This window comes from Ostrinia nubilalis, chromosome 2 (assembly GCF_963855985.1).
Source record: "Ostrinia nubilalis chromosome 2, ilOstNubi1.1, whole genome shotgun sequence".
Classification (NCBI taxonomy): Eukaryota; Metazoa; Arthropoda; class Insecta; order Lepidoptera; family Crambidae; genus Ostrinia; species Ostrinia nubilalis.
Genome location: NC_087089.1, coordinates 6,983,104 through 7,127,282, shown reverse-complemented (window position 1 = coordinate 7,127,282; position 144,179 = coordinate 6,983,104). Strand labels below are relative to the sequence as shown.

The 144,179-nt window shown below is 37.1% G+C and overlaps 2 protein-coding genes and 2 long non-coding RNA genes across 4 annotated transcripts; 2 read left to right on the top strand and 2 right to left on the bottom strand.

The window, feature by feature from the left end:
• The first annotated feature begins 10,548 nt into the window (after positions 1-10,548).
• On the top strand, positions 10,549-11,382 carry LOC135078421 (uncharacterized). The gene has a single exon (XM_063972988.1). It carries the CDS (start codon positions 10,549-10,551, stop codon positions 11,380-11,382), a length of 834 nt encoding a protein of 277 aa, XP_063829058.1.
• Positions 11,383-44,223: 32,841 nt separating this feature from the next.
• Positions 44,224-45,300, bottom strand: LOC135086396 (uncharacterized). Its single transcript, XR_010260468.1, has 2 exons — positions 45,125-45,300; positions 44,224-44,821 (listed from the first exon to the last, which is right to left on the bottom strand). It is a non-coding gene; the product is annotated as an uncharacterized LOC135086396 (long non-coding RNA).
• Positions 45,301-45,455: 155 nt separating this feature from the next.
• On the bottom strand, positions 45,456-46,627 carry LOC135086392 (uncharacterized). Its single transcript, XR_010260466.1, has 2 exons — positions 46,206-46,627; positions 45,456-45,833 (listed from the first exon to the last, which is right to left on the bottom strand). It is a non-coding gene; the product is annotated as an uncharacterized LOC135086392 (long non-coding RNA).
• Positions 46,628-77,763: 31,136 nt separating this feature from the next.
• LOC135078386 (gamma-aminobutyric acid type B receptor subunit 1) lies at positions 77,764-138,611 on the top strand. Its single transcript, XM_063972967.1, has 17 exons — positions 77,764-77,811; positions 79,432-80,052; positions 86,275-86,409; positions 89,826-89,996; positions 94,761-94,977; positions 110,871-111,039; positions 113,387-113,502; positions 115,279-115,406; positions 118,147-118,288; positions 120,779-120,929; positions 125,218-125,458; positions 125,835-125,837; positions 126,177-126,384; positions 126,892-127,148; positions 129,976-130,113; positions 134,074-134,149; positions 138,137-138,611. The coding sequence occupies exons 1-17, from the start codon at positions 77,764-77,766 to the stop codon at positions 138,157-138,159; spliced, it is 2,844 nt and encodes a 947-aa protein (XP_063829037.1). The 3' UTR covers positions 138,160-138,611.
• Positions 138,612-144,179: the final 5,568 nt, after the last annotated feature.

The window sequence follows — 144,179 nt, the reverse complement described above, 5'->3', positions numbered from 1 at the left end:
GCACGAGTGGTGTGTGGAGCGAAATTTCAAAAAAAAAAACAAATCACCACTCAAACTTCAATCAACTGAGCAGCTTAGGTAGGAACACAATATTAATTATCGGCATATTTTTTTGCCAATATACCTCCTCGTAACTTATCTACCTATTAGCAATCCTACCATTCTAACACACATTTGTACTTTTCAATTTTATTAAGGTCTAATTATTATCTAGAAATAATTTCCCAAAGTTGTCTAGACCATCAAGACTCCAAGTCTTCAGCGTAATATTACTTGATGCAAATTTAATAACCCGCCTGGTCTACTCACAGTAGGTGCCTAATATTAAAAAGTCATTATGGCCCGGGCAAAAATACGCTATCAGCTAAAACAGTTTACGACCCCAGCGAGGGTCAACCCTTAATGCAGACAGGAATAATCTGGTCCCAAGAAATTATTTCTTGCTAAGCATCGGAGATGAAAAGAAACGAAAGGATTCAACGAAACGAAAACAAAAACGGCTTAGCATTTCCACTTAGACTTAATGCCCTGACGAAGGCCTCGCTGTAATAGTTAATCCTTTACACCCGGTTAAGGCGAGCAAGGATTTAGATTTAATTAAAGTAATTCTTGAGAAACTTGAGTTGAATAATTTTCAGAGAAAAACGCGGTATGCCACTGCATACATTCAATTAAAACTTGCGACTAATACCCAGGTTACAAATAGACAACTTGCAGGGCACTCCAATCCAAAAGGAATCTAATCCAAAGGAATTCGATAAAACTGGAAATTGGAAATAATGCGACAAAGGTTTTAAGATACGTATCATGCGAGGACGAGCGTCTAGAGGTGAAATTGTATGTTCCATATTAACACGAAATTGGATAGACCCCCGTCATAATGACATACATTGGTTTGGTAAAAAGTATCAATTAACTATTATAGTATACTTCTCATCTTATTCCATCCGCTTGAAATAATTCAGTACCGTAGTTTAAAGTTATTGCAATATTATCGTAATTTAGTCTATCTTGCTTCGAAAGTTTGAAGCCCAAAAGCGTTAATCTCTTGCAGTCTGTTGGCTAATAATGTTCAACTTTGCTTGCTGCGATTCAAAAATCTTCTCAGAACGCTTCTCTCTACAAAGTTTTCGAGGAAAGCTGAATTTAAACATAGTTTTTGGCAAATTATTATCATAATGCAACAATATTTCCTTTGTACTGAGTTTTTAATTATCAGTAATCTGACAGTGAGGTTCTAGGAATGATGTGATCCAAATTAATTGTATGTGAAGAAATTTAGAATGGAATGACAGTAATATCTATGTCATTATACCTACCTACCTACCTATAACTGACAGTGTTTTGTCAGCTTTTATCATTACGGGTGATGTGATTGGGTAATTAGCTAATGTATTGAGTTTTGAATCATATTGTTTTTACCTTCATTTTCTATAAGTTGATTGAAAGTGGTGCATTCATATTCATTTTCGGAGTAGATAACTCGTAGATCACATTTTATAGATAACTAAGGCTGAGTTGCACCACCTAAATTTAACGGTAACTATGACGATAACCGGTGCTTTTTGTATGGAGTTTGACAGATTTTTGACGTTTGTCAAAGTTAAAGTAAGATGGTGCAACCCAGCCTAAAAGATAACGGCATCAAGTAATGTGACTCATAATTTTGAAAGTAGAATGATCATTTGCTTGAACTTTATGGGTACTACGAAAGTGCAATTTTCATTTTAACGACGGTTTTACTCGTGCATCGTGTGGTTGGTACCGAATCATACTGAAATGGATTTTTAATCAAGTACTTACCATACTCAACACTAATTGAATAAGCCTTACTACGCCGTAAAGGCTATTTCGTATTTACAGTATTTGTTCAACTTACAATTTAATCCTCTCTAAATATCGTTTAAGACCACTTTCATATTTTCGGGCTATTTTAATAAATGGATCAAAATTAATATGGTTAGGAAACTCAACAACAAACTATTTATAAAATTAAATAGCAAAGGATACTTAATTCACAAAAAATGATTTAAATTCTTGAAGCTTCATAATGAGTAAGCACTAAGCATGTCACTGATAGAATAAGTACTTAGTCTTGACACTCGACATGCAATTCTTGCAGCGATAGAACACCAATAGGCAACAAAAATTGTTCAAAAAAAGTGTCACTGTTCCCAAATGATCCAATAAGTGAGTCATCAAAACCAATAGCTTTCTCTAGTCGTCGCAGGAGGTGGTATATGGTCATGGCCTGTGGTGATGGCGTACTATTAGTGTGGTAGCAAACTGGTAAATCGGCGGCAACGAGCTATCAATCAACGCGCGATTAATGGCTCCGAACAAACGCTTTACATCAGTGGTTCCCAACCTTTTCTGAACCAGGGACACAGGGACCATGTCAAAGAAAAAAATACATTTTTTTTCTAAATAAGCTTCAATCAAAAACTCTGATTTGATATATTATTTTAAGGAGCGCCTGAGCATGCGAATATCAGGCGTCTCAGTCTCTATTTGAGCGGCTCGGCCAAATGAGCCGTTCATTCACCTGGGCATGCTAAGTGGTAACAAGGCTAAAGGCACCTTTACTTAGAAAGTCAATCCTTGTCCCAACGTGAGTTTTGAGCTGACATCCTCCCGATAATGTATCGCTCGCGAAATTTAAAATCGTTCGCGGACCATTGTATTTCTTCAACTCCTGCGGGCCACCGTATTCCGAAGATCACTAGTTGGGAACCTCTGCTTTACACGATGCGCCCTAATGGCCTACAGGATTTTCGACAATCATACCAATTGTGTTTTGGAGGGCGGTTGAATCTGTCTTTGTTCATTTGAATCGGTTTCAATCGTCAATAAAATGATAACATATCTCTTTTGATCTGAGATTGGAAGTTCAGTGGTAATGTGTTATTGGTTTCCGTGACTATAACTTATAAAAACTTATAAAAGTACTCGTATCGTCTAACTCTATCTACATAAACGAAAATTAACTTGATTCGAGAAACTCTATTCTTAAAATACTCGCAGGTAAGTTTCCATCACAATTAAAACTAGTGACGCGAATATAAGACAATCTACACGATTTATTTTGAAAGTGAAGTACCTACTTCTCTTTTTCCATTAACTGAAGAGAGAAAAAACTCTTCTATTCTACTGAATGATCCTACAGAATCGGTACCATTACCAGCTCACACATACTTAATGACTCGTTAGTATGTAGCCCATACGATCCGGGCGAAGTGGCGTGCTGTGCGCTCTTAAGATCGTGGTGAAAAGTTACTTCACAAGGCTGCCTTCACGGTTAATAAAAAGTGCAGTGCTTAGGAGCATGCTGGCTGCCAGTACTTGTATATGTAGAAGATTGTCGAGGAACTAGCGTACACGGAATGCTATTTAAAAAAGTATGCTACGTACTTTTCAAATTACCTAGTTACTATACAAAATTATTAGATGCAATGGTCTGAAAGCCCGTTAATAGTAATTCCTGTATGTACTGTCATGCTTTCTGACACCTAACTTAGATACCCTTGCTTAAATACCAAATACGTTACTTGATACATTACTTACATTAGAGGCGTAGGTGGACAAATACGTAGGTTTGTCTCTAACAGATGGAATGAAATAAACTTCCAGACATAAGATACACATACGATAATGGAACGCACGTCTTAATAAATGCAGTGTCATTTTCTTACTACGAGGACCCTGACTTCTTAATAGTATGAGTAGCTTAATGTTACTTTAGCTTAGTTAACTAATGACATACTCTGGATTGAGATGTGCAGCATAACATAATATATTGGTACAGTGTGTAAGGCTAACTACGTCCTATGTCTAATAAGACATAGGATATACGAGTATATGATTCTTACAGGAATTAATAAGCCCTAACTTCACCATATTAAGGCTGAGTTGCACCAACTTACTTTGACCGTAACTATAATGATAACCGGTACTTTTTGTATGTAGTTTGACAGATTTTGGACGTTTGTCAAAGTTAAAGTAAGATGGTGCAATCCAGCCTAAGTGTTGTTGAAAAACGCTTATCCGCAACGAGCTAAGTGCCAAAGTCAAGTAACCTTTGCGTATTTTTAGGAATTTTCATAACAAAACCGAAAGATGAACCATAAAAGGAATCTCCGTAGGTACCAACAATGACAGCCCTATTGTAACATGCTGTGAACCCTCGCGCCTCGAAGTAAACCTCAGATGACGTCACGCGCGGGTAACGCTCGATTCTATTATTACCGGGACCCTGACATAATACGGATTTTTACTTTGCTGCTTGAAACTGACACGTTTATTTTCTGTTAGAGATATTTTCTTTTGAAAGAATGGAACAAATACATAAATTTTGCTGATCTTCTTTCTCTGATTAGGTACAAAATATTCTAAATGCGAAAGTATGTAGGCTTGTTATTCCTTCACGAAAAAATTACTGGACAGATTCTGAAAAAACTTTAACGTCACAACATAAACGTATAGAACAGTATAAATTCTGATTGATTTTGCTAATGTTAATGAAAATCTACAAGTTGCGTTTATTTGTCAAGAAAATAAACAAACTTGCGAACTTAATGTTGACACTACAGCAAAAGTTATGGACCTTCGTGTCTGTAGGGAAATATTTAGTTAATGTTTTACAAGTTTAGTTTCAGTCATAAAAACTCGAAGACCATTGTTTATGTGATCATAATAATATAGTCGCTTACATCAAAAGCTTGAGATTTTTTTAAAAATTAAAGTAACAAAAAAAAACTCATAAGGGCTCTTTGGGAGCCTACTCACATAAATAAACGATTGAATTTGATTTGATTTTGATAAAAATATCGTCCGCCATTGTATCGAATCAATTTAATTATCTGTTTGATGGAGTCTGTTGAAATGAATAGTTAATTTTGATTTACATTCGTAACGAAGCTGATCAAAGGAAGCCAATTAATGAGCCAACGAGCCTGATATTAGCGGTGACTTTAATAAGCTGTAGACGTGGAGCTGATCACAGAACAGAAAAAACAGCCTGAAATAATTAATAAGCCATTAATTTTAATAATAGATACAATTCAAAGATGTGCTAAGTACAACAGAATATAGTGAAACAAATTAATAGTTTCTAGTTTCATATTTTTTAAACAACATCCATTTTCCGCTACCAACCGTGCGATGTGGAAGTCATTGGGCTTATGTTCAGCAGTGGACGTCCTGTGGCTGAAATGATGATGATGATGATGATATACATTTTCACTCAAGCATATTGGCATTCTCACAGTAAAGGCATAGCCCTCCATTGCGTGATTCGGAATCCATCTGACCATGCAAGAATCTGTGGAATTTTTGTAAGTTACACAAATAGTGGCAATTTCAAAACACTTTTAAGCTTGCTGAAGTATACTGTAATCAACATTTGTGAATGTGTTACATTTGGCCCAATTATCAATGGCTAGCTGAAACTGATTTCGTAGCAGTATCTACCTACCTACTAAAGAAATTTTGAAAAACCCAATTACAAAGAAGTCTTTTGTTTAAAACGTAATTAATTTTACATTCTCTTCCATTCCATTTAAATTCAAATGGTACCCACTTAAATGTCATCTACATCAGTACATACATACCGAGTGTTCTAATATCAAAACTTAATTTCTGCGCTAGTAAACTGGCTCTTATCTTTGCGTTGGGGTCTACATTTCCAACAATAAAGAGACTGCAGGTTTCCGCCATAGATACTGTTCGCGAGACAGGTGCTCGCCCGACGCGGATTATCTCTAATTACTCCTTTGTCATAATTCAAATGAGGATACCTTATGATAACTTTTCGTTTGAATATTTTGGTACAGACATTATGGATACAATTAAGTTAAATTAATTCTGTGACAATCTACTGATTAGGAGAGTGGTTGGTACGAGTAGAATGCGATTTAGGTAAATTTTGGTAATGAAGAAAATCAAAACAATTTTTAACGAGTAGGTAACCTAACCTACCTAGAAATTATAAATTCCTAAAAAAAGAAAAAACACACGAGGCAGTTGGTTTCGAGTAAATAGCTAGTAGAAGTTACCACATCATAGCTTTTTTGTCATAAATATGATAGTTAAGCCACCATGTTCCGGAACAGTAGTCGCAAATTTTGTAGGCGCGTCCAATCCCTAGACTCCAAATGGACGTAAATGACAAATATTTTTATAAATACTGGTCTCGAACCCCGGCCAATTGTGTTCCGAGGGTTCGCTTATAATAACGGGGCTAAGCTCTCGAAAGTTAAAGAAACGCAGAAGCCCCTGAATAAATAATGGAGGCCGAGCCAAAGTTTTGCGGATATTGGGATTGTTTCGGCCGATATTAGCTAGCAGCTGCGCCGTGACACGCTGCACTGAGAAAAATTGTTATAGCCAAAGTATATTCAGGTGGATGACAGAATAATTACCTTCAGTATGGGGTAGCTGCCTAGTGAGCCAGTTCCAATTGATATTTATTATTAGCTTACTAATGCGATTTATCCAGTAGATTGGTACCGTAATAAAATTATGAAGTCGCTCGGCCAACTTGATGATATTATAGTACTCGTAATTTGGAAACTAATTGGATTTTCAGGGCTAATTTCAATGTTTTATTAAAGTCTTGGAATCATTGGTTACTTAATGGAACCATTCCATTTAGATCCAGAGGATGTCGGTTCTTTAGTTTGTATAGCACCAAATTGACGAATTATGGCACATTTCTTTGACAAAAAGATCGGTTCTTAACTCTAGAATATCTCTATATTACTATGCTGTAAGTACCTACTTGCCTCTCGATCTCAGAAAAAAGAGCTTGATTTTCTTCACGGGATTATATTTCTTAATAAATACATACAACGGGGTCAACGCATGCCTGCAAAGTCCTTCGGAGCCGGGACCACAAAGTGAATTCCCAACCTGGGAATCGAACTCCGGGTCGGAATCCTAACTACGAAACCACTAGAAGTAAATAAGGAATGTGCAGTGCACATCTTCGTCTCAATACAGAATTTTATACAAACTTTTGATAAAGTAAATTCAGACATATCTACAGAAAGAAGTCATCAATAATTTGTTTCGTACTTAACGTCTATAGAACACTTTCCTATTATTTATAGTGTTAAAAATGTAAGCCTACTTTAGTATAGACTATAGCTAAGTATTGCGCTATTTTTTTCTGCCATAGATATCTGCTGAGATCATGGTTTATAAGCATCATGTTTAATGAAAAATCGTTAATTCCCGAGGCACTTGAATGCATAATGAGGCCCATCAAAAGCTGAGTTGATTAATTAAAAGTAATGGCCAAAAAGCGGATTGATCGCCACCAACACCTGCGCTCAGACATACTGATGTTGTTGTTATGAAAATCATTAATCTCTGAGTGGCACTCAGACGTTGAGGGTTAATCGAGTTATAAAAAATATTACTTTAACCTTTAATCCACACCAATAGCCTGCAGACACAGACAATGTCTACAACCTAACTAGGTACATACTGTATTAGTAATTCTGTTATTTATATGTCCAACCTGAAAATTACTCCCAGGACTTTTTGGGTGAAAGATTCCAAGTAAATTTAGTAAGATACCTACCCTAATGGATACTATGTAGTTGCTAATTTGTAACAAGTTAAGTAGTACTTAGTTTCTTTGTGGCTATAAAAGCCTTCGTTCACTCGTGTAAATGATCCTAGAAAATGTACAAACTTCTGAAAGAACAAGTTTTTATAAGAAACTTCTAAGGAGTTTATGCATTCTCTGTCTAGAGTGGTTGAATGAAATTAGGGATTGCAATCCAGCGGCGTTTTCAATCCAGCTGGATTCTTGCTGGATTGACCTGAATCCAGCTGGATCCAGCGCGAATCCAGCAAAATGTGGAACGCAAATAAAAAGACGACATTTTTAAGACTTTTTTTTATTATGTAACTAGTTTTCCGCCCACGGCTTCGCCCGCGTGAAAAAAGGGCTGTTTTTAGGGTTTTCCCGGAAATCATTCGAATTTTTCTCGCCGTAAAAACCATCCCTGGACTTCAACGAACATTGGTCCAGGCGTTGTTGACTTGTGCGCTTACCAACACATTTTGCTTGCACATTTTACTTCTTACGATAATCTATGAAATACGGCTAATCAGTAGGAAACAGTCTTACAAATTCTTTTAAAATTAACTACGAAAAGGACCGTAATTTAATCTGCAATCTATCTTTTGTATCAATAGAAGTTACGAATCCGAAATAATCTTCTGCGATAATTAGGCAGTTTAAAATCTGACGACATGAGACTGACTATTTCTTTTTTTTAATCCTCTGGAAGTAAATGTAGCCGGCTGCTGAGAATGCCCTTTCGGCCTGTACACTGGTCGGTTTTAGGGCCATTAAATAGTCATACACCGTAGATAAACGTTCACCACGCACTCCTTCGGTCTCATAAACGCTCATTTCTTTTTTCAAGAGCTTTTCGTAATTTTGCTTTGGTTTTTCTCTTTTAAGTTGCATCTCAAGCTCTTGCTCTAAAGTCATTTTCACGAGTTCTGCGTTATCATATAGACCATTCTCTTCTAACTCCATGATGTCTTCATCTTCTTGCACCGGCTCTACAATATTTTGTTTATTTACTCATTTTAACAAAGTTTTCATCTCCTGCCGCGATGCCGCATCACATTCTTTTTTGGCAAAGGAAAATAGACTGATTTTTTTACTGCTTCTTCATACTTTTTTGGATTTTTCAAGCACACAAACGTACCAGTAACTTCGGAGAGGCGCCGTTCAACGCACACTACAACAGAACGGCAACGTCACCGCGCAGTTTTGAAAATGGCGGCAATTCGAAACTAAGCAATATAAATTTATATGTTTGCGGATCCGCATCGCTGGATCCAGCACTGTATGCTGGATCCAGCATGCTTAAAAAGGCGCTGGATCCAGCTGGATTGCTGTACGCTGGATCCAGCAATTGCAATCCCTAAATGAAATCTCGTTAAAAAAGTTAATTAATTGTTGCAAAATAAGTAATATTATCCCAAATGTGTAATAAGTAAGTTATACTTTACAATATTCATCATATAAGTTACATATGAATATTGTAAAGCATATGAGTAAGAGCAAATGTGACATTTCCAAGGGAGGTGGTCAAGCTCTACATTTATTATGAATGTCGCAATGTTTTGTGAATGTATGTTGAATTGGTAAACGCGAGCTCTCAGACAATTGACTTGCTGGAACGACCCTTGCATAGCTGGTCCCGCGTGCAAAACTAACAGGATTGCAGGGGAAAGAGGGACTACGAAATAGTAGGGAAAAGGGGGCACGGAATAGCAGGGAAGATGGGAGAACATGCATTTATAAACGGGGATATATTGACAAGAAAACCTTTTTTTCTTGTGCTGAAAAAACGTGTCTCCTGTCAAACTGAAAGGTCAGAGGTGAAGAAAGAGGTCTGATTTGCTTAGCACTTAGCAAAATAAGAAAAAATATCTAAGCTACCTCATGAGAAGGACTAAGGATTATTTATGCTAAAATGTTACGCGATACTTTTCTTGATAACCTATACTTGGTGTCTGACGTGATGATAAGGAGTTCCTGCATGTAATGGCCTGTTTTGAATATCACCACAACACGACAAGCTTTTTTTTGCAATTCGATGTAACTTTTGGTATTGTGGATTTTTTTTTATAATCTAAAACTAAATTTTTGTAGGTACTGTTAAGGCTGATTTGCACTACCAAACTTTGACCGTAACTTTAACGATAACCGGTGATTTTTGTATGGAGTTTGACATTGACGTTCGTTACAGTTAAAGTAAGATGGTGCAACCCAGCCTATTGTAACATTACTATTTCTATGCTGTTAATACGAGTATGTTCATTCCCTAGCCAGGAACGCAAAGAGGCAATTCTACAGACTATGATAGCATGCTTTGTATTTTTAATCTAGACTCGCTAATTTTTTCTCGTTTAAATGTTGTTTTCATTAAAAACGTTCTCGTTGAAAAAACTACACAATATTATGTGCTAGGGGTTTATTTTTTAATTATCTCAGTGTATAAAGTACGTAAGTTTTGAATGTAATGGGATTAATCTTTGAATTACTTAATTATTATCTAAGTAGACGTAAAAATGAGATAAATGGTTATTGTTTGTAATGTGAAAGTTTAGAACTCGCTGGTGAGAAATAAGTTATTACATAAGTATGGACTTATGTCCAGTCTACGAGCAATACCTTTTACGCCAATGATGGATGGATTCTTGGAAGTTTTTTCAAGATGTAACTAAAATATTAAATATCCAGACGATTGCACAAACATCAGCGTTTCTTAACAACCAGATTAAGGTGTAAAGTTATGTATTTAAAACTCACCAGCAAGATTTAAAGTAGGTTGTGCCGTATACACACATAAGTTTTCTATGTATTAACTTCTATTTAAATAAGTTGTCATGTAAAATGAGTCAGTGTAATACAATTGATCGGAGCAATAAACATCGTTCAAACCACAAGTATTGTGTCGTCTCTCATTAATTACACTCACCCCGTGCAATGCGCGCACATTGGTGACCCGCGACATGCAGTCCACGCAAGCAACACCAGAAGACAAAATGGAGCTATCAGCAGTGACAGTGTCTTCAAGGATCCCTGATTTTTGGCGTGACCAACCCCGACTTTGGTTCGTGCAATGCGAGGCGATACTGGGACCGCAAAAATTAAGCGACGAAGCGAGATACAACTTGGTGGTCACAAAATTGGGAAAGGAGGTCGTCGAACAAGTTAGCGACATACTACTGAAACCTCCCGAGTCTGGAAAATTCGAAGCCTTGAAAACTCGCCTAATGACTGTCTACGAGGAATCGGAGATGCGACAGTTCCAAAAACTCTTAAGTGAGATGGAACTTGGCGACCAGAAGCCCTCCCAGCTCCTGCGTCGCATGAGAGACCTAGCTCGCGACAAAATACCCGACGAGACTCTAAAAATCATGTGGCAGAGCCACCTTCCGTCGTCCGTTCGAGCCGTGCTTGCCGTCAGCGATGTCCAGGTTTTGGATAAATTAGCCGCCATCGCTGATAAGGTCATGGAGACCTCCAGACCCATACAAATATCCGAAGTTCAGGCGTCACCTTCAACCAGTTCAAACGGTGACCATGCTTTTATTTTAGCTGAAATAGCTAAACTAACCATGAAAATTAACGACATGGAGAGAAACAGAAACCAATCAAGGAATTTCAACAATAATAGAAATCGTTGGCGATCGCGATCCACGTCACGAGGTCGTAACCAGAGCCGACGCACACCCGACAGTCCTAATTGGCTTTGCTTCTATCATCATAAATTCCGTGGTAGAGCTAAAAAATGCGTAGACCCGTGCTCCTGGAAAAAGGATGATCATCGTCAGGAAAACTAGATCAGGTGCAATCGCAGGCGGAGATATGCACCATATCACCTGTGAACCGCCTTAGTGTGACCGACAGCCGTAGTGGTTTGAATTTTTTGGTGGATACAGGTGCGAACATTTCTGTATTACCAGTGTCTAGAAAACCATTTTATCAAAATCAGTGCAGTGACTATAAACTTTATGCTGCAAATGGCAGTGAAATAAAGACTTACGGTGTCAAAACATTAGAATTAGACTTTAAATTGCGTCGATCGTTTCGGTGGACTTTCGTGATTGCAGACGTGAAACGCCCTATTTTAGGTGCCGATTTTTTAAAACATTATAAACTATTGGTGGACGTGTATAAACGAAAACTTATAGACTCAGTGACTAATTTACGCTCAGAGGGAACAGTGACGTCATCGCAACAAACCTCTATTTTCACCATAGACTTACGTAGCGAATACAGTGATCTTTTGTGTGAATATCCGGACATAACTAAACCGATGTGTTTTAAAGACACTCCTCGCCATTCCGTAGTGCACCACATCGAGACCACAGGCGCACCCATTTTTGCGAAACCGAGGCCATTGCCTCCCGATAAATGGGTCCGTGGCCGAGTCCCCCAGTATTCGACGCACCCGTGGTTGAAGCCCCCGATTTAAATAAATTTAATATCATATTTTTTTCGGCTTTTGCACTAAGTACAGTCAACGAAAACCATGCATGTTTGACGCTATTTAAAATGATTTATTTATTTTTTTGTTAAAAATACTTAAAACTTGTATAATTAAAACTTTTATTTGTAGTTAGTTAAATGTAGAGAGAGTAGAGTTATTTTAAAGACTGATTGTTACAATTATTTTGATTAGGTAAAACGATTTACATGTTATTATAGGTAAATAAAACCTATGATAAAATATGATAGGTTAAAATAAAACCTATTATATTTTTAGGTATCACTATGGTAAAATAATATTAAACATTTATTTGTACGATCAGTATAAATATTTATTCGTTTATAAATATTTTTGTGACTGACTGTACATTTGATTAAAAATTGCTTCTATCTGACCGGGGGCGTCGACCACGGGTGCGTCGAACACAGGGGGACTCGGCCACGGACCCCGATAAATACCAACGTGTTAAAGCCGAATTTCAAAAAATGCAGGCAATGGGCATTTGTCGACCATCTAACAGCTGCTGGGCAAGTCCCTTGCACGTTGTTAGCAAGAAAAACGGAGACATAAGACCATGTGGCGACTACAGGAAACTTAATGCCATAACTGTACCCGATAGGTATCCAATACCTCGCGTACAAGACTGTACGTACTTACTAGCCGGAAAAACTATATTTTCACGCATAGACATACAGCGAGCATATCATAACGTGAATATTGCTGACGAAGACATAAAGAAGACCGCCATAACAACCCCATTCGGTCTTTACGAATTTCCCAAAATGATGTTCGGATTAAAGAATGCTGGACAAACATTTCAGAGATTTATGCATGACGTCGTACTACGCGATATAGACAATATATTTATATATATTGATGACGTCATCGTAGCTACAAACTCGGAAGAAACCCACAAACAGCAGTTAAAAAAAGTATTTGAACGTCTAAATAACTTCGGAATGTCTATTAATTTGGCAAAATGCGAATTCGGAAAACCAGAATTAAACTTTCTCGGATTTCATATATCAAAACAAGGATTGCGACCATTAGAAGAGCAAGTAAAAGTTATCACAGAATTCCCAAGACCACAGACTGTTCAAGAACTTAGGCGATACTTGGGAATGCTAAATTTCTATCGAAAACACCTTCCACGAGCAGCAGATCTTCACGCAACTTTGAACTCATTTTTGGTCAATTCTAAAAAGAATGATAAGCGACAGATCCCTTGGAGCGATAACAGTATCCAAGCGTTCGAACAAAGTAAACTCAGCTTGAAAAAAGCGGTAACTTTGTCCTTTCCATCAGCTGACGCACCGATTGCCTTAATGACCGACTGTTCTAATACGTGCGCTGGAGCAGTTTTACAGCAGAAAGAAGGAAACAAATGGAAACCATTAGGATTTTTCTCCAAAAAACTCAGTGACGCACAACAAAAATACAGTACATTTGACCGTGAGTTGTTAGCAATATATATGGCTATCAAACATTTTAGATATCTCATCGAAGGCAGAAACTTAATCGTGTACACCGACCATAAACCGTTGGTTTACGCGTTAATGAACAATTCAGTTGGCAAAAATGACACACCTCGCCGTATAAGGCATCTAGATTTCATCATGCAATTTTGCTCATCGATTCATCATATAACTGGAACAGATAACGTTGTCGCAGATACTTTGTCACGAATTTCATCTATAGAAACATTAGAAACGCCATCTCCAATAGATTACAAGGAAATTGCCAAAGCTCAAGTAAATGATGAACAACTGAAAGAAATGATGCAATCGAACACAATTAAATTGAAACAATTATTTCTACCTAATTGTGACATACCCATATATTGCGAAGTATCGAAAGACACAGCGCGACCATATTTGCCACCACAGTTTCGGATATCTGCTTACAAAGCGATTCACGAAATCAGTCATCCAAGTATTCGCGCCACTAGAAACATGATTCGCGATCGATTCTTTTGGAAGTCGATGAATAAGGACGTTACCAAGTGGACAAGATCTTGCCTAAACTGTCAAAAGTCCAAAGTCCAACGTCATACAACATCACCGTTTGGCAACTTCGTGCATAGCAACAGATTCGAACATCTTCATATGGATATAGTGGGACCCTTAAGTTACTGTGATGGCTATCGCTATATAGTAACCATGGTGGATCGAGGTACAGGCTGGCCAGAGGCCTATCCAGTAAAAGATATCACAGCCGAGACTGTAGCCAACATCATATTCTCAGGCTGGATTTCGAGATTTGGATGTCCATTACGTCTAACCACAGATCAAGGTAGACAATTCGAGTCGTGTTTATTTAGCCACCTTGCGAAGAAAATGGGCATTTCAAAAATTAGGACCACTGCTTACCACCCTCAGTCGAATGGACTCGTAGAAAGATGGCATCGTATGCTCAAAACAGCTTTAATTTGCCGAGGAAACACAGATAATTGGGTTACAGAATTACCTGCCGTACTTTTGGGCTTAAGAGCAAGTTTACGCGACGATACGCAAATAAGCGCCGCCGAATTAGTTTATGGCGAAATACTGAGGTTACCTGGAGATTTCTTTCAGCCGTCAACGCAAGATATCTCTGAAAACGAAACTTTCTTACAAAACCTTCGACAGAAAATTTCACACTTATGCGCTGTCCCTAGAAGAGAAATCAGACAAGGCAAAATATTCGTACATTCTGGTTTAAAAGACTGCACACACGTATTTGTACGTGACGACAAAGTAAGAAAACCATTAACGCCACCTTATCTTGGCCCATTCAAAGTCATAGAGAGATCGGACAAATATTATAAAGTATTGCAAGCAGATACAGAAAAAGTTGTTAGTATAGATCGCTTGAAGCCAGCATTTACAATTGAGTCTGAAGAGCTCTCACCTAATAAGGAAAGGCATTCTGTAAACAATCCGATAGTTACAAGATTTGGACGCATCAGCAAACCTGTCGTACGCTTTGCGTTATAATTATTCGTTCCCGAGCATTACGTACATCACGTCACGTTCTACTCATCAATATTCAGTCAACTTTATTTCATATAAACATGGGAAAAGGGTCAAGCAAAATCGAAAAAGAAGAAATAATCATCGCACAAAATGGTGCTGGAAATTCTGCATCTGCTGCTGAAGCCAATCACCATCGCCAGATGCTCCAAAGCATGGAAATGTATTCGACAATAACTGTCGTCATACTATTCGTCATCGTTGGATATTTCTTATGGAGACGCTGCAAAAACAATTATGGTAGATACATGCGGCGGGAGCTCCAAGAGCTTCCTACCTGCATCGTCGAGCCCACGACCAGAGCTGAAGGCAGGCGCAGCCGCCAAGGCTACGCACCTTCGCAAGTCATCGGATAAAAGTGAAATTGTGCCGTGCAGTGAAAAAGTCAATTTATCAGTGAATCTAAGTGTAATAATTCAGTGTATAACAAGTGTAATCGCGTATCTCTATTAGATAATATTTTTGAAATAGCAAATTATCCTATTTTAGTTTAACAAAATGTGTATTAAAATTTACTGTGTACTAATGTATTTTAAATGGTATGTATACGCATAATATTTTATTATCTACACTAACGTCATTGGTTAAAACTCTCGAAAATAATTGTAATATTTATTACGTTCTTTACATAATGTGACTTATATTTTTTTTTCACATACTTTCTTTCAAATTAATGTGTCATTACTTAGTTTCTTATTTTTAAATTATATTCACGGAAATTGTATCAATATTATAAAACATTACAAATCTTGTAATTTATGACATAAAAATTAATAAACCTGTTTGCATAATATATTTTTTGAAACATTAATTGTATAACATTTGAAATTTTAATAAATGTGTAATACGTCACTTATTAATTAATAAAATTATGTCAATGTATACGAAATAAAATCAATATCAAATGTATAAACATAATAAATAAAAATGTGGATAGAACGTTACTAATTTTTAGCAAATTTTTTACCATAGTTTTTTAACTTACTTTATACTTATTAATTTTATTTCCTTTTCAAAGGGGGAAGTAATGTGCCGTATACACACATAAGTTTTCTATGTATTAACTTCTATTTAAATAAGTTGTCATGTAAAATGAGTCAGTGTAATACAATTGATCGGAGCAATAAACATCGTTCAAACCACAAGTATTGTGTCGTCTCTCATTAATTACACTCACCCCGCGCATACGCGCGCACAAGGTAAATACAACGAAAAGAGCGAGTGACGTGTTGCCGTGGGACACAATTTGTTCAAATGGCCCATTTATTATTATGAATGAGTAGTTAAGCCGTGAACAATTCGAGGCATCTAAGCGACCGCCGCTCTACCACTTACCAGCACATGTGGTGTATGTTAAATATTCCACCATAACTTCTTGTTAAACTTACTACTAAATAAGAAAGTTTGTGTTGATGGATGAATATAAATGTAGTATAGTCGCACCATCTTACTTTAACTTTGACAAGTAACACCAAAAATCTGTCAAAGATCATACTATTTGTGGTTAATGTTATTGTTACGGTCAAAATAAGGTGGTGCAACTCAGCCTTAGAGTCGAGGAGGACAAACACTGAATACTATCCTGGATTATGAAAGGAGAGACACGTGGTCTAGAATTTCCGTGACAGGCTGAAAACCACGCGTGCGCTGCCGTCGGCAAAAGCTAGTATAGAATAAGATAAAGTAAAAATAGGCTTAAGATTGGAAATAAATAAATAAATATTATCGTTATGCTCTTTACTCTCTGGGTAAGTGAGTACAGGGTGTCGAACTTGCACACTGAGAACAAAGAGTCTTGACTGAGATGGACAACGAACTAATAGATGTAATGGAGAGATACGGGACACCGAATTCTAGGAGAGAATGCTATACAGAATTCAGATAATACCTTAATCAGACATTGATTTGTTTTAAGGAATTACATACCGAAATATTCATTCATAAAAAGAACTCTACATTAATAATTTATTTGAAAAATCTTTTTGAAACTATTTACCTAACTTAGGCTGGGTTGCACCATCTTACTTGAACCGTTACTATAACAATACCCGGTGCTTTTTGTATGGATTTTGATATCTATCAACACAATTGTTTGTTAAAGTTAAACTAAAATGGAGCAAGCCTTATGCCTGTTTTCACCATCAATCCCTAATTTTTAAGTGATAGGAGTCACTTAAAAATTAGGGATTGATGGTGAAAACGTGCATCAGTGTCCCAAATCATTATCCCAAAAACGCGACTAGTGCCCAGGATTCTGGCTGCATTTCCACGCTGAAAAAATATCTTCATGTAGATTTATTAAGCCAAATTCTCTACATTATTAATCTTAAGAAATCGAGTTAAATCCTGGCATAGCTTAAGCGCCTACTTCAAAGACGCAAGAGGGATTAAGTACCTCCATATAAAGCGTAGAGAACGTATTCATAATTATATTAGACTTCCTCCGACCTCCGTTTGACTCGCTTTGACTTTGAACCTTCTGCGTGAGTACCCAATCTAAAAGTAAGCTCAAGATTTGTACATTTCAATTGGTTCTGAAATGAGGAAGATAATTTAAAATGAAGTGGGCAAATAAAGGCGCTGCGCTTTATTTGACTTCCCTCTTCCAATAAACGAAATGTTCAGTCCCAAGTTCATATTTTCCAGCGAAACCCTACACTAGATACACAGTCGACAGTAGAAAAGCTTTTTATGATTATTGGCTTAATGCTTTCGCCAACTCGTTTATTTTTTGCAGCAAGCCTTTTTAGTTGGGATGTTATTTACCTAGCTCCTAACTGGAAGCGCTTTATGCTTTCGAGTGTAATTTATTAGAATTTTTAAAGGGCTTTCATTCTGAGTTTAAAATGTCGTTCAGATTTGCTGCGCGCGTATGTTTCTGACTCGCTTGCACGTGCGGCCGTTATCAAGTGACCCATCCACTCACAAATTTATGTTATACCTTATCGAGGCATGAATATGATTAAGGTGACCACAGATTAACTCATTTTGTTAATTAATTTGGGATTATGATTTAGCGCTCATAAATGACTGAGGTGACTTACCTACATATTGTGTGCACACATGCAGATTCTCATAATTTTTATCAATTTAAAAGCTGTGTATGATTGAAATTGAAGACTGCTGTACCTCTCTACAGTCTCTGTCTACATTCTAGAGATGAGACGTATTTACTAGAACAGATCCACACACTAGGTATTTTACAGTACTAGGCGGCACCTATTCCAATTTTTAAAATACTTGATCCACCTAGTATTTTATAAATTACACGATTTCCGACCCTATCATCAAAGTAATAGAGGTTATTATTGCGTAATCCGTAGTCGTGTATTACGCGCACCTAGTATTTCTCGCTTAAGGTCTAAGCTTATGTGCGAACGTAGAGATTCACTCCGTCTCTGTCTGACCAAACAAATTTGAGCGCGACGAAGCAAACGCACACAAACGTAGTCAAACCATAAATGTAAATATTTTTATGAAATTGATATCTTTTAAATACGCCAACTTTTAAGTTGACAGTCCTAAGCCTGTTGAAGTATGAAGGGAGGAATTATTATTCAATTTCAAATTGCATTATTCATACTACGGTTGTATATTTAAAAATAAAATGTATTTTAAAGTCATATTACGTGGATTAGTCCGCACTAGTCGCGTCAAGTATGCTAAATTATCACGTACTAGGTGGAATAGGTATTTGGATCGAGTATTAATAAATACTAGGAATAGGTGCACCTAGTATCAAATTTACCTAGTATAACCCATCTCTACTACATTCCACTCTTGCATTGAATGAATCTAATATTTATAAGTACTTCTTTTGTATTGATTAGGTATCTATATTCAGTTATATCATATGATAATCCGTTGATAAATACAAACTCTATAACAATAAAGGTACAAAACAACTCCTTGACTTCACCGGGCGAATCGAGGACCCCGCTCGACCACAATTCAGAGCCATCAAACCGCAGTTTGTAAGCACCTTACGGAAGCGACGTCCAGCCAGGTACCTACTAATTGGCTGGCTCGTCGTTATATCCTAATGACTTCGTATATCACCACCGTATCCAGACAAATTGCAGACCTACGTAACATATTGGCGCAATAAATAACGGGAACATTCAAATTTTATTGGACAAAGGTCAGAAGTCAAATCAGTTTTAAACGAAATAACAGATGTTGGTTAGGGTTTATTCGAATATTTTGAATTACTTTCGTGCCATTAACAAACTACAGTATAATGAATATTTACGACAGTCATTTGTTCAATATTTTTTGGCAAAAACTTACCCGAATAATGTTTATGTGGATCGACTTCATATTGCTGTGGTAAACTGTGGTACTGTGGTGTGGTGTCTGAGAAGTCTAAAACTTGAGTAGTTAACTTAGTTATTCTATCAGAATACCCTCCCACTCGCAAAGCTAGTTAAATACTTAGGCCATTACTCTGGGTCGTAGAAACTCCAATGCCACAATCAATACTGAAAAGCTTAAGTACACACGAGTTGCAGAAAACCAATAATTGGCATTACCCGGGACGCGAGCTGAGTGTTTTAAAATTCAACTTTGATATTCAATCCGCGCAAACGAAATATTGCCAATATTCGAACAATCTTGGCTAAAAATTACCACTTTTTCAGGGGAGAGTTTACAATGGCTCCGAGAGACTTACGGTTAAGTCTCAGAGTGGCGTTTACGAACTTTTGCTATTTTACACAAAGGGATTAATACAATTTCCGTCGAAACCTAGAAGCAACTTTCGAAGTTGGAGTTCACCGAGCAATTGTAAGTGCACCTCAGTATAACGTTCCCACTTAATGGGCTTTGCTGACTTTTTCTCCTACCTACTTACAGAGAAGATGTTCATTTAAGTCTATTTAAAGTTTAGCCTATCTAATCTGCTTTTATTTTTGGAATAAATTAAATATTTCTAGCTAAAGGAATCGACCTAATTGTAGCAAGATCCATTTTTCACATCTAAAGGGTAGAGTAGAGACATCCCATGAGGGCACATGTTTCCGAAGCCTTCTTCAATGAGGTCCAGCGGCTGACCTTGTTTAGGGTTTTCTTTTTATTTAACCGTATAAAGATAGTTCTTTATTTACTCAGAATATTAGGGGAGTTTTGTAGCATTTTTGGAAACCCTTGATAAAAATTATGCTTTTAAAGAATAATGTATGAAAATTTCCAAAAATGGTATTCCACCAAGATTGCAAACGTGCGACGACATTGGAACTCATAACTGGAACTAGACCAACAAATCAAGGGTGCGGATTTATCTCCTGATGTCAGTGTTCCCTAATTCTTACAACTCTTTGAGTACGCGCTGAAATGAATACACCTTCGGGAAACCTCGGTTTATCGTGCATCACCGACAGGTGAGATGTCAACGTAAACTAACCCATTCTATATAAAAAAAATCAATACCACCAGATTATTTTTAGTTAAAAAAAGGCTAACTTAACCTGCGGAACCCTGCAACCCCCGACTGCCACACTCCCGGCAATTCTATAAACAACCTGGATGCGGAGACCCTTAATCCGGGCGGGAACAAAGCACCAAATGGATAATCGATACAGTCTCGCACGTATATCTTCTTTTAAATAATGAGAGGTGAGCCCGTACCGCGCCCGGCAGTGCCGGTAAAGAGATTTTATTTTCAGTTACAATGTAATGATCGGGGCAATAAAGTACCTAGAGTGAGTTTTACTTTTACATTCAGTGTTGTATGTGGCCGGGTTAACAGTTTGAGACTTTTAGGCTGAGTTGCACCACTTAACTTTGACCGTAACTATGACGATAACCGGTGTTATTTGTATGAAGATTGACAGATTTTTGACGTTTGTCAAAGTTAAAGTAAGATGGTGCAACCCAGCCTTAGTGGAATACCTATAATATGGATGATGTTGCAGTAGAACTGTTACGTTTGGTGGGTTTAAAAGAGTAGGCTGATAGAAAACCTTACTGTAGATAGAGGAAAATCACGTGGGAATATTTTTGTTTCTATTGAAGTTTATAAAAAAAAAAGTAAATCTTCAATCTATCAAATGCGCAGGAGCAAAAAAAAGATTAATCTATCTCAAAATGTCAATCTCTTTTGCACTTGAATTTTGTCATTAGCATAGCAAATATTATGTCCACTAAATTGCTATCAACGCCATATTCAATATTCATAAACGCTGCTTCCACGTTGTACTTATTGATTGATTTATGAAATTTCACACGATAGTAATGTTTATTTGTTTTATTTGCAATATGTACATACGATTAACAGTATTGATTAATTTGCGTTATAACCGACATGACAAAGTCCATGACATATAATCAGATTACGGTGCAAGTTTTGTATAAACCTAACTTACCATTAAACTCCGATATTAATCTCTACATTTCAGATCAGACGATAGCCTTAAGACAAAATCTAGTCGTAAAACACGACCCTGAATGCGTGAATTTCCTTGTTAATGGACAAGCTCATTGAATTAAAATAGAATTAATTTTTATTCGTTTCTGAAGGGAAGAAACAAGGCAGCAAACGAGTTACTGTTGAGTAATTTTTACAATTTGTTAAATTGCTACATAGGTACTTGTTTATTAATCCAAAATATGTTATTGTTTATATTCTACCACTATAACCAGCCATGTAACATCGAATATAACTTGCTTTATAACCTGCTAAGGTAGTATAGGTAACTAAACCAAGTGTGTGAAGAGTAACTCCGAGCTTACAAGCAAGTTGGTGTTATAAAGGCTTCACTTCACAGTTCTTGACCCATATGCTCATTCTTTACTGGCACAAATGTCATTACGTGTGGAAGATACAATTTCCTTAGATCGTAAAAAGGTGAAAATGTAAACGTTTTTAGAACTTTTAAATCTCTTTAGTATGTAAAGATTATAAAATTTAATGACGTATGATGTCTATATGCGAACTAGGAAGGGGATATGAGCCTTTTTTGGCTAAAAAGGTACTTTAAGACGATTTTATCATAATCACTAATACATTTGATCTAAACTAGATTCTAACCCAGTTATGCTCGAGATCCATTAGGTTGCTAAATCAAGCTTGAATCTGATATAAGTAGAGCATGAGTTCAACTTTTAGAACGCCTTCTGAGTATAAATCTTGTTTTACTTTCCATAATATTTTGAATAACCTGCAACTTTGTTCATAGTTTCCTGCTCTTCAGGCACCTTAGTTCCAACGTCCCTATTATTACTTTGAAGAACTCCTCATCTTTCCCGACCTATTTTCTAGTTTTTGCTATGATATTGAATCTTAAACAAAATAGACTAAACAATTTGATGCTGCATAGTGCAAACGAGACTGCTTATTATACAGATAAGAGCACATCAAGCTTTGTGTTTTTTGTGGCAAAATATCACGTATTACGACTACATGAGATGCACAGATGTTTAATTTAATATGCTGCCATGCGAACGATTTATTTCCTGACTCGACCACGATATACGGTATCATTATGTCCGAATCCGAACTATTGTTTACCGAGTTCGTTCCACGGTTGCCTTGCCACATAATCCCTTACATTTGTAATAGGTGTTCTCAGAATATCTGTCATGTTACTCCGAAGTAACAAGGGCCATGATAAATCATGCGTCAGGGCCAACACACATCCTCGCATCAGTATCCTTGTAACTTGTATAAATGGATACAGGGTGGAAATGATAAAACGGGACTATTTCTACCTCTCGTTCTCACCACTGCAACTCCTGTCTGTGTAGCTGGGGACTACAGCTTGACCGCCATTTAAAACCCAACCATTGGAAACAATACTTGATCACACTTGATTATATCTAAACTAAGATATCGAAAAACTGTTTTTTCCTGAAAGATCTTTCCTGTTTGATTCTGAAAATGCTACATGAGCTCTATCAAACGATATCAATAATGCTTACCGAATCAACTATTCGATAATTCAATGTTTCCAGTTCACTTATCGTTTTCACCCTGTATGCAATACAAGATGTTGCGCGATTGTGACAACCCTGAAATTATGTTACATATTTATTGTGCCCATATTCCTGCCTAATAGGGCTTAAGATATTTGCATCAGTGAATCTGATATATGTTATTTGCTGCCTTCCTTATGCCGTTTTACTTTGTAACCTATTTTTGCCAACTGATTTATACAGAAGTAAAGGGATAGGTTGGCGAATATGTACTCACAGACCATACATCACTGAAAAAATACTATGACAAAACCAGTTTTTACAGTTGGACATATATTTTTACAATGATTCTGGGGCAGTTAACTAAATTTATGTTTCTCCAACCCCTGACGCCTTGTTTATCCACCTTATCGCAATTAACTCGATTAAAAAGATAAGCCAAAAAGCTAAATCGTTATTAGTCGTTTGTAACTTAGTTGTTAAGTTATGCAAAATAGTTTGTATATTGGTTTATTATAGACTCTATTTCTGTGCGAATTATAGATTTCAATCAGCATAAGTTCTATTCAATAACCCATTGCATGATACAATTAGGATTAATTTACTGTCAAAGCCGAGGTAAAATTAAACTCAACATAAACACTAGTACGTTAGTTTGCTGTTACTGTATGTTTTGCGATAACAGGTAGTCCATATTCCAGGAACAATTTATCTCTGTTAAAAATAAAACGAAATCACTTCGGTGGTTTAGGCGTAAAACTAATAAACTGTCAAACGACGTATTCCACTTTGAGCACCCGTTCAAATAGCACCAGCGCTAGGCTTAGAGCACATGCCCAAAATATGGATAGGTGCTTTAAGTGGAATGTGCAAGGTGCTATTCGTGCAGGTGCTATTTGAACGGGTGCTAAAAGTGGAATACGTCTGTCAGACAATGCTCACTTTTTGTATACGACTCGTTGTGTAGATTAATGTCAAACTCGATGTATAAAGTTTTTTCATTACCATAGCTACTTAGGTTGAGTTTCACCACCTAACTTTGACCGTAACTATAACGATAACCGGTGTTTTTTATGGAGTTTGACAGATGTTTGACGTTTGTCAAAGTTAAAGTAAGATGGTGCAACCCAGCCTTAATGTATTCTACCGACTTGTGAGGGCTGCTCAGCTGATATATTTTTTACTGACACAACGCCAAATTGCGAAATAAGTAATGTAAGACGGTGAAGCCGAAATTATCTTCAAACGCTGAAAGAGAGCCGCTGAATAAAACAATCATCCGAATACCAATTCCCCTTCTGCTTTCTGAAAGACGTATTATCGCGAAAGTACTTCGTTATACAAATAAATGACGGATAAGTACGCTGACTGGAACTCATTTTAAAAGAACGTGTTTCGGAGTTCTCAACCGCCTCAATGTTTTGTGTTTCGTTCAGCACTAAATTTACATAATTGTTTTCGTACGTTTTCTATTGTTTTTCTGCTTATATAGCTTTTGTGAGCTATCTTTTTCCTTTGAGGAAAATCCGAATTCCAATGAATAAAAGAAATGGACATGTATTTGTTGAAGACGAAATTTTGCTGAATACCTACTTTGATGCTATTACACTGACATATCAGTTATTTAGTCTAGATTTTTTTTCGGCAAGTAGGTCCATTACCAATATTACAAAGTAAAAGTGGATCTGACTGTTATGTATCCCTAAAGCATTGAACCAATTTTGCTGAAATTTTGTATATTACAGAGTAAAGGAGGAGGAGAACATAGGATATGACCTACCTTTTGTCATAGAAATAAATCAAAGAAGGGGTGAAAGGGACGCAAGTTTATATGGGAACCCATCATTTCTCATGTTAGCGATATGAAAAATCATTTTTATGATTTTCGTAATAAAATGTAATGATAAAGTGCTTTACATCGTGGGGATACGCGCGTGATAAAGTATTTTTGTGACAGACCGAAATGCGAGCGAGCAAAGCCGCGGGACGTAATAAAGTACTTTATTTTGATGATATTCTCATAACAAGAGGGAAAACGTTTATTTATTTTAAGCTTTAATGCTATGTAATTGGTACATACCTACATTAACATAAGGCGAAAGATACCATGTCAATTATGTTTGATATTTTCATTTCAATCTAATTCAATTCCATCAAATTTCCGGCCAAGGACAAGAAAACCTTTCCCAAATATAAAGGCTGTACGTGTTCCCCCGATCAGGCCATAGCTATTTTCAAATTCATGCACGCGTATGAATCGAGAGAAATAGATTCCACCTATCCTATTCCATAAAACATGATCGTTATAGAAATGGCCACAAAGGGGCATCGTTGTCATCGGCAGAGATATAAAAACAATAATAGAACAATACCACTAACTATGATAATAAAGCTAACCGAGTATAACGTGGAAGGTGTTCTTTTGCTTTTGGTGGCTAAGTGGCACCTACTAAAAATGTTGAATAATAAATATTTGATTCTTTAATATGTATTGTACTAACAGAAGAAGACAGTGAAATAACAAATGCAAAACAAAGTGCAGACAACGAACATCAGCTTACTTTGCACTAATAAGTGCGATTTTCAAGCTACTGTCCTAGAAACTGTTCTGAAGCTAAAATGTTTGAATCTCCATTATTTAAAAATATGGACTGGAATCCAGAGAAAATGTTTGAATCCCCATTATTTTAAAATATGGACTGGAAGTCGAAGTTTAATTAGTCGTTCAGAAAATCGCTTAGTGCCCAAACGTTCGAATATGAAAAACCTTTTATGTAAATTCGTATTTACGTCCATTGCGTCGTGTCACTATCTATCGGCGCCGGCTCCGATCCCCTTTGTCAATCTTTGTTCCCTAAAAGGCTTCAGCGACAAAGGTCAAGAAAAATCACACTAAGGCCCACATAAATAAAATATGATGACTGACCCTCAAAATCTTAAGCGGATTATGAATAAGTGGCCGCCGTTCTCCCGGCTTGGGTACAATAATCAAATCGGGTCAATATCTAGGGACAAAGGAAACAAGACGCCAGATTACGGAAGTATTTGGAACAGTTAATCTTATCTGGGGCTGATAGTAGGCCTAAACATGCGACTCTGGCCCTTCTAATGTGGCCCCGAAATAATCGTAAGCCCCTAAATACAACCGCTTAGCTAAGTCCGGCTTCCGGACCATTTCTTACACTTTGACCATTTCATTTGTCACTCGGATGCTTTTATGGCTCCATTTGAAGTGACCGCTCAACTGGATTCGACAATTGTGTGAGAGATCCCAAAGATGCCTCTTAGTCTTAGTTAATATGATTAATATTGTTGTTATACAAATTCAAAGTATCTACATTAGGTACCTTATTTGTAATAGTCGACAATATTGTCTTCAACAAAATGCATCAAAATGCGAGATCGTGATCGCTCCCCAAAAGTTACACTTTAAGTTACCTTTTTATGCGATTAACAATAGACGCAAATCGAATCGAATTCTGCAGTTAAATTTTGTCTATGAGCCAAGTAAGATACCTAACTAAATTGCTGTTAGCTATGGTTAATTAACAAAATGAAAAATGTTAACTTACATAAACACCCACTGTCGCTTCTAGAATTATATTGTAATTTAGTCTGTTGTTAGGCATTACGTTTTTCATTACCTAAATTACTAAAAATCTTTCAAGAAACGTAAATAGCCAATGTTAATTTTATGGCCATTATTTTTTGCCTGACGGTTGTAAATATGTATAAAGAGGAGGTACAGATGGCACATCACTGGTGGCATCTACTGTAGTTGTAATAGGTATCATTTTCCAATAAATCTTTAAAGTTTTTGTTGTTTTACACCCGATTCAGAAACGATGCGTTGAATAGAGCTCTGTGATTGGTTCTTGTGTGACCCTGTGCGTCCACGCGCACTGTACGACCTCATAGTAATGTTTGTGAATACGTGCGTTAGTGTCTATCTATCAACATAGTTGTGGTTTCCATATTGCCCGGTTGGTAGCGGCCTGCGTCCAGCGCCTACCTTGTGGGTAGACGACTCACGCTGGGTTAGAACTTTACTGCCCCATCGGCCGTCAGTTCTGCGTACTAAATTATGATTTTCCTGAAGCTTTGTTCAAAACTCAAATACAATTTCCTTAATTAGACGAAGTATCTGCAAGAATAACGTGAGCCCCCCGGCACAGCGAAACATGAGGCCCGGGCAAACGAGCACATCTACTGAAACGCTGTATAATAATTTGCTTTTAATTGAGGGCTTATTATGTTTGAATTACCAGGAAATGTGAGACTAAAAATCTTTTTTCAAATTGGGTTTTGACAAAGAGAAAATTATGTACTAATGTGCTACATACTTATTTTATGTAAAATCTTAGAGTTATGTCTAAACGCTCTATAAATTCTTTTGTTCCTTCGTTAGAGGCATAATTTTTTTTTAAATTATTGATTATTTGAACGTTCCGTGCCAAATCTTGGTCCAAACTGAATAAAGAGAAGTATTTTACTTATTCTACTAGGTTCTTATATTCAAATTCTATCATCATCATCATCATCATCATCATCATCAAATTCAAATTCTATAATGAAGAACAACTAATAATATTACTCGTGTCCACCCTTAGTAGTCGTGTCTATCCACTTGATTATGTCATGCACTCAAGGCAATTGTAAAGACATTCAGGCACCGAATACGCATTATGCATCAGTCTGGAACTCAAGTTATTGTCGCCTCTCAGGCCACAATAGGCGGCTTGATCGATGCCTAATGAATAGGCCCTGACTGACTGCTGTCATAGGTACAGTGTTTGTGCAGTGGACTGACACTTGTACAGTCAACAGCACATCAGACTGTACATATTTGTAGCAAAATCAATTTTGTTACAATTACCTACTTAAGATCTCATCGTTCAACTTGAAGACGACGCCTGTACAAGGAATCAATATGTATAAAATATTCACGCATAAATGATATCGTATTTATATTGAAAGTTATGTCCGTTTGTAGCCTCATTACGTTAGCGTAGCGCATCCTTTTTAGTTACAAAAAAAAAGTATTTCTGAAATAACATGTATCTTGAAAGTCAGCATACGAGTACATATTTTATTTGCTGGCAACTGTACAAAATGTTAATTAAAAACTTCCTAAACTTAAATTACAAAGAGCCCCAGTTGCAGTTCAACTGTTCAAAATCAACCGTGAAGCACTATTGGCGCTCTGTCAACACTAAACAGCTTGCAAAAAGTGAAAAAAATACCAAAATGCTGTTTGTCATCGAGTAGGTACTTATTTGAAATACGAAATACCTTTATGTTGTTTAATGAAGGTCTTTACAAACTTTAAGTACCCATGCCTGAAGCTACATTATTAATGACTTTCATTTAATGTCTGAAATACATGAACAGGTTGTACAAGAATTTAGTGTTGAATTATTTGCTTAAAATGTGGTTTACATAGGTGTTACAATTTGACATAAAAGCTTAAGATGTGGCGGCTGGATCGAATATAATCCGCTAAAATATGTGTTGGTCCAATTAACTAATTTTCCGTCCAATATATTTGGAGTTTTGGACCAATAAACAAGGGCCGCTTCCGCGAACTTTTAGATCTAATTTAATTGGCGGTGATTAAGGCGTGGGTACGTGCCTATATTGCCCTTAACGGTCTTATTGAATTTTGCATGCCCACTACACGAGCCGGGCAGATATAGCCTCATTAAGAGATTCCGAAGTTTAATTAGTTGCTCACTATTCGCTAACAAGAACCAAATCAGTATGCGAGCCGGTTGCCGCTCTAACAGGGTGTCAGGCCAAACTGATTGTGTTACCTGCATTAGTTAATGTGTAATGAGAAACCTGACAGTACGTGATTTCCAAACTATACGTACCCAACTTCGGAATTGAATCTGCCGAGTTAAAACAGCCAACTTCCAGAGTTCGCGTAACTTCGTAAAGAAGTCGTTTATCATTTTCCCAGATTTGAAAGTTGTAAATTATGTTAGTACTTACTTACCTGTCGATAAAATATTTCAAGTTACCAGTCTATGTGTTAAAAGAACTATACCTACTAAAACTTAGCGAGAATAATTATAATGAACAGTCAGTTGTCTGAATTTTTAGAACGAACGGAAAATAAGTTTCCAACTCGTTAACTTATTTAATACTTAAATAACTAAGTTTAGGGTCGTTGAGTTCAATTTCCACCTAATTACTACATTGTAAAGTACCTAAATACATTTTCGAAGTTTTTATTTGGAATTATTAATACAGAACATAAAATATAATGTTTAGAAATTATAAAGACTTTCTGTGAAGACTAAAATTCACGCTGGCGCAGCAGATTGGCATAAACCTACGGGCGAAATTCTACTGATACTACTAAATATTAATAATTTAGCTTTCAATTTAAATATAAAACTTTGTCATTAAACATGATGGTCACAACCAAAATTTGCGGTCAAGTCCTCATTCCCGGCTAAACAAAAGTTGCGGGGAACCGAGGGTTTGACATGAATAAACAAACACCAGTGCGAATATATTTAAATGTCCGCGGATTATGGACGCACCCTAATTTATAGGGTAAATTTACCTGAATATTGTCGTGTAAGCATGTCCAGGGACTGGTGTTAACGGGCTCCACGAAGTTTGCCGAGGCCAAGTCCTTAATAAGCAGGATCGATTGACCCTCCTTTCGTAGCGCTGATCTCAGCAACATAAAAATCTTTGACAACATCATGTACAGTAGTATTCTCACATTTTAGTTGCAAAATCGGTTTTATTATAACCACATAAGATTCCACACTATTAAGATTGATGCTGACGATTGTACAGTCGTTGGCATATAGCGGGACAGTTGCACGAGAAAAATTGGTCTAATATCAAACTTTCAGTAATAACGACGATCTTACAGTACCTAAACATTTTATTTGATTTTCCACAGAATACCAAATAAAAGATACCAAATAAATCTGCTGTTTCAGCGAAAATCAAGAAGATCTCAATCATAAGAATTGTTTCATAGAAACCACAAAAAATGAAAGATATTGTATTATGGTCAAGTTTAGTTGGAAATGGTGGCCATAACGATAAAATATACGACTTGGCACATCACCAACGTGAGGTTTTGGAGATATTGTGACAATACGTAAAAAGGACGGCACATCAAGTTTTACACTGTGGCCTCTTATGTCTTTGTATTAGATGCTACTTTGCAATAACATCTGATCTGATGTTATGATCATGTACTTAATTAGTTCATCTAACATTCATACATAAATGTAGCCAAATTGATCATTGCCCCATGAGTCAAGTATAACACTGGGTAATTCTGGATCAAATTACTTTTCGAACGATACAATGAACATAATTCAATGAGTATTCCCAACGCTTAATAACTCCCGTTACTTTGACTGGCTTTTCATCACATTTTATTATCTTTTTTAACATACCGAAACATGTAATTGTGCGTTGGTTAAATCCCTCGAGATCGAGGGGATTTCGAAATTGTTGCGAGTATTTCGACGTTGCAAATCCTAGATTAAACACAAACGACCGAGTTACTCTTGATTTGAAATTGAATTGTGACTTCACTCTCGATTGATTTGCAACTCGGAATAGAATTCCCCGATATTTTTTGCGAGGAAAATTTACAACTTTGCCGTAGGTACGAGCTCAGCAGATGTCTGTAAATTGTGATTATGGCAGATAAATCATAAAATTTGGAGTGTTCTGGGAACCACTTTTCTTTTAAGGTTTGTGTACAGACCAATCTTCTTATTTACGTATCAAAATAACATTAGTTAAAACAAAAACCGGCCAAGTGCGTGTCGGACTCACGCACAAAGGGTTCATTGATTTATGAAATTATTATTTTTTTAATTGAAGTTATTTGTATGAAAGATTACGCAATAATAGGCGGTTTAGGATTTACGAGGTATTAAAAAAAACTACTTACTAGATATCGTTCAAAACAATTTTCGTTGGTATTTTTTATAGTAATGTACATCATATTATTATGTTTTTTTTAGATTTTTCATTTTCTTATTTTAGAAGTTAGAGGAGAAAAAATTGAAAATTATAAATACTTAACTTGAAAAAATCAAACTGACTTAGGCGGGAAATTTATGATTTCAAATTTAATGAAATTTTGGAGAGTTTAAACAGGCGTATGAACATAGTAATAGTATCGATATAAAATAAAACTATTACAACAGGAACTTCGAAGCTGAAACAGAAATAAAACGTTACGTAATTGGGTTGCTTCAAACAGGCATTAAACGTAATTATGTTGTCCTTTGTTCCGTTTGTTTGCTACACCAAGTCGTCATTACTTCATTTATAATTATTTTGAAATATTAAACCTTTAAGGCATAGCCTGTAGAAATATTTCCATAACAAAAAGAGTGATGAAACCAAGGGGTTAATATTGCGAAGGTAAATCAACCGCGAAATTGTTCTCCGTGAAATGTTGGAGCAAGGTGCAAAATATATCTTTGGTAATCTTGGCAGACGATGACACAGATTAATGTTATCGATTGCTAGGTGTAACCTGTCACATTTATGGATGAATTGTCATAGGCGTCTAACATAATTCAATTGGAATGGCATGGCTTAACAAGCTTTCCGAATAACATGGCAGTTAAATTAATTGGCTTCAATGATTATCATGGTTTTAAGCTTGAAATGTTAGGACATTAATTATTTAACTAAACTTGAAACGACATTTATACCTGCAGCAGATTTAATAGTGGACAGAAGGTACCTAATAGATGGGTAGTTCTACTCACGGTGGAATTATTTAGGACCATAAAATGAATCTCCAGTTTTTGTTAGTAATCAGTATAAACAGTGACTAAAGACCGAGAATATACTACAACATATCCAATTTTTAACGGGCCAGACAAAATTATGATAAATATTGATTTTATAGCGGTTTTTCTATTTTCGATGGACAGGGAAGTGAGAACATATACAGGATAGTGAAAATTTAACTGAAAGATGCATTTGAGTTTATAGTCTTTATTCTAAAAATAATAAAAAATACTTTTATGTGCATCATAAAGGTCCACTATCAATTGAACATGGAACTCATTTAGGTTGCTTCTTTTTCCGTCACCTGATCTCTTTGACTTTTCCCTACTATTCGTATCTCCTTCTATTATCTTCCTCTTCTTTCCTCGACGCTTTTCTTCGACTGGAAACAATTCGTTAGTATCTATTTTCGGCATCTCCAGCAATCCATCAGGATCATCAATGTTCATTCAGTCCCAGTACACTCGTAAGGTCAACCAAGTCTGATGAATCAAAATACTGGTTTTGCAGGCATTACTGGTCTCAGTTTCAGATTCAGTCTAAGCGTCATCAACATTTGCTTTCATGGAAGAATATTTTAGGATGCCTATTTGGAAGTGTTCGCACACGTTACTGCAAAAACAGCTAAAAGTTTGTATAGAGTCAAGCAAGTCAAAATGGAGTATCCACTTTCAATGGAGTGTATGCATTTGCCTGCACTTAGTGTATTTGTAAAATGCCTTTATATAGCAGTAAGTTTTGCTGGTTAGTCGATATTAACTTTTCCATTTTCTTCGTAAACCCAGGGAAATGATACACAGGGAAGTGAGATTTTTGATGTATTTTGCCAAAATCATGAATTATATAAACTTCATGTCAAATTTAATATTATCAGTCAATGGACGCAAGCGAGTTTGACAATTATTGTTTCATAATTGCCCTAAAATAATATAAAATACTGTTATAAATACGTAACAGATGAGTGAGAAGTTGTCTGGCCCAGACACGACAGACGATGATAACAGCGTAGCTGCGTCTAACTGACTGACGATTTGGGCGAAATAAACGTTTCACTAGGCGAACTTAACTGCATACTTAAATACATAAGAACGACAACGTGGCTTACCCTTTGTTTTGTTACAGATTTTAACGTGTTTATAGGTGGCAGGGAAGTGATACTTAATTCGTGTCGCCTTTGTTCAGCAATAAAAAAAATATGTAAATAGGGAATTCTAACATAATCCATATAGGTTAAATGAAAGATACACTAATGGTTACTTTCAATACAATATTATTTTTCACTAATTATATTTTTATATTTTTTATTGTGATTTACATCATGAATTCTGGAATGTCACCCCACAGGGAAATGAGAATTTTTCCCATTTGAAGCCATTTTTGTCTGGGATGTTTTTATTAAAACGTGTTGAAATTCAGTGACCAAGTACTATGTGAGTTAAACTTTATTAATACCCTAAAACGAAAACTATTAATTGGTAATTTAAGGAGCTGCAAGTTGAGCCCCGTAAAATTCCCTGATTTGTAGAACTACCCAGATATTTTAAGCCACTGATTATAATCAACGAAGCACCATTTGCGTGGTGAAAACAATGCACAAAAGTTTGAACTAAATGCGGTGCCTCAGGTGTTCTGGTGTTAGTTGAACCCTTTCTTCTAAGCTACTGATAAAAGAGCTTCTGTGATAAGAAGCACAGAAGAATCCGCCCAAAACGCAAAAGCGAATGCCCTAGCAGCACAATATAAAGCCCGTTAATGAATTAATGTTTAACCTGCCCCACTTTGCACAAGGTCATGCAAATTAACGAAAGTTGTTTTCCTTTTCAGGTACATTCACTTCTTTCGCCGAAAAGTAAAAGTAAGTTGTAAAAGCCGTCATTCCGCCAACAGTCGAGGGCAATTTAGCGTAGGTACTATAAACAACCCGCCCAGAAGGTAAAAATACTTTAGAGTTTTAAGTGTTTTATAGCATGCATGTTGTTGATATGGTATGGAACTTGCCCAGAATTATTTTTTCTAGTTGCCGATATTTTTTCATGACATGTGGTTGTTAGAATAAAGGGTTCAAAGGCAGAACGATATCTTAATGACAAACCATAATTTTCCATTTATTGATTGAGGTTTCGTGTCTGACTGTAAAACAACACATGCAAGTTGCACGAGGCCACTTTAACGATCGTCATCAATAAATATGGTACATTAATTCGTGAGTCTACAGTTTGACTCGACTGTTTTTATGGAATATTTTATGTAGAGCAAATGGCTCCCGGAAAAGTCTTTCAATATTAAATGTTGTCGAAATACGGAGCTCGCCCTTCACTCAACTGTCATAGCAAAATTTAATTCACAGTTTGCTGGGGCCAATACCATTAAAATAATGAACTCTTCCACACATACAGGCCATAAGAAGCAAGCACTCGGTTCGCTGCAAAACAAAGGCTTCAGTCTTTTGTAAAATAATTAATAAGACCTTAAGATTTCAGCGCAATACTGTACTGGAACTACGTTTGTTGTGTTATGTTGTTAGTTTGAAATTTAAATGACGATACAGTGGCTTCTAGTTCCAAGTTTGTGAACGGAACGTTGTTTGAACTAAGACACGTTCCTAGTCAGCGGTGCCCGCACTGTAATTGTAAAGCTTAGTTGCTTTATTAACAACGGAACATCAAATTTGACAGTTGAATGTTGAGTGTTGCTCCAAAGACAAATGGAGTGAGGGAGGGAAAACTGCGAGGCTGGCGGGCCCCAGAGGTCGAGCTTCTTTAATAACGGTGACGGGAGATGCCACAGCGCGCAATGGCACATTGCTTCAGTAATTTTATAGCCAAATTTGGCTGTACTTTGGCATTTCAAGAATTATTTCCAGACATTTTATTCCTTCCCATTAAAATATTGATAGTACAATTTTTAAAAGCGACCGTAAAACATGCTCAAAGGCTTTATTGATCCAATGTTCAAACAAGGCTTCATAATAAGCACACATTTACTTATTCCAACGTCATATCGCCCTCAAAGAACAATTGATCAATAGAACAGCCGCAAGAAATGAATCATCGAGAATAGCCTACTGATATCGTTTAATATCGATTGTGAAGTAATAAAGAAAGTAACTACCCTATTCTTTATGCGAAATGAGGTCGACTAATCTGTTCGCCTTTCAGAAGCGGAGTGTCTTGTCGTATTCATGAGACCCGATAGAAACAAGAGTCCGTTTTGAAGTGCAAATTTAAGTGCCTCAGACATTTTCCCCGGCAATTTATCCGGGCAATTTTCTCACCTCTTTTGAGCCACTTAAGCACGGATATCACGTACATTAAGAGCTAGGCACAACTTCAAGAGCCGTGACCGTCACGGTTTGCTGCCCTATCCCGGCTTGAGGTTGGGCTTATTTGGAGAGGTGTAGTCGCAATTAGTAGCCAACATAAGCAAACAGACAGACGGAGTTTGAAGTTTCAACGCAACTTGCACAGAGGGATAGTAGCATATAGCTACGGAGAGTCTGAAACTATGGAATATGCTTACCAACTGAGAGTGTAGGATTCCGCGGTGGAGCTTCTTAACTATGTAGGCTTCAAGTTACCCTAGCAAGTTGCAAATACGCATTTATTTTTACGATACCTACTTTGTATTTTAATTTAGTGCTTTAGTTAACATTGAAATACTTTTTAGTAATTAATTAAGCCAGTATTCGGGAGGAACAACCATCTTACTTACTTTATTTAAATTGCTTTTATTCGACCTTCTTCACTGCTCGCTAAGGAATCTTTAAATAAAGAAAAACGAACCGCTAAATGTGTTTCTAAACTAAAAACTCGAATGGCAAAGAACTCGAGAATAGCTAATTTAATTTTTCTGTAAAAGTCCAAGGAGTGGTGATTCCTAAGAAAAGAAAAATGTATTTCAGGAACTTTTCGAATTCGGGACAAACAACGCGCTTTTCTCTTCAAGATATGAATTTCCATGAAAATATTATTACACGTCATCTACATTAAAGTACATTTTACATAAATAAGGACTTCAAACAAATAATACAAACAGATAAAAATTTACTTAGCAACACAGGCGGGGGTAAAATCTCCTCTCGGGTGACGTCAAGGGTCACGACCCCAGCAGTCCCCGTCTCCGTATGATTATCAGTAATCGTTAAATAACGATAATCGCTAAAGGAAAGCTTTTTTAGATCATGCAAGATGTCGAAGAAAGATAGACAGATATTTTACCATGCTACCGTACAGAAATATAAATATGTCTCAATCGATTTCAGACAAACTGAACAATGATAGTTTTAATAATAAGGATCTCATTCGGTGTAAGGCTAATCCAAAATTAAGGGAGGGTGGATACATAACAGTTAACTGTTAGATAATGTTTTTTCTGAAACAATTAGTAGACTAGACTGCATCTGACTTAACACCAGGTGCGATGCGGTCAAATACTTGCCTTGTCTTGCATAAAAAAAGTATTTGAGGTTAAACATGAGTTGTAGACTCATCATTTCCTAGATCTACAGTTCAAATAATAGCAAGAAAGCAACATTTTAAGCTAAGACACACGCAGACAAGGATAATACCTTTTGTGTACTCGAGGCTCTTAAACATACAGTGTAACTATAGCCACGACACCTAGAGACTTTCAAGAATGTAGGTACAGTTACGTGAATACATGTCGATTCGTTTTTTTCTTATCTCTCCGAGTTTTTTAAGCGCACGAACGCCCTCGGGAGTGAGAGATAAAGAAGTTTGTGTATTCAACACTTTTTTTTACACATTTTTGCACCTGACTGTCCTGCGGACTAACCCTTCGCTAATGCAGAGTACACACTGAGGAGCAAAGAAGCAAACAACTGGCGAGGACACGCGTGAAATAGGGTCGGAATTATCTTTGAACAATGCCCGAATAAAGGCTGATCTGTCGGGCTAAATTTAAACGTGGAATAAACAGTATAGAGTCGAAATGAACTGCGATTAAACGATGTTAATCGTTTTGGCTGTCTGTTAATTTGCTTTATTATTCTCAATTGCACACTTACAACTTAAACGTGATTTATATTGGACGAATGATACTTAATTAAGAATTCATTAATTCTCGACTTAATTAAAGAGATTCCAAAATTTTTTACAGCTGTCGCATAGCAGCATGTCTGTTTTACATAGGTATAACTCTTGTCTAGGTTACTGAACTTAAAACGTCCTCAAATTTCATGAATGTACCTACTAATATCGATGAAGTACTTTATACATATCGAGGAAGTACAACATACTATAACAATTTAGATGACCTTTTGATGTATTTCATCTGGTTCATCTATCTTTATTAAAAGCGAAAGGTCACTGACTGACTCACTCATCACGAAATCTCAGAGACTACAAGTGCTAGGAGTCTCAAATTTTGCATGGGGGTTTTCTCCAACTCCACCCCTAAGGGGGTAAAATCATAACCCTCCTTTTGCTTTGCCGTAGTCGGCTAAAAACGGGTTCCACGCGTACGAAGTCGCGAGCGGCCGCTAGTAATATTATAATGTCGCCATGTTAGACCCACTGTTCTTTATTTTTCCTTCTGTAACTGCGTATACTATGAGTGCGGTGCGGTGCGGCCCGGAATGCGTCGAGTTCACGGTTCAACTCGGGCGCGCGACCATTGTCTGGGATACACCCAACTTCCTATGTCGTTTGACGTTATGGCCAATATAAAATTCTTAACGTTTCCGAAGAGGAATGTTTTCCATATTCTTTCGAGCGAGAAGGAATTACGCTTATGTACCTCAATAGAGTGACAATTTGGTTTATAAAGATATGATACTACTACAGTATTTCACTTTGCAATCAAAGGTAGGCTAATTACTAACTAGAGAAACTTCAATGTTGCTATTAGTACCTAGTAGAAAGCAAATATGCAATTTTGTTCTCGTAACAGCTAAAGTCGAAACAGTATTGTTGTAGTGATTATTTACATAAACAATAAGGGTTACCAACTAGACATTAATAAAAGTTATGTAACAACAATTAAAAAACTGTTCAGTGTTCGCGTAAGGAAAGTTCCAAAGTTAAATCAAGTTACTTACAAGTTTTGCAACTATAAAACGTAACATCAAAACAAAAAAACTGGTGATATAAGAAAAACAAAAAAATTATGCAAATCACACCATCGATCTTGATTAAGATCTACAAAATGCCGAAGTTTTATACTTTGACCAAAACAATGTCGTTTGCAAAAGGAAAAAATTAAGCTTAATTGCGAAAGAAACGAGGATAGAATTAGATGAGGGGGCCGAAATGACGGGAAATTAGCGTTGATCTGAATCGAAATCTCTGCTCCTTTGCTGTTTTTGTGGGCGCTCTACCATCATAGAGCAAGAGCTAGTGAACACCAGCCAGATTTTCATTATTTTATAAATCAACGGATTAACTCGTGCGGTCGCTTGATTAAGCTTTGATGGCTCAGATTCGTGGAAACTCAGCCGTGATGGGCTAAGAGCCAGTGAACGCCAGACCTTCGTTATTTTATAAAAGCTTAAAGTTTGTCAGCGCATGCCCAACATAGTTAAGAACGGTGGACCATTATGAAGATTGGGTCATCGTGGCTTTGGAAGCTACCCTATTCTCCGAGGATTCCTCAGATCATATTTCCTCAACAGCCAGATAGTTTTGACCGTTTCAAACCCTTGCCAGACAAGCATTTTAGCAAACTTCATGATAGTCCAATGTTCTTACCATGTTGGGAGCACGCGCTGACAAACTTTTAGCTTTTATAAAATAACGAAGGTCTGGCGTTCAGGCTCTTAGTCCATCACGGCTGAGCTTAGTGAGCTTTCACAAATCTGAGCCATCAAAGATTAATCAGGCGACCGCAGGAGTTAATCCGTTGATTTACCTTTCCACTAACTCGGTTTAATTGAATCTGCTACGTGACGTCACTTATCTAAATTAATAAGTAGCGAGCTAACTCGTTATCGTAACTCGCGGCAAGTCATAACCGTTTGTTAGTTACGGAAAGCGCCTGTAATCCAGTGCTGAAAGTGAACACAATAAAGAACTTTTACTTTCTTTCTCACTCCGTGTAATAAGTTTGGCTAGATTGCGAATTTGGTAAAGGAGTACTTAATCCTTCGTAGGTATTTGTGATAGAAAGACTTATATTAATTAATTATTACCCTGTAATTATAGTGGACAGTATTAATATTATTCTGGTTGTAAATACTATCATGTTTTTGGAAGTTGTCACTAATTTAAATCTGAAACCTTCCAATCTATTAAGATATATCCGTTAGAATTATCTGAGCTCAATTCCTCAATTGAAACTTCCACATTATCACAAGACGTAAAAACAATCCGTTATCCAATATCCCTTCCCTTTAACTTGTGCCCTAATTCGCTTCATAAACACTATATCGATCCTTAAGAACCCGATTGTAAACCCAATTATGATCCAGAATGTGCTTGTATCGTAAATCCCCCAGCTGTGCTACCCATAATAATATTAAACAAGCACTCCCACTTGCCACCCTCGTCTGTCAACAAAACACAAGGCTTCACTGTTCAAAGGCGCAATTATACGCAGACTCAGCCGTCAGAAGTGACAGTTGGCGCTAACACAATGGAAATACACCTGAGGTTAAGAATACCAACAATTACTGTTTGTAGCATCAAACGGGTGGTTCTGAGAACTATTAATTAGCTATCAAACCGTTACTCGTGTAAGGACTAGGGAGGTTGTTAGACGGAATTAATTTTATGAGAAGGAACGAGGAAATTATAAACCATTTGAAATATTTTGGTATAAGCCAATATACCTATAATTATTGTTACTTTCTAATCGTAAATGTTGGTATAAAAAGAGGGTCTTTTGGGTGTTTTTATCCAATATTTATGATATATATCCGATATATATATCCGATATATATCGGATATATATCGGATATATAACATAAGGATATTTTCAAACCCTGGTTTTTAGTGAAGGCGTTAACAAGATGTGTTACATTAGCCTAAAGAAGAGAAGACTGACACCATTGTACCTACGTAAATTCCCACAAAAATCAATGGAATTAAAAGACAAATACAGGAAAAGAAAACCATAGATAAAAATTTCTCTAGAGACGTAGCGAAATTCACGCTAGCGAAGCTATGGCCAAAAGCTAGTAGAGTTAGGTAGGTAAGTAGGTACCTATTTTTGAAAAGTTAATTTTCGCACTAGTCTGGTTACACGGCCTCGCACTCAGTGAGGCCAGACCTCACTAATTGCGTTCCGTTTCAACTTGCATAACCGTAATGCCCAGTGTGGACTGACATCTCGTTTAATTTCAAATTCGACAGGACCGGAATTGCTATTTCTCGATCAAAACCGAGCCCACCAACGGTAATCGGTTTCCGAAGACGCGTAACCGATTACATAAAAGTAGAGTGAGTTTTGGTATCGTTTTGCTATTATTTAGGTATCTACCTACTAAGGCCGAATTGCACCATCTTAGTTAAGTTTAAGAAACGTCAAAAATCTGTCAATCTCCATACAAAAAACAAGCCTAAGCAACTCAGACTAGTGATTCCTTCAACCAACAGTATTTTTTCCGAAATTGGACCCCATTATTGAGGTCAATAATTCACCTTAATTTATTCTGGCATTGTCTTGACCAATCTCTTTGCATGTAATTGTGACCATTTTCTTTTTATTTTTACCTTTATGACTTACAAAGATCTGTCTACTGAGGCAGAACAGTCTATTAGATGACCTAGTCGTATTTCCCGATATCTTTTGCCTTTTGAACAACCGATACCTTTGAGCGACGTCATTTATGCAATTGTAAAAGAGCTTTCAAAGTTATTGCTTAGTTTTATTTAGTAGTAAAGTATCCAGTTCAGATAGACGATGCAAACGTCCTCTTTCTATTTCATCAGATAATGTGATATTTTTCTTATATTTTAAGGCATTTTGATTCGTGTCCAAAGACTGTTCTAATAATTTGAAACCACATGATTAGACTATTAAGAAATATGGTACAACAGCTATACATACATAATGTATAAATATAAAGACAAAAAAACTGCTATAAAATACCACCTTTAACAGAAAAGGAAAAAGTGGCCAACAACAAGTTTTCACAAAAACTCTACCAGTTTTAAAAATTGCTCTTTATTTTACGAATTTTGAAACGAACGTTGACAGGCGTGAAAGCAATTTTAACGCTATGAAATGGATTTGAAGAATTGCTACAGCCACGCCAATCTTTGCTACTTCTTTGCAGTTGTAATTTTTGTATTACATTTTATGCACGAACGTTTTTATGCATTTGAAAAGAAGATAAAACGTTGTATTCATAAACACGTCGTTTTATTGTACAAATAAATGACATACCCAGTAAGATAGAGACGTTATGTGAATACCTACAATCTACATAGAGAACGAAGTAATGCATAGAAAATAGTTTGCCCAATTGTATGTTTGCAGTGAGTTATTATATTGTACCTTTAATTAAACGTATAAATTACGTTGACGACTGTCCTGTGCTAGTGCCAAACCGCAGGAGTGAATACGAAGCCGAAAATGGCTGTATATTAGGGTAGCTCTACATCCTTCAACAGCTTGTCCCCAAGGTTGCGCACTATTTGTAGCTTGTAGCATAAATCCGTTAGACTTAGGTATTAAATCTTGTAATGTATTTTTTTCATTTCCGAGTTTACCTACCTTCTTTATGAAACTGTTATGAATCATGCATGAACATTTTTTATTTAATTTACTTGCATCTTAATTTGCGGCTAAAAATGATCTGCCTCCACAGGATATGAGTACAGTCCCATATTCGTAAGATATCTTGGTTGATTGGACGTCTTAAAGTATGTTACGTAGATTTTCACATGTACCACATACACTTTATTATTTAAAAATAATCAATACTTCAAACAACTAGAGAAGTTGGATTGATCCACGACGTGTTTAGCGCTGTACAAAACGAAGTTGACTACTTTATAACCCATGATATAAAACTTTATCGTTCTAGAACAATAAAAACACATCTTACTGTCTAGAAAGTGCTTCATATTTTCGTTTCGACCCTCATAAAACGAAACAGGTGCGCGAATCTGTAAGCCGGACAGCCGAATATGATATTTGCTTACCTGCGCCCGCAAACATGGCATTTAATAAATTTTGATGACTGTGTACGATTTTTAATCCCACAGATATTCGAACGCTGAGACAGCTCATGTAAAATGTATGGGGACCATTTACCTTGTTTTGGAGCGCACACAGCGAAACCGGCGAAACGCAACGCGGAAGGCGGGCCCATAGTGTGCGGGTATCACAGAAATGCGTGGTTTAAGTCTCTGGAATTTTAATGAAAGGAGATACTGTTTGTTTTGTGGGGCCTGTTTTGGTCTGATACGGACAGCTATTTAGCTATAAGTATTATAATAGCTTCGTGTGTCTTTATCGGATGGTGTTAATGTTATCATTATAGGTTTTTTTTTTAAGTAGGTAGATGTCTAAGGGAAAAATGCGAACATCAAGCCTCTTCAAACCGCCTGGCCAGAGCGTGGAAATTGTAGGTCAAATTCCATTTGCCTCGTGCTCCTGCAGAGACGAAATGACCTTATAATGAGGACCTTTATTAGTTTTGAAAACTTTATGGAAATACTAACGTTCGAATACTAATGTGTTTATGCGTCCTTCTACTACCCTCTGGGTATCGGAATGGTATAGATTTATTTTCTATCTGGTATAGTTAGTACAACATAAACGAAAGAGTAAAGTATTAAATACTTCTATGAAACAACATATTTTCATCTAGAAAGTAGATACCTAGGTACCTTCTAGGTACTAAAATAATCACTGTGTCACATAACTGTGCGCATCGTGGAAAATCCATCACTCAGTGTCACACGGGGTAAGTAAAGCAAAGAATACTCGTACTCGCTGTGAAAATCGATTACCTTCCAATGTGTACACGTATATAAGAAAAAAAATTTCAAGCAACTTTTTTAAGAAAAGTATTAAAACAACAATAAAAAAAATAAGACTAAGTATGCGAGAGGTATAGGTAAACGTAACGTAACATTTGATGAAACATTTTTAGCACTCACGTAAGTAGGTAACAAAGAATTTAAAAGCAAACAAAAATAACAACACTTAAACAAATTAAATGATCAGAGCTTATCTGTACCGGCCTTACTTTGTTACCTGATTTAATGAACGCGTGTAATGAAGCGAGAATTTATTTATCGAGGCCATAAATAAAGTGTAGCTCAATCTGGCAGAGCCACAGCCCGGAGGAACCAGAAAGTAGATTCAGGATGAAGGCTTTATAAAAATACTAGCTTTCCGCCCGCGGCTCCGCCCGCGTGGAATTTTGTCTGTCACAGAAAAACTTTCTCGCGCACGTCCCTGTTTCAAAAACCGGGATAAAAACTATCCTATGTCCTTTCCCGGGACTCAAACTATCTCTATGCCAAATTTCATAAAAATCGGTTCGGTAGTTTAGGCGTGAAAGCAACACAGACAGACAGACAGACTTACTTTCGCATTTATAATATTAAGTATAGATAGATGAACATAAAAGTAATATTATAACTGTAATCATGTGTTTTTGTTGATAGAAGATGATAGGCTTACTAATCTAGAACTCATGATCCTTGAGACATAAAAGTTCTGAAATGACAACCACGAACTGGAAAACGTAGAATAAGTAGGCAGGCCTTCCACTCGGTGGACACACACAAAACCGGTCGTTGTGGAATTTAGATTTGAAAAAACGCGCAATCGGTATACCAATTTGAACCGTGATAAATCAAGGATAATTTATTTAGAAATAACTGTTTAAACTGTTTTCTTTGAGCTGTATCACTACTATAATATCCAACAAACACATTTACGTATGCTTGACGTCAAACTTCCTATTTTAAGAACGACGAAAGTAACTTATTGATTTGTGGCGACAATTTTGCATTGGACTATGTTTTTCTACGAAAATCTACTGTCGATTATTTCTTTTAGGAGATTTCAATTCCCGAATTTCATTTATTCTTAAGTTTTTATGGTACCTATATAAGTTAGTTTTTGTAGTATCACTTACAAAGTTTAGTTATTTTGTAAGTAAGAAATGATGAAAATGGACTAAAACAAAGATTTGATTGTTTTGAGGATCTCAACTTTATTTCATTTTACGTTTGTTTTAATCAATGGGCAAATACAGCTCGATGTCAATCTTTGGTCTAAAGTATGAGAGATTCTCCAAGTCTATTGGAGCACTCTACACCCAACTATGGGTTACTAAACCATCGTAAGTCCATACTTTAGGGCCCCAGTGCGGGTTGGATAATGTTATCAAACCGCTTTCAAGCTTCTGACAAGGCTTAACGAGTTATGTTTGTGTATTATGTATGCTCATTTTGTGGGTATATCATGTTAGTAATAATGCCTCTCTGTGGCATAGATATGCTTGTGATAACTGCCACGCAAGATGGTTGGGATGGTCATAAAAAAACACAAAAGTCTTGGGATTTTATTCAGGTTAATTTGTAAGTTCAATCTCATGGTACACACTAATCTGCATCATCATCATCATCATCATTATCATCTCAGCCATAGGACGTCCACTGCTGAACATAGGCCTCCCCCAATGCTTTCCATGTTGCCCGGTTGATAGCGGCTTGCGTCCAGTTCCACAAGGTGGACCGACGACATCATAAAGGTAGCAGGAAGGCGCTGGACGCAGACCGCTACCAACCGGGCATACTAAACGGTTCTAAAACTTACAATATGAAGAATTATTTGAGTAAAAAATATACAAGTAATAACAAATAACACAAAGAAGACACTATAGATTTTCTAATATATTGGTATTCATCAACGCAAGCAGACGAATCGAGTCCTGGTCAAGTTCTTGGAGGCTCGACGAGAAAATGAGTAACTCAGTACTTTTCCTTTTGATGCCCACGGTGGGGGAACCAAACTTATACATATGCTTGCAGCAAACCTTGAAGCCTCTGGTACAACCAGGGACGGAGGGGTCGAAGCTCATGGTGGTGCAGTGGCGAATGTCGATGCAGATTCCACCACGCGCCCAGCAGGTGGCAGTGGTCGACCCTGTAGTATGTGTAAATGAGTTTATTTGTCCTAAATAACTAGTTAAGTGGTTTATTTGTCCTAAATAATTAGTTAACTGACACATCAATAAAAATTAAATAAATATTCGTTGACATTTTGCACTGCATAAATTTGTCATTGTCACCCAAAGCAAGCAGAAATGTTCTTCTAAATTAGACAACTTTCAACTTTTTAATTTCTAGATTAGCAATAGTAGGATATGCTAAATCTTCTTAACTTATGAATTGGCTCGAGAAACCGCCTATTTTAGCAAATCTATGGTAGTATAAAGATTTAACAAACCAAGAGTAGGTTTTCCACCAGGAAGCCCGGGCAAAAACACATCCTTATAATTTTTTAATTCCGAAGACCCGGTTATGTCAAGAGACGTAAGTCCACATGCCTGTAAACTTACTATAATAACAAGATACGCCTTCCAAAGCCACATTATCTAAAAAAATAAACCGCGAAAAATAATTTCTTTTATAATTGATGCACTATTAAAACTGTTGAGCATTACATTTCAATCATGCTTGAGTAGTTTATTGCTTTCGTTCATTGGCTGCATAGAATTAACTTGGTAACTACAAGCAGGGAGTTAGCAGAAGGTACGAGTAGGTAATCAAAATTCTCCTCAGTCTTAACATTTTATTTATTTGTCCTTATACCGTTATTATAAAAGCGATTCTCTTGAAGTCATTGTCATTACGATTACGAGTGGATCTCAAAGCTGATCGCAGAGTTTTCTTTTTATTTTTTTTCGATTTAGCTTTTTTGTCAACCACAACGACGCCTTCTCCACCAAACTCCTTCTGCAACGTCCAAGGCATAGCCAGCGAGCCGATCCCCTCGTCTCTATGATCCCTTACATTGAATTTATTCCACACGAAGCAGCAAACCTTTAACTTATCCTTGCATCCGGGGACCTCTGTGAGAAACCTGAATCCAGTGCAAAGGTTGTGGTTGATACAAATCCCACCAAGTTTCCAGCAAGGTGTAGTTAGCATCGACCCTATGGACATAACATGCATTTGTAATATAATGAGGAATGTGTAAGGGATCTCCCATGGGGACTTCGCTAAACGTGTAAGCGTGGCGTGGATACGAGTCTTGCCGAAAACGTGAAATAATGTGTGCGTGAGTTGTATTTATTAGCAGCCACCAAAACTAGGTTTACGACAATGTTTCGTCCTTGGAAGGTAAATCGTTTTATGATAAAAGAATGATGGATTTGATAAGTTTGGCAAGACTTTGAAACTTTGTGTACAACAAAACATGATAGTAAGCATAGTTTTTTGCTTTTTACTATTTGGTAGTATTAGCATTAATGCTGCATTTACATAAAGTTTACATAAAATATTAGTACTGAATAAAATGAACTTACTTCGACCATCAGAAGCAATCGACGCTAAGGCAGTGTGGTAGGCAAGAAATTCTGCCCTCAAATCTTCGTACTCCTCGTCGTGAGAGAGATCCAAATTTTCATCATTTCCTAACTGTGATATAAGATTGCCTCCAAAATCAGAGTCTCCAGAATCTTGTTTTGGTTCCACTCCGAAGCGGACCAGTATAATATTTAAGACCATAAGTAAATGCAACATTTCACTTGCGAGCGAAAATTTAAATCTACATGCATCCACTTTTAGAGACTTTTTACGAGGCAAAATACATAAATTCAAGATAAGCCGAGCAGCCAAAGGATTTAGCAATCAAATATAAAAATATATTCTGGCTTGAAAATTCCACCAGAGTGCAGAAAGTGGCAGTTAAAAATTTCGATATTTTGTAAAAGAGTTAATCGGTTGTTATGTAACTTCACTGGTTATAAGAGTGTCATAATTTTCGGGTAAATTGAGTGACAAAAAATGCTCAATACTTTAATCGCTCGGTAGTAGCCATTCTCTTGCTATCGAGGTCCCGATTTCCGTCAGATTTCAGTCTTTACTCAATACTGAATTCCTTAAGCTTCTGACTTTATTTTCTTTCATCTTACATCACTTGATGTAATGCTTGCAAAATTAAATAAGATTGTAGTAAAAACGCTCATCTGACTCCATAATTTCTGAAGAACTGTTGATTTTTCCTTTTTTTTGCATATTGGAGAGATAAATTGGAACAGAACATTTTATTTTAATAAAAACGTATCTTTAAATTATTTTCAGAGATTTTTCTGCATCCCTTCTTCCTTTATTTTAATGAATTATGCTTTTAATGACTCGATCCCCAGCGGCTGATAATTATTTATTTACTTTCGTGTTTTTGTGGGAGTATAATATTTAAACCGTCCGCCGTGTGGTGACGGCAGAGTAGAATACATTTGTCACCAACCCATACTCTTCCCGCGGGTGTCGTAAGAGGCGACTTAGGGACTACACATCAAACAGAGAACGGGCAGCAGCGCTCTCTGAAAAACATCAATCTTTTAAACTGCGATCTCCAACCCGCCTGCCAAGCGTGGAGATTATGGCAAATCCCTCCACTATAGTGGAGGAGGCTCATAGTCCAGCAGTGGACTGTAAAGGGCTGTTGATAATAATATAATATTTAAACAATTATTTTAAGAAATTGTATTTTCAACGCTTCAGTAACATTTTCAACACATTAATAAATGTATGTATATGCCTAGGTAATGCCAAAACTGTTTGTTATGTAGGTATAAGTAATTTATTAAACAGTAGACCTTCTTACTAGAGTCAGTGGTTTCAGAGATTGCAATATTCAAAAATATGGATATAGGTTCACACAAAATGTTTTTCCGGTTGATTCAACTACCTACGTACATTTCACAGCCACCTTTCAACGCAGTTGTAAGTACAGGTGACCTTACTGAATGACCTTTGTTGCAAAATAGTACCTATTGCAACTACATAAGGTGCTACGGTGTTAAGCTTGATGCGCATCGTCTGTACATAGGTCACACTACTAAATTATTGAAGCTTCAGTCGGATCAATCAGGTCCGAGCGGAGGCCGTCGCGTCCGCTCAAAGGCTTTCGCAAACAATTCCCATTCAGCGGGTATACGAAAATTTTGTGGTCAAATGCTATCTTGTCATTATAGTAAAATAATTTGACTTGGTTAAAGTAGCATACAAAATTTGTAATGTTAACTATGACAACGGCGTTAAAAGTAAAAGAATACTTGTAGATACCTACCATACGAGTATAATTGGTTTCCGTGACTAGAACAACGTTGATGTGCACCCAGAAGTCGTTTAGTATCTAGGTATAGCACGAAATGAACAAACAAGACATTTTTTTTCTAATAAAGTTAAAACAGCAAAAAGTGAGCTGACTCTACATTGCTTGTAACAGGTCATCGTACCGTTCTATCACGAAACAAATATTCAACAAGGCGTTACGCTACATGTTACAGCTTAATCTATCAAACTAACGAGTGAATTTGTGTAACGTGTCAAGAGGCAAAGTAGGGTTTATACAGGGTGTCTTTTCAAGTATGGCTCAAACAAAAAGGATTGATTCTTCAACAAATTTTCTACAGAAACAATATCGAAGTTCCCAAAAAGAAAATTCACGTCCCCATACTAATTTAGCAAATTAATTGTGATTTTGTATGGAAATCTTTTTTTTTAAGTTATGAACTTCCTGGTCTTGAGGAAAATTATTGCATTTGACCAGTAGTATCAATCCTTTTTGTTTGATCCATACTTAAAAAAACATCCTATATACAAGAACGAAATGCTCAATCACCGTGAGCTTATACAGTCCAGCGGTACATCAGTTTTTTTGTTTTTTTTTTGCAAAATACCACCTTTTACAGCTAAATTAGATGCCACAGTGCTTACTTTGAGATGCTATCGTCTGTACGTCGAATAAAGGATTCACAGGAACGGTACAATACTTACCAAGAAACCCTCTCCTTAATTGAGTTCTCGCTCGTATTTTAGTACGGTAAGAAGATACATGGAATAGCTGAAAATAATGTTGTAAAGTAGTCATGCACTTCCTTTTAAGTCAAGGATGAAAAAAAACATTTCTGACTAGAATTTCTCTTCGACTTGACGTTTCTACTTCTCACAATTGATGTCCATTGTGGCTAAAAACTCCCCAAACGGTCCGAAGCAGTAAATTCATTTCCCGAAAACGCTATTCATCGTTTGTAACTCGATAGTCGCTCAATCGGCCTGGAAGTTTCGAGAAGAGTCAAGAATCGGGAGTGGCTTTGCGTTTGCCTTGTCACATGTTCCTATTTGGATATTCGTATTTCTGAACAAAGTTACAGCCTTCTCTTTAGTTACTTTACTTTAAGGGTGGCTGGTTGAATGAGGTACTTAGAACTTCTTCGGAAATTCCACTCGTGTTTACAAAACTTAAGTATCCTCTGAGATTGAAATCGCTAAGTTGCTGAATCTATATGAAAACCGTCAACCTATTTTGATGATTAAGGCATAGAAATGAGAGCTATATCCTTCTTGTAGACATTACGTAACATGGCAAAATAAACACAGAGCTAATTATTTAGTGTATTTGTTATCCCACTGAACTTGGTCAATCGCTAGATATCACGCTACATTCGTTTCTACACGTGTCAATGTAATCACAGTGGGTGGTTTTGGGTGTGGTAGTATACTCGTGGATATCACCTAGCTAGACTAGAGAATAAACAATGGACACACGAGATGGGAAATCAAAGAAAGGAGATAACCGTTGTATTCTGTATAGAGATAGTCTACACCTAAGGGTAAACAAAAGGCAATCCCCAATTGATTCGTTTATCGGTAAACTGCCAGACTCAATGTGTTTAATCTTCTCACGCCGCCGTTCCATCTCAAAGACACGGTCATTAGACTTAAACAAATAAATAGCGGGCTAAGGTCAATAAAGCCTACAAATTATATTAGTTTGTCCCCTGACCTTCTCCGTAATTGAATAGACATGAGACAGCAAGTCCTTTGTCGCAACTGCAATTCCAAGGAGCGTGGTAATGGTCCCTCTTTGTCATTCGGGGCGAGTCTGAGATGGATGGGGATAGGCCCGTGTATTCAGCTGATGTCAGGACCTGGTGTGCTTGTATTTCTTGCGGCAGTGGATGATCCGGTATTTACGGTAATTGTTACGTTGCTGGCTAGAGATTAGGGTGAAACAATAATAAGAAAAATGTTCAGTCAGGTTAAATTAGTCTTAAACGTTAAAAGACAGGTTGTTTAAGATAAAGATAAATATACATTTATTACATTTTATTCCAAAAAATTGTTGCTGTGATTTGATAATAATATGATATGTAGAGGCACAGGTAGAGGGTAAAAAAGTATTCATGGTAGTATGACCGCGACACGCTAATCCATTTTTTTATTATAGGCTAAAATCAACGTGAGAAAACAGTTTGGATGAAATCATTCAAATCATTGGAAACACACAATAAAGTGTCAACGTGGCATTCGACGACAACAAAGCCAAAAGTATCAAAGAAATAGGAAAAAATGGTATAAAAGTTATCTAAATGCTTGTAAATTTTGTTTGTACCCTACAAATAGAAACTGTTATTGTACTACTGTTATAACAGTACACAGTGTGTTATGGGACTGTATAAACGGACATTCTCATTGATTTGATGAAACGTATAGCTCAGTTATACAAACATGATAGTAAAACTCCCGTTTGAAAATTCCACGTAGTTTTCGCGGTATAAAAATTCAAAGTTACCTATTTTTTTACTTCAAAATTATGCAAAAATATTCTCACTCGTTAACTAATAACATTTAATTCAGAATTGTTATAATACTTCATAGAGCTCTTAAAACTACACGTAATAAGCGTATTAAGTGCTTCGTAAACGCATTCAGTTAATTAGGAAAAATGATTTTAGTGATTTTTGTTTCTTTTTTTTCTCAATTATACCTTAATATATGCAAACATTTTTAATTGCAAGATATAGTCTGATATTTAATCTAATTGTATAAAAAAAATCAGCTTTAAATTCCGTGATATATTTGAGGAAAATCAAATTGAAAATATGCGCCATATAGAATTGTAAATTTCCCATCACTTTTTAATAGCAATATTTCTTTTGGATGTTTAAATATCATCAGCTTGATTGTACCAAATTATTGTATTGACATTCGATTTAGTTACATAGGTTTCAAATCGATGAGAAAATTATTAAAGGTAGGATAAATTCGACTTCCTAGATTTGTTTACATACTTTTTTAGTTAGTTACTTACATACAACTTAAGTTAATATAAGAGTGTTAAAAAAGAAAAAAGACTCGATTTGAGAACCTCCTCCTTTTTTTGAAGTCGGTTAAAAACAATGTGAATGTGACTTTTTAGAACCTTCAACACTATGCACATAACAGGCGGGATTTGAAACTTTTTAGACATGAATTATTCCTTCCAAAATTGTCGACCCTAGACTCGTAAAAATTTTATTAAGACGTTTTATGTTTTTTCTCAAATATATCACGGAGTTTAAAGCTGATTTTATTAATACAATTAGATTAAATATCAGACTATATCTTGCAATTAAAAATGTTTGCATATATTAAGGTATAATTGAGAAAAAAAATAAAAACAAAAATCACTAAAACAATTTTTCCTAATTAACTGAATGCGTTTACGAAGCACTTAATACGCTTATTACGTGAAGTTTTAAGAGCTCTATGAAGTATTATAACAATTCTGAATTAAATGTTATTAGTTAACGAGTGAGAATATTTTTGCATAATTTTGAAGTAAAAAAATAGGTAACTTTGAATTTTTATACCGCGAAAACTACGTGGAATTTTCAAACGGGAGTTTTACTATCATGTTTGTATAACTGAGCTCTATACGTTTCATCAAATCAATGAGAATGTCCGTTTATACAGTCCCATAACACACTGTGCAGTAGCAAGAGTCCCGAGAGAACGTATTGAGCAGTTACACCCAATATGCTTGCTGCTCTGTAATTCCACAGGTCACTGGCTTGGACACAAACCAAATCAGGTACTTTTAAAGAGCTAGTTCCAATAGTCATTTCCTTTGAACTCGGCATTCAAAAGACATAATTAATCTTGAAGAAGTTTACAATAAGTATTCACCGGTTAAAACTTGGAGTCAGTTATTACGAAGCAAAATATTCTTACTCCATTGTTAATTGCTACAGAACTTTATGAACTCTAATTCATTTGTGGATTTACCTTCCGTGGATTTTACAATAGGGGCCTTATAAAAGAATTGTATATTTTTCAATCTATACTATCTATACGTACTAATATTATAAATGCGAAAGTAACTCTGTCTGTCTGTCTGTCCGTCTTTCACGCCTAAACCACTGAAGCGATTTTGATGAAATTTGGCATGGAAATAGATAAAGTTTTTCTGTGACAGACAAAATTTCACGCGGGCGAAGCCGCGGGCGGAAATCTAGTTTTCTATAAATTTAAAATGAAATGCAACTCGCAAAACTCAAGAATGGCTGAAACAAGTGAAGTATAGGTAGTTTAGTTTAGTTAACTAAAAAACTATTTTTATTTCATACAGAATGGGATTGGATAGAATCCATGAATATTTACGAAGTTTAGCCTTCCGTAATAATCTCATTGCTGTCACTTCAAAGAACTTAAATTGTACTATTTAAATACTCGGAAGACCGTTGATTAATAGCTTTCAAATTGTATCTGGCTCGCAACAAACAAGGAAAACATAAATCGGTTTTACAAACGATGCTCCTTAATTGCGAAGTCAATTTTGGTGGGTTTGGAACTTCTAAGAAAATGTTCCCCCTTTCACAAAAGGTAACATATTCAGGTAACTTCATTATTTGTGATAACCTTAACATTAAATTTTCTTAACACTTACAGATGTGTTGTGACTAATAATCATGAAACATTGAATAATCTTCTGGACAATAATAATATCATAATAAAACATGGTGTAATAACCTTATATGGCCAATAAAATCAAGGCACCATAATTAAAACCCACGGTAAAAGGCCTCACGCGATCAGAATCCTAATCAAGGTAAACACAAAAGGTATCGAGCTCCTTAATTACTTGTATTAGAGGAGCTTATACCAGGTATAATGAAGTTTTGGCAACATTATTAATCAAAATATGGACAAAGCTATTATCTACTTGAAACTGCCTTTTGAAGTTATGAGAGTATTGCCTTCGTCTTCGTAAGTTTTCCACTAATTATTAGCCAACTTATTCCATCTATCCGTCGAAAATAAAGTTCATCTGCCAATTACTTCATACGAGGGTCTTGATGCAAAGATGCTTCTTTAGTTTGAATACGTGCCAAATTAGTTTACCTCAGTGCGAGTACCTTTTGCAGTAGTCGGTTGGATATGTATACGTTAGTAGACGTCGTTTACCTACACAGCATCAGAGAGTGACATTAAGTACCTACATTTGGCAGTGCGTTTAATCTCAAACGTAAGCTGTCTTCAATACCACTTCGTACCCCTATAAACACGCATAGTACATAGTTAATGCACCTACTGATTCAACCGAGTGACTTAATAGTGTTGGAAATGGCCCACAGAGCGGAAAGGTATTTCATTAATATGCACTAATTACTCCACCAATCACGGTCTTGACTAGCAAAACAGAAAGCTATGTTACAATTTTAATTAAAAACAAAAGAAAAAATATCTCCTGTTTTGGAAACAGGAAAGGCAAACAACAAAACTTAACTCAAAGGTAACGTAGACACACAATTTATTTTTTGTTACATGTGCAATATTTTTCTTACCTTAAATGTACGACGAAAATAGGATAACATTTTTTCATTCTCCCACTACGAAAATGTGAAATTACTCCGAAACATGCGCACATTTCCCCTCATTCGGGATATTTTGTAATTTTCTAGTACAGTCGCGGAATGAAAAGGTTCGTCACCTTAGTGTCGGTTTTCGCTTGCACTAGGTACTGTAAGAGTCAATCCTGCCAACATAACAGGGCAAGAAACAGTGCTGCTAACATTTAAATAAATATGACGTTTGCTAACGAATAAGGTTTTGCTTGTTTATTTTTCTATCCCAGCAGTGCAATGCAATGATGACATTGACCAATTGACAATATTTTTTTTATTTAATAGAAATAATAATGGCAGGTTGAACCAACAAGAAGGTTTTAGTTTATCAATCATAATAATCTTCTTCTGATCTGAATAATTTTGAACTTTACTGACCAACAGTTAAATATTATTTTTCTCTAACTCGAGATTATTCTGTAACATAGTTTCAAAAGGTAATATGTGCTCGCGATTCGTTGAAGGAATCAATTTGAAAACTGACGAACCTTTTCATTCTGTGACTGTACATACTCATCTTCCACACATATTAAGATTTTGTCAGCTTTAAATTAAAGAGTATAAAATTGTTAGGAATAATTTCAAAGGTTATGCCTGATGACATTTAAAAAGAGGACCTACGTAGTTATTTGCTATTTTCTGAAAAAGTCTGTCTTAATAATAAAACAATGGTAAATGCCATTCGTATCTTAAATCCGCCTACTTGTTGATACAAACACGTCCGCGATTTATTGCTGGAAAAATCCGAATGATTGCGACCCACCTTGCCCGATATTATTGGAATGGCACTACACACTATAAATTTTAATGAGAATCCTACTTTGGAGTGTCTTCAGTATCTGTGAAAATGGATTTGTAAAAGTCAGAAGCGAGAGAGGAAAGTGCGACGGCAATTTATTGTTTCCTTCGTTTCATATTATTTTTACTACGATACGCTCGCAACTTCGTCCGTTTTAAGCTATCGCGATGGAACAAACTGGGGCAACTTACAACTTTAAAGTACCAACTTTCGTTTTCCAAATATTGTCACGGAAATTCTTAGTACATTTTTTCATAAGCTAGCATATTAAAATGGTAACGTATCCTGTATAATTGAATTGAATATAATATTAAACCGCGGAAGTGAAATTCCATACCGCATTAGAATAAATTACTACACCTGGTTATGAGAAATATATTAAAAACGTTGTCAGCTCATTTTAATATTTGGTAAGCCGCTTTTCACGTGACGATGAAAAGAAGGATACACGATGCAAAAGTAATTTTAATGTGACATGATACTTTTATTTCGGAGATTAGGGTTGTGATCCCTTCGCTTTGCGGGGGCTGACGTGAGCCGTGAGACATGGCATCTGACAGTTGGTTGCAAAGAACGTTTGTTTAATTATTTTGGCGTATCTTAAGATAGCAAACATCACCTAAATGCTCTTGTGATCTTATTTATTTAACTAATGAGTGGATGACCTTTGACTTGTTTATGATTGATTCATTAATTACGGTAAATATGGGAAAAAACTGTAGGCATCTGTAGGCACTTTATGTACTGTTTTCCTTAATGATAATATTAATATGTAGTGAATGCGAGTCCACACACAGAACTAAAATTGACAGGTCAAATTCAATAAAACGATCAAGTAATATTATAATGTAGACATTTCCTCGTATCGTATAGTGTTCGGAACTGTTCCCAGTATTAATAATACAATAATTATATCAGTGTCATGTGTAGAAAATGTTCGTTCTTGTGACGTCAAACGCTACGCCGTAGTCAGAAATATATTTCGTAGCTACGAGTTGCTACGAGATTATTTGCTACGAACTACGAGAAAATATATGCTTATCAAAACAGTACCTATAACTAATCATAATTTCAATTTGAAATGTGTCAACAGATTGGAACCAGATTAAATAAACTTTAACTTTCAAAGGGCGAATGTTATTTCGTTTTGACTTTGAATGTTATATTAATAAGTACGGCTGAAATACATTTTATTTAAGTGAATATTTTCTTGAAATCAAATACGATTCGGTATTTATAAATAATTTAACGTTTTTATGAATACTTTAGAGATTATATTGAACAAGATGAATACCAGCCAAGTAATGAAACCATACGCGGTGAGTGAATGCCCACATATTGTCAATTCCATGCTTCTGGCACGGTTTCAATTTTTTAAGTCTGCGTGTGTGATAACCGCTGCCGCAGCGTCCCGTTAACAATAGTCTTGCTTAAAACAGTACCATCTGGGAGCTTGCCGCAGTGGTGAATTATTCCTAACACTACACTCAATATAGGCAAAGCGAAATTACTCCGAAGGCCGGGTCGCGTAATAAATCGTTCAATAGGCAGGTTAATTAGACAATTTCTCCAAATGGCATCGCGTAAATCGGAATGGCCTCTTCCCTCGAATGCTTGGAGGAAACGATTTTCCTGAAAACAAATGAATTGTTAACAGGGTTAAGGCGATAGCGCGATAGTGATGCTAATGTGAGCGATCGTGCACATACAATAAATGGGCCTTCCACCTTCAGAATGAGATATGCGCTATTCCACTTTCCTTGAGGCTATTAACGGTTTAATGGATGACCAAAGCGTTTAAGTGTCTGAAACAAACAATTCAGTAACATTATACACGCCACATCCAGTAAAATCGGTGAACATTTTTTACAGTTTTGTGTTTGCGTCAAAATTTCCGAGTGCAACTATCGTTAAAAGCAACAAATTTTCATCTAATAAAACACACGCCGCGTCGACAAATCAATGAAAAAGGCCACTTTGTTCTCGAGCTAAATTAGTGTGAGTATGAATGGTTTTTTAGCTTAACGATGGAAGTTTGAACGGGCGCGGAACCATGGGCCCGCTTCGTATGCAAATGCCGTGAACACTACAATACATTTCGCTATTTGCATTCTAGCTAATTGCTTCTCCTTTCGACACAGTTGAACAAACGGCAGCTTATTTCTTTGCGCCTCGGCGTGTGTTCTAACAATACCTTTTCGAAAATTGTCGAACGCGATTTGTGAGAGTCATTGAGAGCGTAGGAGGGCCTTTACAAACCTGAAAATTGACGTGAATGCCTTAATATTTTTATGAGAAATTATAATCGATTTGATTGAAAAGAAACACACAATATCTTTTTTTCTGATTCAGCTTCTTAATTCGTTTCTTTTGACACACCTAATAATTGTGACTGGTGCTTTGATTTAATTGATCAAATTGAATAAGAATTTAGTCCAGGATTAAATTGTTCACGATCAAATTAACCCATTTCAATGCTACAAACTACTCTGGAATTTCAACATTGAAACATTATTAAAATGTCACCGAGTTTCAAGCTTTTATAGAGAAAAGTTTGACATTTAAACGTGAACTAGTGGAACTCAATTTTCAACTTCAATTCCATCGTTATCTACGGAACTAGACTAGCTGACCAAACACGCATTTGCTTTTATTGCGGAACTTTGACACCCATTATGACAACGTCAAACTTTACCTGCCCACTCTATCTGGACTGGGATCGAATGAATTATATTATTGTTACCTACATTGGGACAGTTGAAACTCTACCTCTAGCTAGTAGATTGCTTCATAAATAGGTTTTGATTACTTAACCCATTTAGACCTACCGTACCCTATGTGGTACGGTATCTTTTTGGAAATATTTTGAAAAACCAAATTGTTGTTATTTTGTAAAAATGATTGTGACAGTAAGCTTAAAGTGATTATTTTACATAAAAAATATTTAAAAATACGTTTTAACAAGTGGTTTCGGAAATATTTTTGAAATTCCTAGACAGAAAACAAAAAAAATATTTACAATGTATTCAAGAAGGCATATTTCATATGATTTATGGTAAATTACATTATTTATCAATTTTATTTTAAAAAAAATAGAGTGCAATATATCATGACTACAAAAAAAATATTATTGAGATTATTTTTGTACTATTTTTTCTAGTCTAAAATAGGTGTACCGTATAAGGTACAATAGGTCTATGCATAAGCAAATCATGCGAGAAAATATAATTTATTTTTTATAATTTTTCTTTGTTTAGGCTAATGATGCTGCACAATATTGCCATAATTCTTGAAAAATTAGATAATTTCAGTAAACATAAAGCAATATTGGTATTTTTCTACTGCTGTCTTGTCAGATGACCACTAATGATGATCGTCATAGATCGATTCAGGCGATAAAGATAATGTCGATGTAAATAATTACCCTCAGAGTTTTCTGCGATGGATTAGCTAATTTTCCGTCATCGTAATGTTAAATGCGGTTATTGATAGCAATAAACGTAACAAGTCAGAAGAAGCCAGGCCTTCATCAGCTATCCTCACTAACTTCGGAAAAGGCAGAAAAAAAGAACCAAATGTGGTAAGTGCCACAGAAAATGTCTTAAAAGGTATGACAAGTGTGATACTAGTGATTATGTGATATTATTTTTATTTTATATCATACAAAAATAAATAAAAAACTTCTTTGAACGACTAGTATATTTTGCATGCATATAGACCTACTGTACCCTATATGGTACGGGCTCCCCACGGCCCCCTTTTTATGAATAATTTTTTTAAATATTTTTTTCGTGATTTTTATGCCTTCCTTTGTCAGTTCTAGCTGAAAAATCCATTTTTATTTACAAAATTAATTATCGGTCTAAATGGGTTAAAGTGAATGTTTGCTTGTGTTATTTGAGTTAATGTAAGATCCATTTTCGTCTCTAATAGACTTTTATTAAACTTTGTTGCAAATTAGGTTCTGTGGGTGGTACAGTTGGATGTTTAACCAAAGAAAAAGTGCTTGAATGAAAGATTTCTTACTTACATTGTACCTAACGCCCGTATTCACAAACGGTACTATGAGGTCTCACAGTGAGCGTGGACGCACAGGGTGACACATGAACCAATCACAGAGCTTTATTCAACGCTGTGCGTTCGATTTGCTCCTTCACTCAAACAAGCATCGTTTGTGAATACGGGCGTAAGTAACGTACGTATTAGATTTCTTTAGAATTTTTGACAAGAATACCCTTTCATAGCTCGCTTGTATAATATGAGCCATTGTCATTTTACCCTCGTCTAACCTAAACAGGGACTTGGTTTTGACGTCACACCTCGCAAAGACGTTAATATTCAATCGGCAAAGTTTCCAGGAGTTAAATGGATGCAATCAAACTTGTATCTAGAAGGTAATGTAAGCTGATGGAAGCTTTTGAACATCATCAGTTATTTACAGTAGTTTATTATCACGCGGTAGTAGAGTAGGGTCTCCAACGTCCGGTTATCTTCCGGATAATTTACTCCGATAATATCTTATCCGATGTGGCTCGCCATAGATGGATTTACGAGTATTAATTGAACACTATTATATTATGCATGTACACAGTTACGTTACGACTAGCTTGTGTTCCCTTAAAAGCAAATACAAATTGCACTGAAGCACTGAACATACTTAAGTTTCACGTCGTAACTTTGAAAGGATCACTCAACTCCTCCGCGCCACAATCCACAATATCATTATGCTATCTAACTTCAAGAAAATCTTATCAAGAAGTTTTAAACACTGAGAGCACTAAAAATGTCTTAACTAATTGCACTGATCCATCTCAATTTAAACTTTAACCTTACAGCATTCATTTACAGTCTCAAATTGAATTCAAGAAGTTGCTGTTTTGGCGACGGAGGCGATCGTTTTATTTCTATTCACTATGGAATGTGCCAACAAGGAGTTTGGAGTGAGTCACAAGCCCGACAATTATTCTTATCTTAGAAGCCAAATAAACAGGCGGAATGTGAACGAAGAAGTTTTCTGATTACATTCTATTCCATCACATAATTTGTTGTCACAGTAGCGCTCGCTAGAACTGTAGGTACCTACCAATTTACATTGATGTGTTGTGTTCATTGTCAATGGATTCGTTAATAATAACAAAAGGGATTATATCGTTCATTCTATACAATAGAACGTCTTGTCTATGATTTGATCAAGAATATTTCTATGAACATACTTACTCGCATCAATCAATAACAATTTGGTGTAATAAGTATTGAAGCTTATTCCTATTTTCTTTCATTACTTAAGTAGTGTATAGTAAATATGGACATTTCGTTGCCCACTGGAATAGTTTACTTAAATTAACTTAAAGATAATATGAAATCTTACTAAAATAGGGATTTTCTATGAAATCTTACTTTCAAAAAAGGTATAAAATACCCCAAGACTGTTAATTTGACACTGAAATATTTGACTGTAAATAAATTTATTCAATTTTTCTCGATTCGGTGTGAAAACAATCATCCCGTAAAAAGGGACGTAGAAAAATAAATTCCTTATAACGTGATCCCCTCGTTAGCCTCATTATCGTTCCATTTCTCAGAGTCCGACTTTTATAAGAATAAATTGGCAAAAATTTTATCACATTTTCTTGCATTTTCAACACGGTTTGACGGAAACCTTAACATCAATTTCAAATAGGTACGTGCTTATTGTGTTTATTAAGAGAGTTATTGGATTCTGTTAAGCTCTTATCTTATAAGCAAAGCTTTTTGTATCTTTTTTGCTTGAGGATAACGTTTTGCGTACTAAATGCTTAAAGCAAAATCATCTGTAACATCTTTATTACAAACTTATGTAATTAACCCTTTATAAACCTGTACCTATAAAAGATTCTTTATTGTTTTATTACAAGTCTTGATAGAGGCATTTACCAAATTCCTGCCCTTCCATTGGTTCCATAATTGCAATAAAACTGCTCATTGGGTCGGAATTAAACCGGTCCGCGTCATGTGTAAGCTCATGAATACGTATTATGGAAAATAGATCAGCGCGAAAGTTTATTATAGTTACAACACATTATCATGAGGACTTTAATGGCGGTCTTGCATATAATTATTAGTTAAATGAAGCCACAATGACAATATGGATTCAGTAGGATGACGGCGGCAAATTATAATAAGTAAAGACAACTTTCCTTTTCATTTTAATTAAGATTAAGAATATCTTTTTGATTAAATTATGTTAATAATACATTGGATAATCACATTCCACCAATCTTATTAAGTAAAGAAATTAAGTGATTAGTTCGCTAAGTTCTTTCCCATATGTAACAGCAATAGTGTTTTGTTGCGGTGCCTTTTTCTTAACCTTTGTCATATTATGTTGATCTCCAAGCACTCAAATGATAAGGAGACATAAAAGAGGTCACTAAAAGCTATTTATTTTGGTGTGTCAAATTCTGACCGAAATAGAATTACTCGTAAGTTAAAGGTATTTTGTCATACAGATCACAACATTTCAAACATATGAGAGGACTCAAATTCAAGATCATTCTAAATTATTAAAACGCAATCAATTACAGGATTAATATACGTTTGAATCAGGACGATCAAAGGAAACCATTCTACTTAGCAGACAACGGCACATCAAGTTTTACATGGTAGCCTCTTATGTCCTTAGTAATAGAGGCGATGCTGCATCAAAAATGTATAGTCTGATGTGATATCGACTGTACAATAACTTTGGCCAATTATTCACTTTAAGTGGCTCTTCTTTCTGGGTTGCCTTCTATCGCCATATCCAATATAGGTACGTATCTTATACTGGCTTAATAGCTCAATTACTCTTTTTGGCACTGGGCACATATTGTTTGTCTGAGAAATGAAGGCCCCGAAAAACACACTAAGATTATTGAGGCAACGTTTATTTGTGTGTAATTAATTTAATAATCTTATAACCAAGTATATGTTGTCTTTAAAATTAACGGGCATTTGCTTAGCATGATGCAAACTTTTGTATACGTTACAAACAATCTACGATAAACCAAGCGAGGTCATAAAATAAGCTAGGAAGCCTAAGGAAAATTCTTTCTTGTTTGGTTACTTTACTCCGTTCATTGTTTGAGATTCAGATTAATAGCCTTGGGTAATCTTTGGCTAAACGCAATAATGGTACAAAATGGCCCATATTAGGATTATGTAGGTACTTGGGTACAGAATAGGTTTTTTAATAGCTTTAGTTCTCTACACATACCTGTAGCCTTGGATAATCTTTGGCAGAACGCAATCTATATTATTTAGTAATATCATAAAGCTGAAGAGTTTGGTTGTTTGTTTGAACGCGCTAATCTCAGGAACTACTGGTCTGATTTGAAAAAATCTTGTTGTGTTTGATAGCCTATTTTATCGATTAGGTTATATAACATTACTCAACAGCCAATAGGGGCGGAGCAGTAAAGAAAAATGTAAAAACGGGAAAAATCATTCAAACTATTTTCACGCGTTACGAAGTCACAGCTAGTAACGGTATACAATGAGTAAGGAATGCATTTTTAATAGCTTTAATTTTCTATACATATCTACTATTATTCAGTGACGAAATAGTATTTGGAGTAAAGAAAATGGAAAAACGACAAATAAATTTTCAAAATGTAAAGGTGCTTCCACCCCGCAAACATTCGCGTTATGTAACAAAGCATTGAATATAATGCTTTGTCGTTAAGCTCAAAATCGAATCTTCATTGGCACATTACAAGTGAAAGCTCCGGTGAGGGAGCACCTTAATGTATATCATTATATAAGATAAAGTATTCACTGTATATTTCCTTTGAACATTATTTTTAAATACCTTTCCTGTGTGACGTTTCTCGGAATGTGGGACTCCCTTCTTCACTTGTCCTTCCACACATTCTTCATTTTGCAAATTCATAGTATTAGGATAAACAGAACGTATTCTTTTTAAATTATTTTAAGTAAAAAATACTTACATACATTAAACAAGAACTGTTTTAAAGAGAACACTTGTACAAAATTATAAGCGCACCAGTTTACATCTAAGTTCTAACTACATCATCAGCTTCTTTAAGCTTGTAAATTTATTAGTTAGTGTTTCAATTAGCTGCTCAAAGAACGCTATATTAAATGTAAATAACAAACACACTTGCTATGAAAACACAAAGAGAGTGCTGCTTTAAATATCATTCTAATATTTACACTACAGTTGCGAAACTCTGGTTTGCTTTTATAGTTATAAAACAACTCCACAAAATAGATAGGAGCAGAAGGCAATCTACATACAAAGTGCGCTCGGGCAACGCACACAGACACCGCTCATGGACATGATATCGCTGATAATCGCAAACCAGTCTAAACCAATGCGAACGCGAATGCCGTCCGCTTGAGACGCATTTGTGTGTGTATCACAGACCACCTGTGGTGCGTATGCAAAACGAAGTACAAGTGATTGCCTTCTGTTACTATTTATTTTGTGTCCTCTCTCTCATAATCATAGTTAAAGAAGCCAAGTTCCGTGCACGTGTGGTGTGGTGAATTTAATTATGTCGGTACTAGAGTACTCTACGCTCTGAGACCACAATGTTGTGGTCGAGGTATGGGCCACCCACGTAGTTTGTGACAAATTGTGCTTACTTCATTACTACTATGGATGAACAGGAAAAGAACATTCTGGTGTTGCTAAAATAATGATCTAATTTCATAGCATGTTTTCACATTCAAATAAAAATACAAAATTGGAGTACCTACGCAAAATTACACGAGTTTGTCTTAAATCCAAATAAGAAGTACCTGTCTCTTTTGTAAATTCCCGAATAATTTTATCACATTTCTAGATAATGAAATGAAAAAATAACATCATTAATCTTTTATAAATGTAGAGCAAAGATCAAAATAGACAATGAAATGAATCCATGTTGCGTCTCTTGGGAAAGATAAGTAATTGAGCACATATAAATCTTGTCTTCTAGTCTAGAATTACCGCTTTGGCATTGTTAATGGCGCCTGATATTTCATTCAAGAGTCTAAGGCTGAGTGGCACACAAAAAGTACCGGTTATCGTTATAGTTACGGTAGAACTGATAGAGATTTAGATATTTTTTATGCAGAACAAGGCAGGTATTTGACCGCAATCTGATGTTGCACCTGATCTTTAATGAGATGCAGTCTAGGATGGCATGTCTGCCCTGTAAGTGCCTATTCAATCTCGCCTTGAAAGGGCATGGATTATAGTGTTCGGGGAAAAACAGCAGCAGGCAGCGAATTCCAGTCCCTCTTTGCATGTAATTTAACGGTTATTTTGATCTCAGTTATTTTGAATCCTACCACTTCTATGATAAGCATTCAAAAGCTGTAGATATCTCAATCTGAGCGGATGCTCTAAGCCTCTACGTTAAAATGGTGGCTACCCGCGCTGACCTATTGGGCGTAATCCATATTGAGCGTTCAACATCGAATCCTTCTGACTACGCGGTTAATCTGACCTGAGCGATGCATTAGGATCTAAAAGGATGTGTATTTCACACCTGACTGTACACCCGAGCCGACAGTTAATGTACTAAAAGCGTCGTTGGACATAATCTGATCGTAAATTGAAGATTTTTACGACGTCATCGCTCGTCGTCGTGGTACAATGTAATATTGGCTTTATCAACGCTTAAAATGGTTTACAGGATACTTACCGTCCCGTGGGATAACCTTAATAACCTTCACACCATCCGTTATACGAAGATAGCTCGAAAATTAGCGGGGCTTTGGCTTAGTTCACTGTAAGTACTACAGGCCGGGGAGTATCGTTACTCAAGTGGTTTTCAATTTTCATTTAACGGGCTTACAGGAAATTTTCATAATGAAGCTATTCAACTAACGCCGTAGTCAAGGTGTTGTTTTAAACTTTATTTGTATCTAGTTGACATGAAAACCATAAACCTTTTAAAAGCAAGAAAACTATTTTTATAAAACAAAAAGGCTAACAGCATTTAAATGTAAATTGCAACAAAGACTCGACAGTTGTACCGACCACAAAGGGTAGTCGAGTGCGGTTAAATTGTCTGTAGGTAGTTAATGTACTGTCCCATCGGCGCAGGGAGCCCCGTAACTATCCAACTACCCGCAAGGCCCAGTGTCCCTTGACAGCATTGTTAAAGGCGAAAGGCGATGAAATTGGCAATCGTGATGAAAGTTAGTAAAGGTAATTTATTGAAAATACTTCAACATCCTTTCGTTTACACAGATAGTAATTGAAAACTTCAAGTCAAATATTTTTACCGATAAGTAGTAGAAGATTAAATTGATTAGCACCTGAGTGAGTTTATAAAGTTTGAAAAACTTGAAGCTGAAAATTTTCTATAGATAAGAAAAAAAATTGCACCAATGAATAATATTTTAATTTAATATTTTTTAATGCAGAACAAGGTAGGTTTTTGCTGTGCCCTAACTGGGTCTACATTGTTGCTTAAATTGTAAGACCTAATAATAATATGCTAATGTGGTAAGTATTGAGTATTTGCTCGTATGTATGTTTAAGACCGATGTAGAGTAAGTTACATTACATTTCCCGTTTTTTCTCCATAGATAACAGAAAAATAATAAGGATACATTCTCAGAAAAAAAAATACATTGTATAGTTGTCTCGCTAAGCCGAGCCCGAGGCAAATCTCAGTTTATTAACGGTTATGTCATTGGCTACATCAACCGTTCTTTTTACGAGGGTCCTTCTACTGCGGACTGTTAGATGGAGTATTTAGATAGCGCCAACACTGGAATTAAATTCAATGGTTTCGAGTAATGTTGTATCGGGCCGGCTTACCGTGCTATTCGGTGTAATCATTGAACATTTACGGTCGAGTGGATTATTGAACTTATGCAAAGATTCGTGTTCGGTATTGTTAAATTATAGGTTCGTTCATAATTTAACTGAACGACCGATATTCTGAATATTTAAATTAATTCGACATTATCGGCATATAAATTAAAGCTGAGTTGCACAACCTAACTTTGACCGTAACTTTAACGATAACTGGTGTTTTTTGTATGGAATTTAACAGAATTTTGACGTTTGTCAACGTTAAAGTAAGGTGGTGGAACCCAGCCTAAGTCGATCTGTAAAGGGAAATGTAGATGGTTTCTTTTCTTACTTTTATACTATTTCTGAACACTCGCAACCATCGCTATAGTTATTTACGTCTCGGCTAATAGGCGAGCATGACTAGGGTAACTCATAGAGAATGATTAATGCATTCGACCAGAAAATCTTAACAAAGCAAATACAATTGCCAAGTTACCACACAATAATACTATATTAATAACAAGTTACTGGTAGGTACGAGAATAGGTAATATATTGTATTTACATTTATTTGTCTTCCCTTTGTAGAGCGATTTTTTGTAACTTGTTACTAGGAGATTCCTTTTGTACAAATAATTATAATATCAAAGAATACTTTTAACAGTAATTGCCTAGACTCTATTTAGGTACTAGCAAATATTCAGAGGTAAAATATAGCTTCGAGCATAATTGGCCTACTTCGAAGATATTATAAAAAGCCCGTCCTCTTCTATTAATCTATTTTATCACGAACATATTTATATTTATTAATTAAGTTCGTTATCGACCTTCTCTAATTTGCACGAGCTGGTATTTAGATAAATCTCATGATTCACGTGAAAATCACAGTAGGTACTTAACAGTTTCTGAATATAGGATAATCCTGTACGTCTAGGTTGTAACGGTTACTATCCGTTTCCGGGTTAATTAGTGTGTTTCGTCCTTAAACCGACCTATAGTTAAAAGACCACTTTTAATTAATATTAGCCATTTAAAGCAATAGGTAATTGCATCCAACTTAAAATCAATCTCAATAAATTTGTTAGCCAATATATTAAGTTTTATGCCAATATCTTTCAATTTATTGGATATTGCAGATAGTCGGATGCTCCAATGAGTGCATTTTCGTTAAGACTGCAATTATAAAAATCAACTAAGCATTTTAATCGTGCAAATTGAAATTTTCTACCAATAAAAATAATAAACAGAACTTTAGGCGGTTATCACACTGCGCCGCGCTCCGCCGCGGAGCACGTGATTTTCATATAAAAAATCACGCGCGCGGACGCGTTGTCAGTGTGAAGTGCCGCGCGTGTTTTCTATACAAACTGAGGTACTTGTATATGTTACGGTTAAAGTGATAAATTGAAAATTATTAATAATAACCGGTTATTATGAATAATTACCGACAGTCGCGGTAAAAGTGATAAATTAATCACATTTAACAGTGATTATTTGATAATTCAACCTTAGTACTAACACATTTCATAAAAGAGAACAACATCTTGTGTACGTGCTCGTGTACAGCCAAACTTTTGAACGTTTTGATATAATATATGAATATAATTTGGCATAATGAGTTTGGAATGTTTCTTGCATAGTATTACTTTTCCATGGTGCCTATAACGTAATGTTTTGATTTAAAGTGAAAAATAGGTTAAGGTGCGGCGGGGGTGGCCCTTGGGCCACCCCTAAGCCGCCTATTTAGTTTTATACACACATAAATGACCTCATATTAATCACATTTACCAAATCATGCGGTAATTATTCATAATAACCGGCGATTATTCATAATTTTCACATTTATCACTTTGACCGTAACATATACAATGATTAAATCTGTCGCCCCGCGCTCCGCGGCGGAGCGCGGCGCAGTGTGATAACCGCCTTAATAAGTATAGATTCCGTGATCCGAAAAAAAGTAAAGTCTACATTTCTCTGTTAGGTAATCTGTGGTCAAGCCGTCACAAAATGGCGCGTAAAAATTTACAAAAAAAAAACAGAAATTGAGAAAATGCACTTTATCAGGCACTTTTCGTTTTATTTTTACATGATTTTTAAAAATATTGTAGTACAATACTGACTATGATGACTCTCTCTCTCTGACACTCTCGGCTCCATTAAGCCCTCAACATCGGCTGGGACGCAATCCCGCCTGTAATGACAAACTTAGCGTACTTGCTCGTAAAGTGGTCTTTATTACTTTGCTTTTAGGTTCATAATCATCGTTTTTATAATCATTACCCACTGCAGTGCGATAAAGTATTTTTTTAAATGTTCAGCAAAGAGTTATTATTGTAGGGACGGGGCTTCGCAAGGAAAATCAGTTTCTTCCAACAATAAGTTTATTCTTCTTTTATAAAATACAGAGCCACACTTTACTCTTAACCGTCTTGCCGCCATGACCCTTTTCTTCCTTCTCACTCACTCTCCGTACATTCGTCTCGCTCACACTCGTGCGTTCATCCAAAGAGTTTAAAACAATAGAGTATTTACGCCATAGATGTTACAATCCTACACTCTCGGCAATCCTGTCTTTGTCTGTCCTCAGACAATCTTAGGCTACAAACACTAACTTTCATTAAACATCATTAAACTTTGTAAATACTCAACTCATTAAACTTTAGTTACATTAATTCCTAACAACAACATCTTAAACTTTATACATAGCTAACTTTGTAAATAAAAACTTATTCAAACATCCAATAGTTTAAAACTCAAACTCTCAAACACTTAACTTTAAACTTCTTACACAAAACATACTTTGTAAATAACTACTTAAATTGAGCATCTAACGGTAAACTACTATTCTTACACAATTTACATGAAATCCTTGACATTTTAGATTTTTGACTCCTTACATAGTACACATCTCATTTTACACTTTTACCCATTTTACAGTTATCATCTTATTATAAATCAATCTTTCAACTTAGTCTTAAACACTTTACATCTAAGATAGTGTATATCATCTTATTTATTAATCTTATAGAAATAATTTGAAATCTTTAATTTCAGGTTACTCAATATCAAGTCTTAAGATATTCAAGTTCTAAACACACCAATGTTTATAAAACTGTAATATTGTTCATCTTTATAATTAATCAAATCAGTTAGTGAAACATGAACTACGATGAACTTTACATTTTAGTGAAATAAAATATACAATAATGAATGACCGTAACAACTGTAATAAAAATGGTTTTTAATTTACAAATTCTTTCATTCATCACCTCTTATTTAAAATAGCAAGATACTTTACCTAATTTGGCCACGGCTTCATTTGATCAGCTGAGCTGGACATCTTATTAGGCCCTTCAGCAGCAGTATCCATCTTCTCTACGTCGTAACGATCTTTCCGCTTAACCTTCGTCACCCGGTACGGTCCTGGATACTTAGGTTTCAGCTTCAAACCCGGTCCATACTGAGTCCTCTTTATAGCCACCAAATCTCCTTCTTTGTATTGCGAACTTGGTTTCCTCTTCTCATTGAAAGTCTTCCTATTTTCCTCCTGTACCTGAAGTATTTGCTGCTTAGCTTTCATTCTAATGTCTTCTCTTTGTTCATCATATTGATCAATCTCTTCTTGTCTTAGTAAATCCAATATTTCCAGGTCTTCTTTATATCTCATGTTTATACCAACCATCAGGTGAAATGGAGTCGTGTCTATGCTACGCTGGTAGGTACTATTTATAGCCCTCTGCACTCGGCTGATGTGCTTGTACCATAATGATGGATGTTCTATACACAACTTGGTCAACACAGCCAAAATAGTCCTATGTAGTCTTTCTACCTGTCCATTTCCTCTTGGTACACCCGTCGTGATGGTAACATGTTGAATATTCTCTTCTTTGCAATAATCTTGAAATTCACCCCCGGTGAATGCCGTTCCTCTGTCACTTATTATTCTTACAGGATTTCCAAAATGCTGTTGGTGCATCTTCAGCTTCTCAATTGTCTCTTTACTCGTCGTACTCTTGGTTGGAAATATCCATGTAAACTTCGTGAATCCATCTACTATTGTCAAAATGTGATTGTACTGTTTCTTCGTGTCTGTCAATGGTCCTAAATGATCTATATGAAGTGTGTGCAAGGGAATACCTTCTTTATCTATTGGGTTCAAATAGCCTTCTTGTTTCCCAGCCTTCTTAGTTGCCATAAGACAAGGTATGCAGGTAACCACAAACTCTTGCAACTTCTTTTCTAAGTCTTGTATGTAATAGTCTTGTTTAATTATCTCCTTCATCTTTTTCATAGAAAAATGTCCTTTATCATGAACTTGTTTTATGATCTCTTTCTCTAGTGACTTCGGTATAACTAGCTGCTTCTGCTCTCCTTTATATAGAAGTCCGTTGTCTAACCAGTAGTCTGCATAAGAATGATGCTTTAGCACTTCACATACTGCTCTCAAACCATCATCATTTTGTTGAGCCAGTCTTATTTGGTTTTGTAAGCTATTTCCAGTGATAGTCATGCATGGATGCCGGCTTAATGCATCTGCATGCTGCATCTTCGAACCAGTCCTATGTTCAACCTCATAGTCAAACCGATCTAGGTATAATACCCAGCGAGCAACTTTTGGTGACAAATCCTTTTTTTTCAGCGTCAGCTCGAAGGCTTGACAATCAGTTACTATCTTGAAATGGATACCATACAAATAAACTCTGAACTTCTTCACTCCCTCTATAATAGCTAATGCTTCTAGCTCATAGCTTGTGTATCTTGATTCGGCTTCTGAGGTTCTCTTACTCATGTAGTATACAGGATGCCAACCATCTTCTTGTTGCTGCATTAATATCGCAGAATAGGCAACAGCTGATGCATCTGTATGCAATTCAGTAGGTAGGTTTGAGTCATAAATCTTTAGTACTGGAGAATCACTTAACTTTCGCTTCAAAGTCTCAAATGCTATTATCTCTTTATCACCAAATTGAAACAAAATGTCCTTCTTTAATAAATCTGTTAGTGGTTTAGCTATCTGTGCATAATCTTTTATATATTTTCGGAAATATGAGGTTAGACCAAGAAAACTGCGAACTTGCCTTGTTGTAGCTGGCTTTGGATATCTCATCACTGCATCTATCTTCTCAGTGGTCGGTCTCACCTCTCCGTCTTTAACCAAGTGTCCCAAATATTCTATTTCTCTGCAAACCAATTTTGCCTTTTTCCAATTCATTTCTAACCCATATCGCTCTGAAATCATAAGTACATTTTTAAGGCGTTGCACAGCTTGAATTTCATCTTTTGCAGGAATCAACAAATCGTCAATGAATATAATTACTTCTCCCTTCGCTAATAGGTCTCTGAAGATTATCGTTATAAATCTCATGAAATACTTCGGACAAATGCTCAAACCGAAAGGAGCCCTTAAAAACTCATATTGTCCATTGTGTGTAACAAAAGATGTATACTTTACCGACTCTTCACTTACTCTCAGGTGAAAGAACCCGTTTTTTAAATCTAACACGCTGTACACTTTGGCATCTTTTAATTTATCTATTAAATCTTCAATTACCGGTAATGGAAACTCGTCTTTAATAATCTTTCTGTTCAACATCCTATAGTCAACACAAACTCTAACGGAATTATCTTTTTTCTTGACCAAAACCAATGGACTACTATATTCAGAGTGACTTACGCGTATTATGTCCTTTTCTAACCATTCTGCAATCTGTTCCTCCACAATCTCCTGCTCCTTAAGTGCCAGTCGTCGCGGTCGTAGTGCCACAGGTACCTCATCCTTAAGCACAATCTTGAGCTGCAGTGGTGCTTCCTCCGTCTGTTCCGGTTTGTACTTCTGTATACACTCGATGACTTCCTCTCTCAAAGCTGGATCTTTCATGGGACCTACAACAGAATTAGATGAACATACCTCACTCGCATAACATCCCAGTCGTTCCCATTCTTTAGTATAAAACTTTACACAACCCTTTTTAATCACAACTGTTACGTCATTCAAAAACTCTTGTCCTAGTATTACGTCGTAAGGTACATATTCCTTGTTTATTACATGAAATATCACGTCTACATAATATTGTTCGTCTACGCACAGGTTTAGGAGACACTTCCCCAACGAACGCACTGTTCCTTGTCCAATTCCAGATAGCACCAAATCATCTTTCTCACATTTGGGCTTTCCCAACTCGATGTAAACGTCCTCCGATATGATATTCACGTCGCTGCCGGAGTCAACTAACGCTTTTTGCTGTATTTCATTCATAGTCAACACAATAACCGGCTTTTTCTCCTCCGTTTTGTTGATCTGCGAGGTTGACAATGTTGACATCTCGTCGTAAACAAATGTCGCCATCTTTGGTTCGTCGTCGTTCGTACTGGAGCCGCTAGGGGCGCTGCCTTCTATGGAGTTTGACGTAGTGAACATCGTCCGCTTGTCATGATGTTGGTAGTCTTGTAGTTCGTTCCATAGCTCACCGCTGGAGGCGCCGCAGTCTCGAGTGATGTCAGCCGCGAACATAGCGCTCTTCTTTTGTCTGTGGTCGTCTTGCCGAGATTTACCGAACTCCTCCGAAGTCTTCCGATTCGCCGTCGCAGTCGAAGTGCAAGCCGATCCAACATGGCCGAATTGGTTGCACTTGAAGCACTTCATACCTTTGCTTTTATGCGGGCAATCAGTTGATGCATGTCCAGTCTCTCCACAGCTATAGCACCGAATCTTCCACGACCCTCGTCGATCACTCTGCTGCTTGCTTGTACTCACTGCACGCCTCTGCTGCACCGCACTCTGCATTTTTCTTGATATCGTTTCATAGATTTTAAGCTTCTCCTTTAAGTCGTTATAGGTTGTGACACCGTAAAGCATGATCTTGTTTGTTTCTACGTCCACGATTCCGTCAACGATGTATTTAATCGCAACGTAGTCCGGCATCTTGCCACGCTTGCCTAACTCCTTCATGATCAGCATATAGTCGAGGCATGTTTCATCCACCCGTTTCTTTCTAGCACTCATTTGTTCGTGAATGGCTTTGATGTCAACGGTGTCTGGGAATTCTTTAGATATCGCTGCTTTCAAGTCGTCCCAACTCTTAAACGGACGTTCGGATCTGAGCCACAGCTGCGCAGTGTCCGTCAGTGACCTTCGTGCCACCAGCAGCTGCTGCATCGGAGACCAACCGAATATTTCCGCGTTGCTCTCGACGTCTTCAATCCAGCGTGACACGGGATAGGTATTATCTCTCCCGCTGTATCTAGGCACCAACTCCGCCGTCATTCGCAACATGTGCGTCGGGTTATGCGTGATATTGTCGTCATCACAATCTTCATAGTCGTCTTGTCGGCTTTTACGTCTTTCTTTGCCGTAGTTCGGCATGTTTCCGTCGTATGATTCCGTCTGAATCTTGAAACACGCCGGCCGGTACAATGGCGTCGTCGTACGCGTGTGTGCTCGTACGTCTTTTGAGATTTTCTCGCGAAGTACACCGTCCACCACGAAGATAATTATCCCGGACGAGCCCCCAAAATTTGTAGGGACGGGGCTTCGCAAGGAAAATCAGTTTCTTCCAACAATAAGTTTATTCTTCTTTTATAAAATACAGAGCCACACTTTACTCTTAACCGTCTTGCCGCCATGACCCTTTTCTTCCTTCTCACTCACTCTCCGTACATTCGTCTCGCTCACACTCGTGCGTTCATCCAAAGAGTTTAAAACAATAGAGTATTTACGCCATAGATGTTACAATCCTACATTATTATGCCATAAAAATGTGTGGAAATGAAAATTATTCATGAATTTGTGTCATTAATACTCATATCATGGACTATTACAATCTCACCTCCACTTTACTAAATACCTAAATTAACACAAAGTCAAACTGTACCTACACGTATTTAATTATTACCTTTCACTCCTACTGCTAGTATAAAAATATCGTTCACGTAAATAGCAGAACATTGATGATAGACTTCAATAAATAACAATGAAGTTCCCTTAGGGTGTGTTCATTACTTCCCATTCAATTTGTAAATGGCGGTGCATTCCATTAAGCAAATATTGTTAACATTATGAATTGAGATCCGGTCTGCGGGCGCGGCTTGTGAGAGGCTTATTTCCAGCGGATAAAAGGCTATAGAGCGTTTTACTCATAAATACATAATCAACGTTGAAATATTTCAAACACGATGTCAAACGAAAAGAAAAGTCGTGTTAAATTTTAAAACAGGTGCGTTGTTCCATTTTGATACAGACACGTGTTACATATTCAGCAAAAAGGACTCAAAAACGCAACTTTCTGTCGTAAAAGTTTGCAAACGTGCCGTTTTATGCGAATATGCATCCGTACTTCCGAAGCATCACTTTGAAATTCGCTCCGGTTTTTTCGTTATTAAAATCCTTACTTCAGAGCTTGCTGCCGCCAATACGAGAAACGATAGCTGCTGAATATGCATGCCGAATACGACGAAGTTTCAATCACGGTTCCCGATTGTTCGGTATCACATGTGAAATTTGTGAAAACTTGGAATAATTTATCTAAACTTACCTTACCTATATTAAAATGCAATTTATCAATTGATTTAGCTAATTGTTAAGATAGAGTTAATAATTAGCTAAATAACAAGCTTGAATCAATGCTTAAGTTAAATTGAGTTTTGAGCATCGTATCATGAAATAAGACTATTAACGTGACACATTCGGCCTTGCTCGGGATCTCCCTTAGGAATAAATGTATGCAGAAGTTATTGATAAAGCCCAAGGCTTAAAACAAACTTAGTGGTGACATTGGGATGGTAAAATTTGCCGTACTTAACAGCTAGAAATTCCGAATAATAATGGTATACGAATAAGAAGAATTGAAGTAAAATATGGATAAATAAATTTAATAAACGTCAAAGCCTACGTCATCAAAAGTTTGACTTAAATATGCAAACCGCTCATAGCTCATTCTTTTTCCGCGCAAAATCACACCTCATAACCTTATTCACATGTCCAGCACCTTTCAAAGGGTTTGTTTATTGGCGTCCGGGCGCGGTAGACGGTCCCCAGTTTTACCTTACACTAAAAATAAATAGGCAATCGTTATGAAGAGTGGGTTCGGGAGGCACGGTGGCTCTTTTATGTGATTTCCGTGAAATTGCCGGAATAGCTGGGTCTGATTGCATTAGCCTCTTCGATCCATTCGAGGGGCTAAGTGAATGGCCTTTAAGCTCAATGCGATTTTTCACTGCCTCATCTTGGAGGTTTAATGGATTGTACTGAAGATTCCTTGATTCGTTAAGATAATTAGCATGAAAGTCTTTTATTCGAGAGGGACTTACGCTTGTTCAACATTTCGTTAATTCCATTATTACAGGTGTACTCAAATATAATTGGAACGGATTTTATGTTCGTAGTATAATTAATTAGTAAACTGGTAATGGTGCTTTATATAGAACTCATTTACAGTGAATTTATTTTCTAAGTGAAGCTGAAGATTCAATCATATTATTCATATTCCAAGAATTTACTTACAAATACCTCATTTCTGAGATTACATAAAAGCGAAGGAGGTGCTTTAATTACAAAAAGGTTATTTGTCTATCCTCATCCAACGATTCAAATTAGAACTTGGGTCGATTAATACCCTTTTTATCGGGACCTCGCAGGTACATTTCGTTGTTTATTGAGTGTGAGGTTGGTGTTTTTCTGAACAACATAAAGAATGATAAATATTGACAGCATCGCACTGTCTGTAGGTCTCCCCGACCTACGAAAAATTTAAACCTTTTGACCCGAATTGAAATATTGCCTTGAAAGGAACAAATCTGAAAATGCGATTTGAAAAATGATTGCGAAGGCGGACAAACTGGCTTACCAACAAAATATCGAGTTTATTCCGGTCTCTGTTGTTAAGAAACTTTCATTCGCTTGGCCTGTCATCTATCTCGGCTAAATTGCAGCGACAATGAAATTTATACAGCCACAAAGCGACATGATTTATACAGCTAATTTACTTTTAGTTGGACTAGCTCAGTTAAATGCAGATGTTCTGGATGTACTCGTAACTGGTTTGTTTGAAATGCATTGTAATCTCGTGAATTTGGCTTAGATTGTTATTCAAGCGACGAGATTGTTTTAAATTGGTCTTATTAAGGCAACAGTTGACCTACGCACCGTGTTACCTAACGTAATAACTTGTAGAGCGAATTCTAAAAACGACATGTAAGTATAACAACAAAAACTCTATTGTTTGTGAGGATGGATAGAGGTTTGTTAGTTACTACTTCTACACGTAATAACTACAAGATTTATTAAATTTTACCATTAAAAAAGGTAATGCATATTATTCGAAGTCACCTTAAACCAATATCGACATTAATGATATAACATCACCTTGATATCAAATCGCGACACCAAACCGCTTTATCTCCACATGAAGTAACAATCGCCACAGGGGACCACGCCATTGAATTATATCACATCACTCGTAAGGCAAGGACATAGAGATGTATCGAGTTACGTAATAATATCGAGATATTACTTAATCAAGTTCTGATAAATCCATCAAGATTGTCGCAACATAAAGAATTCGCAGAAATCATCTTTTCGTTTATTATATTATGCGATATTCTTCTCAATTTCGTAATTTAATCCGTTATGTAACTCTGCTGATGAATTTATACAATACTTTTTACTTTTACAATATTATTTCTCTCTTTTTCACACTTTTTCCTTCTTTAATTTTGACTGGATGAATAGGGTATTTCATTCGTCTTTGCACTATTTTACTGAAATATTGTACTAAACATGTACGAACAATATTAAAAAAACACAGAGTTATCGAGGTTATATTTCTTTGTATTTCAAATAAAAATGTTGATCTGTTCTAACAGTTAACTGTCAGTTGTTATGACTATCGGAATACAGTGTCTGCAGCTTTTCTTATCGCCAAGATAGTATAAACCATAATCGTAAAAAAGGAGCCATGTGGCCAATAAAACTCGGTATACTAACACGCAGTAGTTTTAACTGGATAATAATTTCAATTCTCTACTAAAAGAGCTAGTTACTTTCTGTTATTGTAGAATAATTTCTAACAGTTAAGATAATTCTTAACTGTGCTATGGTAAAAATATGATATGTATACCATTCTGGAAATCATTGGGCGAGGCCTGGACCTGTCTGGCCTGATAATCGTGGACGTCCCGTGGCTGAAAAGAAGATGATGTAATAAATAACTTTCACGCGATGATTTTAAATTGTACGAGTATCTTGTTACTTACTGTCGATGTGCTACGAAATTCATCGTTGATTTCCTCTCAAGTCCCTTATGTGTTACACTTTTGTGTCCATTAATTTAAAAATGACAACACACCACTAGGTAGAAGCGATAAATCATGAGAGCAAAGATGAGCCGGGCGGGTAAACATCTAAATTATAAGCCCCACGTCACACTGGCGCGTTTGATACGCCTCATTGATGGATCACTTTGCACTGCGATAGTTGTCACTTCAGTGTACACCGACGTTGATCGCTTGCGCGGGTTAAGCTTGAAAAGGTTTATGAAAATTATTTCAGCGCGCTTCTCTTCAATATTTTTTATTTTTTTATGCAGAACAAGGCAGATATTTGACCGCAATCGCATCTGATGTTAAGTGATATGCAGTATATACGTGATTATCACTGATTTGCGTGCGTTTCTACTTATAATGGTTAAACGTCAGATTCCTTATCATTCCAAAAAGAAAAGTACAATTTTAATAACATAAAGGACAATGGGCAAAATGGTACCCGGTTCCAATAGATATGCTTCTAGTGTCATTTGAAAGGTCTTACCAAGACGAACAACTTTTACTATGACCACCAGGCTCAGATCTGGTTGTGTTCGAAGATAAACATACTTTTTTGCAGATTGGTACCCGGCTCCAATAGTTATGTTTGTAGTGTCATTTGAAAGGTCTTACCAAGACGAACAACTTTTACTATGACCACCAGGCTCAGATCTGGTTGTGTTCGAAGATAAACATACTTTTTTGCAGATTGGTACCCGGCTCCAATAGTTATGTTTGTAGTGTCATTTGAAAGGTCTTACCTAGACGAACAACATTTACTATGGCCACCAGCCTCAGATCTGATTGCGTTCGAAGATAAACATACTTTTTGTGTAGTCGAAGTATCACACATGTCCATCGTATGGTACTTAGGTTATGCGAGGCATGAAGGGTTTACTGCTCCAGCCGCGTCCTTCCTTAACTCTATAATTATTTAAAGGGATAATTGTGAAATAAATATTTTTATTTGAAGAACTACTAACTACCCCCTTATCAAAAAAAAGTTATACCTAGGATGAACCATGGATTAAAATGACATTTCCACACCAAATGACAATTTAAGCCAGAGTTCAACTAGGGTGTAACTTAATTTTATTAATAAAGGGGTTAGAATTTTATTACTTCTTAAGGATTTTATTATGGGTTGCTAAAGAGAATAAACCCACAAGACCCAATAAGTCCACCCAAAAGATGGACCGACGACCTCATAAAGGTAACGGGAATACGCTGGATGCAGGCTGCAACCAACCGGCCATTGTGGAAATCATTGGGGGAGGCCTATGTTAAACTGGATGTGCTATGGCTAAAATGATCATGATCATGATGATGAAAGAGAATCAAGGGCTAATAGCTTGGGTAGTTCGTCGTAGGTATAATACTTTCCTTTTCAATGCTTCTTTTAGTTATATTAATAGATTGTAGTCATAGTACATACTCGTATACATGGATGATTGTGTTATACTTTCTTATAATACTTAGTGGAATTACTGCTTTCAAAACGTGAATTAGAACTGGCCCCATAGCAGATATTTTCCTACATCTAAAGGCCTTTTGAAATATATATTGGTTATGGCTATTGGAGCGGGTACATTCCATACATTTGTGCCCATCATCCTTTACTTCAAACTAAGGCGTCCGGGTACTTTTATGTTATGCACTACTGTCACCGTACGTTGATTGTAACTCCACTTTTAGCTTATCATCGACGATCGAAGGAATACATTATTAAAATGTCCTTGTTTAATTCGAACTGAATAATAAATTGAAACTGCCCCTAAATCCGGGACAAGACAGGACAGTAGCACCAGCATTCCGTGACTAATGGCGACGAATGTAACCCGACTACGTTTAATTTCACACTGATTTCACTTTTGATTGATTACCAGCGGTATAACAATGAGAATAGGCTTCGAACCATTAAGTTCTCATTTCACTGCGGCGTGGAATTGAAGATTATCGACCATAGAAACTATTTCACAAGTACCTAAGAATAAAAGAAGAGTTTTGAAAAGAGTTAAGTACGTACTCTTCGATCTTCGATTCATAACTTCTGAACCCAATATCAATATTAAAGCCAACTCCGTGATACCGATGTATGGCCACCGATTGTTCCCTTTCGCACAATTGATGTGTCAAGTCAGCCAAAAAAGTAGATTGCTTTCAGATTCGGGACACATCGGTTTTGGAATGATTGGAAAAGGTATTTTAGGTGGGCAGGAAAGTCGATCAACGTACATTCTCAGTTGCGCTCCCCGTCCTTTATTACGTACCCACCAAGAAATTTTGAGATTGAGTTTACGGACGTGTATGTAATATAGCCTGTTTAATTTGCAGTTGAAGAGTAATAAAGAACCTATCGTTTGTCTGCAAAGCTTAGTTGGTTTTCAGAATCTCTGAATCCTATTCTGCAAATTATTTCTGTTGAGAGCTACAATGGCATGCTATTCCGGGAAGTTCCCGGGGGATGAGTTTCCATTACGACCTACGCAGTAGAGCCGCGGGCAAAGGCTAGTGGATAAGAGAGTGAAAAAAATTGCCAATGGAAGACTTTGGATCTATTCAACGCTTTTTTCCGTGACCTCGACAAAAGCCATGCACATCGATCGTGTTGAAGCAGGGGTTGCAGGTTTTACGAGCGGCTGCCGACGAGACGATAACAATATGACACGAATTCCCGACGATGGGATGTGTTTTTATCTTACACAGGCTTTTCACGCAGCGCCGCTAGCGCCAGTTGGAGATTTTACCATAAATGATATTCCATAGGAACAGTACTGTCCTGGGAAGAAAGTTGACCTTTATTTATTTATAAGATTTTTTTAAATATTATAATCCATCTCTAGAGTTAATTAAAAGGTGCTTGATTTGCATATACGCTCTTGTCATTATTGTCTCTCATAATTGTTTTTGAAATATTGCACCTAAAAGCTTGACGTTTAATGTTCCCGAGCTTAAATGTATTTTTCCTTGTTTCAGGAGAGAGAATGGAAAATGCGAGAGGTGACCAATGACAGTATGTCCCCGCCGCGAGCGATGACCCTGCGCGCTGGCAGGGGCGGAGCAGCAGCCGCGGCGGCGGCCCCACCACCCACGATGCCATACTGTATAGAAAACTCCACGCTTATTAGGCTATGTCTACAATTTCTATGGGTGATATCTCACATATATCAAAACGCCTCCATACCGCGGGTGCGCGCGAACTTAAATTTTTTAAAGCGTCCGCTAGTTAAATTAAAAGCTAACGAATTTAGCTTTCGAACTAGGACAGTGTTATGTGATGTTAAGTCGTTGTTAGTGAAAACTTTAGTGCAATTATTCGTTGTTGCCAAGTGGGTTGTGCGGGGGTGGAGCGGGCGGCGGGGGACGGGGCGGGCGCGGGCGCTGCTGCTGCTGTGGCTGGCCGGCTGCGGGTCGTCCAGCGAGGGCCGCCGCGACAACGACCTGCACATCGGCGGCATCTTCCCCATGGAAGGCGAGGGCGGCTGGCAGGGCGGCCAGGCCTGCAAGCCCGCCGCCGAGCTCGCCCTCGCCGACGTCAACGCGAGATCAGATTTATTATCCGGCTTCAAATTACTGCTGCACAGCAATGATAGCAAGGTAATTTATTGCCACCCATTTTATCGCACGACGCAATTAACGTTGCTGGGGGAAATTCCACCCGAAGAAATTGTAACAAAATATAAACTTTCAACTTCGTTCACTTTCGCCTATAACAAATAATATTAACTTGATCCAAATTTTCATGAATCGGATAACGCGGTTATTGCGGCAAAACAAGTGGGGAGAAAATGTTGCCAAATCAAGTTTAGAGAGTTAGATCACGTACCTAAATTACATTTGCGTAAAACTTTGCCTCCCCTAAACTCGTGAATGTCAATTATAATTTCAATCAACGTAATGTGCATAACGTGTCGGCGCTCACCGGAGTGACAAGCACCTAATCCATTAAGTTTGAAAATCAAGCTGACTGAGGCTCACTAATTAACAAAAAGGTTATCCATGGGCGGGTCGACCGAACTAGAATCATAGGCTTATCATATTGCAACGCGGAGGGTGAACCTGACATTCGATTCAATTATTGAGAATTTATGAATGGCTCACGGAAGAAAATTTTATTGGATAGAATTTCCGATTCTGTCGTCGAAGGTAATTTCCCATTTTATCGATTTATTCAAGGCTGTTCACGGACAAATTGACGATTCAATCCTCTTTGAAATTGATAACGTGGCGATTACCAACGGAAATGATGAAAAGGTCTTGACATAATACGAGTAGAACTGGAATTGTGATAGCTACGGCTCAAGAAATATAATAATTATGGGAAAGCGCGCGTGTTCGTTTCATAAAACGCAAGAAATATTACAATCATAAATAATATAGCTCATGTGAACGACTGACAGAAACAGAATTTATAATTGAAATAATATCACTTTTAAAGTAACTTAATTATCCTTTAAATTGTTTCTGCAAAGTCACAGATTATACAGACAGACATCAAAAACCGGATTTGCCCCAAAGTAACTCTTCCTCAATTTCCCCTTTCTCAAGCACACTTGTATCTTTTTATTTAAATTCTGACGTTAAGTCACGGTTGTGATTCTCCTTTTTTTTATTTTGTAAGACAAATCCCGAACTCGTTATTTCACTTCTTGTATAAAATATGCAATGGATTTTGAGGTGAGGATTATATTTTAACATTCCTACCGAGAACAGATTAACTTATGCCTATTAAACTTTTTTTAAGGATATTTTAGTCTAGGCTGCCTGGTTGTACCACATTTCAACACAAAATACGAAAACTTATAACAGAATATTTAAAGGTTTATAACAGTAAGTATTCCCAGAATTAATGTGTATGAATAAGTTTATACACTCGCTATTATCGGCATAAAGCTGTGCTTAGTTTGGGGTTCGTTAATTTATGTGATGATGTAAACAATAATGTAACTAAACAACGCACTTAAATTAATTACACAGATCATCGAAGCAAATATCTACTTACCTCTTTCGGCTTAGTAATAACGTTAACACGATATCTTTTTGAAGTCGCAAAAAGTTAAGTGCGCACCCAAAATTCGATGCCGTAATACAATCTTCTGTTGTTTAGAAGTTACGCATGGTTTTAATTAATTTTGGCCCCTCTGTATCTTCGCAACAAAATATAACGAACCTAATTAGAGATCCTTCCATCACGAAATATTGTAAAGGTCGGGCCTACATCGCCCGGTTCAAAGGTGAACCCTACCGAAACTTTTGTTTTCAAGTTACTATAATTATATTTAAGATTCTGAATAACGTTCATTAAATTTTGGAGATCGCGCAAAGCTGTAAGACACTAATAACTGTCAGTTATTTTAGCAGCAACGCGAGCACGGAATTATTGTAGCTATACGAGTATTATCGGGTCTACCGTGAAATTATTATTATTACAATCAATAAAGAAAATGTAGAATAACTAAGCGGAAGAAAGAATAAAAGTATATTTTTAAAAATATTATATACCTATATTATATTAATTTCGTCTTGTAAAGTTTTAGTTTTTCAAAAAACCACAGCTAGTTTTGAAGTTTCCATCTTGGATTTTCAATTTATTCAGTGCTACGAGTATGTTAACTCCTTACAATGAAAATGGGGCATTTTTAAATCTGTCAGTGAACGTGAAATCCAAAATATTATCATAAATGGAACGGATAATTTCGTGGACAATTATCATCAAAACTTTTCTTCGTTTAATGGGCTAGTACCAAGTTGGAAGCTTATCTCATAATTTAGAAAGTTGTGCTCAAATGAAAAAGAAAAGATAAACAGCGCCATTAAAAGTACAAATTATTCTAGCTCAATAAACTTTAGCCCGGATTTTATAACGAGTGACCAAACCAGACATAAATTCTCATTGTGTAGAAAGTAGGTTTTCTGCCTAACTTCTGCCCTGCGGTGTTGTCCGCGTAGATTTTTGCCTACTAGACTATTCTCACTTGTCGCTCCCTATGCTTGTACTTACGTATAGAAAACCTTCAGCTAGACTACAAAATTGCTATGATGTCACTATCGATATCAGAAGTGTCTGAATACTACGAAGATACGATTGAAAAGCAATTCAATTTTTTTTTTTTCACCGGATCAAAGGCCGAGCTGCATGTTCATAAAACATATCAAAAGTTTATTTTCATGTTTATGTAACCTTTAAGATTTTTATATTTTATAAGTCAAACATTTGATAACGTTAAAAACCATTTAAAAATCCAGCGGACGAAGTAGCGGGCAAAAGCTAGTAGTTTAAATAAAATGGAAATTCATGAAATATCAAACACGGATAGAAGATAGCTACAGAAAATGTACCTGAAATTAATTAACATGCTGTCAAATTAATGTGTTTTCAATTTAATACAATAAACTTTCCACAGTATACGTACCTATATACGAAATTCCCGTCGAGCGGGATGCGATCAATACGGCTAAAATGTCTGCTGTGGCCGGAACGGATTCAATATTAATAAGTGCGGTCAGCGTCACCTAAATGTAAATATTGATTGGATGGACCGAAACCGTCAACGGGAACTAGAGTAACACTGTTTAGTCGGAATTTAGACCAACTGTTGACTCAGGGTTAAATGGAAATGACTGGGGAAATGTTGTCCCAGTATTTTAAAGGCCAAAGTTAAACGAGGCATTTTGTCTTTCTTATTTTTTTTTATTTCTCAGTTACATTTAAGATGTGTGTTATAAACAAATTCTATGCTAGATAATTGTATTCTGCATATCATTAAGTATGGCATTATGATATCTCTAATTTAGCTCAAGAGTATATTGTGACGCCAATGATTTCACCAACTAGACTTTGTTGCCGTAATACAATGTATTTTTCAAGAAAATCGAAAAAGAATTAAAATACTGCTTCCAATTCTCCATTTAAAAGTAACGTTACTTTAGGTATCAACTTTCTACTTACTACAACATTATTTTTCTACAAAATTTCTTTAATGACATCGTTTTCCAAGATAAAACTGTACGTTTGGTTCCTACTACGACTCGCCGTCCACTGTCAGATCAGATGCCGGTCCAGATGGTGCGTGAAATAGGTTCAGCTTGCTATCCCAATGGCTATTACAGCGACCTCTAACGTATAAAATCTAAAATAAAGGCTCTATTACGGACGAATTCCGGTAAAAATTCCGTTTCTGCAATACACCAACCTCACTTGACGCATCTTGACGTATGTCCATGACACATCGTTTCCTGTGGGTCTAGACAAAGTGCAAATTATAATCGCAAACCAGTCGAAAAGTGGTCGAAAAGCCCCTTTTTTGTATGGAGTTTTGACGGATTCGATTTTCGATTCGATCGAAAAGTGCGTTTTGTCTAGGGGGGGCAGCCCCCCTAGACAAAACGCACTTTTTGATCAAAAAAGGGGCTTTTCGACCACTTATCGACTGGTTTGCGATTATAATTTGCACTTTGTCTAGACCCACTGAACGCACGCCTGCTAATGACTAGGCAGCATGGTTAAATAAGTTTATGGCCATTAATTAAGAATAATTGAAAACTGAATACTTGGCTGTATGGAACAAAGCCTTTGCCTTTTCCTACAAAAATTAAGAATCGAACTGAAAAAAAAAATTAAATGTCTTGGTTGGCTTCATTGTGAAAATAATTAAGATTTGGCTGTATGGCATATTATGTCTTTGACTTTTCCTGCTAAAAGAAAATCAAAACTTTTTGGCGGGAAAGTAAAACGTCATGTTTGGCAGATTTTTTTAAATTGTTTGTGTAAGTAGTCGTTTAGCTAAAATTAATTAAAATGATTGGAGGACTGTTCGTGAACGAGCATGAGTGGTAAGCAAATAAAACATATTTTGTTACATTGGCCGTTATTAAAACAACTCACTATTTGAAAGAAAGAAAGAAAGAAAGAAAAAATGTTTATTCAGTATCATCGTATTTAATCATGAATTACAATTACAAAACAGTAGCTATTTGCGCAAACCACATGAAGCCATAAAAAAGAAATATGCCTTCTGTATTACCTGTTTAACATAAGTATATTGAGAATTGGGCCCACAAAAGTAATAGATGTGTAAAACAGTTTATTCGCCAACATGTTTTCGAACCCAACGTAAGATTTTATCGAGTTTTTATTGTTATCCTTAAACGTGACTTTGTGCCAAATCACGTAGCATTCGCAACGGCCTGTCAAGTGACGAGAAGAAAAAATATTCGTTGACATGAAAATTATGTAATGTTAGATGTCACTTATTGGATTAAATAATAAATAATGCTGTAAATTACTAAAAAATACGTATGGCATTGAAGAATAAAAATACACTACACTTATCACAAACAATTCTTTGCTGTCTATAAAAAGAGGGTTGTTAAAGCCATCTCAATTTCGCACTTAAAAGTCTATGGAGAGGCAGCGTTCTTAGATGTCATACAAAGTGCCCTATAATTTATTTTTTGTGTTCAGACCCTTATTATTTATTTGAACCAACAATAGGTGCCTACTCTCCATGAGTAGAAAAAGGAATAAAATTATCTTTTAATTTAATTTAGTACCCATTTTTATTAAAAACACAATCCTCCTTTAACCTCCACAAGTGTAGAGCCCTACTTACTCATTAATTATTACCTAAACTCAGCTCAAAAAGCAAATTTAAGTAGTTTAACTGAGAATCACGAGATTAAACGAAAACAAAATGAATAATATCCCTGGGAATACAGTGGCGTGGTGATCCGCCCGCATTTGTGTAATTATTATTTTAATATTTCACCCATTCAAACGAGAATATTAAGCTGGTACTCCAGAGCTGTTGTTTTAACCCTTGGCAAGCTCGATTAAACTTTGACAAAAAATTGCGAATATATTTTGAACGCGTTTATGTTAGCTTGTTCTCTATTTATTTTTGTCTGCTGTATAAAAACTTTGCCATTGAATTACTATTTGCGAGGTTAAACTACAATATTTTGATGGTGCAACATTTTACAAAAATAATTTTAGCTTAAAATCTGAGTGACTTTATTAAAAGTGGAAATATCACTTTAGTTGTTTCTTTGGCCCGTAAAGGTAGCTTTGTAGAGATGTATTTTAATAATAGTAATTTATTTTTGTAGAAACATATAAAAGTTCAAAATGACCAATTCAATTTTATTCCAACATTCGCATAAGTGCTATTGAAACGTAATGGCCGTTAACAGCGTGACCCCAGCTTCTGTCCTCAGGCTTATGAGGGGTTAACTGATATTTTTCAGCAGCTATTATTTAGGTAACGTTACTGCGTTACAACGCTGTAACGGGTCTGATTAGCATTTCGCTGAGGTGCTAAAGTGTTAAGCGGCGGCCCGCTCCATCATGCGAAGAACCGAATTGAATTTATGCAGCACCAATGGATTATGCAACGAGCAGTGCATTTTCATTTCACCACATTAAATGGAGATTTTCAGTGCCTACGTATTTTCGTATTTTGGGCTGTGTTAAAACATAACGTTAGATATTGACCTTATAATAATGTAGGTAGTTAGTTACCTTAAAAATTCTAGAATAGCATTATTTTCATTAAGCATAGACATTAGGATATTTTTAAGTGTAATTCCAACTAATAAGCCTTATCTCAGTCTATTCAGAGCTTATATCATGACTCATGACGACGCGTCCGTACGCAGTGACCTTTACATTACATTCTATCCAAAGGATGAAATAAATGTCTATAATACAACACATTTCAAAATTAAACGTAGTTCTCTTAAATAATCGTACACCAATTACAAAATCCCATAATCCGATACACATGTTATTCCTAGAATTCAATGTTCATTTGCTTTCAGTGCGAGCCGGGCCTGGGGGCGAGCGTTATGTACAACCTGTTGTACAACCCACCGCAGAAGTTGCTGCTGCTAGCCGGCTGCTCTACCGTCTGTACCACGGTGGCCGAAGCTGCCAAAATGTGGAATCTTATGGTTGTAAGTATCAAATATCCACCCTTAAAATAAATAAGAATAGAATTCAATTTGGCACAAGAATAATCTACTGAAACAAAATTAAATTGGCAGTGATCTCAGATAAAATTCAGTTTGAAAACAATGTTAGGTTTATTGGCATCACTACATCAATTTGTTCTCTAACAAGTACCTAACTTAATTTCTTGCTTTAAACTTAAATCTTTAGATAAACTGGTAAATAAGTCGAATAAACGTTATCTACGGTCTAGCGAGCTAAAGATTAGGCAAAATTCCCGAGTACGGTCCAATTCTGCGAATAGAGAATCACAGAGGAGAGTGTAGAGAGGGAGAGAAAGCTCCATAAACATTATCGAGGTAACTATTAATTAATATGTGATAATGACCTTAGCGACGTTCTTTTTCATAGCTTTCAGCCAACATGGTAGAAAATATTTTCATTCCTTGCTGCTACTTTTGAAATCAATTTAAAAATATCAAAATAACCACTCTAAACTTAACTTGTTTGTACATTGCACGAAAGATTGTTGCGCTATATCAAATTTATCTTCTTAATGGGGCACTTTAAACTTAATAATGGTGTAACGTTATTAACAAAATGCTTTCACGCGACAATTTTGGGGTTTTCAGTTCAGTACATTAAACGCTATTACAACGTCATGTCAAATTGATTTCAACCAAAGTATGTAATTAATAAACTTTATGTTAGTAGGTTGATAAATGTGTATAATTTTAAGTATTGGGCACGCATTTATGTACAATCAGTGTCAAATAATAATAGTGACACCTAAAGCGGCCAAAAAGTTGATAATTACAACCTTATTCCAATTGTAACAAAGACGTGTTGCAAACTTATATTATTTAAGGCTCCTGTAACACGGGTTCATATACCTAACACAGAAGTCAGGGGTTTCTCAATGTAATTTGATGAATGGGGCTACAGAGCGCTGTGTGAAATTGTCCAAGGATATTTATATGTTTCTATCATAATACAAATAAAACTGTGTTAAGTGAGATGAATAGCATGGAACGAACTGACGTCAATTTACTTTTTAAACAACACAACCTCATTGCTGATTCAGCTCAGAGATATATAATTTACTTACCAATAAGCCCCGTTTCAGAATATTTCAATTATTGGCACTGCGATCGTTTTTCCAGCAGCATTTGCAATCAAGGCCCCTTCTCTGAACCTGAATCAGTTTCCAAGTCGCTTTTAATTAATTTGGAGAGTTTAATGAGTTCATGTTCAAAATATTCCTTGCAGGGATTAAAAGTAAAACGTTTATTTTATTACTTACCTACTGGGTGTTTAATTTCACATCCAATTTGTTTTATAGCGGAATTAGTGGAATGTAGATCGGTTTAATTTGATTTGATTAGTTTTCAGTTCGGTCCAAATATCAATTTCAATTATCTCGTCATAAAGTTAATTGATTGGTGGTTGAAATGTATTCGCAAAATGAAAAAAGTATTTTCAGGGTATTAACCTCTCGAGTCCTAGTCGGTCTTAATAAGACACAAAAACATTTTCAAATAAATTCTGACTGACTAAGTTTAAACATTAGATCGTATCCTCAGGAGACAAATATTTAAACATAACGTTATTGCGCTACGTTGAGATCGCTGAGTAATGGAGCTTAATAACACAACTTTCAGTAGAAAGTTAGGTACATACTTAATATTTTTAATACATTAACGAAACCAGACACAGAATTAATATGTAGAACATAGACATTATTACCTAGAACATATTATTTATAGGTTTTTTACGAAACGATACAACTTTATTGCACTGAAATAAAACTACTTACTCTACGAAGAAAGTACGTTTGTATTCCTTATCTAAAATTTAAAAATGTTTTAAAAACGTAAATACTACTAATCGTTCTTTTCAGAGATGGTTTAACGTGGTGTCATTAAAATCTCGTTTTTGAGTTTAAAACTTCGCCAGCAGGTATACAATTTTACTTCCTTAGCCGCGTTAAAACTGTCCATTTATCACCGCTGTGGACACTAAGCATTTTTAATTTTTCGAGAAATATCGCTTATCTCGAGTGCCCAGCTGTGGCCGAGAGTCCTTGAGTTTCCGCAGGTCAAGCGCAGTCAATTTTACTCTTTCCACCGCGAAATTAAATCATACCGAAATCTGGGTTGATATATTGATGTTAACTTGGTATTCTTTATTTAGATAAGGCTTACCTACTAACTAGGTAATCCGTATACATATTCTTGTTTACAAGAAATAAACTCGAAGAACATAATTATTTAATGAACTAGGTACAATAAGTACTCGTAACTAAATTACTTATTCTCTATTTTTTCTTGTTTTGTTTGGTATACAAATAAAGTATACTATTGATGTAATGAAACTTACTTAGATTTGTATTTAAGAAGAATTTCCTTTTCTATTTGATTCACGATTGTTGATGCAGGAAGATTCCTGTTATTTTAATACTTAATAGTTTTGCTGACCCGCCTTACAGTTCGACGGAATCAATCATGTGCACAAATTTTCCTCGAACCCATACAATTCTCGTATTCAACTAAACGAGGTCAAATAGATACTCGTAGAGCAAATGCGCCCTCAACAAAGAGGTCAAAACTTCTTTATGGGAATTATTTAAGTAGGTACTTATTTTCTACTTAAATAAAAAACATCAGTGGTACTCTCACCTTTTTTAAAGTGTCGGTGTTCGATAAAGTATAAGTAATAATATGTAATACAATAAAAAAAAAGTTATAAATATTAGCACAAAAATGTCTCTCTTTATTTGTGAATTTGCAGGAATCTATTGGTCTGGTCTTTATAAATCACTTTACTCACCGATGTCGCCGACACGGCAGCTTTGGAAAGCAATATATTAAAGACCACATTCTCTCAAAAATTGTGTCGGTAGCTTCAATGTTAGGGTTGCCAGACGTCCGGGAAATCCGGGGTTGTTCCGGAATGTTGCGCCTGTGTCCAGCAATTTCACTTTAATGTCCCGGAATTTAGCGATTACCAGTTTTATCACAAAGTTACAGACACCCTACTTGCGGTCGCGTTTAAGAGACGCTGAGCTGACTGAACAAAGTTTTTAGCTAGTGCTAAAGATATTAAAAATGTTGTTTTTACGAAAAAGTATTAGTAAATTCGACACCCACTATACATTTTGAGATGCAATATCGCTACTTCAAAGTATTTATTTGATGTGCTACTGTATTATTAACGCCATATTCACGCATTTAAAGCTACTCTAACTCTAGACTCATCATTATCATCATTAGGCCATTTTGTCTCCACTACAGGAGCGACCCTTTCTGATTTGCTAGAGACAAATAGAGATTTCTGACCCACACTGGACAGACGGGTTAAGGTGTGTAGAGCTCTTAAAATAAATAAAAATAATGTATTAAGTAACTTCATTTGTTCTCAGTTATGCTACGGGGCTTCGTCACCAGCTCTATCGGACAGGGCGCGGTTTCCCACGCTGTTCCGAACCCACCCTTCGGCCACGGTCCACAACCCCACGAGGATCAAACTAATGCAGAAGTTCGGGTGGTCACGCATCGCCATCTTGCAGCAGGCTGAAGAGGTCTTTATATCTGTAAGTTGAAATATTCTTTTACATTTTTAACTAACGCTACTAAAATCTAATCTGCTTTATAGCGCTTTCAAACGACAATTTAATAGCCAAACGGTGAAGGTATCGAATTGGCCGACTCGAGATCTGTGGAACGCTAATTCGACTGAATCCTGCGCACCGTTGGACTATTTGTGGTGAACCCACTCGTAACACAAGCATATTTTAGCAGCACAAGGGGTGCAATAGGTACTTAAATTGGTATGAAACGAATGTGGCAGCCCTGCCCCCCTTGACAAAGTAATTTCAACTGTCACGTACCTACTTTGTTCTTTATCTAAAAGGGCTGACTTGGCAAAAGTAATTAACTCGAACAATCACAAACTCAGTGAAGGGGCAAACTTCAGTTTGCAACAAATTTATTTATTCATAATAATATGTTTAAAACCTTTTGTAATGTAGGGAACAATTTCCTCTGCGAAAATATGCCATGAGAAAATGTTAAATTACTTACATTTCATACGCAAGGCATGACAATTAAATGGATAATAATAAATAGAGGCCTATACAGCACAAAAAGCAACGGACGGTGTTGATTTATATGGCACGACACACTTCAGAATTAACGACGCAAAAAAATTACTTTCGTTTCTTTTATTTTTATTCAGTCTGTTACACGGGATATTCTTTGAACACCGCTAAAAGGGGCTTGTTTTTTATGCGAGCGTATTTTCAGGTGCCTTCGGTCGCGAGAGGCACCCAAGCAAACAAGTGCGCAGATCGCTCCGTTTACACAAGAAATAAGAAAATAATTGTGGCAAGGTTGAATCACGATCAGTGCGTCACTCCGTAGTCTGTCCGCCTCGGCTCCGACCGAGACCGACCGATAAAACGTTCCCGTTTTATAGACAAATTCCAATTTATTATTCAGGCGCTCTGTCTACAGTGGTGATATTTCCATGGTCGTAAAACTCGATGTATTGTTCCAATGGGGAAACGCAATTTGTTGACTTCTGTTCCCGATATGGCTCAAACGTCTCCTTTTATTCCACATGTTATCTTTACGTTACATTAGCCCCGGATAATTCAACCTGTGGAGTATCGCCTGATAATAGGGGCGATATCGGCGTGTGTGATTACAGCGGGGTACATATGCCGACTCGCGTGACTGAAATCGTTCGATAGGAGATACTTGCTCGTATCGACGTCGAGTGGAGTATGACACGCTAGGCTTTGTCTGCACATTGACAAACGGTTTCGTGATTGGCCTTCAGTGAATCAACGATTTTCGATTTCACTCTATTGGAAAGCGACAGAGTGTATTATCGGATCTTTACAAGTCTGTTTTGTGCGAGTCAGATGATTCTGACCATGACATAAATAAATACATAGATTAGGCTAGCTACATTTGAATTGCAAATACCATAAATAACATAGCTCAGTAATTTGTTTAGGAGGCATGGAACTAAAAAAACACGCATAATAGAATAGCTTCTGCTATCCTTTCCGATGTATTTTCATTACGTCCGTTTCATGTGTGATACAAAATAGACGATACTTAAATGAAAAGTGAAAACTTCTAGAGTCCATGCCGTAGACTACGGCAATTTATGCAAACATTTGCCGATTAACATTGACCCCGAGCTTTCTTTGACCTTTGTAATTTGAATAAGCATCTTAAATTGCAAAGCGAAATGGTGTTAAGATCACCCCACAGTTCATTTTCCGTTTCAGTTGTCAAAACTGCTAAAATTTATTAGCAAAGACTATAAGATCATGTAACTGACTACAAGCACTAGCATCTGAACTAAATTCATACTAGCAGGCGCATTAAATTCAAATCTATTCGCACACCGTCTCTAAAATTATTCACTTTACTCCTATTTTATGCATTCAAAACATGAAATATAGTCAAAATCTATTACATTTTCTAACATAGGTACTCGTAGTATAAAATAAATAACTCTGCAGCAGTGTACACTGTGGTATCTGCAATATTGTTTTAGCCTGTGGAAAGAGGTTGATCTAACCATAGAGGAAATGTAAACAATGCTTTCAATATTTCACTGCTGTTTGTGTTCCGTGTTTATTTACTTGCCTTCGACTGACTCCTCTATTTTATCCTAACATAACGTTTGTGTGTCGTCGGAAAATAACAAGATTCGTCATTTGAGAAACGGCGCGATCTCTGTGGAAGCTCTCGCTGTTAGAAATTTCATTAACAAATTATATTATACTTTTTGGTGCAATATAGCTCATTTTATAACTACAGAAGATTCCACAGTGCTTTCGATAGCTTGATATTTCGTCTGTAGGCTCACCAAAGTAAGAGTCAAGGGGAAAAATTGATAAACGCGGCGCGTTATTGACGTTTCATGGACAGTGTGCCTACCATGAGTTTACGTTAGGTGAGCTCGCTAGCGAATACGTCAAAAAATTCTATGAAGATTTTATTTCTTGAAAGTAGCCGCTAGGGGCGCTGCACAATATGTCATACATTTAAATGTATGACATATTGTGCAGCGTAGCAAACTCATGGTAAGCACACTGTGTGCCTACCATGAGTTTACGTTAGGTGTGCTCGCTAGCGACTGCGTAAAAAAATGACATTAATTGTATGACATATGGTGCAGCGCCCCTAGCGGCTACTTTCAAGAAATAAAATCTTCATAGAGATTTTTGACGTACTCGCTAGCGAGCACACCTTACATAAACTCATGGTAGGTACCCAGAACGTTTTATTTTGCCTTCGATACGTCATTCGCAAGCAGACGATTCCGTTCAAAACAATCGAATGACGAATCACGCAATATGCAGACGACATCGACTTCTTGACTTTGACTCAAACCATATTCTATAAATCTAACAGGGTATCCAAAAAGTAGTTAGGAATACAAAAGAAATAACATAACAGACAAGTTTGCACTTAAATTACGAAATAAGAACAATGATGCCGTGAAAATACCGAATTAAAGTGAAATTAAACACTGCGGATCCGGCATTTAGTTACATAACATGTACGCGTACTGCAACAATGGCCATAAAAAGGGAATAATCGTCGTCGGGGGAGCCAGCCACAGCTTCTTGCATGATAAATGGGTGTATCTGAACTTTATTTTTTCCCCTCGCTCCGCTAAATCCGCATACAGCCACTAAGCTTGTAGTGGGTTCAGGAAGATTGGACACCGCCATTATTAATACGTGTACAACGTTATTTATAACTGGGGATTTTGTTGTCTTCGTAACTTTATATTCTTTGTTATGTTAATAATGGATATTGGACATTGTGCTAAAAACTTTGTACTTATAACAAAAAAATGGTTCGGAGTTGTTAAGCTACTTTAAATAAATTGTTTTTGCATCTATCTAATTTAAAAAAAAACAAAGTCTCTTGCCCTCTATTTTATTTTTTCCAACAAAACATATTTGTCACTTACGGTCTTCTTACGTTACTCGTATATACAATTTATTTCTCTTTCAAATGCCATGCCTAAACTACATAAGTATTTTTAACCCAATCGCGAGGAAGTGCTTCGATCGAGTTTCTCTCAATTTAATCCATACGATAATATTCAAAGGTCGGAAATTTAAGACCCCTAGAAGAGCTGTGCTTACTGAATCCAATTGCCCCTATCGCCCCCTCTTAACGTCTATGGAAATGGCTGTATTTATTCAAATTGTGCACGGATACAAGTAGCAGTGTCGTATCTGAGAGAATATTTTTCTGGGAAAATGTTCTCTTATTTTAAACGAAACATAAAGCACGGCTAAATATTCTGGATCTATACTTATTTTCTGTTCATGATTCAGATTCTGAAAAGAAAATTTTATTTGTATAGGTATCTACCCGTCAAGTTTGGTAACTATAAGAAATAAAAAATTAATATGGTCTTCAAATTCTGTTCTATATTCACAAAAACGTCTGCAGTAAGGTTGAAAAGTTCTTAAAAATAAAAATCCGGAAAAGCTTAATTTTAATGTTAAGCAAAACAGCGTATCTAGCGTACCGTCGGATACATGCAGTCAACTTATGTAAAGTTTTTGTAAGCTGAAAGCACCTTAGTGGTATTTAGAGCGCACGCGGGCATAACGAGGGGGCCGACTGTACAGTTGCCCGCAATGAATGGCCCGGCCTTTCACGCTGGATTCAATGTAATTAGTGCGGCCTCCGGTTTTTTCTGCATAAGTGGGTTTCAAGCGTTCTTTCTCCGCTGTTTTGCTTTCAACGCCACCCGCGAAATATTTTCCGCGAAAGTTCACGCAAAAACAACTGCTAACGAAAATAAAGGCACACGCTCTCATAATAACGACGTATTCGATGGAAATGAAAATCTTCTCGCTCTGACGGCGCACATTTGGCTTCGTTAATCCTAATATAAGAGGATTTTGGCATGTCGTGAGTTGCCGCATAAAAATTTCACTGCTCAGTCCCCATCGTTTATATTTTGCCGGTGGTTTAAAGTCAGCTTATCTTGCACGATAGCAGCCTTAGGGGAGAATAATCGATCGAGAGTAAAGATGTGCAGCTGAAATTGAAATTTTAAAATACCTAAGGCTTTTCCGTAGTGTAATGGGCTTATAACTTTGTGTGATCCCGGCAACAATACATTGTATAATACTACATGTATACCATAACCAAACGCCTTAAAAAACTTATGAACGATACTTTATCTACAGGGAAAAAAATAAACTTCGCGATGCAGAGTACACGCAGCGCCTTCTTTTGAGATTTACTCATGATGTTTAGTCTATAGACAAACAATTAAATAACTTTTATATCTTTCACAGACCGTCGAAGATCTAGAAGCGCACTGCAAGAAAGCGAGCATAGAGATCGTGACGAGGCAGTCGTTTCTCTCCGACCCGGCTGATGCTGTGAGGAACCTCAGAAGGCAGGATGCGAGGGTCATCGTGGGGCTGTTCTACGTGGTGGCAGCCAGGAGGGTGCTCTGCGAGGTGTACAAGCATCGCCTGTATGGGAAATCTTACGTCTGGTTCTTTATAGGTAAGTCGAATATTTTGTCACTTCCAAAATCTGACATCTAGATGACTACTATTTTATACGTTTTATGACAAACCCGGAACAAATCAGTGGATAAAGTAATGGTTAACTGTAAGGTGGTTAGCACTAAAAACTCTTTAAGACATTTGGTGTAGTTTATTTAAGCTTCAAAGTCTCCACAGCACAAGTTAGTGATATTGTTTCTCAATTTATGCCACCATAATTAATCTTCTGTGACTTGATCTAACAGGATACAAAGCAAACGGACTCCAGAAGCAACATTATACTTTTTATTGTTAACATTAAATATGATTTAGGACACTCAACAAACAAAAACACATACTTAATCATCATAAGTTACAATTCATCCCTTACATAAAAAGTTGCAAAGCACCCGCAATATCCATTGTCACTGTACAATTTAGAAATGACTGAAACACAATCCGCTAGGAACATTATGAACACGCTCAAATGGCATCGTTTATAAGCCCGAGCGACATATGATTCCGTATATTAACTCCCCTATATTGTTGGGCTCGTTTGAAGAAAATTTAAAACAACATATCATTAAAATGAGCGACGGTTGAGCAATAAGGGAGCTTTATGCTCAGTTGTATAAAACAGCCAGTCAATTTAAGCCTTGAATGTTCCCAACAAAGTTGCACACTCGATACATCGTATTTTAAATCATTTTCTCAACATAGCTATTCATACATCGACCCTCCTTGCAGCACTGTAACAGCAGACTGTTCATTTCGATGGAAAAGCTACTTTACACTTAGTTTCACTTCGATCCTCTATTTTTAAATTGGCACAAACTATCTTTTCTTTTTGCTCTATGCCTATGTGTGAGGGAGTGAGGAGGAATAATTCAAGGAATATGGCGAATATAGCGTTAGGTGGCTGAGCCCGTTTTCGTGTTGGTGCGGGGGCCAGAGTTTCGTAAATTACTTCATTAATTAGTGTCGTGGAAGCTCCTATTCTGAGTAGCTCTACCAAGAGTGCCGGGTAGTTATTTTCTATTATATCACTTTAGACTGCACCAGCTGACGTAATATTTTTTCAGTATATTCTAGACTATCATTCATATCTTCCTATTTTGAAGATAAAAAAGCAATGAATATGAAAACAGAATTTAAAATTAATACTGCCATGCCATCATATGGCTCGTGCCAATGTGTACGCGATCCCTTCTACGATGTCATGTAAGCACGCGTCATATACACCACGTGGCAATATAAACATAATATCTTTACTTGCGCTCTTAGACTATCTTTATGGGTGGTTGTAAAAGACACATAATATTTCTTATAGCGGATGCGCATTTTTTCCTTCCTACATTACTTATTCACATTATAAAAACACATTTTCCGAGTAGTACGAAGCGTCTGAGCGGTAATTTACAGTATTACTCTGCCTTTTTCCTAAATTACTCTCGGTGGACTGAAGACGATATTAATGAATTTCTCGAATGATTCCATTGGGAATAAGCAAGGTACGCGACAGTAATGGAAGCGAGGAAAAAACTCTTAAACAAAGTTGAAGAATGTACAGTCAACACCACATTAAACTGTACATTTTGTTGAAAAATAACATCTATTGCCACTATAATAAGATGCTTCTTTAGCTTGATGTGCTGTACGAAAGGTAAGGGTACACTAGAGTGCGATAAAGCTGTAAATATATACGAGTATGTTGCACGACATAACTTGTCGTTCGACTTGCCTTTTAACCTTTATAAAAAATATCTTCGGTCCGTGATTTCTCGCTCGTAGATTTTGGTTTCTTAACCGAAGGCTAAAATACGTAGATCTTTGGGGAATTTAGAATTCGCGATACACAATGCATTTTAAGATACTCAAATGAATAAAAATACGAATACTTATCTTCACCACAATGAAAAAATAATTGTCTACCAGTCATTTAGTAAGGCTTTCATGGCATAAAAATAGATGTGGATCCCGGGAAAAGCAACGGGCAGAAACTAATATACTTGTCGGAGAACGGTCAGAAGGGGCAAGACATTATGTTTCACCAGGAAGTTAAATAAAACGATGTATAGTTTTTACACTATAGATTGTTGTATTTCGGTAAGAATACAATAATAACAAACCACGGGGCCAGTTGTTAATCCGAGTGCTCCCGAGAGTCGGTCAAGACCCTCGTCTTCGGCTTGCCGAAGTGGAAACCGAGAGGGTCTGCAGGACTTTCACCTCTGGCTTGCCTTAACCGGCCGGCCAGAGTGGAGTCGCTAGAGCTATATGCTCCAGGGGTGGAAGTGTTAAAGGGCATAACGCCGCGAGTAACTCCGGAGAAAGCGCAGCACACCTCTCTACACCCCTGAGCTGGTAGACGCCAATGTTGCCCCTCAGTCCGGTCTATACGACTCATGACGCCAGGGGGGGCCCATTTAGTCGCTGGCTAGTCACCGCCTGCCATTTTTTCAGTCCGAGACTATGAACCAGGCAGGTGACCCGTAGTCTCCATCCATAGCCCAGTAACCAGTCCATCCATCCTTCATCCATAACCCTAGTCCATTCTCCAATAACTGCAATAGCTCCTGTGCACAGGCCGGGGATGGTCTCTGGCTACATCCCATGATATAGTCAGAGACTAGATCCAGCATGTGCACCACTTTCACTTTTGTCGATTATTTTGCGCTTAAAACGGCCTCTACGTGTTGGATCTGTATCCCCACGCAAGCCTTATAAAGGACCGGGCCACTTTTGACCCGTGAGCTCCAAAGCGTACAAACATAACAATAATAATATTCGAGCAGTCTCACACACAGGACCGAGACAACAATACCGAGCGGCGGGTAAGGCCAGAATGCCCCGACTTTTTTTTTTTTTTTTAAGGGACGCGCGCTGATAGCTTGAGGATCTTTTCCAGCTTCACCGGGCAGAGTGGCGAGTACAGAAGGTACTCTAGCCGTTTGGCGATCGTCGGTGCGCGTGCCGACGAGGCCGAGTGTGGGCTTCGCGAAGCGAAGCCCAGGCTCGTCCGCTTCGGTCGCAGACCGACGTTCGCGATCGGGCCGTATCGAGCGCATAAGGCGCCCGATCAGTGGCGAACCCAATTAGAGGGTTGCCCACCGTGGTGTTGGACCAAAGTCCAGCCTACGGCGGGCTCACTCTAAGTGGGCCCGATCGAGGGGACTACGGACGCGGCCTGAGGGCGCCACGGTAGGCTCGGACCTCGGCTCAGGCCGTGTCCGGGGGACGGATAGGGGAGAACCGGCCCGGTACATGTCTGTACCGTCCGAAATGGAAAGCAGGGCCTCGTACTCGCCGGCGAGTACGGTGTAAAATCAAATCAAAATCAAAATCAAAGAAATATTTATTCAGTTTAGACCACAAGTGGCACTTATGAACGTCAATAGAAAATAATAAAAAAAAGAAAAGGTAGCCCTTATGGGGCACTTTACATGTCTCCTTATCTTTTGGGCCCTACCAGCGCTTCGAGACAAACATCAAGTGCTGTCGTTCAATCAAGTCGTTTGCAATCAAGGCAAGTGCTGAGAAGAAACGCCGGAACAAACTCAGTCACCACTTATTGCCAGGAATTATCTATTAGGTAAGAATAGTCAAATTTAAGTACATCAAATATGTGCAGACTGAACTGACCACACATCCTTGTCATCAATATAGTCTCGAACCTTGTAGTACCCTTTGGACATAAGGGTATTTTTTATATGTATCTTAAATTTGTTTATTGGCAATTCGACAAGGTTGTGTGGTATTTTGTTAAATATGGTAATACATTTCCCCAAGAATGAATTACCTATCTTATGCAACCTAAATGATGGAACAGCAAGTTTATTCTTATGTCTCGTGTTAAATGAGTGGACGTCACTTTTCTTAGTAAATAAATGTATATGTTTACGGACATACATAATGTTATCAAATATGTATTGCGAAGCCACAGTCAATATATTGATTTCTTTAAAAACTTCTCTAAGCGAGTCACGTGGTTTAAGACCGTATATTGCCCGGACAGCTCTTTTCTGTAGAATGAAAATTGATTCTATGTCTGCTGCTGAGCCCCACAGTAAAAGACCATAAGACATAATACTATGAAAATAACTAAAATATACAAGCCTTGCTGTTTCAACATCAGTCAAGTTTCTGATCTTTCTCACCGCAAAGGCAGCTGAACTAAGTCTTCCCGCCAAGGCAGCAATATGGGGGCCCCATTGTAATTTACAGTCTAGGGTAATACCTAGAAAGACAGTAGAGTTTATCAGTTCAATGCGTTCATTATTTACTGTAATATTAGTATTAACTTGTTTGACATTAGGCATAGTGAATTTTAAACATTTAGTTTTTTTTGCGTTTAATAGCAAATTATTAGTTGTAAACCAGTCTAATACTTTGGAAAGAGCATTATTCACGTCGTCAAATATTTCCTGACGCCTGTCAGTTTTAAAAACGAGCTACTGTGTTGTGGAGTAGTTGGCGTGCTTAAGGCAGTGATGTCTGTGTTAAGAAATTCGGTAATAGGATCGTCCGGGTCGTCTAGGACATGCCTAGGTCGTCGGTATTGGGCAGCGACATCTTTCTGGGGTGTATACGTGGCGGCGCTAACGATAAGAGGGTTCTTGTGGTTGATCGCTTTATCAAAGTAGCGGCGAGAGGCTTCTTTCATAAAGTGATCAATCGATGGGATCTCGATCTCTATGGAGATTCGTGTTACGCACGAACCACGGGGCATCCGCGGCTCGGCGTAAGAATTTGTTTTGGAGGGTCTGGAATTTCTTAAGGTCTGTGCAAGAAGTGTGAGCAAACACCGGACTGGCGTAAGTCAACACTGGACGGATGCAGGTTTTGTAAATTGTCAACTTATTTCTAAGTGACAATTTACTTTTCCTTCCAACTAGGTGGTAGAGTCGGTGGATGTAGTGGTTCGCACGGCTCAAGACGCGTCTGAGGTGCGGAGCGAACGATAATCTCTGGTCGAGGGTGACACCTAAGTACTTGGCCTCACTTTTCCAAGGAATAGTTTGGTCAAATAAGGTGAGATGGGTGGGGACATTAGGACGAGTGCGAACCGGAGGACGCTTCGCAGACAAAGCCCTAGAAAAGTACACTGCTGCACTTTTTTCGGGATTTACCTCGATACGCCACTTCCTGAACCATTCGCCTAATTGTGTGACTGCGCGTTGGAGCGCCAAGATGACGTAATTCCGATTACGTCCGGACTTGTAGAGTGCGGTGTCGTCCGCAAAGAGGGCTAAATCCGTATTCGGATATTTGGGGATGTCATTGACGTACAATGAAAAGAGGATGGGCGAGAGCACGGAGCCCTGGGGGACTCCGGCTCTTATGGGGCGGGGGGAGGAGAGGGAGCCATCTACTCGGTAACGAAAGGTGCGATTCGATAAAAAGTCACGTAAGATGTGCACGAGACTGTCCGGCACACCGAGTTCGTATAGCTTGTAAATCAAGCCGTTGTGCCAGACTTTATCGAATGCCTTCGCTACGTCGAAGAATAACACTCCTGTCCCTACGGGTGGCTTAGCAGTGAGGCCGCTAAGTATATGCTCCGTTAAGCGGTGCACCTGTTGTACGCAGGAATGTGAGGCGCGGAAGCCAAACTGTTCGTTTATTAAGAGATTATTAGAAAAAACATAATCTCTTAATCGAGAAACAATTATACGTTCGTATAACTTACCCATGGTCTTTAAGAGACTGATGGGTCTGTAGCTTGTGGGGTCAGCCAGTTTCTTACCGGGCTTCGGAATGCCAATGACTTCTGCCTCTTTCCACGCGTCGGGAAAGATGCAGTGAGACATGGCCGCGTTGAAAATAGCAACCAAGAGGTATACTAGGGGGGCGGGCAGGGCGCGTAAGACTCTATTAGAGATACGGTCCGGGCCGGGGGCTTTGTTGGGACGGAAACCTTTGATTATCGTTCGCACCTCGTCGACGTTGGTCGGGTCTAGGGTTGTGGTCGGAGGGAGGGCGGCTCTACGTTCGACTTCGCTGTCCACCATGCGGAGGTGGGCAGAGTCTACTGGGAGGGTACTGGGGGAGCACTGTGCTTCTAGACTGTCGGCTAGACATTCGGCTTTAGCGTCGTCGTCAAACGCAAGCGTTTGATCGGGACGTAAAAGCGGTGGCGTGGACGCTACGGTGTCGGACTTAAAGGCTCTCGTCAACTTCCAATAGGCTTGGTGAGATGGCGAGATTTCTTTAAGTAGATCATCCCACTGATTGTTACGGAGTTCCGCGATACGAGCCTTGACAGCGCGCTGTAAGGAACGTAGGCGGGCTCTGTTTTCCTCGGTTGGATAAGCGTCATAATCGCGAGTGGCTGCGTTCTTTGCCCTCAATAGCTCTCGCGCGTCGTCAGGCAACCTGAGACGGTGGTTAGCCATCGCAGGCACTTGCCTAGACGAGTCGCCGATGGCGACCGAGATGTGACTAGTGAGGGCATCGATCGCGTGAATAGTTTCGTGAGGCGAAACTATATCGTCGGGGATTGAGGACAGTTGTGGGCTCTGACAGTTCCCAAGTTTTACCTTGAGTTTGTCCCAGTCCACAACTGTCTTCATAGTGGGTGTAGACTCAGGAGAGCCTAGTTGGAGTACGACCGGGCGATGGTCAGAAGTGAGCGCGTGCATGGTTTCTATAGAGTGTAGGCGGAGGCCTATATTCTTTAGAATTGCCATGTCAAGAATGTCGGGCCGATGCTCGACATTGTAAGGATAGTGAGTGGGCGTCATAGGGACTAAGATGTCAAAAATGAGTTCCTCAGAGAGTTCGCTTAGCATCATGCCGTTGGCAGTGGATGTTACGCAACCCCAATGAGTGTGTTTGCTATTAAAGTCGCCGCCAAGAATGACTGCACTATTCATAGCAAACAGGGCCTCAAAGTCGCTCCTTAAGGGAGTCTTGTTCGGGGAGAGGTAAACCGAGCCGATGAGAATGGGCTCGTGTCCAGTCATGGCTAGCCGACAGAGTGAGACTTCTAGGTTAGAGAGAGAAGGGGGATCGACTAAAGCACAGTGCAGAGAACGCTTATAGTAAATAAGCGTGCCGCCGCCACGTGTGGGCCTATCGTGTCTAATGATATTGTAGTTCGCTATCCTAGGATTGCGAATAGAGGGTGTTAGGAGGGTCTCTTGAACCAGAAAGATGTCGACCTGGTGGTCGGTAAGGAACTGAGTAACCTCGTCCTTCTGCTGTCTAAGACCGTTAGCGTTGAAAAAAGCTAAGGTGATTGACCGGGGTTTGATCCTAGCGGTGGGATTAGCCATTACGGAGCGTGGAAAGAAGAGATAGCGTAGCAAAAGTCTACGTGTTCGGCGAGGATAGATAACCTATCCATGATGTTGCCTTCGCCATTAGTCGCGCGCAGTTTTGCGGCGATCACAAACATCTCGCCGACATTAATTTGGCCAAAGAAGTCTCTGACCAATTTAATGTCAGCCGCAGGTGAATGTGTAGGCTGGGGCTTTGCCTGAGGGGCCGGGACTTTGTGGGCCGGTGCCTTAGGGGCAGGGGGACTAGGGTTAGGCGCCTGATGGGTAGGTGCCTTTGGCGTAGCCTTAGGGGCTGGGTGGGGTTGAGGAGCCTGCTGGGGCGCGGGTGGGGCCACAGCTGTTTGGGCGGGTGCGGGAGTAAGGCTGGCTGCCTGGGTGTAGGCCAGAGGCCTAGCCCAAGCATTGGGCCTATTGGGACGGAGGCTAGGAGCCTCACTTGCTACCGCAAAGTTGCGAGTAGCATTGATCTGCCTGGGGGCAGAGGGGATGGGGGCACGCGGCTGAGTGCGTGGGGCCCGGGGACAACCGCGATAATTCGCAGGATGACCCTGGGTACCACACAGTATGCAGCTCGGTGGTTCGGTGGCTGTGGCCTTGTCACGGACACAGTCGGCTGTGCCGTGATCGCCTAGGCACTTGACGCACCTAGGACGGGCGTGACAATTACGGGCAGCGTGCCCGTAATGTTGACAGCGGTGGCACTGGCCGGGAGCGCCGCGCTTTCGGGGTGGCTCAACTTTGAGCCCGGAGATGAAGCAAACCGATTTCAAGTTGAAAATCGATTTCGCTTCGTCGGAATAGTCCAAGACTACTTGGACAAGGTCAAAAGGTTCACGTGTACGAGTCCTGTACAGACGATGAACCTGTTTGACGGGGAAGTTTTGGGCCTTGAGGTCGGCCAAGATGGAGGCGGAGTCTAGCTCCTTGGGAATGCCACGGATAACAACCCGCAGCTCCCTTTTCTCCTCGCGGGGGAAAGTATGATAACCGATACGGTTCTCATCTAGGAACCGCGTTAGGGCTCGGTGCTCGTCGGAGGTGGACAAGGACACCTTAATGCCTACATTGCACGACTTAGCGTGCGAGAAGTTGATGTGGCGCTCCTTGAGCGCGCCGGAAATCTTGTTCCAGGACGCCTTGTCCTGGACAAAGACTGGGGGGACTCTGACAGTCCGCCCGGTGCTCGACTGCGAGCCGGATGGCTGGGAAGATTGCGAGGGCTGAGAGAGGCCCGAGTTGGCCTTCAGCGCCTTCGCAGGGGGGGAAGGAGGGGGAGAGGCCGCGGATTTGCGGGTCCTCTTCGGACGACTGACGGTGGTGAAGCCACTGTCATCGGCGTCTGAGACAGAGTCACATTCCATGTCCCTACTGGGGGCATGGGATTGGTGATCTATCACAATAGAGTGCTCGTTCGTGAGCGGGATTGGTAGAGGGGCCGAGTTCGGATCGCACATGGCGTCCTCGGGACATGAAGGGGAAGCAGGCTCCTCATACACAGAGCTTGCGAGGGTCTTTGCCCGTATGTGGGCTTTAAACCCGGAGAGGACCTCCGGGTGAGTGGCCCGGAGGAACTTTAAAAGTTCCTCCGTGTCCATGGCATGGAGTTGAGATACGCGACGCGTGAATCTACGCCGGTTCGCAAGTCGCAACCACCGAGAAGAGCCGGCAAGAAACTCGGTGGTTATAGCGGTGTGTAAGTCCCGCACAGTCGGTGTAAACCGTGCGGGGTGAGTGGGAAAAGTGTGCCCTAACCAATGTAACTACGCCGCAACGTAGCAACGCCGCGACGTAGGGTGAGTACCTACTCCTAGCAGTCCTTCAGGAGGGCCCCGGTCGCAAAAACAACCAGGGATACGCTCCTTCAGGGATGGAAAGTAGGGAGGGGTAGGGGGGGTCACGCCCGGCAGTGAAAAGACTGTGAAACCGAGTGTCTCAAGGGCGAGGAGGAACGCCTCACCCTCTCAAACGTGCCTTCCAGGAGGCCAAGGTTCACAGCCTAATATACCGGCGGCGGCAGGAAATTTCAGCGCCTTGAAAAAGGCACTGTCGGTCGCTCCCAATCGAACCGAACCGCCTTTAGAAAGGCGTTTAACTACGCTTGTTCGTTATCACCGTTAGGTATCCCAAGCGCAGCCGCGGGCAAGCCACGTAATTGTGACAAAACACCACAGAAACAAGACTCGCAGAGCGAAGGCGATAAGCTCGAGGAACTCGGAGCGCAGCGCATGCGAGCGGGCGGGCGAGGCGGAGCGCACGTCCGTACCGTGCGAGCGATGCGAAGCGAATCATGATGCCCCGACCCCGACTACGGTCGTGCTCGTTCTTTTATACAGCCATCCCCACCCAAACCGGCTAGCAGGTAGCGCCCGACCTGTCTCGGTACGGTCAATACAACTCCTTTTACTTACTGCAAACTATTTTATAACATAACTAGACATTTACAATAAATCAAATTATAATTTATTACATTTAAAATTAATGTTGTTATTATTATTTGGTTTTATTTTTATTAAAAGGATTACTAAGTAATTACATGACAATCAATATTCTACGACATACTAATAAAGTAGGAACTTGCTTAAGGAGGGAAGAATGCTCACTGCATTTCCTCCTTGAATAGCTATACTTAGCCTAGATTGAAGAGGGTACAATAAATAACCTAACGTGAACTGAAACCATTAGTGTAGGTATAAGAGACAAGACACGTGTTGCCTGAAATAACTCAATGGCTAACGCAATTAACAAAATTAAATTCTAATTGAGTAAAAACGGATTATTAATAAAAATCGGAAAAAAAATTATTATTAATAAAAATCTCTTGATATTCAACCAAAACAAAAGGCCAATTTAAATTACAAGTGCGTGGCATTTTTTTTTGTGAATTTAGTTTCTGTTGAATTTTCTTTGATTTAAGATTTATCTTTACCCAGGCGGATCATTCACATAAGGCAGAAAATTGCCTTTACCATATAATGCATATGTCACGACATAAGCTAGATATTCATATCACAAATAGTTATTCCCAGACAACGCTTCGCTATATCGCTTTGAAAAGTAAAAAGGTTTAGACTACTGAAACCAATCTTTATTTGACATGCAATCCACGCCAGGTTTTTCATAAATCATGTGTAGATAATATGTTATCTATTTCTGCAAGAATAACGTCAATAATTTAATAGGTACATTTAAAAAAATAGCAAAATGAAAACAGGAACATATTTTTGAGTACTTTCTCTGTATTAGATGTTTTTGATGTCGACTGTTACTACACTCACGTTTAATAAAATGTCCACAGTCCACGCTATTCCAAGATACTCGTAGGTATAATAATTGCATTAAGTCACTTTGTCAATGCAATACATTGAAATCCTCTGAACTAACCGTAAGAATATCTGAAGAATGCCACGAGAAAGGGAGTTTTTTCAATATTGTATGACCTTCTTATTGAAGTAATACCAAATCAAATAAGCATCTTAGATATAAATCAAGATCCTTGCATTCTAAAGAACTTCTAGAAACCATCGAAAACGGAACGTGACTCAAAGTGATTCCGTGGATCTGAAACCTAGCTGAAACGCATTTGGATTCGGATACGGATGCGACAAATCTAGCCCGGATTGGAAATGGGTTATTCAATAACATGAAAAGTAAATTGGAATGTTGTGATATCTTTTCGGTTATTCTACATTAGGTATTTGAATTTAGCGTGTCCAGCATTTTGTTTGATATAACGCCTCCGTGGTTTAGTTAAAAGTGAGTTCGAGTCTCATCATGACCCAGTATTTCTGGTTAGATTCCCAGAGGGGCAAACATAGTAATTTATTCCCACTTCTGTTATTACATGAATGAAAGTGATTGTTTGGAAATAATTGATGAATTTATGCTTCGGGGGCACGTTTTGCCATCGATCCGTTTGTGTCATGTCAAAATGTGTCAACTTGGGTCATCTACACATAGAAAAATAATGGCCTTATTTATCAAAATCTACCTAGTTGAAGCTGATGAATCTAGTTGTAGCACAATTGATAAGAGTTTTATAACATAAATATTTATTACTTAGATATTATTACTTCATATCAAATATAAACCTACCTAGTACCAATAACATACATTAAATATTAAGTAACACACACTTGCCAATCCAATAAAAGATTTTCCTGTGTGCCTTCGTATCCAAGGCGTGGGTAATACTCGACACGGTACATCGGACCGCCCACGCGTCTTGTGTATGCCCGAGCCATGTCTACTTCAACTTAGGTAATGCTTAACAGAATGTGCTGCCTTACCTCTCAATTATCTCGGAAACAAGGTTTTAATTTAAGATACAAGCTTCTTGTCCGAAGTAGTTAACTACGGGAAACAATAGAAGGCTAGGGCTTGTTTGGTCCTAATTAATAGGTACTACCTACATAACAAATAGAGTCATTATCATTCTACATAGGAACGAAACCACTAATGCGAAAAAAGCAGTCCAGCACACTCTTTTGATTTGATTCTTTTTACTCAGGATGACTTCATTCGGTCACAGCAACATTTACGACGAAATATTTACATCTTCTTTATCTATTCTATACTAATACTAATACCCATACAAAGCCGGGATGGGCCGCTAGTGACCAATAAAGACCGTAATATTTGTAAGCGATAGACTAGGACATAGGAGAATCGTTAAAATAATATTATGTTCAAAATTACAATTATGAGCTCTTACTTACCCCATTAGCAGAGCGCGGTCTTCTTAATTTGCCTAATTATCCAACCAGCAGTGACAGACGCGTCCCAAAATATTGCGACCAAAGGTGCTCTAACATGTCAACTCGACTTATTCAGAAGTTAACTCAGCTCACAAGTTTGTTTGAAAACACCCCGGATTCTGGTCAATTTATATGTTTCATTCAAATTATGTATGCGACTGTCTCGAGGGCTTGACACTAACTTTCCGAAACAGAAAGTCACGGGTAACTGTTTATTATCTCATGGCCTTAAGGGCGCAAATAGCAATGTATGGTTGTTTTGTGGCAACCCAAATTTATCTTTTGATGTGTTACAAAAAAGGAAGGGCGCAATGTAAGTAGTAAGTCTTTGTTGATTTGGGAATTCGTGCGCATGATTTCCGATTTGAGATGAGGCATTTTTCATCGTCTACTCGTACATTGAAGTTGAATTATTGTGTCTTACATTACTTACACAATTTTCCTACATTAACCTTCAATAAGAGTCGAGAGTCAGAGCGACTTTGAAGTCGAATATAATTAATACTTGTATTGTAATGTATATTGATACAATATTGATTCACTTCAGCACTTAGATAATCGAATCGTATATACCTACGCGTTAACGTCAAAACAAATAAAAATCTAAGCTTCTTCGAATCTAATTGACATTCAAAGTCTGGAATTCTTATCACTAAGGGGGATAAGATGTCACGATCGCAAAATATAGCTCTTGAGCCTAAGACGTCAGTAATAAGTCGTTCGCCTATCGGTCTTTTTCAGGACGCGGCCGGGACGTTAAGTGAAGAAGGATTGCGGGCTCGCGCTCCCCTTTCCTCTATCGCCGTAACTCCAGACATGGCAAACAAAAACCCATAACTATGCGGCCATAGGTGTTTGTTGTTTACTTGGGCGCCGCGCAATATTTAGAGCCCAACTTCGGGTCACCAATATCGCCGTTGTTCCTCGTAAATATCTCGAACATCAGGATCGGCAGTTTACTATTAATTACTGCTGAAATTAATTTTGCTTTGGGTATACCTAACTAGATGTTTTAGGAGGAAATAAAATTACACCGCTGAATTATGATGAAAAGAAAATTTACCGATCATTAAAATTGTGCATTCGTAGAAATGGCTTCCAAATTTCCAATATTTGCAGTTCCACTTTGTAAAATTATTGTACAACATAATATCCATCCATGCTCATGGATTATCATCCATTTACACAAACAAAACGGTAAATATAACATTCAAATTAAGCGATCGAAAGCCAAATAGCATTATCCTTTATTAAAAAGTACGCTCACCACTGGTTATTTTAACCAATCCGAACAGTATCATATTTTATATGTAAGATTAATAACATCAATATAGCTTTCCATTTTGAATAACTTTTATTTTCTAAACAAGTAAGTATCCCATTGAAATAGCTGGGTAAAAAACCTCTCTACCATAACGACTGTAATTCCGAACATGCTACTCTCGTAATTCAAAAAACATATGAAATCGGTTCAAGGTGCACCCCTTAAACCTTAATTCGGTAGATAAGTGTATACACTCGTAGGCCCAGCCGCTGGCAGCCGGCCAACAGTACGTCAGCCCAAGTTCGGCAGGTTATCAACGTCCGTTTGACCTTAATATGAGGCCCGGGAATCTTTTCTCTTCCGCAATAAAACTTTATTACGACCTATAAAATTGCCCACTAAAGAGATCACTTCATATAAAAATAATCGACACGCTCGCCAATAGCTCCAAGATATTTTTCGCGTTTGCAAATTTTTATGTCGCTGACATTTCGCGCAATAAAACTCGGATAAAGATGATAAGTATTTTTGTTTAGTGCAGAGCCCGGCTGTTCCTTCACATTGCGTTCACCTGAGCAGTGTGTATCCATTTAGATACTCATATGGTGTAACGGCGTCCTTCCGTAGTTACGGTGAAATATCGTCACTTTGCAAACGGGCATTACTTCAGAAGCGACCACTTTCGTATAAAAAGCATTGTAATAAGCGAAAAGCTTTCATGTTTCGTAAAGAAGTGTTTACCGCCTCAATAATACCGAACCGCCGCAGGAGACAATTGATTTTCTTTTGTTTGCGTAACGACGCGAACTTTAGATCATTAATCATGGGCAATATCATTTTGTCAAATTAAATGCGTCGTTTATTACTAGAATTTGATTCTTATAAAAGACAACATTTTTACGCACTGTAAATAAAATACCTTAGCTTTTTCCGTCAGTCTTTTTACATAGGAAAAGGAACCAATCACTTTGCTCGTCTATGCATAAACTCAGTCGAATTTTTTACAGCCTGGATGGCGTAGAGGCCTATGGATATTTGGTGAGAACCACAGCTCTCCAAAATCCATTCGGCTCTCTTTCAAATAGTTTGTTTGGTCAGCATACAAAACTAAAGTGAATTGCAAAGCACTATTGCAATGCTAAATTACAAGTTGGTGTCGTCACGCCGTTTTCTGAGTAATAAAAAGTCAAAATATGCTCTGGTACTAACATAATAAAGTTTGAATTTGACCTAGGAGGCATAAATATGAGATCAAGTAAATTGAACTCTGAAACAGTGGGAGGAATCACTGCCAATGAAGATTGACCGATGACGGTCCCAAGTCTCATTATGTGGCCACAATGCCACGTCGAAATCCGTAGGCGTGATAGAGTACTTCCAAAATAACTAACGCCTAAGAAACTTTCTTGCTACTGTAACTTTGTGATTAGGTAACAAAAACACACGCACAGAAAATCATTACAGTTAGAAACTAATCTGAAATATTCACGTAATGACTAAAGTTGCGAGGAACCTTCAAAATAACATTTTTAATAAGTAATTCTACGTGTAATGCAAGGGTCTACACGTGACAACAACCGTAGTTTGCTGCTGTCTCTCAGGCAAAAGATCAACAGCATTCCCCGAATGTTTCAAAGGGTTAAGTAGAATAAAGAGGGAACGTTCTGCGAGCGCTTTTGGCAAATTAGACACGTCACAAAAAGTTTACAGCCAGCCCTGTAATTTGTTGAGCTAAACGACATTAAAATACAGTAGAAACTTTATTTAAAAATTGAAGGTGCAATCTAGTTTGAAACTAAATTCTTCATTGCTGCCGCTTTCTTGGTGTTCTTAGCTCGAACTTCTTTATCTCAACCAAATAATTAACATAATTATTATGAATATGCAAAGTATGCATATTGTATATTTCTTCCTCAGGTTGAATTTTAAATGTCTCATAACTATCAACCTAAACAATTTCTTGAATTGTAACTAAAACTAATTTTAAACTATTTCAACTTTAAAATTCCGAGCAACACGGTACAAGGACGACAAATGTTCCAATTCAAACTGTCAGAAAAATTATAAGAAAGTTATATTGCCACTTAGAAAACATTGTCCGCAACTTTAACGAAAATACACAGCCGCAAGCAAAACGGAGACACGGCAAACACACATTTGTCCGCCTCAGGCTTCTACCAACAAACAGGACAAAGGAAATGGATAGAAACGGGATAAATAATGGGCGAGCGCGAGAGAACGGGCCGGCAGATAGAGGGGATCACTTTTGCAAAACACAAACGTGAATAATTACACGTGGTGTTGACGATTGGTGGCTCGCGCCGCGCTGCCGTTCGCGTTGAAAAGACTTATGGACTAATAGCACGTACGCTCTTCACTTTCCATTGCACAATTCATCGCTAGAGGAAATGAACACAAAGCCGTATCGTGTTTTACAAACGATCCAGAGGCGTCTGAACGGGTCGCGTGCAAGGGGTACTGACAAACCTAATTTAACAATTCTAAAAACGACATTTTCGTGCACTTTGAGAACAAATTGCGATGGATTATAGTGTTCAGGGTTTGTTTAACTTTGTAAAGAGCATTTTAAATAATGTTATTCTCTTTGTAGGTTGGTACGAGGACAACTGGTTCGAAACGAACCTCGAGCGAGAGGGGATTGAGTGCACAGTGGAGCAGATGCGAGAAGCAGCCGAGGGCCATTTGACCACCGAAGCTCTCATGTGGAACCAAAACGCCAATCAGACCACCATCTCCGGGATGACCTCTGAAGATTTCAGGTCTGTATGATTAATGCATATGAGATAATGTATAAATATCAACTCTTTCTCATACTACCTACTTAATTTGCAAAGAATGTAGCCAGATCCTGCAGCCAATCGGTCCCAAATTATTAAAGACCCGCAGCGTAACAAAAAATCCCAAATAAGTCCAACATTGGCTTTAACTTACACCGAAGTAATATTACTCTCTTCCAAATTCTGCGTGACAATCATTTCTTTTGTGAGCCCCAAAAAACAGGGAGAACGACATTTATAAGGTGCAAGCCGCTTGTCACAACTTTTACGCGGAGTAGTATAATAAGTGTTCTATTCTTCAAACGTGCGGGAGTTGAAAATGGCCGAAATGCGCGTTATCGCTTTTCATGACGACACTTATTGTTATCGCGGGCTTTACAGAATTTCGGATATCCTTTGTACGACACTTATAATGAAAATGTATAGGAGAATATTGACGAAGTAATTCTCAAGTCGTGTTGTAAACAAGACTCCTTAATGAGAATATCTACTCTTCACTTGACTTAATTGAAGTTTAGTCTGGAGTGTTCAAATCTTATAAAAAAGTAAGTAGTTGGTTTTGACTTACTCAAGATAATCTCACTTACCCTTTTACTGTCTGAATAATTCGTCCTTAGCTACTTATCGGATGTAAAGCTGTAGCTTTATTTAAATGTGTCTACCCTTTTTTATTCACTTGACGTATATTTACGAGACGCACCTTGAAGATAATGTGTATTTGTATTCATAACGATATAATCATATGAATGAATCGTTGAACATTGAAAATGAAAATAAAAATTTATATTGAACAACACAGACAGCAAGCTTTTAACTAAGTAAGTTTCGTATATTTGAATATCATTATGATTGGATCAAATATTATTAAAATTCGTTAGGTATTTCAAATTTGATATAGTAGTTAACTACTGATATTTAGTAAATCCGTTTCATCAAACAGAGAAGCCGAAGCGACCTACTAAAATATCTACACTCCGATTCAAAATAGTCCAAAGCTTTTGGCATTATTATTTGGCAGCAGTGTTGGGTCTAGATGATCGTTGGCTCGGCAAATGTGCAGCTAATGGCGAACATAAGCCAGGCCAGTGATTTGAATAAACTAAAAATTTGTATCTCCGAAACTACAAAAGACTCTACCATACCCTATTTCTTCCCGCCACGAGCGATTAGTTTTTTATGGGATTTTCCTCGTTGACGCTCCTGAACGGAATACATAATCAGATGGAAGGAATAGTTAAGCTAGGACGCTTATTATTTCATGCCAAGAAATATTAAGTGATCCTCTTTTGATAGAGCAGCTTAATAAAATCCAATAGGATGGTTTCACAGTTTTATAGTTTGTGAAATAAATAAACTGTGTGTTTAACAATAAGAACGAACCCTTAAAACTGAAGTTCTTAATGGCAGGAGCATTCTATCATACTTTCACAACAATGTTCTCAACTAAAAACATTAGGTACTGCATCAAAGCAAATACCTCTAATCTAACTATACAGAAGATCCATTTAATCATAGTATTTGTAACTACATTGAGTTTTCACTCTGTCATGTAAAAACAGACGTCGTCGGTAAGTACGTACATCATTTGAACAAAGCGAAGATTGAAGAAGATCCCCTGAGGGCTACGAAAGCTTATTCCCGGCAATTTTCATCGTGCTCTCAGCGAACAATATAGATATAACGCTGGTGCATCGCAGTAACGGGCTAGATGCTCCATAAAAACATCTCGGCTATTTTATTCGAACTACCAATCTAAGTTCTAACAAGAGCGTTTCCTCTTTAATGGGAAACATGAAACTTGGCCATTAGCGGCCTCAGATCTATAGAATACTTCGAACAAAAATTGCATCATAAATAAAACGGGTTGGTATCCTTTGCGGCTACGGGCTGCGTACAAATTAGAACATTAATGAAACCGGTCAAGTGTGCGTTTGACTTCGGCTCGGCCTTTATGTTCCGAGCTTACGTTACATAGCTATTCCAATCGGAATATCAAATTGAGACTATTGTTACCCTTTACTGCACTAATAATAGGAATTGTTACTGAAAATGGTGTCTGGCTACGGCATTGTGAATCTCGTGGGACGTTAACATATTTTGTATGTAAATACACATTTCAACGTGGTATTATTTTGTTACTCGCGTAATGGTGTTATCTCGTATCCATTACCGTGTACATGAATAGAGAATTTTAACGGAAGTTTATTTTTGTATTGGACAGAAATATATTTTTTCAGGGTATGTGCTCGGAAAAGCCAACATGTCCGTGACGTATCTTTTAGAGTGAAAACAGAGGCAAGACTGGAAAATTGTTTGTTTGTGCAAACAGATCACGACTGAACGAGGCGCTCCGAGAGGCGGGCTACGACATCGACGGCGAGCGGTACCCCGAGGGCTACCAGGAGGCGCCCCTGGCGTATGACGCAGTGTGGGCCGTAGCTTTAGGTAATATTACTCAAATATTTCCTTTACTGTACATTATTTTAAGAGCTCCTTTAGATAAGCGGTTTTGTGACAAAGCTAAACTTGTTTTTGTAAGCGCATATACACGCTAGCTTAGTAAGCCTACTGACTCTTTTAAGGAACACGCGAGAGGTTTATTGATACACAAAATGTAGCGCATACTTCAAGGCGCCAATAATCGCGGTAATCTGAAAGAGCTCTTATTTGCCGATAAAATTCATATTACCGATAAACAACAAGGAGGGAGGAACAAGGAACACACTGAGGGTATTCGCTTAGCGAATTTGGTTTATTAGCATTCGTTGCGCGAGCATTTTATAAGAAAACTGACTATCTATCTCGTATTAAACTATTCATAAAGATGTTTCACAAGAATCACCAGTAAGATGGTTGCCTCTGAGTTCGTACAATGTACTATTTTGTTACTCTAGTATAAATAAGCTGTGTAATGAAAATGGATTACGGATGAAAGGAGGGATATAAAACGTAATCAATTCAGTTACTGAGCTTATACACCTATAACTAATTACTGAGTAATGATTACTATGATGATAGTTATGTTAATCTACGTTGATGTTGCGGACATTTAATCAACTACCGACCGCCGCAAATGATTAACTAATTTGCTCATAAGCTTCAACCGTGCTTATTAATCATCAGCATTATGATTAATTTCACAACCAAACTAATCTACATAATTAACTTTTTTAAAAAATAAAACCGACTTCAAATGCGTGAACACAAAAAAAAAACTAAAAATTAAAAATATTGCGTATAAAAAAGTTCATCCCCAATTTTCCACCCTTGGGGGTGAAATATTTTCTTCAAATTCGCATGAAACCACTCTTTTGATAATACCTATTCAACAAAAAAATAATCGTTCAAATTGATTTATAATCGGCGGAGATATTGCGTATAAAAAAGTTCATCCCCAATTTTCCACCCTTGGGGGTTGTTTTTTCTATTATTAAATTTAAATGGGACCACCCTTGAGGTATTACCTATACGCCGAAAAAAGATTTGTTCAAATCGGTTCATAATTGGCGGAGTTATCGCGTAACAAACATAGAAAAAAAAAAAAAACATACGGGTCGAATTGAGAACCTCCTCCTTTTTTGAAGTCGGTTGAAAATACTAGTAAATACGCTGACAACATCTTTTTCTATCACATTTTATGAAATGAAATGAATTTGTAAAATATCAAATTCTTGAAAAGTTTTCTCATCCAATGTGACATTTTCTAGGAAAAGTAGCTGTCATTTCCTCAAGACAGTTTTCATCCTTTTTTCTATTCCACTGAAACAGTTCACTCAGAAAATAAATTAAATAACGAAATGCTAACATTCTTATATGAATTCAAGAATTACATGAACCTTCATTCTGAAATGGAAGGTTATTATTTCAGGGAGGTCCAAAGTTTGCAAGGAGTACACACTATCTTGCAAATGTTATTGAACCAAGCCCGAAAATTTAATTATACCGCCTGTGGCCACACGTCACCAGTCTACATCATAAAGGCCCAGATTCCGGAGTTTTCAATTTCCGTGGATCCCAGACTCAACTACAGTTAGGGCGCCCGCTAACTTCCAGTGCCCTTATAAAACGCTCAGTTAACTTCAACAATTTAACTTCGCACATTACCCAATCTATTCGATTAATTCCTTTGTTAAAGTCAACTAAACTAAATTAAAGCTGGAAGTTGTTATTAGATTAAGATCGTCCATTGAATTTTAACGCGTGAATAATTTGCATCCGTAGCGTTCAACAAGACAATGGAGAAGCTGGAGAAAAGTGGGTTGAGTTTGAAAAATTTCACTTACACCAACAAGAAGATTGCGGACGACATCTACGAGGCAATAAATTCTACATCATTCCTCGGTGTATCGGTAAGTAGCAGCACTTTGCGTTCCTTAGCTATGAGTGGTTGGCATTAAAGTTCGTCATTGTTCAAAGTTACATTGTTCCTCGCTGAGCCCGGCCAACTTTTCAGGATTCCAACGCTTTTTGTTTTGTAAACCGCTCACTAAATTAAATTGCAAATGTATTCAAACGCCGACCACGATAACTTGACACTTTAAACGTAACTGGGTATTTCTTGTGTGCTCATAACTCCACACGTAAGGCAACGTTTATTTGTTTTGCGTCACGTAAACATTGCATTGTGCTTTATTGGTCGCCGTGAATGATAAGGTTGTGTTTTTACTGACCATAAAATGCAACTGTATTGTTTCAAATGGGAGTTCGTAAAAGCTTGCATATGGTAGCGGAATCTGCGGACTCGTGGCAAAATACACAAGTATAGTGTCACGGTATTTGAACACTACGTTATCATCACGAAATTATTGGAAAAAAAATGAACTGTATAGTCTGAAACACAGAAATCAGATTAGCAAGAGAATAAATGTCTCAAAATCGACAGACTGTTTACGAATTCACGTCAAGTCCGGGGAAGTGTAAAGGCAACTGGAATCGCAGGTCCATTGAATATTCAGACTTATACTTTATTAAGATTGCTAAGTCATTTCGAATCCCGATAAACTAAGTAGGTAGTAAAGTTTGGGTCTAAAGTACTATATTTCAGAAAACAATAAGTACTACCGCATTATTACGAGTAGGTATGGTATTAAAATCAGCACTAGACTTTTACTCGTAATATAAGCGATCAGAACATGTAAAAATTAATTACGGATAGGTACGTAATACATATTTGAGTTACTTACTGAGTAGAGTTTTGAATAAAGAGTATTAAATTTTTAGTGGAATTTTAAGTAAATGGTATTAAACTAAACGACGAACCTTTCGTTTTTTTTTTTTTGCAAAACCATTAAGTACGAACATCAAAGTAAATTATAAATATTTTGTGTATCTTTGAATGAAATATCAAAATACAAAATTCATAAGCGCATTTTTGTATAAGGTCTTACTCAGGGCAGTTATGAAAGATTCATAAGAATATCTTCGCGAACGACATCTTTCGTGTGTTCTGGGTTCGGCGACTTAACGACAATCCCTGATTTAAAGGGATTTGTTTATAAATTGCAAAATAGCCATCATCAGCTTCATGGGGCTTAGACGTAGGAAATGCAAATCATTTTTCTTTGAAATATTTTTTAAACGAATTGCCAGGCTTAGGGCCCTTTCCCACGGTCATTCAGTTTGCGGGATCCAGTAATTCAGGATACGCAAAACTGGACTGTCGTATGAACACACAATGTGTGTTTGAAATTCGATTTCCAAATTCTAAGAGTAGGCGCACACCGTTGATTTTTAGTTGGCCGATAGTTGTGCCCGATTTTAAATTTTATGAAGAATCGGCCAAATCGAGTCGGCGTAGTGTGCGCACTCCCATACATGCCCATACTGATCAACTGCCCGACTAAACTATCGGCCGACGAAAAATCAACGGTGTGCGCCTACTCTAACGGATTTTTTTGTGGGAAAACGGGATGCTCGTGTGAATGTTCATAATAAAACACGTTATACTGTAAAAAAGTGTAACTTATGTCTTCATAGGAAGCCCCACGTCTTCTTGTGTTACAATAAACACCGAATTTGGTTTCTGAAATTTAGACTTTACAAGACATGACAATGCAGATGGACAAATGCAAAGAGAAACATTAATTATATGAAGTGGTTAATTCTGTTGTAAATTAAGTACACCGTATTAATTAACAATTCCCTTTGATGTCCGTAATTCGTGTTTGTGCGTTTCTAATTTAATTAGGTGGTCGGTTTTAAACGACAGTCGACAGCACATCAGACTTATACATTTTGTTGCAAAATAGCCTGTATTGGAACGATATAAGACTGCACTTTGTCGTCTGAACCGACCTTATACTTATAAGTAGTATACCACTGATAGAAATTTATAGAACACACTTATTGTACACCACACAAGACAAGAAAAGATCTGATAGTTGAATACAATATTTATTCACTTTTTAAAATTAATGAAATAAAAAACCCATAAACGGTTTGACCTTAAAACAATACTTAAAATAGGTTGCATCGTTTAAATTCGTGTCTCAACTAAATAACAATAAAACACAATTTCAAATAAACGTTCATAGTTTCGATTGACTACGGCGAATTTTATGGCCAGTTCAGCTACAGTCGTTTATAACATAAGTTTCTAAATCACAGATAATACCAAAGCACTGGCTGAGAATAGTCTTATCGCTGAAATGTAATAAAATAATGCTGTCTTCTTGATTTTATGTTAAATCAATAATTGGATAAGACTTATCCAACTACCTATTTACAACTTATGCGATAAGTGCTTCTGAGCTTAGTTAATGACACAAGTTAGGCTTACATTTTGCTTCTTAAAAAATACTACCTACTACTTACTTACTAAAGAAAGAACAAATTTTGAGCCTTGCACAGAAGGCACATTTAATTGACATTTTATGTCTAAGTAAACGAAAACATGTTCTGCAGGTAACATTTCTGCATGTTCTGCAGGTAACGTTAATACAATTAATGTTGCCAACTTCAAATATAGGATTAACTCTATCACAGCACTGTAACACTTTGAAGATTCAACCCTCCACACCGAAAGATCCCCGGCCTGTGTCAACTGAGTAGGTCAAATTGTTCGCTAAATATTGACTGTTCCAATTTTAGGGTTTAGTAGCGTTCTCGTCGCAAGGCGACCGGATCGCGCTGACGCAAATCGAGCAGTTGGCTGACAACCACTATGTGAAGCTGGGCTACTATGACACGCAGGCAGATAACCTCACATGGCTCGACAGGGAACGATGGGTTGGTAAGTAGATACAGCAACCTTTATTTATTTTGGTAAGATGCAGTTTGTTTTTTTTATTTAAAAAAATCTGACGATCGACTCCAGGTTTTAAGGCCCAGTTCAGACAAAGCAATAGTCTCGCGGTTGATGAGCAGTTCTCGTACATTTGCATCAAATCGTAACCGCACGGTTACCGCCTCAGTCCCTCGCGCGTTTCTGAACCAGGCCTAAAACAAGCGACTACGCAAGAGTAAGCGAGGAAAAATCACATAATATGCAGCGCCATAATAAGTTTCAAAATGTACTTTATGTGTGACGGTATGATCACAGATTACTAATAAGTTATGTATGACGATGTTGCAGCGGTCATGTTCTTTGTTTACTTTATTTAATTATTTTTCTTTTATGGAATCAAAAATAACATAGGCGTGGGTTAAAAAAGGTACTCCACCTTTCAAGACGTGTATTGTTATTTTTAGCTAACGGACGCAGTAAGCATTATTTTATACTCTGCTAATGGCCAATTATATTTCAAATCAAAATTGCCCGGCTATTATTACTTTTTTTATTACGTAAGCTGTTGTGTAACTCTTTAAGGTTAAATTTTAATAAAACACAAACTAATTTTGTTCATCAATCAGACTACACTAATGGCATTTTCGAATATCAAAAATTTAGTTTCTAAACCTAGGTTTCTGTGAACTAACACGAATATGCAGTAACTACGAGAATTCTACGTATTACTACGTGAATGCTACGAACTACTACGAAAATGCTACGAACATGATCGTAGCAAACTTATGAGTTTTTGTTCCAACGAAATAATAATCATGATAATTTTTTTATCTTTAATCATATAAAAACACATTTTATGTAACACAGTAGATTTTAAAAGCATTAGCTACATTCACAAAAGGTCTGGATTTCCTGAACACTTTAAATCGGCTATAACTCCCAACTAACTACCGTAACCTGAATAAATGAGAGGAAACATTTTATAAGAGCACCTTATGTTACAGGTGGGACCCCAAATGAAACTAGGATTACACCCGCGAAAGTACACTGTCACTTTTTGCGAAAAACAACGTTCAGGGGACGCATTACTCCACCTAGTCCCATTTTCGCTTCCTGGCAAAAGAACTTACAGGGGATAATAAAAACCCCGCGACTCACTAGCGTAGATGGCGGAGCGACGTTCCACATTGAAAATTATTACGAGTAGGAGCGAGGTTTGAAAATGTATGCCGTAATACAATGGCAATGCAGAATTAGGATCAGATTTTTATTTGATAACCAAAGAAAATTAGTTTGATACAAACATATAAGAAAAACGTTTCAACTTTAATTTTACTGTATGAAAAGATAATATATGATAATAAATACAAAATTTCATTGAATAAATATTTTATAACGGAAAAAAATGCAACATCAAAACAATTTACTTTTCAGAGACAAAATGGAAAGCAGCTGGAAAATATTCATATAAATTCATTAAAATGAAATGAGGAAGTGTTCGTCCACGCTCTATCATTAATTTAATTCAAAATTCCAAGCTCTACGTTCAAGGGTGTAAAAAGATCTCACTTGATTTATTTCATCTGTCGACTCCAAGTGATTCCGCTCAGTATAATAAATTCTTTTTCACAAAAGCTCCTGCCATAAAGTAGGCGTCTCGAGTGATTAGTTTTTATTAAATGTTCAACGAAAATCGAGATTTTTTGTAAGCACTTCCATCTTTAATAAATATAATTATACCTTCACGTAAGGACACTAATACCTGGCTTTCCTAAAAATTGTTTCACTTAACTTAATTAATTACAAAATCATTCACCAAAATGTTAAACGCAAAACGATATCCTGTAAAGGATTTTAGAAAGAAAATACGGCATATTTTCACCCAAGATTATAAATGGTGGCTCTTAGAAACAGGACCTTGTGGTATCAGATATTTTAGGAAACATTGTTACAAAAGCAAGTCTGAATTCTTTTACGATAAATCGCTTAAGGGCAGCGTCTGTGAAGATGTAGTTGCTAAGGTTTGCTACTACTAAAATTTTCAAGAAGAAAAAGTAATTTACTTTAAAGATCAAAGTTATTGTAACAAAAGAAATATTTCATAGGTACCACAATTAAGATTTCTTTGTATACTTTTTCTCAGAATAAACTGAACATTTTAAAATCCTGATTTTCTAACGGTATCTTGAAAAGCAAAACCAGTTTTTACCGCCCTATTTATATTTTTTGCGAAAGGTACTGCGCTATTACTGAAAACTTAAGTATCCGCATTCACCGCCGAAGATTGATATATTGAACGATAGATTTTTATGTCAATCGCGTGCTTTAGAAAATATTGGCTTTAGCTATTTTCGCTGTCGTCTTCCACTTGATATATTTTACTGACGGACGTCGTTCTAATTCTTAAAGCGGTGTGCTGTAATCCTATTGTTATTTTACGACGGTTTTATAGAGATGTTTATTGGGGCATGAAATAGGTTTTTTTCTTTTTGGCAGGTGGGAAAGTACCTCCTGATCGGACGGTTGTGGTGAATGAACTGAGGACGGTCTCATTGCCGTTGTTTGCGTGTATGACAGCGCTGTGCATCGCGGGTATACTCGCCGCCATTGCACTAATAGTCTTCAATATCTTGCACCGACACAGGAGGTAAGTGCGCTGTCGCTTTTGTACACCGTTAATTTCCGCTCATAAACAAGGTTACTACCATGAAGTTTCACTTACATGAAGAAATTTTCTTCCGTTGTTTATCAACCTTACCCATATTGAAAATCCATTAGTTACGACGTGAACCAATTACACTGCACAACAGCATTTCTGATGATTGGGTTATGTTACATGATATTAGTCCAATTTTTAATGACGATTTCAAATCTGTGATTGAAATATCTGTATCAGCTCTGGTTAAAAAAATATGACACTTGTCTTTTTGTAAAAAAACACTCTTTTTTTAGAGATGATCCTATTTTATGAAGTTGTTAAGTTGAAAAAACTTTCTTTTATTTGACTTCCTTGCTGATGCTGAAGGCAGACAGCTCTTCTGAATGATTCAATAGCAGTCAGCCAACATGTGTGCATTCCAGTGGCCCTGACAGCGTCCCTCTATCGTACGAAGGCCCTGGTGGATTTGCTCGCCATGTTCTTCACTTAGATCCTTAAGAGTTGTGATAAAATTGTTCAGGTGATTGCGATGAGAGTGTAATTCGATGTTTATATTACATCCAACCAAAAAAACATGTTTGTAAGTGACTCAAACGTTGTTCGATGTATAAGAATAGAAAGATTTTTTGGATTTTTCAAAAAAAATATTAAAATGCCAAAATAACTCATTCCATGTCTTTTCGGAAGACTTGAAGATCCTAAATCTCTAAAACGATCGTTTAAACCATCTTGGCTACATGGTTTTGAAAATTTCGGGTCACATTCAAAGTCTCTACCACACTGACAGTTTTCACCTCAAAATCCTCATGTGAAGTATCAACATGAGATTCAGGTGACTTCTTAGGGTTGAAAAGACGTCTACATGCCAAACGTATGCAAGGAATTACCATTTAGTTCAATATTTTTTGGTTAATACCATTTTTGTTCAAAAATAAAAATAACAGTCGTCGCGATGGTTCAATGGTTCCTTTCAGATCATAGCGGTTTCATACCTAAATCTACACATATTCTTATTTGTTTATAAACGTAAAAACTCAACGCATCTTTTCCATGCCTTTTGCGGAATTCAAGGCTTATCTTTCATTTCCACTGGGTCCCCAAACTAATTTTTGTAAGCCAATTTTACGAACTTTGTCACATTTAAACGGATTTTTTAAACATATCCTGTCCGAAAATAAAACAAAATTGATTTAAATCATTCACACAAACACTTCTTAATGCTACCATATTAAATTATACAAAGAAAACATAGTATTTTTTGAACTGGCGGCGAATTAAGACTGAAATTTAGCAATTTTTGAGTGAAAGCTATAACACGTAAACAAGAGCTGCTACGAAAAAATGGACGGCAGATTCAGAATCAGCGACGTCAAATTAGTAAACATCATGTAATGAAAGTCAATCATCAGCCAAAAGTTGCAATTTTGTTGTGCAGTGTTATATTACCTACCGTACCGTATCGAACGAAAATCGAATAAATAAATATCACGAACTTTTTCACTTAGGTTAGCTTAGCGTATATTTCCACGTAGGACACCTACAAAGTAAAAAAAAACAAATGACTACGTAAATTCGATTGCCCTGTCAGTGTGTCGAGTTCTATCTCACTTATTTTTCTACGCGTCTTATTTGTTTCTGTCCCCAAGTCATAACTCAACTGGTAACTATTGGAATACCTACTCCTAACCGACCTGTCGTAATAAATATACCAATTTATCTTTTTATTTTCTGTACTACATATGAGTAAATCAATAACGAAAACGAAGACTTGTGTATGTAATAAGTACCACTAGCTAGGCTATTCTGAAGTGAAATATTGCTTAGCTTGTTGTCAAGTAGGTATCAAAAACTCATTTAGTCGCCTGCAATAGAGCCTTATTTGCATACGCACTTTTGTAATTTGGTAAACTTTTTGTCGGCCGTTTGGTGTAGTGGTTCAGAACGGATTACTATGCCGAGAGGTCCCGGGCTCGATTCCCGGCCGGGCAGAAATTGAAATGATGAATTTTAATTTCTGTGACGGGTCTGGGTGTGACTATGTATAAGATGTATGTATTTAAAAAAAAAAAGAAAAAGTATATAAGTAGTATATCCGTTAAGCTAGCACCCATAACACAAGCATTAAGTTGCTTACTTTGGGGCTAGCTGGCGCTGTGTGAAATTGTCCAAAGATTTATTATTTATTTATTTATTTATTAGTTAAACCGTCTTTTGATTCAATTAGAGAATAATCCACAGACCACACAACCTGTAGTCTGTGGAATAAACCTAAAAAAACATAAGAAAATATCATCATACTTTTTGGTGTTCCATCGATATTATTCATACTTTTTTCTCCGTAACATCTCGGCTGGGTACCGTAAGATAAGATGTTAGAATTTGATCGTTTTATCGATACCTTCATCAACGTCCGATGGCCAGGTGAGTAACCGAGTATTATTGACGTGGGTCTCGTCAGTAATCGAGTTAATTCCCCTGGCTAAATATTATTGTTCACAGCCCTTGTGATTGTTATTGTTTCTCAAAACAGCGTTTATTATCGAATTTTAATTGATAGGGAAGTGGTTTGAACACAAAAGTATTTTGAAAATATTCGAATATTTGACGTCGAGCGCTAGAAAGTTTAAATAGCGATTGTAGAGTTTGAACATTTAGTTCCATATAATCCAATAACAGCTGTTATCAACAATTACGAGAACTTTGATAATCAGTTAAAATTAAATACTCTAAATAAGTGAACAATCTTAAATCTTCTCGCTTTATCGCAGTTTAGTTAGCATAATGACCAAGGCTTACAATTTACCTACATTAATTACAACTGAGTCTCTATTGATAAAATACGTAATAAGCAGACGTAAAAAGGTTAATGGGTAGTAGCTATAAGGCGCTTACCGCCAGATTAGGGCAATTGAGAGTAAACCGAGAGCTAAGAAAGTCACTCATGCCGCCCCAATCTGGAGAGGTTAATTTCTATTCAACAGTAACACTGAACGCCTTTTAAGGTAAATTGACTTCGACGATCTCGCATTGTTTGAAATATTCTTTATTCACTCAAAAAACTTCAGTTTTCCTGCTAAAGTTATGCGCTAAAGGAACTGCAGGAAATAAATCCTTTGGAATAATTTTACTCGTATTTGTTCAAACTACTTTTGACATGGCGTGTTTGGGTTATTATTCTCATAAAACATTTCACTCTACATGAATCTAGTAAAATACTGTCTAATACGAAGATACATATTTTCACTTGACTGGATTTAATATTGTAAGCCCGAAGGAAATTTCATAAGTTCATAGTTCGAATACTTAATCTCAATGTAATTAAAAGTCTGTATAAGTTTTCTTTTTGTTAGGATCTTATCTTTTACCTCATTTAACTTCATCGTAATGAGGTATAACTTGTTCGGCTTATCCGTAATGGAAGATAATACATACAAAACAAAAGTAATCTTCTTTATCTTTCCTCGAAAACGAAGCATATTAAAATATCCCAAGGGATTTTCCTAATACGTTCTGTCCGACATAATTAAAAGTTATTCTTTTTATTTAGAATGTAACTAAGTGATTTTGTTAACCAAGTTGATATTAGGTAGGTTCAAATGATAAATCAATAAAATATGATATACCTACCATTTTTTCCGTTCTTTCGTTCAATAGTCAAAGTGATTACTTTTAGGTACACAGTGGTCAATAATTTGGATGAATTATTTAGATAGTGAAGGAAAAACAATATCGAATGGATAAAGATAAATTTTATTCAAGCTACAAGCACCCGATATGTTTTTAAGTAGATAGCCGAACTTAAATAATAATAAAATTTTATGAGGTAACCCAATGGTTGCATCCCGCGTGCAACACGGTGATGATATACGGGTGCTGTATCTGCCTAGCCTTAGGAATCGACGGGCGCTGCGACTGGACCTGGGTGCAGCCATAGCACGCGGGGTTCGATTTGAATAGGCTATATTATTGTTAGAGTAATCCAATGGTCTCACCCCGCGTGCAACACGGGATGCTATGCAGGTGCTGCATCTGCCTGGGTGCAGCAGTTGCCCTAGGGGTGGACGGCCGCTGAGTGCAGCCACAACACTTCGCAGGGTTCAATAATAGACTATATTGTTCTTAGGGTAATCCAATGGTCTCATCCCGCGTGCAACACGGTGATGCTATGCGGGTGCTGCATCTGCCTGGGTGCGGCGGTGGCCCTAGGCGTCGACGGCCGCTGAGTGCAGCCATAGCACTTCGCAGGGTTCTATATTAACAGGCTATATTGTCTTAGGGTAATCCAATGGTCTCATCCCGCGTGCAACACGGTGATGCTATGCGGGTGCTGCATTTGTTTGGGTGCAGCAGTGGCCCTAGGCGTCGACGGCCGCTGGGTGCAGCCACAACATTTTGCGGGGCTCTGTGCGGCTCGGGCTTGGTTGCTGGCCACCGGCTTCTCCATGGCATATGGGGCCATGTTCACCAAGGTCTGGCGGGTGCACAGACACACTACCAAACCTAAACCGGACACTAAGGTAATTGGATTATTTTTGTGTGTTACGTCGGCACTTACTCGTAGCTACCAAGTTGAAAGCTAACGATTTTTTCTATGAAACAATGACAAGTAGGTAAAATATGATGCCACGTATACTGCCACGTTTGTAACTCAAGCCGTGTGCTGTTAAATTGCTTTAGGCAAATTGAAATAAAGTTTAAATATTTTTTTATCAGATTTGATGAAGAGTTAAATAGATATACGACTGTAGGTTCATTTTAGTAGCCTTTTAAAATGTAAAAACAGTAAAATATATTCATGCACGATGATCCCAAACTCATAACCCATTATGACCAAAAAACTATACATACTCGTACATCAGCTTACCAAAGATAAATAAGTCACATAAAACGTAGAAGGTCTCGAGGCATTTTTATTTGCTTTCTTGATACTTGTTTTTATTTGTTTTCCTTTACTCGTGTACTGTAGTAAACTTTTTAATAATCTATGTTAGCTGGAGACGTAATCCAATCTGTCTTTGTGACTGTTTTTTATTGCTCGTTATAAATCTCCGATCCAGTTTCGAAGCTAAAATTTCAAAGATGTCTGGACTCAACAATATTATATTTAATAAGTTTGGAACTCATAAACTTTGACACCGAGGTTGTGAACTCATTTGTTACAAGTCACACGAAAATTTCCATTCATCATCATAGAGAATTATCAAAGTTTTTGATAGAGGTTCCATTTTTCACCAGAAACGTATGCACGGTTGGAAATTATACACAATGGTGGGAGGTCTACTGGTAGTGGATGCGGCTTTGTTGACTGCTTGGCAGCTAAGAGACCCTCTGCAGAGGAGGGTTGAGATATTCCCTCTTGAAGCCCCAAGGCACCACGATGATGATGTTCACATAAGGCCGGAGCTGGAACACTGTGAAAGTGAACACAACACTGTATGGCTTGGTAAGTATCCAGTAAATTATTAACAACAAACAAGAGAAAAATCATTGTTTATCTTCTGTAACTACTGACTCATTAGTGAATTTCCCAATAACTGAAATTAATCATAACAATAATAATGAAGCTGCAGTTTATTACACATTAAAGTCCAGAAGAATCCATATTGAAAAGCTTACCAACGTCAATTAGCGTCTTACTGCGTTATTTATAATGAAAATTTATGCTTACATAAACATCAGACCCACATTTAATTGCTCTTAAAAATGAAACAACAACAATTTGAGCCTACCACTAAAACGCTAACAGCTGTAATTACGAAAGATGAGCTTTAATATGAGGTAATTTAAAGTCCAGTAAACAATAAATTACGTTTTGTAAATCTCTGTCTTGCAAGTCCACCGTCTCATTTGCGACCGTAAACTTGGTGAGCGAAATTTAAAAGTTTTTGAAGTCGTTAATAACAGCTGGCGTCTTCATTATGTCGTTTGACGTTAATTTGTTTTGTTGTAGGGGTGATGTATGGGTATAAGGGGTTGGTGTTGGTGTTTGGGTTGTTTTTGGCGTACGAGACGAGGTCGGTGAAGGTGCGTCAGATCAACGACTCGCGTTACGTGGGGATGAGCATTTACAACGTGGTGGTGCTGTGCTTGATCACTGCGCCGGTGACGCTGGTGATCGCGAGCCAGCAAGACGCGGCGTTCGCGTTCGTCTCGCTGGCGATCGTCTTTTGCTGTTTCTTGAGCATGGCCTTGATATTTATTCCTAAGGTTAGTATCGGTGAAGTTGGAATTTATTTTAATTTTAAAAAGTAGGGTAATATTCCAGTCATTGAATGCTACCAGTCAGTCGACAGAACACAATAATATTAAGGTTATTAAGGTTTATCTACAAACGGGAACACTGCAACTGATCTCTTTCTATAAAGAGATCAATCTCTTTCTATTTCAAAGAGATCAATTGCAGTACGTTTTTAGAGCACCCTTAATAATTTGCTTTGATTGTGTTCCGCCCAATGACTGGAGGTTTACCCTATTATGCAGTAGCGGCGTAAGGGGGGGGCGGTGGGGGCGGTCCGCCCCGGGTGCCAAGCATCAGGGGGTGACACAAGTCGCGCAGATTAGTACTCACTGGCACATCTGCATGGCAAATCTGCGGTCTGTGTCATGATAGGGGGGGTGCGATTGTCTTTAAATCTTCGAATCGGTAGGTAACCCCAAAATCCTGGGGGGTACCAGGGGGTGTCATAGGACTTGTGACGGGGGGGGGGGGGGGGTGATCGCCCCGGGTGCCGACCCATGCTACGCCGCCACTGCTATTATGTACATACTTTGTAGAGTTCATATTACTAATTTACCCGTAAACCCCTCCAGTTAATCTAAGACAGGTATCGAGCTACTTAATCAGTAGTCCGACACCGACAACGTTGGGCTGTCGCTTATTAGCTCACCAATGATATACTAGTACAATTCTAATTAATTTTAGACACGTATTGGCTTACATTCATTATTGATTCCGGAATAGTTAATATTCCATTATCATGAAACTATGCTTCAAAATACATGACCACAATCATTACAGATAAATAAATAATTAAACAGTATAATATCTATAATGTGTACCATGCTATTGGACACTGATATCGTATTGATTTTGAGTATACCAACCAATGAGTTATCGTAATTATACCATGTAAATAATAAAACCATTATTTCAGTGAGCAATAATTATAGCATTGGTGGGTTATGTAATATTATGTCAGTATTAGGAATATAATATTTTGTTATACGTATCGGCTTTGAACGCCATTTGCGGTTGTGGGCTCCAACCCGGGGCTGGAGTTTAATTTAATCTGTAAATTAATTAGTTCATCGATAAGGCGGAAAATCTAATGGATACTAGACTTTATTTAAATTAGCTATAAATATGCGGCCTAACATACCTATTTGGAGTATTTGAGTCGCTGAAATGCAATCCCCATCCATTGTTATTATTTAGAGCATAGCTAGGTATTAACTAAAATACCATTTAGGTTCCATTATGAAATTCAGATTTGGAATTTGTAAATCTACCTCGCACTTCTAGAGTAATCCATTATTCTGACACAAAACTATGTAGTATTGTGAAAATTACCTTGCTCTAATACAGGCTTAATTTTCAAGTTTGGTTTATCTAAAACAAAATAATTAAGAATTAATTAAGCCGTTTGAAAAATATCTATATTAGTGTTTTTTGAAAAATTGAGTCTTTAGTTGTTGAATAAAAATGATACCACATTATTAAACCAGTCAATATTATCGCTTCAAAGGATCGAATAAACTCGTGTTGATTTTATCGTAAAGCATAATTTTAGTTCATTAATTTTCTAATGTTACTTTGTCTATTAAAAGTGTACATCCAACAGAACAGAACATAATGTACAAAATTATTTTCCTTTATTTACCGTAGACATAATCAAGTTTATATAAGTACTTAGTGACAAGACCGAAACAGGAAAGGCGGATTATTGCGCCCCGAGTTCCTGTGACGTAATACAAAATTAATGCAAACTTTGTGGAATGTGACATTAAGGTTAATAGCTGCAAAAGTTTGCGGTACTCTAAGGATTAATGTTCCCAGCATTTAAGATATACGTTGTTTTCACTTGATTTCACACAATTAACGGTTTTGTGAGCCAGTGGTTTAAAAAGATAAGAATGCTTTATTTCCTACAAAATGTCAGCCCATCATTTGGCCTATTCTCTGGGGGCGAGTATTAGGGCAATCCATATAATAAACGGCCTTCTAAATTCCAATAGACTTTTACCTCGGTCATCGGAATTCGCATTACTAGCCGTTTGAAAGAATCGCCGCGCTAAATTAAAATAGCTGTTGTTTATGACATGGGGTATGGCTTATCTACTATGGGTTTTTTTTTAGTTTGGATCATCCCATTCGAAAGAGTTTTAGCGTAAATGATACTTTATTGAAAAGACCTTTTCGAAATCATTGTCCTATTTAATATTAACACCTCAAATAAATAGAAAGCTTTACGGAAAAATAAATTTGTCACTTGAGATTACTCAGATTTATTTTATTTTATTGTATCTGGTTTATGAACTTCACCTACCAAGTAAAAGTTAATTATACAGTTCAGAAAAATATTTTAGAAATTCTTTGTGAATAAAAAGTTCGAAGAACTCAACCTTTTACAAAAACATTCACAAAGTATGTTCTCAGAATTTATTTGTTGATCCAACTGTAATAATAATATTGCAAATATTTATTGGCAACAAATAAAGCATCGATATTTGTAAAATAATGTTTTACTTTCTGCTTAACTTTTTATCCATATTCTGTAGAAAACATTCCGAAAGCCACGTCCATACATTGAATCATACATTGGCTCCCATCCACATATTTTATTTTCTATTCACATAACTAATAACTTAAGTACAAAAGTAAGCTCAAAGTCACCAAAACTCTCAAAGGACATTTGGTAACATTTGTGTCCAATACCACGATAAATTGGCTCCAATATTTGATCCCAATAACCAATGTTGGACGAGGCATGAATTCCGCTGCTAAATATTAGTATTCGGCCAAACGGTGGCGCAGGTGATCGAGGTGATCCGGCACCCCACGGAGCGCGCCGAGTCCGGCCGCGGCTCGGGCTCGGGCTCCGCCCCAGCCGATGAAGAACGCTACAGGGAGCTCGTGAAAGAAAACGAAGAGCTGCAGAAACTCATCGCGCAGGTAATAATTTTCTTTTTAACTTTTTTTATTATTTGGATTTTCCTTTTTTAATGGCAATAAATTGGGTTTTGGTACGCTTGTGCACGAACAGAACATAGCCATGAATGAGCCAAAAAGGCTTTCTTTGTGGCTCTCACGGTTTGCATTCAAGTAGTCATGTCGAGGATAACATTCCATTTGATCATTATTAACAAAAAACAACGTTTTTTTTTTAGTATTTATCTAGGTATATCCACATCGAAAGGTTGAGCAAAATAAAATTGCTCTAATGAAAACCCATATACAACTAAGTGGATTTAAGGGTACGAGGGTTCAATTTTAACATTTCTCCAATGCCATTGCGAGCTACCGTTTAAATGCATTTAAACGAAATAAATAATAAGTTAACAAAACTATGAATCGTTAATTTAAAGCAAATAAAGTGGGTTGTTTCGTAATACGTATTTAATTTCTGCTTCATCCACTAATTAGCTGTAACCTGTTGGAACCATAACCACAACTGTTTAACTTGAAATAATTGTACACATTTTCCATTTTATTTGGTACATATTATAGTTATTTTCGGACAAAAGCTCTATATGAATGTGAATATACGTGTATTTTGTATCCAATTTCCTCCTTATACAGTTATACCGCTTCTATAATAATAAAATAGAATTGAGAGCAGAAATAGAAAAGATTTTTCTTGGTAAGATCTTTTTGGCTTGAAATCCCGATATTTCTTTATTCGTACGCATGTTGCGTCATTCATTGTGTTCTAGTGAAACACTACACAAAAATAAACACCAAACAAGCTCAATTATGTTGCGATATACTTATCAAACAATCGTCTGTCCATCAAGTATCGTTAATGTGGCAACATGTTGATAGCGCTCTATCTACTGCCGAAACACAGATGATACTCGTACATCCACGTCACACGGTGACATCTTGAGACCCGTGCCCGTCCGTGTGCTTCTCAAGATATAAAGACGGGCCAATCCGTATTGACTCAGCAAATAGTCATACGTAATAGCTTGCACAAACTATGCTCTATCAATTATGCGCAAATAGTTCAACAGTATCGCGAACTGTCAACTTATTCTCGCTAGGACTATTCAAAGTTTAGAATTGCATTTTGAAAAATTTTTTGTGGTCATACCCACGGAGGTGTTTCGAATAGTTTAATGCATAATGCTATCACTTTGAAATTAAGAAGTCCCTAATTAAAAAGCCAAGCGTATTTTTGTGGATAAATGTGTTAATTTTCGTAGCAAACACTATAGGGAAGATGAACAACTTCACACTTAATTTCCGTGAAAACCCGATTAGTTTTCAATTATAATAATTATGATTGTTAACTTTGAAAGCTTTGAAATCGATAAACAGCAAGTAAATTTTGAAAAGGGACGTTATTGTGTAGAATTTACAAAATCTCAGCCTTAAATGTAAGCGTAATACTACTTTTTTAAACGAACAATAACAAACGCGGCCATCCCACTTCATGTTCCCGAGCACCTAGTTCAGGGTTTTACTCTAATGAAAAGCTTCCAGCCACTCATCGCTTACACGGCCATAAAGTAAATTAACGCTTAAACGACGTCATTTATTTATATTTTATTCGGGAACGCTTCCCACCGTCCATTTTTGATGCGCGTTAGGTTTTTTTATGAGTAACTGGCTGTTTATCTTTCATTTCTTTTTAAGTTTTCTTTTTACCTTGTCCTTTCATGCCAGTAATTAGAGAGATAACAAAGAGTTTTATTTCATTTGTGTATTATTTATGTTTGCAGTCGTAATGATGACATGTCATGATAATTTTAGAATATTAGATGGGAAAACCTTATATCAAAATGATGATGGAACTATTTTTCTTTAACGTTCCTTCCATCCATTCCGGTTGAAAAATTACTACTGCTCTCTCACGTAATGGATTAAACAACATTACCGTAAACTAAACGCAGAGCCGCCTGCCAATACAAACATGCAGTAGGCTACCAACAATCCACATAAATATCTTTATACGGCTTACTCGGGCAAATGTTTGCTACGTATTAGAATTATGCGGCACGATGTTCTAGAGGACGTTTTTCATTTATTTTTTTCATATTTTTAAAGAATACTTACAGCCTTTTGATTCTAGGCCTAGACTGCAAACAGGCATTTGCGACCAAGATAATATACATGATCTTAATTATTTAAAAGACTGTTTGAAACTCTACCCTTTTGTGTCAAATATTGAAGGACTCCAAGTAAAAAAGTCTCTGCAAAATATGTATTTCGTAAAGAAAATACACGTCCAAACACGTGAACTGCTTCATCCAATTTTATAGCTCCCAAATAGCCTCAAATACCTCCATCGAATAAGTCGTTACCGTAAAGTTCGATTTGGCGAAAGTAGTGGAAATACAGCGAAAATCTAAAACGACGGCGCGTAAGGAGGCCTGGGTCACATCGCTCATGGATTTCACGCCTCCGATAATACTAACTTTTACTGGGATTTGTTTCAAAATATTTTGTTTTGTGTAGTTATGTATAAGGGGTGCTACACACATACCTAAGTGGGCCAGTATTGATAGGCAAAGCCGGGCGTTAAAATCTAATATTATTTTTTGCAGCACGTCACTAACCGCTGAAGCCGAAATAGTAGACTAGTTGGTCGACAATTACTGCCGACAATTCCAGCCTGCTTACGCCCGTATTCACAAACATTATTATGAGGTCTCACAGTGCGCGTGGACGCACAGGGTGACACACGAACCAATCAGAGAGCTCTATTCAACGCTGTGCGTTCGATTTTCTGTTTCACTTAAGCAAGCATCGTTTGTGAATAGAATTTTCATTTTTATTGACAAAGCGTGGAAATGCAGCACATTATTTCCACATGTTTATTCCTTTTTGGCACATTCTCAGAACTATGATCTGTAACTCAGTGCAAAACCCACGGAGATTTCTGGGAAATGGAGCGTTTGTAAAAATGAAAAGTGGGTGGAGCACTGGCAATTTAAATATTTTTTTTTTACTTATTTTAAGGTCAACAACATGGTATGTTACTAGAAATTATTATGATATTCCATTTACTTAAATTACAATGCACTTTTAATTTCATGTTCTGTATTTATTTTTTGTCACCAAGATATTATTTAAACTGCCCTAAATTACGTAGTTCTCAGAACCTGTTATGATGATAATTTCCCAAATTCCTTTTACTTTTTCCTTAACGGACTGATGGAATATGTATTTTTGGAAAATTAATCTTGCCTTAAATATTCTTTAGACCACTCAATTCCAAAAACTTTTCTAGGAATCTAAGCGCCATTATTGAAATCAATTCTGGTCCCGCTATAAATAATTAATACCGCTTTTACCACCAATATAACACGAACCTTTGGATATTACGTTTGCAGTTCGGAAAATTCCTTAAACTAGCCTCTGACCCGCTCAGTAATCGTAGCGTTACTACCCTCGGTCATCGAGGCGTCTGATCTTATTCCGAGCTCATTACAAAGCTAAATTAAGCATGTAACTTAAAGTAGAGGGACGGAAAAGTGAAGCACCATGTTTAGTGGTTTTGTTTTATTTTATAAAACTTGTCTTCAGCCGAATTTCATGCAATAATAAATGTTTCTGAATGTGTGCAAGTGGTAGACAAATAAAACAAAACAGAGCTACACCATTTCAATTTCTCTCGCGAGGCCACATCTTTACTGAACTGAAACTTAAAGAGAGCGGGGTATATCAACTATACGTATCATGTATACCTACATCAGGGGTGGCCAATTTAATTGAACTACCTGCCTATTTATATTGTTTGCTTTGCCACGATCAACTAATACTAAATAATATAATAATTGCGAGGTTGGCCACTCTGAACTACACCATTGGTTGAATAAACTTGTACTTGAATTGATAATTTTACTCGACACTGGCTACTGCAAGCCGCACTTATATTAAAAAACTAAAAGTAAAGCATCTCCACAGAAAGAGGAGCGCATTCGGGTGCTGAAGCAGAAGCTAGCGGAACGCGAAGCGGCGGCCGCGGACGGCGTCACGCAAGGTACGGGCGGCGGCGGCGGGGTCCTGGCCGACCTCGCCACCGCTACGTCGGACTATGGCACGTCCACCAACTACACGCGCTCCTCCCGCGCCTCTGTCTCTGACCTTGACTTCTCTGAAAGTTACCTTTAAATTGAGTACTTGACACAAGTAAAATTCAAGGCTTGTCAATAACAATACCTGCATTATGTGGCCTATCGTTTGACGAGGCCTATTTGTTACAAAAAGCTTATTATTTTAGACTTTGCGAAAATGTGACGTCATCATTCCGAATTGCTATACAAAAACAAAAACCTAATTTGGTGTGTCAAGTACCCAATTATCTCATACCCCAGCCAATGACGCGAGACAAGATGTCGTGATGCGGCCTAATGTTTCAGAAGGTCTATTCTCAGAAAAACAGTATTATTTCAACCACGCATGACAGAATGTTGTGATGCGGTCTATCATTTGACAGGCCTATTTGTTACAAAAAGCTTATTATTTTAGGAACATGACCTGATCGTTTGTCTTGCAATTACGCTAAGTAGGTACTCATTTGTACGGTCACCACCACCATAATGTTGGAAAATCTGCTAGGCGACGAATTCCCTCAGTTGACTTTGAACCCCAATTAATAACAAATGAACTATTTTGTCGAAGCAAGGTTTGTTTTGTAAGTTTTAAATAAACAACAAAACGCGTAAATTCTTACAGCGTCAACCTTTTATTACTTTCTCTAGTGCGAAGCAAGGGTACCTAGTTGACATACAAAAACTTGGGGTTTTCTTCAGAGGCCTAAACAGATATTGTCTACAATCGAATGCAAATGTTCCTCGGATAGGTTTTAGCCTTTGGACCTTTTGTCTCGCGTTCTTGGCGCTACCTAAAGAAAAACAAATAAAGCTCCGACCCAATACATATTTGCCTACCAGATTGTTCCTAGTACACCATACAATATTATTAATAGCGATTTGATAGCTCAATTTAATAGTAATCAAAACTAGTTTTCATTATGTTACGGAAAGTTTATTCATAATTGGCACCCTTAACGCTAGTTCGAATATGTGTTTGAGTTTTAATTACAAGTTAATATTTTTACGGATTCAGATAGAAAATAACTAATAACTTAATTGGAACATGACGTAATAGAAGTGCCATGTCATTGTAATATTAATAAAAATTTGCGTCATTCGATTTCAATGACATGTTATAAGTGCTAATAAATTCATTGATTATGTGATGACTTTTAGTACTTACTTACTATTTTCTTAAAATCTAACTCCTTTCTGCATACTTTAAAACATTACATTGACGCCGTTTAACTAATTAATTCTTGCCTCATTTTATTTTCTCAGTTTCAAACTTAAATTCATTTTCACATGAATCCCATGCATCCCAAACATTAACGATTCCTGAAATAGTTTAGAAGTAGTTTAAAACGGTTACATAAATATTAAACGTCTTATCGTGTAAAGCAATACAGCAGATAATTGTATTATAAGATTTTACGGGAAATACTATAAAGTAAGGTTTCGATCCAACCCATTGCACAAACCCCTTTTGTGTCTGGTCCGTTACACTTCCACAAGCCCGAAACTCATTATTATTGAGAGGTTTTGTCACGTGATCCCAAATTTTCGTTTAATTGATCTTCTATAATTTATTGAGGCAAATTCCGAGTTTAGACGAACCAGTTTTGCCTGAGCTAGGTAAATCTCTATATGCGCCATAACATCGATCAGTTTAGACTAGCTCAATGTAGGTCGTAATACGAACAAAGTAGTCTAACTTATACTGTACTGGTTAATCTTAGTTGAAAGACATCTCAATAAGGTTTTATAGAGATTAGTTCAAACTATTTTCGCCTAAACTCGAGATCGTTATACTTTTACTTACTTTTATTCTTATGTATAAAGTGACGTGTTTTTGTTGTTATCTTTGAATAAATTGGTCCGAAATCTTATAAAATCCTGGGCAATTATTTTTCCGTGTAATAAATATTAAATTGCGTGATTTTTTCTCCACTTTTCCTATCAACACATCTCCTCACACTACCTACTAACGTCTTGACTGCACTATCTCAGTGTATTTGCCTACCTACCTAAAATTCCTTCTAGACTGATTTAGTGATACTTTTAGAATACGAATCTACTCAAATTTCTACCTGTTCTATTGTAAATTTAACTTAGCTAATACTCTCGTCATAAGGTAGCTGTAATCTCAGCCTGGATTTCCAGACTTAGCAATTAAGCGTCACTACAACGATTGTTCTTTAATGCATTTTAATAATAAATAAATACACAAAATGTCTTCAAATTATCACTTTTATATTTTATTCGCACGAAATAATTAATATAATAGTTTATAGGCTCAAATTGTTATCAAATTATATTTAAATTAAAATTGTTGTTTTAATAGAATGTTAATTCGTCCATTGACTATATTTTCAGCAAATATGCCGAATGTTTGCATTATTTTTAGTGGCATAGCGATTTAATATTATTATAGACTAGAATTCATGCAGTCAAATCTCGTTATGACGCTATTACCTTATTTAAATATTTATATCTGTTGAATGTTATTGTGTTTAAACACATGAAATACACTAATACAAATCGACTTTTGTTTTCTTCATATTCATAACGTTTTGTCGGGGAGAAAAAGATCATTGTAAGTTTAATAGTTTTTCTATGTGGTATGTAAATAAATGTTATTTGAGCATAGGTTGTACTTCCAAAGGAATATGGTAGCACGCAATGTAAGTAGATAATGTTATCCACCCTGTGTAGTAATACCCACGTGTTGTCCGTATGTACCTGATACAACCTTCCTACTTGTTGATGTTTGTCAGAGTTCAGAGAAAAGTTAGCTGTGTGTGTTAATCATTAACCTCTTTGTTTCCCTGTTGTTAATTCCGTAGATATGTTGTCACTGTTGCATGTCAATTACTCCGATTTTCAGAACTAGCCATCCCTCTTACTCATATAAAACAGCTGTATTGAACGACAGAAAAGAATACACCGAAAATTTAAACGTAGCGTTAGGGTGTACGCAGCTCTAGCTAAATAATAATTTTAAAACTAATCACAACATTGAAGAGCGAACTGAATTTTGATTTAAATGTTACTCACTTTCGTTCGCGTTAGTTTATCAAACAAATTAATGATCAATCGGACAACGAATAAGCCTCGCTGAAATTTTTAAGGTACAAAGCCGTCTAATTAATCACTTCTTTTAATAATAATACACCACTCCAGCTTAATATTTCTCTGAACTCAATGCATGATTACCCCGAACACACTGCACTCGTCTCCAGCCACTGTCTTCCTCCGAGCACCCCACAACGCTTCACGACTCTCGTTGATAACTCAGTGGCCTTAAACCAGTAGGTATCGGATCACCCGAGCCATACACATATTACGACACTGTTTTATTGTCAACATAAGACTCTTGACGCCGAATTAGTCGCAGTATACGGCTCATAACAACACTAAATAGACATAGAATAAAATAAACTCGCTACTAGTGACACTCGCTAAGGAAAACGTAAAATGCCAAGTAACGAGATTTCCTTGCATGAATGTTGTAATTGAATATTTACGTTTTATTTTATAGCTTCATTTATTTTGTACCTACGCGGTAAAGTTGATGTGTAAATCGTTAATGTACGACGCTGTAAAAGTGATTGCAAGTTAAATGTTTTTATTTTTTGTAAAAATAATGATTTCATTTTGTTGCACCTAATATGCGTTCCGAATTCAAAAACAAACATTTGTGCATAACAAATAAAACATAAAAAAAAGAAAATAACTATCGGAACGTATTCTAGGCGCACATTCATGCTTCTTTTAGTTTAGAAATGAATAAAGACGCAAGAATATTGTAAATATAAGCTTAGAAACATTTATTTCGCATTGACGTTCATTTGTTATGTAGCAAACGATATTTGGGTGTGGTTTTCAATGTTTTATTAAACAAAGATTAATGTTCTTTTTCTCTCTCGCAGATGTACAAGACGAACACATCTGATCGCCCGCAAGGGAATCTTCAATGTTAGCTTGAATAAGAATAGTGATATTATTTATTATCTATACAACTCAAACGAACGCTGTAGAAAATTCCTTTGTAATTATAAGAAAATAAAGTGTTCTTACATAGTTAGATGATATGACATTAAGTGATTAAAAGTGCGAAAAGATAGAAGCATTAGTTTCACAAGTTTGTCCAGTAGCCGCCAAGGAGGAAGCTGCGTAACTAGAAGCTGTTTGAATCATAATTTTGATGGACTTTTACTAAAACAGGAACCCAAGTGAGTGTAAGTCTTTAGAATTGGTACGTTGAAATGTTCCGTTGTTACATTTTATCATAGTTTTATCGTTATGTTACGATGAAATCAAAATTTTAATGTTATTGTAATAATAATAGGTGTATAAAATATGAAACACTTGAAAGACTATGTATTACTTTAATGTAGATATTTAATTACATAAACTACTTATGAAAAATGTTATCATCCCTCATTGATGCACTTTACCATGTCAGTATCACAAAAGTAAGTTTTTTTATCAAAACATACTCATGGACAATACTTTCCAGAAACCTTCAATTTGTATGATCACTTATTTTCAGTTTTAAGTATTTTGCTAACGATAACCTGAAAAAAAATCTTCACATGATAGGTAATGCACAGAGTAACGAAACGATATAATTCAATTTATGAATAAGGCTTGTAATAAAATTGAAAATGTTAAAATCTTGTGTTTTAGAGTACCTACACTAAGCTAGTTTCCAACTAAAAACAGTCTGAAAATCATTAACACTTACGTTATGTATCAGATGGTACTTTCTTTTTTCTTTGTTTTTACTGGCTCTAACGCTTTAAAAATACATCCGCATTTTTGTGTATAAAACCTTTTCCATACCAAACAACTAAATCTTGACTCTAGAATCCAGTATGATAATTAGGAAAAACGATAAAATAAATAAATTAGAATGTACCTGTCCAAGATGGCTCAATCTCAGTGATACTTGATGCCAAAACAACATAATACATTTAAATACATGTAAATAGTTGTAATAACAAAACGATCTCACAAAGTAGATTAAGTTTTCAAATCACGCGCATTTTTGGAAGATTTCATTGCCTGAAAAATTATCAGAATCATATTCACATTATAAAAGACATACAACATACTCGTAGAAAATAAATTAAGTAAAACAGAGATACACAGCACTGCCAATTACAATTCATAAGTAGGACATTTGTGTTAAGTGACAAATCTAGTCCTAGATACTCATACTTAGAGGTAGAGTCAAATAGTTATATTTATTTATCAGAAATGAATCGTTTCGTGGGATTTTTTGTTTACGTCGCTAGAGCTAACTTATTTAGTTAATCTTGTAAGTTATATTGATTCGTCCACATGTAGGTATAGTACCCTAATAATGACAATTTTACGAATTCATTTGCACTTCAAAAGCTACAAATCGAAATAAACGCTTACATGAATGAGTTTAACTTAAGCTTTAGCTAAACCAACGCGTGTCCTGTCATTAGCCTATAAGTACACGCGCAGTGATCGCCATCGCCAATGCGATCTGCACGCGTTGGTATGGCTGAAGCTTCAGAGAGGGTGCGACTCCCGTACTTAGGCGGGTCGGCCCGTAAATCGCGACGACCCGACCCAGCCATTTTCTTTAAACAGATAAGAAGGAATATGATTCAGATTATATTACTCCATTACAAGTTGGTTTCCATGCATTGTCGTGTTTTTAAACACAATGAAAGTCTGCTCTTTCTCTCGGAACGGCTGCTTCCGAATTCCTTTTTGGCGTGTGTTCAAATCACAGCCAAGTTTTATTTTTGCAGCACTGAAAAGAACTGTCGCTGGCCCAGAATTCCGAAAGACAGAGTTGCAGGTACGATTTATTTATTAGTATCAACAATAATAAAAAAAAAGTTTTTTAAAATAAGCTTTATTCTGAAATGCAGTTGTACTAAAACGAAAAAAATAATTGTATGCAATGTTCAAATACCTAATTTCGAAAGCTTGTATCGCGCATGGAATTTATTCTTCTTTTTCAACCGACTTCAAAAAAGGAGGAGGTTCTCAATTCGACCCGTATGTTTTTTTTTTTTTTTTTTTTTTTTTTCTATGTTTGTTACGCGATAACTCCGCCATTTATGAACCGATTTGAACAAATCTTTTTTCAGCGTATAGGTAATACCTCAAGGGTGGTCCCATTTAAATTTAATAATAAAAAAAACAACCCACAAGGGTGGAAAATTGGGGATGAACTTTTTTATACGCAATATCTCCGCCGATTATAAACCAATTAGAACGATTACTTTTTTGTTGAATAGGTATTATCAAAAGGGTGGTTTCATGCGAATTTGAAGAAAATATTTCACCCCCAAGGGTGGGAAATTGGGGATGAACTTTTTTATAATATACATTAAGAATATGGTCTCAATGTACTGCCTACCTTCAGTGGTAACATCAAGGTAATAATTAGTTAACTAAAAAGCAAGAAATAAGTAAAATTTTATAAAAAAAAATAAAACCGACTCCAAAAAACCTACACTAAAAAGTAGAAAAATAATTACTAGTTACCTACTTATTTATTAGGACGAATTATTAATATTTATGTAGGTATACCATGATTGATACTTTTGGAGTCGGTGCAGGCAAACTTTACATGTTTCATAATCTTGGCACCGACTCCAGAAGTATCAATCATGGTATACCTACATAAATATTAATAATTCGTCCTAATAAATAAGTAGGTAACTAGTAATTATTTTTCTACTTTTTAGTGTAGGTTTTTTTTCTGTTTGCGCTACAAGCTTTCGAAATTAGGTATTTGAACATTGCATACAATATTTTTTTGCGTTTTAGTACAACTGCATTTCAGAATAAAGCTTGTTCTTAAAAAACTTTTTTTTTATTATAATTTTATTTTAAACTTTTTAGTTGTATCTCAATCTGTGCCATGGTCATCATTTAGCACCAAAGTGCTCGGAAAGACGAATCCAACGAACCCAAACTCGATAAGTTTCCGCCGTTTCGTTTAGGAGTTCCTATGGCCACCTCCTGACTCCATCATCAGACCAGCTCAATGGTACCATAACATTGCATTGTCATCGTACTTACATAAGTATACCAAATTTCAGCTGAATCGGTTGAGGAGAACTGGTCTTAATTTCAGTTGCAAGATTTGTCCCACACATACTAACAAGTGAAGTCAATATAAAGCTTGTAAATAAAGCTTGTAATAAAAAAAGAAACTAAAAATTATAATGTGTGTCATTATATTTTGTCAATTTATCAAACAAATAAGCCCGATTAACACTTATACCGAGCTATTTATGACCCTAGAACCTAGACTCTATCATTGCAATTAAGTATTTTATGACCACTGACGAGATAGTCACAGATTTTTTAATTAGCACGTTATACCTACCTACTACAATACAAGCAAAGTGCAGAAAAGTTCGTAAATGCAATACATATCCTCTCGACACTTTTTCACGGATGGTAACTCATACTTTCACTGTATTAGTGAAATGTTATTTTGGCCTTGGTCAAAGATTTGACTGCATAGAATTAATGATTACGTCACAGTATCACCATTATTGTTGTCTTAAGGTGCGAAACTACTGTCAATTTTAAAATTGAACTTAATACGTTAAGTTACAGTCCAAAGTTGTTATACCTTATAACATAATGGTGTTGCTCTTTTTTGTATGTTGCAAGTATTATTGCAGATAGAATAAATTTTAAATTGACAGAGTATTTCGTGCGTTGTATATATTGTTCCTTAAAGTATAAAATATAGGAAATCGTTGACATTCTAAATTTTATTACATTTTGGAGAACTTAAATGATTTGATATCTGTCCAATGAAAAAGGATAAATAGTTTAAAAGATTAATATTTATCTACAGTTTTCATTCGACAGATTGGTTCGTTTAACTAGTTTACATAGAATGTTGGTAGGTTTGTCAAATTGTCATAAGCTTCATAATGATCCGTTACTTCCCTGTGATCTGTAAGTTTAATTGTACTGAACGTCTCACCGAAGTCATCACTGTGTAAATAAAAAGTCATCGAATGATCTGAATGTACTATTGTGTTTTATTGTGTCAAACCCGAATTTCCCTGCACGTAATATACAAAGCGTACGAATTTTCCAATCGAGATCCTCCTTTGATGACATCTCACCTGATAGACGTCACAAGCGGTCCAATTGAGCGCCCTTGTCCAGAAAATGTCTATTCAGCCGCGAATCGTCGGCACCCGATTGCCTGTAATAGCTTAGCATTACTTGAATTGGCTGAACACGCAGCTACTTTTAGGAAACTAAAATGTCAGGCTTATGTCACCGGGGAGGTAAGATGCTTGAGAAAAATAACTTTAGAGGAGGCTCTAATTTTAGAAAGGTATTTTTCACAAGCGTCTCACGTCCTCACGTTATTAAACCTATATTCTCCTCAATAGTTTAATTTATTTCGAAAATAATTTTATCATCAGGTCATTAATCTATCTCTACAACATGAGCATGCGTATAATTGACGTGAGGAAAATTGTTTTAATTATGAAAAGAAGGCAATTTTTTTTTTCATTTCGTCTCTTCTTCTTCATCTTCTATTCTTCTTCTCATCTTCTTCTGTTCCTCTTCTTCTTCGACTCTTCTTCTCACGTTCTTATTCTTATTTTCTTATTATTTTTTCGTCTTTTTTTACAAAGAAGAGAAACAGAAGAAGGACAGGAGACGAAAAGAAGAAGAGAATGAAATTTGAAGAAGACGATGTCTCGATTATTACAGATGACCCACGCTGAACTGCCCCACCAAACTCAATGACAGGGGGGCGCTACCATCGTTCAACTATATGGTTTCCAACATGGCAAAAATCGGAACCAGCGATCCGGTATTGACGGTGGCGCCCTACTGTCAATGTCAGGGGTAGGACAGTTCAGTATTTTGGAACTATAGTTCCGATTGTTGCCACGTTGGACAACCTTATTTATGACATTTACAAGAGGGCGCTGCTGTCAATACTTTTTGATTAGTAAATTAAAGGCAATGGCAAATTCACAAGTGTGCGTGCTATAAAAACAGACTTTAAAAAATACTACGGTATGTATTATTCTGTGTATCGACTTTTTAGCTTCTTATAAAAAATGGTGGCCATCAAAAAAAAAGTGGACATCAAATTTTTCGTATCGATTTTCTCGATAATTATTCGTCGCATTTGGTTCATATTCATTATTTGTGAGGTACATCTCAGGTACTAAATAATGATAAATATTAGAAAACCATAACTTACCTGTTTCGTCCAATTTCAGCATACACCCGCCAACCTGATATCAGGTTGGCGGCTCATTTTGCAATCGTAATTGCTCCCGTCTTAGAGAAGTACAAAATAAATAACTAAAGATACACCAAAGTACACCTCAGGTAGTAATTAATCATATTTATTTTGTTAATTTCTGTGATCATACACCCGCCATTCTGACGTTCACAATTAAAAAGGTATGTCGCAGCTCAAGATCACAAAACACGCGCTCTATAACTAATAGCGCTCGTAGTCGAACATAAGCTGATTAAACGTTTACATAGATACTGTCAGTGTGCAGTGTGCCGAGATATCCCGTAGTCATGCTCCTTGAATAATGGTCTGCCACGTGTCGACACCAGGCTTCTCCACCGCTACAAAGGACCGGCTGCCTCCCAGAACAAAAGGTAACGCAAAACACGGCGGCGAGAAGTTGTACAGAGGTTCCGAACATGTTAGTCTATCTACGCTAATATCCTTATACATACGAGTGGCCCCTATAAAATGTATTTATGGGTCATTCCACAAAAATATGTCAACTCTTAGTCCGCGCCACATTTCACATGAAATATTTGTTAATATTTTATTCCAAAATTGTTAAATAACAGCTCGCAATGTGCTTTATTCATCACCCATTTTATATTTTTTGAAACTATTTTAAAACATCTTCAATTACTTTTGAACGACCCAAAACGTCATTCCCTAGGCAT

What these genes read in the sequence shown, in the direction of transcription:
- LOC135078386 (XM_063972967.1), top strand. Translation starts at nt 77,764, where the DNA reads ATGATCATGATCATGATGATGAAAGAGAATCAAGGGCTAATAGCTTGG. An exon ending in AAATGTGGAATCTTATGGTT is followed by an intron (nt 86,410 to 89,825) that starts GTAAGTATCAAA and finishes ATTTGTTCTCAG; the next exon opens with TTATGCTACGGGGCTTCGTC. An exon ending in TGCAGAAACTCATCGCGCAG is followed by an intron (nt 130,114 to 134,073) that starts GTAATAATTTTC and finishes GCATCTCCACAG; the next exon opens with AAAGAGGAGCGCATTCGGGT.
- LOC135078421 (XM_063972988.1), top strand. Translation starts at nt 10,549, where the DNA reads ATGCAGTCCACGCAAGCAACACCAGAAGACAAAATGGAGCTATCAGCA.